Below are 144,179 nucleotides of genomic sequence, written 5' to 3' on the forward strand. Positions count from 1 at the left end.
TCTCGAACGAATTGTGGATACGTTGGCTGACCGCTTCCTCTTTCATGCTGCTCATCACCTTCTTCAAGATCTTCCTCATCGATAGCCTCAAGGAACGCTCTCTTGTGCAACACTGGCTCCTCCTTTTCTACTACCCATTGGTCTGCTGTGTCTGTGACAAATATTGTGTCTAAGTCTATCGAGCCATAGTCTTTAAGCTTCCTTCTTATTTGTCGCTCTTGGAGTTTTAAGTTATAATGAATGTATACTAGTTTATGAAGCTTTTCCGAAGCGAGTCGATTCCTCCTAGTAGTGTGCAACCATTGGAACATACTCCAGTTGCGCTCACAGGCAGTAGCAGAACATGTCTGGGAGAGCACATTGATTGCTATCATCTTTAGGTGAGGTGCATCAGTATCATATATCTCCCACTATTCAGCTGGATTAAAGTGCAAAAAGTATTGTAAGGGCAAGAACATTCATAAGATTAAATATATGAATGAACAAAATATTAGCGAGGGGATAACCTGGATCCATCTTAGTTCGAGAATTCCTGGCAAGTCTAGAGAAAAAATCTGTATAAGTCACACATGCCAAATATTCATATATCTTAATTACAAATATGCAAGATAATATAATAAAAAAAGCAAGCTCCAAACATGCATACAACTCAATTATCAAGAACATACATTTTCTGTATTAAAAATTTAATAATAAAATTGATATTTGCAAGCTAATATAATTATCATACATGATATTTTACAATGATATTCACTTCAATTCCTCATGATAATACAGTTTAACAACATGCATTTTTTGCATTAAAAATTATAAAAATTAAAAAAACTTTTTTAATGCAAAACTGCATTAAAAATATAATACAGTTTAACAACATGTATTTGTTAATGTATTTTTTTTCATTAACAACAAATTAAATAATACAGTTTTGCATTAAAAATATAACAACATGCCACGATTTTTTTAAAATTATATTCACTTTAATTCCTCCCGATGATGCAGTTTAACAACATGTATTTTTTGTATTAAAATTTTAAAAAATTAAAAATACTTTTTTAATGCAAAACTGCATTAAAAATACAATACAGTTTAACAATATGTATTTGTTAATGTATTTTTTTGCATTAATAATAAATTAAAAAATACAGTTTTGCATTAAAAATATAATAACATGTATTTTTTTGCATAAATAATCTATCAACATGCAATTTTTTGAACTAAAAATTTAACAATAAAAATTAAAAAATATTGTTTAATTCCTCATGATAATCAAAAATAATTTTTTGAAAAATCACGATTTCTCAAAAAAATTGATCATGAAAAAAAAAAAAACCTAGTTCTTCACAGACCAACCTAACATCAGTCATTCCAACTAAAAAATCCACCTCAACTCGAATAAATTACATCAAATTTAATACATGTTTTGATAAACAACACTATAAGGAATCAAAGCCTTATAATATTAACACATTATTATCAAAACATTAAATAAAATCGATTGAATTGAAGAAAAAATAATAAAACGCAGTTCTTCACATACATCAGTCATTCAATCTCAAAAATAAATCTCAGATTGAATAAATCAGATAAAATTGAATACATGAGATGATAAACAACACTATAACGAATCAAAACCCTATAAATTTAACACATTCTTTGTAAAATATTTACTGAAATTGTGAAAATGGCGGGAAAAAAAAAAAACAGTCCACTATTTTTTAACAGACATCACTCTTATTTTCTATAAAATCCAACTCAAATTGAATTAATATAATCAAATTGAATATATCTAATGATAAACCACACTACAAAGAATCAAAACCCTATAAATTTAATACATGATTTGTAAAATATTGACTGGATTTGACGCATGGGCGAAAAAAAAAAAAAAACAGAGTTTTTACCTGTTCTTCATGCATCCTTTCCTTCGAACTCAAAATTGATATGTATTCCTCCAAGATAATCACAAATTATGAACACAAAATTCTGATCAACACTCTTACAATCACTCAGCCTGAAATTTTACAAAAAATGAAACTTTATTTCGATTGAAATCACTGTAATGGCAGAAACGCTAGAACTCACTCTTCAATCCAAATTTGTTGATAAAAAACGGTAGTTTTAATTCGTTTTATTGAATGAAAATTATTCGAAATTTGAATTAAAGCCTGTAAGATTCGTTCATAAGGCTGAAAACGTTGAAAATCGATCACAAAATGACAAAAAAATCGAAATCCCGTGAAGAACACTGTGCAGCCCGTGTTCTTCCGGGTGACTCAGTCTGACTCGGACGGAATCTCGAGTCTACTATCGGGAATCGCCCGGTTCTCTCTAGACAAGGGCGATTCCCGTTTTATGTGCGGAACCGGCTCGTCCGGTGGCGATTTCGGAGTCGAACCGGGTGAGTCCGGTTCAACTCAACGGTTTTTTAAACCTTGGTTTCTAATTATTAGATTTTAAATTTTAAAAAATAGTGCAATAGTTTCTAATTATTAAATTTTAATTTTAAATAAATAATGAGACTTAAATGTAATCGGGTTTAGGTCGAGTAGACCCGACCTGACCCATTCCCATGCCCACGGGAGAAAGGGGGAAAAGATATGAGAGAGTAAAAGGATAGGAATGGACGGGGAAACAAAGAAGGGCCCATTTCCCGCGACAGGAGGATGAGCTGGGGATTCCTTTCGCGCCATAATTCAAAAAGCAGAGAGCACGGATCCTGACTTTTTTGCTATTATACAAGAAAAAAACAAAGAAGATGGTCTCAAGCTCCTTTCAAAGGAGGCCGGCACGATTCCGTATTATTATTTTAACAAAGAATAAATGAAATGTTGGTGTATGAGTGCGTTTCTCCAAGAAGAGGCACGTGATTTGCAGGAGACCAAACAACAAATAAAAGGTCATTCTCTTTTATTCGAAAAGGGGTGCAACATTTTAGTTTAGATCGACTGCTTATGATGGTGCCTGTTTTATGATTCTACGATATGGATCATGGTTAGGTAGAAGGCCCTCACATTTGAACATGGTAGACTACTCATTTCCCACCGTTGGATCAGTTGGGAGGGAGGCGATCCCCTGTGTAACCTATAAAAAATAAAATGTAAGGAAATTTAGTAAAATACTTATAAGAGATGAACTATTCATTGTTTACCTATTTATAACTATGGGAAAAGTTTATATAAAGCCGAGGCTCTAAACAATCAAATTTGAGCCTATTTCAAAATTTTCACTATAAGAGGTTGTTTTAATGCTTAAATATGTTCAAATTGATCATGTCAACATCAAGATACATGGACATAAAAAAAAATTTGGATTTCAAGTGTTGAAAATATTGTATTTTGTAACGCATTTTTAGATCGTCAATTTTCAAGATTTTCAAGTTTTAACTTTATAAGTAAATATGAAAATACAATTTAAGGCTATTACAAAGATTTTTAATATTGAAACCACATTTCTCAATACTATTTGAAGGTAGGCTCTAATTTAATTCTTTATAGCCTATGCAATATACAAACTGCACCCTATAACTCTATTCCAAACCCTTAATCATGCATTTTTTGTTGGGTATTTTGAAATAATATCAGACGAGATGATGGGTACGATGTTAAATAGTTCATCCTCATGAGTATTTGGATGAATTTCCCTAAAATATTTCCCCGTCCACTTGTTGAAGACACATGGCCCACCAAATTTCAAATTTACAGTCTGTACTGTAATTTTTAGGAAGCATTGTGAACTAACATTTGGGTCTACTACAATTCCCTAGCACTCCCCATTAGGCTTGAGAATTTACTCGGTTTGAGTTCGAAACCCAAATTTCAGATCCCATCCGAATCCGGGTATGTATCTAATATTTGGATCTAATAGGTCGGATCTTAATAGTAATTTAGATCAGATTTGAGTACAGGTGGATCTGATCCACATCCAACCCAATTATTCCGATATATATATATATATATATATATTGTTAGATATTATTTTATAGTTATAAAAATTATATATAAAATAATTTTTGGATCTGATCAAATCAGGATCCAAATCCTATGTATACATACCCAAATCCAGATCTCGATGGATTCAGACCCAATCCAAGCCATTCTCAACCCTAATCCCCATCCATTAGATATCAATAATGGACGGTTGAGGGTGTCGTTTCTCCGCTCAAAGTCTGCAAATAAATTCGATGAATCTTGAGTAGAAGAACAAACATACCAAAGTCATCCGATGTAATCTGCTAGTAAGTAGAGCTAGGAACTGTAGTAAATCCAATTGATAACATACTTGCATTAATGGCTAAATATTCAAAGTAGTACCACCTATCGTGCCATACTTCCACAGTTTGCGCTAAAGTTGTCTTTGCATCTCCCAAAGGTAAGTATAACCGCACCAATATTACACATATTTTATAAGGAAAAAGTTTATATGAGGATGCTACCTTATATGTAGAACTACGGATGCCCCTCAAAATTCCTTTTGAAACAGGTAGTTTTAATGTTGAAAAACCCTTTGATTGGTCATCTCGACATCGAGATGTATGACTATGAAAAAATAAAATGATTTAAAGTCTCAAAAATAGTGCATTTTACAACATATTATCTACACCATCCATTTTTAAGATTTTCATATATTTATAGATCTACTTGATTTTAACCAAATTTAAAATTTTATAATTAGATATAAAAATAGATTTTGAGATAATCCTAAGAACATTTTACATCAAAATTATATACCATGATAAAATTTGAAGGGGCACCTTACTTCTACACCTACGGATGTGTCCGTACGCAAAACCTGAAAATCACACAATAGCTCTAAATCACCATTGGGTGACTTCCTGCCTATATTATTGATGATGATGATGATGCAGGGCCCGTGGGGATAAAGGCATGCTAGACCTGAAATGTCCAAGCCCGGCCCATTGTTAGCCCTAAATAAATGTGACAACAATATGGATAGGGGCATACATTCTCTTGAGACATGGGTGGTTTGTGACAATGTCAAAGTATCGTGCTTTTGCGGGAGTATAATGTGTAGTTGGTCCATAGTATAAAAAAACTATATATGAAAGTTTTTTCCATCCGAATTTTGAGATCCACCTAAGATGCACTATATAAATCAATGTTGTCAATTTCGTTTTGCTTCGGCCAAACCGAAGTCTATGGATTTTTGGCGTAGACTGAAGCAAAACGAAGCTTCGCTGCCTCCGCTTTAGCTTACTTCAACCCACATCGGTATATGATTCAACCTCTTTGGCCAAAGCTTCGACCACTTTGGCTAAAGCATAGAACTGTCTTTTTATTTGTTATTTTCAAATTTTTAGTTTTAAGTTTTTATTACTTTGATATATTTATATACGGGTGCGGTTTGTATAGAGCCTATGCTCTAAACAATCAAATTAGAGCATACCTTCAAATAGTGTCGAGAAATGAGGTTTCAATATTGAAAATCTTTTTTATAGCCTTAAAATACATTTTCATCTTTCTTTATAGTGTTTAAAGCTTAAAAAATAGTATAGATCAAGAGATCTATAAAAAACTTTAAAATCTTGAAAATTGACTGTCCAAAAATACGTTACAAAGTATACTGTTTCCAAAACTTGAAATCCATTTTTTCTTATGTCCATACATCTTGATGTCGAAATGATCAATTTGAACATATTTAGGCATTAAAACAACCTCTTCTAGTGAAAATTTTGACGTAGGCTCTAATTTGATTGTTTAAGGCCGTGGCTCTATATAAACTTTTCTCATTACTATATAAATAGGTACTTTATTAATATTAAAAAAATTAAAATATTCCAAAGTCTTCATCCAAATCGACCGAAGCACCAAATTACTTCATTTTTTCGACCAAAACAAAACAAAGACTCCCAAACTAATCTGACAACACTGATATAAATTTCAAGGCAAAAATACCATTGAGTTAAACACTTAGATATGACCATCTTTAATATCAAGACATTATGTTTTCATGCACATAAAATTATATTAACTTTTTTTTTTTTTTTTTTCAAATTTAGGTTGAAAAGGTTGCATCCCCAAAATTTGGGGCCTAAAAATACCCTAGATTGGATTTTAACAAGAGAATGAATGGATGAAATGATCCCATCGTTCTACACAATACCAATATTTTCTAATGCCGACCGAATAACTTTTCCACGGGATATATCATGCGATCCCAATCACTCATTCTTTAGGAAGAAAATGATGGCCGATTTGATCCATCTTCATCTATGGTCATGAATAATATTTCCTTAAACTTTGGAAACATTTTTTTAATTCGTTGCCCTGGGTGGGAGTTTTTCCCTATCCAGATATCTCGAAGAGAGGTTTGCGCAGCGTCGTCCTAATTTTATCTCAAGTTTTTGAAACTTGCTGCCACCAACCTTAATTTTTAAAAAAAGGAAAAAGTTTATATAAGATTGAGGCCCTAAACAATCAAACTAAGGATTACCTAAAAAATTTACTAAAATAACTTATTTTTATGTTGAAAAACCCTCAAATCCAAACATTATGGCCATGAAATACAAGGACATAAAAAAAAAAAAAAAAACAGTGAATTTCAAGTCTTGAAAATAATGCATCTTCTAATGCATTATTTAAACCATCAATTTTTAAGGTTTTCAAGTGTTCATAGATCAACTTGATCTTTACTATTTTGGAAGCTTTAAATCTTATAATTAAAGATGAAAATAATTTTTCAAGCTATCATCGAGATTTTTAGTGCTAATACGACTTTCAACACTATTTGAAGGTGTGTGTTCTTTTGATTGTTTAGAACCTCAGCCCTATACAAACCACACCCTCTGAAAAAAGGAAAAAAGAAAAAAAGTTTAGGCACTTCATCATAGCTCATCCTAAGTTTTTAGAACTTTCACTAGATGGTTGCCACATAGAATCTTGACCGATCCTTTCGGTTTTGAACGGCATGCTTGTTAGCTCCCAGGGCTTTTGAGTGCATTTTGCCCCAATATAGGGTAGATATCATTGTTAGCAAGTCGGAGAACAATAAAATATCAGCCAGACCAAAGCATAGGTAATAAATCGGTTTTATTTCAAAAAGTCGAAGGAAAAAATCATGTAAAAAATACATTTCATTAAAAAATAAAGAAATTATCGCTAATATACCTATATTTTACTATAATCAGAAAAAAAAACCCTCAATTTTTCAAAACCTCACCTACATCCTTTCTCACAAATTTTGGTTCTTTTTTTAACAAAAATAACATTCACGGTAGTCGTTTTACCGTACATAACATTATGGTAATTTAAATATAGTAGTAAGTTGAAGGACTATTACTGTAATTAAAATACCTTAATACTTTAATAGATATCATTAGGGTACTTTAAGCACCGTAAAACTATGGTTATAACCGTGAAGCCAATTACGGTACTTTAAGTACGGTAAAAACTGAAATCAATTTTACGGCATTTTAAGTACCATAAAAACTAATTCATGATATACGGGACTTAAAATGCCCAAGAACATTTTTTCCTTATTATATTTATCTCTTTCATCCTTATATTTTTTTTATGTTTATCACTTATTTCTCTCTCATCCTTTTTAATATATATATCTTATTTCTCTCTCTAAATCTTTGTCTCCTTAACTGGGATATTTGGCCATGTCCAAATTGGCTCGTAGAGTAAGATTGTAGAGAGAAAAAGAAGAGAAAAAAAAAGAATGCGAAAAAAATCATATATATATATATATAAATATGAAAAAAAATTAGATGGAGAAATAATAGATAAACATAAAAATAAATAGAGTTAGAGATGAAATCGATAAATATAAACAGAGAAAAAGAATAGATCAACATAAAAGAAATCAAAAATGAAATAGATAAATATAAAAAGGGTTTGCCATATGACATGACTTAATGTTTACGGAACTTAAGAGTCAATGTAAGTTTACGGTACTTAAAGTACCATATAAAATGCCCTCAGTATTACAGTACTTAAAATACCGTATAAAGTTCTCTAAGTATTACGGTAGTTAAAATACTGTATAACATGCACTAATTGTTACGGTAATACGACTACTGTGAAAGTCATTTTAGTAAAAAAAATAAAAAATCAAAAGCAAGGAAAAAGGGTGTAGACGAGATAAACGAAAGTTTGGGGATTTTCCAATTAAACTTAAATTAAGGTATATCTAAGATAATTCCCCTAAAAAATAAGGAAAGCTATATAATCGTGAACAATTCAGATCTAGTTAAAAAAAAAAAACGTAGTGAACAAATCAAATATGTAAAGATGACACAATATAAGATTATGATTTGCAGCTATTATATAGATTTATTAAAGCAATCAATAGTTTTATAGCTTTACTAGTGTCAATAGAGCAATATTTAACAATTTTTTGTTGAAAAATTCAATAAATCCAGCAACAATATTTACTTTGTTGTCACATCACAAAACATATTATAGATTTATTGAGAACACAAAACAAAACAACAATAATACTAAACACATGAACTAATTAGCACATAACAAGAACTGTGAAGCAAGGTATATGATTACTTTTTAAAGCAAAAAAAACAAAAAACACCCTCAATATAAGATTGCAGCTAATTTAAAGAAAATACAAAGACCCAAATATGTGAAATAGTGGTCCATCCAAAATGCTATGTTGTATATACCAATAAAATACAAAAATAAAAAATAAAATATGAAAAAAATCAAAGTTCTATATGCATAAAAACAACAACAACAATGCTTAAGAAAATTTGAATCTCACACTGAATTCGTATCTACCTAAATATTTAGTATCATTGAATCTCTTTCTTGCTCTTTATAAAGACGCTAGGGGTTTAAAGAAAAAAAATAGATATTTCACTAGGTTACTCTTCATCTAATTTTGCTTGTTATTTTAAGATATATGATTGTTTTAAATATTTTTTTTTTTAAGAATATGTTGTTTGTATTTTTTCGCACACATTTTTTTTAAAGGGCACTAATTGGTTAATTTTTTCATGAAATTTCATATTTATTCCAAAATACAATAATAGTAAGTTAATGAAGAAATAAAGTTACTTGCCAAAAAAGATAATAATAATAATAAATAAAATCCGTGGGAAGAAGTTTTTTTGAAATATTTTTTTAAAAAAATAAAATACTAATCTATATCGGATCCATTAAAAAAAGTTGCTTTTTGAAGATGTTTTGAAACCCTCGGAGTTTTAAATGCATTTCAAAAAATTGGGGATTTTTGAATTATCGCCACGGGATAGTTTAGGGGTTCAAAGTTCTCTCTCTTCCCGAATGTTGATCCTTGCCCGGTTCCCTGCTTCCCCAAGCCCACCCATCATAGAAAACCAGCAAAAACACTCGCCCAACAACAATACCAAGAATTCAAATCACTCATGTGCAAATATGATTAGAGCTTTCTCTCAAGGACCAGAACCCATGAAAGCCCTCATAATCTACAAAGACCTGCACACTCAGGGCTTCTCTCTCGATCACCACAGCTTTCTCTCTCTAACCAAGGCTTGCGCGCACCTAAACCTGCTCTTCGAGCTCAAAATGGTCCATGCCCACTGTTTAAAGTCGGGTTTCCAATCACACATTTATATACAAACAGCACTGATACATGCTTATGGATCATGTAGTGCTTTGCATTTTGCCTGCCAAATGTTTGATGAAATGTACGAGAAAAATGTAGTATCGTATAATGCCTTGATCTCGGGTTATGGGATGTGTGGTGATATGTTTAACGCACGTAAGTTGTTTGACGAAATGCCTGAGAGGAATTTGATATCTTGGAACTCTATGCTTGCTGGTTATTCTAGAGCTGGGCTAGCCCATGACGCATTGAGGGTACTGAGAGAGATGCATGAGTGTGGAGAGAGGCTCGAAGAGGCCACTATGGTTATTGGGCTATCAGTCTGTGCTAGCTCTGGGGCCTTGCGCATGGGCGAATGCATTCATGGATATTTAGAGAAGAATTTGTGCAACTGTATGGAGAAGAACTCAAGTAACACCATGGTGAATAACTTAAATTGCTCTATGGATGGAGATTTGAATTATTTAGGAGTGTCTAGTAAAGTTTCTTTGCGAGACTCAGGTTCATTTGATCGATCGCTTGCTTTGAGAAATGCTCTAGTGGACATGTATGCCAAATGTGGGGATATAATGAGGGCCTTCTCAGTCTTTGAGAGAATGCCTGATAGAAATGTGATTTCTTGGACTGCGATGATTTCGGGTTTCGCCCTTCATGGGATGGGAGAGAAGGCCTTGAGCATTTTCTCGAGAATGCAAGAGGTTGGTGTGAGGCCTAATGCAATAACATTTACTGGGGTTTTGCGTGCCTGCAGCCACGTGGGTTTGGTGAATGAGGGTATGCATTTCTTCAATGTAATGAGTAGAAATTATCATATTAAGCCCGGTTTAGAGCACTACGGCTGCATGGTTGATCTCTTTGGCCGGGCAGGCATGTTAGAGTATGCTTTTAAACTGGTGGAAACGATGCCAATTGAGCCCGATAATGTAATTTTGCGGAGCTTGATTAGCTCATGTAGAGCATATGGCTATCTCGAGCTAGGCGAAAAAGTGGCCAAACACCTTATCGAATTGGAGCCTAAAGATGAGGGAGTCCATGTTCTTCTATCCAATATATTCGCCAAAGCTAAACGCTGGGTTAACGTGAGGAAGGTTAGGAAAGCAATGAAGGATAATGGAATAATGAAGACCCCTGGTTGTAGTTGGATTGAGTTGAAGGATGGTATACACGAGTTTCTTCAAGGTGATCAAAGACACCCACAAAGCAGAGCGATATATGAGATGCTTGAGGATATGATGAAGCAAATGAGGCTGCGCGGGTATATCCCAAATACCTCAGATGTGTGGCTTAACATACACGAAGAAGAGAAGGAGACGGCTCTTTCAGTGCATTGTGAGAAGCTTGCTGTTGCCTTTGGGCTCGTGAGCACGAGACGAAAGACCCCAATTCGGGTCATGAAGAACCTTCGAATGTGCAGTGACTGTCACTGTGTGTTGAAGGCAGCATCAAAGATTTACGATAGGGAGATAATAATGAGGGATCGAACCCGATTTCATCATTTCAAGGACGGTTATTGTTCATGCAAGGACTATTGGTAATAGGAGGAGAGTGAGCATACCATTTAGGATGGCTATTCAGTTCACAAAAGCCACCCCAATCTTGATGAAGGATTGTGGCACAACTCAAAAATAATGCTAGGTCAGCATGTTTAGGCTTTTGGGACAAACTTCAAGGGATTGAACCCTTGACCTCCCTCACCTAAACTGATGTTATCTACCACTAAGCCGACGCTCAAGAGACCGGATTGAACCCTTGACCTCCTTCACCTAAGCTGATATCATCTACGCCTAAGCTGAAGCTCAACAGATCGGATTGTGGCAACTTGATTATTACTTGGGGAGTAACAACCAAGTTGAGTGGTCTTCTGGACTACCAACATTGGTCATCAACTGAACAAGCAAGAAAGTTGAGTGGACTTGGCCACTTGAGAATGGCTTGAGACCATGATATTTTTATTCTTTTGTAAATATGTGATATAAATACGATTGTTGAGACTGCAGGTTTGGTTCACATGAAATTGTTTTTTAAAAATCATTTTCACATAAAAAAATTCTGTCACGTGGTTAAGTGTGGGAATATTTTCGTACCAATTAGTTTTAATGAATCTTTTCACATCAATTGACAATTGATTCATGTAAAAATATTCCCACAATTAATCACATGAGAGAACTTTTTCATATAAAATGAGAGAACTTTTTCATATAAAATGTTTTCTAGAAAACAACATGCAAACCAAACGTGCTATTAATAAATTGATTTTTTTTCTTATGATGATTGGATTATCCTACTTTAGTGCTTTGATTATGTAATACATGTGAGGCACTAAATCCCTTGGGGAAAATACCCTCCCTCTTCCGGATAAGGGTTTGGCAAGCCTTTATTTTCATGGTTGTGAAAAGGATTTCATGAATTTCTCGAGGTTTACATTTTTTTAATAAGAGAATTTACATTTGACGTGCCAAATCCTAGCTTCTTTTAAGTATGGACCTGGTTTCTATGCGGCCAAGCCCGCACATATAGAAATGCGGGTCAAATAATAAATCCATTTTTGAGATGGATTTTTTTACTTAATTTTTAAGGATATGTAATCTCTAACATGGAGATAATGATTATGAAAAAAAAAAAAAGAATAAATTTGAAGAATTCTATAATAACTCTAGTAAGAAAACATTTGGACCGTTAGTTTTTCATTGTTTTGGATTGAACACCTACTTGTGTCGATGCTTTACACTTTTGGAACACATAGTCATGCGGTCCAGCCCGCATGAAACAATTTTCCTTTAAATTATTCAACAAATAAATTATTGATTCAATCACTTGTACATCTGCCAAAAATAAGTATTCAATCAGGTCCGGTGACTGACATTTGGTCTTTAAATAACCTTTTGGCCATTTAACCTTGGACCCTTAAAAAATTGGGTCTAAGAACATGAAAAATGGCTGAAATTTGGATAGCATGTTTGTAATACCTAAGATTAGATATCCACTTTTTTTTGTTGGTATCCGAGTTCTATTTAGGGAGCTTTTCATCCATCAATGGCTTGGGGTTTCTTAGATATGAAAGTAGATAAATAGTCTTGGAATGTCTAAAATTTTGAGTATTCCAAATTAAAGATCCACCAAGTTCTGATGCCATTAGGGACTCTATGAGCTCCCTTTATGTGGTGCTCGATCAACGACGTGTTTTAATGATCGATAGTCCAGCCTCAGGGCGTCATGCTAGGTTTCAGTATCACTATAGATAGACTCTGATTTAAATCTCATATTCTTATTTAACAAATTTCAATCCCTCAATGATTAAATGTTCAGTAGATGGTTGAAAGTAGGTAATGTTAAAGTTCAGAATCCTACGTTTAATAAAACAAGGGATATTGCCATCACCAAGATTCTCTCATGAATTAAAAAGTATCTTTCAATCTTTGTTTTAAGCGAACTAGGATCCTAGCGACAAAATACTCTGATTCGATTGATTTTGCAAAACCCATTTTAAAACTTGCCCAATATGAATGTGATCCGCAATTAATATAGAAATTTCATTGCTCTCACATTTTGGTCAAAATATATGGTGCCATTCGCGATCGATCGCTCATTCTTAGGTGGACAGTCGTCATCAACGTCATAGCTTTTTTTCAATTAATTATAGTTGGTTACACAAATCTTGGTTTGTCATTTTGTTATATTAAATGTCATATCTTGGGAATTAAACCATAAATCTCTATATATTTTATCTTTACTTTCAATCATGTCTTGTTTAACTTAAAATTAGCTTTTCACTTAAATTAACTTGCACATCCTAACCAATGCCGTACTAAGTTTGTGTAGCACACAATTAGTCCTCCTAAGTCCACTCTCTCATTTTATCGTCTATGGTGCCACATCTAAATTCTCTTAATATATTCATTTCAAATTATATCTCTTCTTATTTTGTTACTTATCCATCTCGACATCATCATCCGCTGCATTCATTCTATGGGTATTTGTTTTATAACCGCCCAAAGTTATACCCCATAAAACAAAGCTAGTATCACAATTGTCTTTTATTCCTAACCTCCCCAAAAATTCATTTTTTGGGGTGAACCCAAATATTGTATACAAAACGAGAAACGAACCATCATCGATCTCATTAAAAACCAACTAAAGCAATTCCATTAATTTCTCAAACCATTTACCCTCCTACTCTCACTTGATTTACAGCTTTTTCCCCTCTCTCTCTCTCTCTCTCTCCTGTCCCATTTCACGTGTTGCCGTTTACCCTGTACCCTTTTGTTCACAAATCGAGATCCATGGATTTAGTAGATCCGGGTTACAGCGCACGGATCGCTTAGTGATTTGATTGAATCTAGAGAAAAAGCAAACTTTGCCCACTATATAACTCCTTCCCTCTTTCTCTCTCTTCAAATAATATTGTCATTTTTCTCTCTCTCTCTATTTTTACCCTACCCCACCTGCAAAGTACAATGATTATTGTTTTCTTTTACTTCACGCTCTACGAGTTCTGGTTCTCTCGGAACTGAGAAGTTCATCCTTTCTTGTCCGAAGAGCTCTCTCTCTTGTCAATGAAGTCTCTCTTAAATGAAGTCAACTTCTCATGTCCAAGAGCACTGCAACCGTGTGTGGGTATTAATGGTTCAGGTCGGATCGGGTTGGAACCGATTGGGCTGGGTCCTAGTTGGACTCAGAGCGGCTTGAACCTGTACTTAGTCCATTTCATTATATTTAGACAATGACGAAGTCTCTATTGGGCTTAGGTTTTATAAAAACAAAACAAATCCTCGCCTCAAATTCTAATTCAAAAAGCACTTCCGGCTATGGAAAGTCTATATGATAGCCGTAAAATCATTTTCTAACACCGACAATAAATTTTAAAACTTAAAAAATGATACATTGTGAACACTTATGTTTAGGCGAAATAGATCTAGATAATTTGTTATAACATACACTATTTGTAGAGCGTAAAATCCTAATATTTTTTTACAACCATAACGTTCAAGCCGAGATGATCCAATGTAAAGGTTTTCTAATAGTTGAATCACAATTTTGAACAAGTTATTGGATGAGGCTTTACTTATTTCGATAGGGCCGGAGCCCTAACAAACCATTTTCCTTCAAACAAAGCCTAATTGGGTTTAGATGAAAGATAAAAAAATTAATTAATTATAAATGATTCCATAATATATTGTATTATAAATAAATTTATAATATATGAATATTATAGCATATAGACAGCTTTTCTCAAGTTCATCGACTTATATGTGCATTTGCATCTACCCTCTAAAGTTCATTTTAAATATGGATTTTGGGACTTAAAATTTTAGAGATTCATAATTTAGGGTAGGGTGATCTTGAAAATGAAATAAAAGTGAAATTTGTAAAAATATTCGTTTAATTTTTTTTGCACCATCTATTTTGGGTGCCCTTTTCTTAATGTTTATATTAAAAATAAATAAATGGTGTCCCTTGACTTAAAAACTATTCCATACTCATATTATATATAAAAAGCAGGTCATGTTCGGTTAGACCTAGATGTAAATGTACTTTTAGACGCAAAATTGTCTCATTGGGTCCAATATGAGTATGGACTCATACTTGCGCCAAGTCAACCCATCGGATGGGTTGCTACCCTTGTCAACTTGTCATGCATGAACATTTGGTTAGCCATCTTCAAATCAGTGTTTATAACCCGGTAATTTCCAATTCGAGTCATAAATCTGGATGCAGGATCAATTAGGACCGAACAGATTCTAAAATAGTATGGTCCTGGCCGAGTGCCCTAAACCCTTTTTTATTTTTTTATTTTTTCTTTAAGCTTATGTCCCCCTAAATCCCCACCCAAGAAGTATATTATATATATATATATATATTTTAAAAATCACCCATATGATTTGAGAACGATCTGAATTGTATATCCAATCGATTCAAATCAAGAGCGATAGTAGACAATCTGCCCCAACAACCCATTTTAACAAGAGATTATATACAATGATACCATTTACCTTTCGTATAAAGAGGTCGCAATTGCCTGTAACTATCTGATGTGAAATCCAATATATTGGATGTGTCACAAAGTTCGAGAAAAATTAATTTGAATATTGAGCACGGTAAATGAAATAAATACAGCCACCTAATTTCACTTCCAATAGTCAAAATTAATTGTGACCACCTTGTACAAAAGTTAAATGGTCTCATTATATCAATATTGTCATATTCGCGTTAGAGTCTTTTTCGGTTTGGTTAGAAAAACAAAGCAATTTCATAATTCGGTCAATCCAGATGAAGACTTTGGACTTTTTTTTGTATTTAATTTAAATAAATTAGATATTTATATATAAAGTATATAAAAATAATAGAAAAAATTAAAAAAATACTTTTATATAGGTATTTATTTTATGACCAAAGCGGCCCGAAGCAGACCCGAAGTAGGCCAAAGCAACCCGAATTTGATTGAAGCGACAATACCACACTTTTCTTTGCTTTGATTTATGCTTAAATTCTGAAGACTACGGCCTCTTCGCTGAAACAAAGCGAATTTGATATCAATCCATTATATACTTTTCCTTTTAATAAACACTGCTCCAAAGCACAATCATTGTCATTGATCTGCGTCTAGTTTTCTCGCATGGGCAACTTGTCCTGGATGATAAATGGGAGATCGAAAGTGATAGTGTTTTTTCCGTCAAGTCTTGCTACAATCTCCTATTTCATGATAGGTAGCAGTGGTCTTGCCCCCGGATTGCTCAGGTTTGGAAATGACCGATACCTCGCAAGGTTCAGGTATTTATTTGGTTGGCTAATTTGAACAGGATTTTGACAACTGACAATTTAATCAAAAGGGGTAAGATTATACCCAATGTGTGCTTATTGTGTAAAGTTCGTGATTCGGTTGCACACCTTCTCATTCATTTTCCTTTCACAGTACGCATTTGGTATTGGTTGATTGGTGTGCTTAATATAAATTTGGTTATTCCTTAACATGTGGAGGAGATTGTTACTCAATTGTCTTTACCTCACTTGACGAAAGTTGATAATATTATTTGGAAGATGGATAAATGACTCATTTTGTGGGAAGTCTGGAAAGAGACAAATAAAAGGATATTTGAAAGGGTTTCTCTTCCCATGGACAGATTGATTAACTCTATTAAAGTCACAATTTGGTCTTGGCTATCCGTGAATAGTGCAGGTTGGGGTATTTCGAAGGTTGATGTGATGACAAAATTACATAACCTTTTTCTTATGGTATTACTAGTAATAGACCGAAATGCGGTTGGTCAGCGCCCCATGCTGGTATTCTGAAACTTAATTTTGATGACAGTTCTTTAAGCAATCTTGGGTTAGCAGCTTATGGTGGGGTCCTATGGGACAGCTCTAGTAGCATCATTCTTTCTTATGCGAGTCCTTTAGGTTGTGGAACTGGAAATTTTGCTGAGCTTAGTACGTTGTTCTATAGCTTAAAGATCATTATTGATAAAAACTATGGCAGCAATTATGTAATAGAGGGTGATGCACTGAATTCGATTAAATGGTATAAGAAGGAGCAACACATTATTTGGGAGTTTCGGTCTTTATGGTTGCGGATTATGGACCTATTTTCCTCTTTGATTGTTTTTTTCTCTCATGTGTATCGAGAAGCTAATACTGTGGTGGACGAACTGGCCAAGGGTGGTGTTTTTTTATCTAATATTGTTGTTGCTAATCATGTAATATCTTTTACGTGGTTTCAATAACAATTAGTAATATTTGTCAAAAAAGAAAAAAAAGAAGGAAAAGAAGATAAATAGGGAAAGAGAAAAAACCGTTCAATAAAAAAGTACACAGAAAAAAAAAACAAAGAAGGAATATTAAATAACATATATTCTAAGGGATTGCTTCGACATAATTCCGAAAATGCCGAAAGTGTCCTCGAATTCCTCGAAGAGACCGAGACATGCCGTTAAATTGGGAAAAGGCCGGGGCACATGCTTGGTATATGGGCCCATCTTATTTTAACATTACTTTACTAAACAATTTTAGCAAGCTGGGTTTTAGGAGAATCCTAGAGAGAATTGGAAGGAAAACATTGGAGTTGATAAGGATATTTACATCACTTTCCAAGAGTGAAATGTACTGACTTTATTTATTTTAGTTTTTATATGAGGGCAGTTTGTGTAGAGCCGAAGCTTTGAACAAACGAAATAAATTATATTTTTAAATAATGTCAAGAAATAATTTTAATACTGAAAATATTTGTAATAGCTTTAACAAATGTTTTTATTTTCAAATAATGTCAAGAAATAGTTTTAATATTGAAAATATTTGTAATAGCCTTAAAATATTTTTTTATTTTTAATTATAAAGTTTAAAGTTTCATAGGTAGATCAAGCGTATCTATGAAAACGTAAAAAATACCTTACAAAATATACTATTTCAAAAACTTGAAATCTATTTTTTTTTCTCACGTCCACACATCTTAGATGGCTAGATTAATTTGGGCATCAAAATAGTGAAATTGTTGGGATGGACTCTATTTTGATTGTTTAGAACTCGATTCTACGTAATTTTTTTTTTTTTTTTTTTACTACATAAATCCCAAAGCAATCTAAAGGTATTTCGGTCATTCACACGTAGAGAGAGGAAGTGAGAGAGATAGAAAGAGAAGGAAGGGTTTTTTTTATCCTTTTTCTCTAATAAAGTTAGAAAATAGTGTTTCTGACACGTTAACAGGAGGCATTACCGTTTTGTTTTCTTGTTTTTTTAGAGAGAGAGAGAGTTGGGAAGTGGGGAGATTTAGAGAGAGGGAGTTGGGAAGTGGGGAGAGAAGAACCAGTTATTGCTTTTTATAGAGAGAGAGAGTTTTAGTCGCGTGAAGCTGTGTGAAGGGGGGGCTAGAGGCCGCCATTTTACTGACAATTTACCGCGGGGTGAATCCTTGTCTGCTGATTTAGAGAGAGAAAGAGGAGAGGAGAGGAGAGGAAGAGGAGAGAGAGAAGAGAGATGAATGGGTTTTAGAGAGAGAAAGAGATGAATGGGGTTTGGAGCAGTGAAACTCCACTGTGTTTCGGGCGCCTGTTACGCACTACGAGGTGTTTATACAGAGAGGCCTTGTGTGCCAGATTCCTCTCTTTTATAAAACCCACTTTTCATCATTTCAGGTCTCAAATGACTGCCTATCCTCTGGTTCGGTATCTCAGTACCTTTTGAACCAGAGCCTCGAATAAAAGTTTTTCTTTTCTCTCTCTAAGCTTTGCCCCCTCATTCATTTGGGGCACCTACTTTTCGTAAGAACTTATTGCTGATTCCTCTGACTCAGTGAGGTAGGTTTCTTCTTTTTCTCTTTCTAGCATTGGATTAAAGAAAGTGGGTTTCAAAGTTTGGAACTTTGTCCTGCATTGTTTGTCTTTGGCTCTAGAGAGAGAGAGAGGAGGTTGAGAGAGAGAGAGAGAGAGAGAAAGAGATACAGAGATGGGTTTCTGAGCATGTGCTGTAATTTTAATTTTGGGTTTTCATGTCGAGGAAGAGGGTGACAAAGAAATGGCCATGTCTTGGTAATGTAGGTCGTGGGTTTCAGTTTTAGAAAGAAAGAGATATTTGAGGCATTTATTCTGTGCGTTTTATTTCTAAAGAGAGAAAGGAGATGAGCTTTTTTCTACTGGTTTTCACTTCTAGAGGTGCTTTGCTTTATTTCTAGAGAGATATAGAGATAGAGAGAAAAAAGGCCTGTTTCGATTTGGGGCCCCCGGATTTGTGGGTTTGGAGATATCTTGCAAGGGAAAATGGGATGTTCAAACTCAAGAATGGAGGAAGGAGAGGGCTTGATGCTCTGTAAAGAGCGGAAGAGGTTCATCAAGCAAGCAGTTGATAGAAGGTACGCTCTAGCAAGCGTACATGTCTGTTACTTACAGTCAATGAGAAGCATGGGAGTGGCTCTTCGAAGATTTGCAGAAGCTGAAGTTTTAACGGAGCCTTCCATCTCAGCCTCTGCAACTGAAAAGTCCCCATCTCACTGTTCATACCCGTCTCCTTCTCCATCTCAACATGCAGAGATAACTGATTCAGCATTACACCATGAAAGCCCTCTCTCTCCTCCAACCACTTTTTCCACTTTGAATTACATGAAATCAGGGGTAAATTCCTCGGTTACATATGAACAGAGGCCTCCTCGTATAGAGAAAGTGGCAATAAGTTCACCACCAAGAAGCCCCATTTTTAGAGAGGATCAGTCTGAGGAAGCTGAGCTAAATGCTTCACCCGCTTCCCCGTCAATGGCATTCCTTAGGCCTCCTCCTCTTCCTAGATTAGATTCGTCCTGGGATTTCTTCGACCCTTGGAATTCAGATACCCAATTTGATTTTAGTGGGGAGAAGATCTTTAGCCTCAATAGAAAATTTGATGATTTGGAGAGTCCAAAGCTAGCTAGACAAGATGGAAGAGAAACCCATTTAGAGGGAGTGGACAGAGAGATTTTGAAAGGGAAAGATGGAGTTTCTATTGGTTCTTCAGGTCGTGGATTTTGTGAAGATTCGATTAGTCCCGTTTCTTATAAGCAACGAATCATGTTATCGAATGCACATTCATTTGCAGGATTTCCTTCTGAACGATTTGTAGATGAAGAGGGTTCTTCTCAGTATGAAGAGAGAGAAAGTGGAGGGGCAAAAACCCCTGATACTGATTTAGAGGGGGAGAATGAGGGTTTAGCAAGGGTTACACCCTGTGAACTTGGGGGTTCAACGAGAGAGAATAGAGTGGCTGAAAAAGAGGCAAGCCCTCTAAAAGAAGATGCTGCTGCATATATTACTCATAGGGCCAAGGACTTCTTGTCGAGTGTGAAGGACATTGAGAATCGTTTCTTCAGAGCCTCTGAATCAGGGAAGGAAGTCTCAAGGATGCTTGAGGCCAATAAGATCAGACCCACCTCCACTGATATGAAAGGTAATCCATTCTCATTCTTCTTTTAGCAATTTGGGTAGCTTTCTTTTTACACATTACGTGCCTGATTAGGATTCAGCTTAAATATGCATAACCATTGAATTTTTTATCTTTTCGATCCATATATAGGTATTGGTTTCTTATATTTGACTTAGCTTTTACATATTTGGTCTCTTCTTGTATGGAATCAATACAAATTGTAGCAAGATTCGATGTCCTGTTCTTCATTTCTTTGCTTCCTTTATGCTTTTCTTTCTTTTTATATGTCCTTTGCTTCTTTCTTCGTTGATAAATTTTAATTCCATAAGGTTTTTGGCCTTGAGTTTTGTTGTCACAAGGTAATGAGTCGTGTGGAGTGAGCTCCTCAAAAGAATTTCACTACGAGCAGGAAGATCACATACATCTATGCCTATTGTATCCAGATGCAATGCCCTGTTCTTCATTTCTCTACTTCTTTACGCTTTTCTTTCTTTATATATGTCCTTTACTTTCCTTTCTTTTCTGTTGATAAATTTCAACGACATATGGCTTTTGGGCTTGAATTTTGTTGTCACAAGGTATTGAATCTTGTGGACTGAGCCCCTCACAAGAATTTCACTATGGGCAGGAACATCACATGCATCGATGCTTCTCTCTGCCTGCTGTTTTGTTTGTTTCACGGGGCAGAGTCAGACAGCCCTTGCTCCTCAAGGTAGGTTATTTCCCCTTTCTCAACTGTATCAAGTTTAATATCGACAGCATTCATTAGCCATCATCACTGTTGTTGGTGTTGGTGTTGGTGGTGTTGTCATTGATGGTACGAAGGAATGCCGTCTTACTAAAGTGAAAAAAAAAAAGAAGAGAAAAAATAGAAGAAGAAGAAGAAGAAGAAGAAGAAGAAGAAGGAATCCTGAGTTATACTATGGTTGGATATTTTTCTTGAAGACGTTATGTTCTTGGGATCGCTTGGAAAATAGAAACAACATTTAAATGTTTTTCATGCTTAAAAAAATTCAAATCTTTTGGGTTCTTTTGTCATTTCTAGTCACAATGGTGCAGATCCTCCTCAACTGGTTCCAAAGGTTATAACTTGGAATAGGTCCACATCATCACGTTCTTCATCTTCTAAAAATCCTCTTGCTTCTGCGTCGAAAGACGACATGGATGATAGTAGCAGTGATTTTGTTGATGATTTCTGCATGATTTCGGGCAGCCACTCCTCCACTTTAGACAGATTGTATGCATGGGAGAGAAAACTTTATGATGAAGTCAAGGTATGTGAATCTTATCTGCTTTTACTGTGAATATTTTCTGCTCAGCCTTCGCTTGCTGGAAAAATCACTTCGTCATACTAAAGTACTATATGCAATTAATCTTGTTAAATGTTTGTATCCATGGTTTTCACTTTTGCATATAATTTGGATATAAAACCATTCAGCTGGAACCATTGACCATTTAAAATGGTTGAAAAGTGGCACAATGAAACAAATATCAAAACAAAATCCAATCATCTTTTAAGGAATTAAAAGATTATACGCCTTCAAGGTGTCCTCGATATGCTTCGAGTTCTATAACCTTGGAGGGTCATACATGATAATAGGGTTGCTTATTTTGCTGGTTCAAGGCCATAGTGTCCATCCATGGCCGAACTTTTACTGGTGAAGTCTCTTTGAGCAAAAAGCAGCAAAACATCTGCTGCTAAGGAGGCCTAATTTTTTCTCACCAACATAGGATTTAAACCCGCTGTTGAGGAGAGGCTGCATGAGTCCATTCTTCTAAATGGGTCTCCTTCAGGCTTATGACTATGAGTTGTCTGTGGAACTGGCAAGTTAGAAGTGGGTCAATTCGCTGTGTCAGGATGAGCGAAAGAGGTCGGAGGTGGAGAGGTCAACTGCAGTGCTCCAGGAACTTAGGGCCATACGTCCTAATTTCTCTGCCAAGTACCTAGTTGTTGGTGAGGTTTTAAACCTCTTTCCCGTAGGGGCCATAGTGGCTTCTCCTGAGGTGGTGATGGATGAGGACACTGCCCTATAGGGGCAATGGGGCACTTTTTTTCTTGGGAGTTGTACGGGATTCCAGACTGCAGTCTTTTTTTGGCTCTTTGATCCATCGTATTTCTGGTTTGTCATTTGGGGATTGCCTATCTTTAACTTGTTGGCTTTTTGTGCTCCTGGACTTGTGGGGGTCAATGGCTTGTTAGATTTATCCTCATCCTTAATGGAGAAGACTCCCTTTTCTTCTCTCATCTCTCCTCTTCTTGCTCTCTCTCTCTCTCTTTTTAATCCATCGAGATGTCTAATGGTCAGCGTGGATCACATGTTGCCACTTTTGAGCATATTTTGATATATAATATGGCATTTTTTGTATAGATCCATACTGTCGTTCGTGCACTAGTATTTGTTTGGTTTCATTCTCATCTCTCCTTAAGCAATATTCCATTGGAGTAATCCATTCTCTCTCATAGTTAAATATTTTCCAATACTTGCTTCTTTTATTCTCTTTTTCTCCTTGGATTTTGTAAAATACCATTTTAAGAGAGTAGAGCATAGTTGCTAGGATCTTCCAACCTAGGTGGCAATCCCGCTAAGGAATCTTGCTCTGATGATTCGGGGAAGCAATCTTCGAGGGATCTTGATTTTTAAATTTTGGGATCTTGATCTCTCTATTAGGGATCTTGATACCACCTCAAAGTCCAAGATAACCACCAAACTGATGAATTTCTTTATTTATTATCAGCTAGCAATGCATCTATATTAATGCAACTATATTTTTTAAGGGAAAATTTCTCCATGCACCCTAGTTTGAAATATGATTTTCCCTTAGACCTTGAGTTTTAAAGTCTCTCTAGCGGCATTAAGTTTCTCACTTTTCTATCTTCTAACCCCCTGAACTCATTTGGTACTAGTTTTTTTTCCTAACAAAACACATAGAGACTCGCAGGTCCTACTCTCATGTCACTTCTCTTTTTTCTCTTTTATTCTCTGCCTTGCTCTGCATCTCTCTCTCTCAACCCTATCTCTCTCTCACCTCTCTCCCCCAATTGATCTTGCTATCTTGCCCAAGCCATTTCTCTCTCTTCCCCCATCCCATCTCGCTCTCTATGTGGCCTCTCTCTGCCAACCCCTCTGTCTGCCTTGCCAACCCATCTCTCTGTCTCACTCGCTTCTCTCCCCAATAGATCTCTCTCTCCTCTTTCCCCCAATCTCTCTCGTCTCTCTCACCCAACCCATCTCTCTCTCTCTCACCTCCCCCCTTCCCCCCAATTGATCTCACTCTCTAAGTCAAGCCATTTCTCTCTCTCTCTTCCCCCATCCCATCTTGCTCTCTCTTTGCAAACTCTCTGCCAACGCCACTGTCTCTCTTGACAACCCATCTCTCTGTCACACTCACCTCTCTCCCCCAATCAATCTCTTTCTGTCTCTCCTCTCTCCCTCAATCTATCTCTCTCTCACCCAATCCATAACGGTTGGAATGACTTGTAGGAAGGCTATCTGGTGTCAAAGATGAAATTTGGTGATAGAGAGAGGAGTGCTTGCTTTTTCGACGCTCGGCCCTTACTGTTACATTCCTCATTGATCTGCCCACTGTCCAATACCTTTGGCAACTATTGCAAAACTGCTTTGGCTGATTCACATTGTAATTGTTGTAATAGCAAAACTTGGTTCCCAGGCTGTTATATTGAGGGCACGACAACAATCTGTTGGGTTTTTTGTTGGTCCTTGGCCAATACCAATCTCTTAGTTTTACTCTTCTCCTCGTCAGCATCCTACTTCTTGTGGATTGATGGGTCTTTATGCTCTAGTGATTTTATGGTGTCCTAATTGATGGTGGGATTGTTCTTTGGCTCTGAGGATCCTCTTATGTCTCCTGGCTCTTCTTGGTCATCATGTTCATGATCATGTGTTCTTTCTTTGGTGTTTGAGTCGTCTTTGGAGTTTGCATTGTGAGAAAATTTCAGAAAATTTGGTGGAATTATAGTAAGAGCAATAGCATGGATGAAATTAATTTGGGGTTTGATTACAGCTAGAGAGAGAAAGAGGGGTTGGCAGAGAGAGTGAGATGGGATAGAGAGAGAGAGAGATAGGGGAAGAGAGGTGAGAGAGAGATGGGTTTGGAGAGATATCGATTGGTGAGAGAGAGATGGGTATGGAGGGGGTGCAGGGTGAGAGAGAAACAAAGTAAGGCAGAGAAAAAAGAGAGAATGAATGAGAGGGGGACCTGCGCGTCTTCTATGTGCTTTGTTAGGACCAAAAATCAGTGCCAAATGAATATTGGATGGGTAGTAACCGTTCCGGGGGTTAGAAGATAGGAAAATGGAAAACTTAATGCCACAAGAAAGACTTAAAAAATCAGGATCTATAGGGAAATCATATTTTGAATTAGGGTGTATGGAGAAATTTTCCCATTTTTTAATATAGTTTCATTGCTTTCTGGCTATAAATAAAGAGATCCCTAAGCTTTTGTTCCACTTTTAAATAAGCTTTGGTCTACCCATGTTCTGAATAGGGTTCAAGCTTTTGTTTGAATCTTGGCTCAAGGGAAGTTTCCTACCATTGACCAACTTCAAAGGCATGGTCTCCACCTCGACCAATGTATGTTGTGTCAGCATGAAGATTCTGCTAAACATCTCTTTCTACATTGCCATGTAACCTACTTTTTGTGGTCTACTCTTCTTATTTTTGAGTTACAGTGGGCTGTACCACTCGCCATACTTCAACTCTCTTAGTTTTCCGATTCCCCCCTTTCCAAAAGATGGTAGGTGCCTTTGGGTCATGGTAGTCTTTGCTCTTCTTTGGAAGGTTTGGAAGGAGAAGAATGCAAGGATCTTTCGCAGCGTTCCAAGTCAAACTCCATCTCTCAGGGATTCCATCATAGTATAAACTTGGTTTAGGGCTCAAAAAGCTACCAGTCTACAGTGACATAGGTATCTTGAACTTCCTCAACAACTGGGATACTTTGCTATCCCTGCCTTGTCCTCTCTTAAGCTCCATGTAGTATGGTTGACCCCTCCTTTTGGCTTTATCAAACTCAACATGGATGGCTGCTTGCCCGGGCTTCTCGGTTTATGATGGTATCCTTGCTAACTCTAAGAGGGTCTTCCTCTCATTTTCTAATTTGATTGGTTTTATGGATTCAACTATTGCTTAAGCGTTGGCACTGCTATAAGGTATTAATGGGTCCATCCACTCGCTTCCAAACATAGTGGCCTTTTGAAGTTGATTCTAGGAATGTCATTGCATGGGCGTCGGAGGTTGCTAAGCCCCGGTGGAGGCTAGCTAAAATTTTTGATCACATATACTTCTTGTGCATGGGTCCTACTTAAGCAACTATTTGAGAAGTTTAGGGAGAAGGGAACCTAGAGACCTCCACATGGTCTTTATTGATTTAGAGAAAGCATAGGATAGGGTACTTAGAGATTTTATTTGGTGGGTGTTGGAAAAGAAAAGAGTCTTCAGAGGCTAGATTGACATGGTGAGAGATATGTATGAGGGAGTGCTAACTAGTGTGAGGACAACTAGTAGAGAACCAAGTGAGTTTTCAAGACCGTAGGCCTACATCAGGGGTCAACATTGAGTGCATATCCGTGGACGAGTTAACTAGGCACCTACAAGATGCCTAGTTAACTAGAGGCAGATCACATGGTTTTCAAGACAGTAGGCCTACATCGTGGTGCATGTTATTCGTGGATCACATAGGCTTGATTGATGAGATAGATTAGAGGCAGCTTCAATGCAGAGTTAGAACTTTGGAGGGATGCTCTAAAATCTAAAGGTTTTAAAATTAGTCGGATTAAGACAAAATATATAGAATGCAAGTCTACAAAATAATAGGAGTAGAAACAAGGAAATGGTTAAGATTGATGGCCTAGAAATACGTAAAAGAGGTTATTTTCGATATCTTATTGATAATCCAGGAGAATGGAGAGATTGAGGAAGATGTACATAGAATTAGAGCTGAGTGGGCGAAGTGGAGATGTGCATCCAGAGTTTTATGTGATTGCCGCATACCATGAAGACTAAAGGAGAAGTTCTATAGAACAACTATAAGACTAGCTATGTTTTATGGGACAAAATATTGGGCGGTCAAAAACAACACATCCATGGGATGAGCGTGGTTGAGATGGATGAGTGGCAAAACAAGAAAGGATAGAATTCAGAATGAATACATACGAGGGAACTTAGGTTTGGCTTCAATAGGCGATAAGATGAGGGAAAGTAGATTTAGGTGGGCTAGCCATGTGCAGCGTAGACAATATACAACACCAGTTAGGAGGTGCGATTTGGTTCAAGTAGAAGGCGCTAAGGGGCAAGGGGAAGGGCCAAAAGGACGTGGACAAAAGAAGTGCGAAAAGATACATATGGTCTTATTGAGGGTATGGCCCTTGATAGGCAAAATGGCAGAACAAGATTTGTATAGTCGGCTCCAAGTAGTTGGGATATGGCTCGGATGATGATGATACTTCTTGTGTAGGGATATCCCAGTCACTTTTAGACACCTTTCGAGAGATTCCAATGCAGCTGCTGATAGGATGGCGAAGGATGGTGCTTTCCGTACAATAGGCATGACAGAGAACACCACGTGATGTCCTTCCTCTGATTTTCTTTGTAAATTTCTTTCGCATTTCTTATATGATGTCTTTTTCTCACAATCTATCCACTATTTTGGACATTTCCTTCCTCCACCCAAAAGGGTCTTTTCTTATGAAGATATAGTTTAGACAGATTTATGGTAATTTAGTCCCTCCGCATTTACTTCTCTGATATATTTTAAAAAAAAAGTAAAAGAAGGGGGAAAAAGAAAAGAAAATGAAAAAAGACAAAAAGGAAAAAGAGAGGAGAAAAGAAAATGCATGTCTTTCACTCAAATCCAACCTCTCTTCTTCCTGCTATTTCACTACCAGCCACTTGCTCTTCTGTACTCTCTCTCTCTTGTGCTCTCTCCCCTTCCTCTCTTGTGCTCTCTCCCCTTCCTCTCTTGTGCTCTCTCCCCTCGATCTCCCTCTCCTTCTAGTCCTCTACACTGAAACCCCATTTGCACTACGTCTGCATTTCTATCTTTATTTACTATCTAGAGCTCTACATTTTTTATCCTCTCCAGTGGCTCCTTTGATCCGTTTCATCCGTCAACTGTTCTTCCAATGCTTTGGATGCTCTCTTGTTATTTTATCATTCTCATCCTCATCATCCATTTGCTACAATCCGATATATCTTGTCCTCTTGCTCCAGTAGACATCTTCTTCATTACCCTATCCATACAATGTTTTTTCTCCTTTTACTTCAACTTCTAGCTAAGCCTTTTGGCCTTTTATAATGTATCATATATTTAATTTTATCTTTTAGTTGTGAAGTTAGAGCTTTTGGAAGGTGGGCAGTCTATTGGGATCGCGGTCAACATTTTGGAATCTCAATCTCTAACATATGCATTGTATGGACAGCGCTCCCATCTATAGAGACCTTTAGCATTTCAAGATCCCCCACTCCCGATCTCATTCCTGTTCCCGTTCCCGGTCCAGCATCTGATCCCAACAATTCTGGAATAGAGTTTGGTATAGTTTACCTAACAAACAAGAAAAGGAAAAGTGAAAAACCCAATAATAAAAATTATTGATAACTAATGTAGTTTTCCTTCGATGGTTTATGTGCAAACTGTAGAAAGATATCCTACGGGCCATATTTGCATTGCACTCTATTTTTCCTCTTTTCCCTTTATTGTATTTCGCTCTTCTCTTCGTATTTGTAGATGCCATGATGTATGTTATGGCATGGATTGTGATTCATTTTAATGAATTATCTATTGTTTGGCATCGTCCATAAAAAGTCAATGCTCTGTTGTTTTATTCTCAATTTGTGTGAGCATCATAGCATTTTCATGTTGTTTTATTTGCTTACTTGATACTTCGAGCTGTTACATCATTTCTTGAGCGGTGGCTAAGGTTGTATTAATTCCTTGTGATTTTGTAGGCTAGTGAGATTATCAGGAAGGATTACGAGAAAAAGTGTAATCAGCTTAAACATCAATTTGCAAAGGATAAACATCAATTTACAAAGGACCTAAAGCCTCTGCTAATTGATAAAACACGGGCTGTTGTTAAGGATCTACATTCAAGACTCAGAGTAGCCATTCATTCGGTTGACTCAATATCAAAGAGAATTGAGAAACTGAGGGATGAAGAATTGCAACCCCAACTTCTAGAATTGATACAAGGGTATGATTGCATGTCTTTAAAGCACTCTTCTATATGTGATATTGGGGTATTGGTTGCATAATTTTCACTGTTCTGTTCGCTAGTTGTTTGTTTATATTCTAGACTTTTTTTTTTCTTTCTTTCATGTGTTTCCCTCATTAGTGGTTATCCTATGATTTTCAACGGCTGAACAGAGTCTGTTCATCCATATCCTTTTACATAGCATTAAATTACTTGATTTCTGTGGATTCATAAATTTTATATAGACATACATAGCATTAAATTACTTGATTTCTGTGGATTCATCAATTTTATAGACATCAATTTTTGTGTAATTTATTGTCTGATTGCTTTTATATACGAGGAAAATGTTCGAAAATATTGAATAATTTATGAAATAGCAAGTAAACTATGGTTGGGCCTAGTCGACCATTTCATGAGCTTAGAGAGCCTCATTTAGAAGGTTAGGTTGTACAGACTTTCTAGGTTCAGTGAACTATTGAGAAGGGGCTATGGACTGCCCCGTTGAAGCAGTAAGAAATGCCTCAGTAATCAGGAAGTATGTGTTTTACCAATAGCTACATGTGGCAGGGTTATGTGGCGTCGCCTTTGCCACAATGCAATCAGTACTTCCTAAAGCTGCCATTCACTATAAGCTTTAGTTTCACCTTGGATGCTAATTCACAACATAGCAATACACACAATCCATTGGCACATAACTACTGGACCTGTTTTAGTTTTTGTGTGGAAGGACCTATATGCTTACCTGTGGATGTGTGCGTGTGGACCATAGTTAGCAAGTCGGGGACTATCAATAATTCGCCTCTCCATAAAATCGGAAATAAATTGTTTTTATTTTAAAAAGTCGGATGAAAAAATCGGGTCAAAAATATGGATCCGCAAAAATGCTTCATGTAAAGATATCGCAAATATATCGGACTAGGCTGAACAAATCGGAGTCAAAAAATCGGTTAAGTTTAAAAATATTAGAAATTTTGAAGTACACCTATTTAGTACGTACCAAAAAAAATACACCATATGAATACACCATGATAAATACACCATACGGATACACCATATTATAACTACGGTTTGGTTAACTATGGAATGGTGAGTTGGAAGCATCCGGAGATATGATAACTACGGTATGGTAAGTTGGTGACCCATTACAGTTCAAACAGCAGCAAGAAGCATTTGGAGTTTTGGACAAAGAGGAAGAAGAATAGAACCCCAATTGGAGCAGCATGCAGAAAGGGAGAACCGGAGAAGCAACACATACAGAGAGAGAAGCAGCATGCACAAAGGGAGCAGCACACACAGAGGAACTATGGGTTTGGGAAAATGAAAAAACCTGTTTGGGGATCGAGTGAGAGAGAGAAGCAGCACGCACAGAGGAACTATAGGTTTGGGGATATGAAAAAACCCATTTGGGGATTGAGAGAGAGAGAGAGAGAGAGAGAGAGAGAGAGAGAGAGAGAGAAGCAGCATGCACATAGGAAGCAACATGCACAGGTTTGGGGATATGAAAAAACCCCTAATCTGGTTTTCTTTTAAAGTTTTTTTTTAAAGCTTTTATATTGATTTTGTGATCTGGAATTCTGGAGGCTCTTTGAACCCTATTTTGGATTGAATTTTTGGTGGAATTTTGTAAAGCCAAAATTTGGGAATTTTTTATTCAATGGTTTTCATTCTTGTTTATTCTACTTTGATTCTAATTTGTGATAATCTGGATGGTTTGAGCCCTAATTTATAATAATCTGGATGGTTTGAGCCCAATTTATGATAATCTGGATGGTTTTATGCCATGAGTAGTATTTCCATAATAATCACAAAAATCTGCGTCTATTTTAGAGTTTTTTTTGAAATAATATTTTTTTTAGAAAGTATGAAAATAACAATATACAAATTAGGAAAAAAAAAATTATCTTTCAAAAAAAAAATTTACGGGTAAAAAGAAGGATACGATTTTTTTGGTCCAGTTTAATTCATTTTTCTTAAAATCGCGTTTTAAACGTTTTTTTGCTGAACTTTTCAAAAAGGCAACGTTTTAAATGTTTTCCATAAAAACACCATTTTTTTGAAAAAAATGCGTTTTAAACGCCGATTTGCTGACTATGGTGACCCTATAACACTTACCTATGGATGTGTGTGTGCGTGTGTGTTTTCTTTGTGTATGGTAAATGATGAATTATACATGTCTTCAAATTTAAGAGTCATTGTAGAAAAGGTAGTTTACATCCATACATTGTACCTAAGCAGGCACATCGAGGTGGGGTGATGTAGGGAAGAAGGGAGAAAGAAACCATAAAATAGAAAAATAAAAAAATAAAGGGTGAGAAAACATGCCCTCTTAAGATCGGCAGAGGAATCCACCCCAAAAAGATCTTTTCACATTTTTCAAGATAAATTCTTATTATTCTCCTTTTTTGTCCAATACTTGTATATTTATTGTAGGAAAACCTTAAAACCTAACCATCTCCCTAAGAAATCATAACCACAATTAAACTATGTTCATTCATCTCGTTAAAATTAAACTTCGAACTTTACCCCTCTATTCTCTACAACTAAAAAAGACACAAATATATTAATATAAATTAATAAAAGACCATAAAATCTAAAACTAAGTTTAGTATCTAAAAAACATTAGTAACAGAGAGAAATAAAAGCTCATTACATCATTCTTTTGGGGTTGGGAGAAGCTCAACCTTGAGCTTGTTATCTCCATTGCATCCTTCAAGGTCCACTTGATGAAGTCCCACTACCCGGGTAGTTTGTCGTCGTTAGTGAACTAAGTAATCCAATACTTAGGAGCCGTTTGACCACAAAATTTTGTCAAATGGTAAATCTTTTCAAATTGCAATTGACCAAATGGAAAATTGGTGAATTTGTATTTGTTCTCTATGGGTGCTTGATTGTTACAATTCGAAATATAAATTTTTATTGTGGTGTGATGGTGCTGGTGGTGGTAATAGTGATTGTATGATGGTACTGGTGGAGCACGTAAAGTGGTGGTGGTGGTGGTAGTGGTGGTGGAGTTGGAGTGGTTGTGGTTGTGGTGTTAGGTAGGCAGGTGGGTAGGTCGTGGTAGAGTGGTGGTAGTGCTGTGATGGTGGTCGCTGCTGGTAGGCAGTGGTGGTGGCAGCTAGGCGGTTGTGGAGTGGTGGTAGTAGAGTGGTGGTGGGTGTCTTGGTGGTGTTGGAGGCAGTTAAGCGGCGGTGGTTGTGGTACAGTGGTGGTGGTGGTGGTGGCGGCAGCTGCGGTAGTGGTCGTGGTGGCAAAATGGTGGTCCAATGGCAGTGATGGTGGGGTAGTGGTAGTGGCAATGGTGATGGTGGTGATAGAGGGAGAGTGAGAGTGAGAGTGAGAGTGAGAGTGAGAGTGAGAGCCAAATTGAATTTTTTGCAAAATAACTTGTAGTTTTGCAAAAAAATTGAAGTTGGGGGCCTAGTTGCAGTATAGAATCAATTCCAATTTGCAAATCAAAGAACCCTCGAAGCCAAGTTGCTAGTGAGAAATTTTCAAATAAGCCCAATTGCAATTTAGCCAAGAAGTCCGGTAGTGCCTTAATGTGCAACTTGCAGCAGAACTTTGGGATGGTGCACACATTTTTTATTTTTCTTTTGGGCCCCTCATGAAATGTAGGAAGATCGACCTTGTACTGAGATCAAGTGGACATTCGTCAGGTCATGGTTCTTGGCTCAATTTGCTCATACACATGAGATTGGCGCTTGCAATCGATCATGGTGCTTGATTCATCCCTAGGGTGAGAGTTGGTGCCAGATCTATGGGATTATGAGCAACCTCTTGTCGGTGATTGATAGTTTCGAATCGTTGATTTCACAAATATCTCCTTGAAGTTTGTGGATCTTGACTTTAATACCTTCCATGGATTAATATATGCCTATGCCCCCTTTGATTTGTTGATTCACATCCTCCATGATTTATAGCAATATATCCTCTATTATAAGAGCAAGTTTTGGTGGCATCATGATGGATGATCTTTTTAAACTCGGATATGAATTGATGTAAGAAGGGAGAAAGAAAATGAAGCAAATTAGACAAAAACAAAAAATTAAATAAAGGGTGAGAGAATATACTCTCTGAGGGTCTGTAGGAGAGTCCACCCTAAATAGATCTTTTCATATAACCCAAAATAAATTCTTCTGTATTCTCCCTTTTTCCAACACTTACATATAGAAAGAAAACCTTAAGACCTAACTTGCTCCTTAAATAATCATAACTATAATTAAATCCAATATACTCATTTAAAATTACCTTCAAAAAATACCCCTTATTTCTCTACAACTCGAAAATACACAAATACCCTTAAACGAATAGAAGACCATATAACCTAAAACTAATTTTAGTTTTAGACACCTTGCCTCAGCCAATGTGGCTCGCCCCCAGCCGGGTATATCATGTCTCAGCCGAGGTGCCCTTCTCTGTTGCCCATGGCCTGAGGACATAAATTGCCCCCATTTTACTCATTTTTGTGACATATAGAATGCCTGTATAGTGGGTCGCGATTTGTATACTTTAACTACTTAATGAAAACAAACATTACCATCTGAAAAGAGGAAAGGGGAGTTAAAAAAAAAATGGTTCGAAGGTTCGGGGTGGGAGATGGTGAGCTTCGGGGGGTGCATTCTAATCCTCAAACTATTTCTAGAACTATTTTGATAGAGAAAAAGTCAAATTTGGAGTTTCTTTATTTTCTTTTTTTTTTTTGAGATCGAAAAGATCCAAAAGTTTGAGAAATTTTTAGCTCTAATTTTACAATTGGATGGTAATAAAATGGATGGTTCATTTTACTATCCAGAAATTCATTTTGGATATGCCATTTCTATTGTCTTCACTCTTTGCAGTTGTTATTTTAAGCTTACATTTACTAATTTACAATTGTGAAATATAATTTTTGCATGCGTTTGTGTGTGTGTGCGTGTGCATGTGTGATGACTCTTGTCACACCTATGCTGCTCAAATCTATACTTTTAGAACCTGATATCTGTAATATTTGAAGTTTTGAACCATCACCTCTTCAACATATTTGTAGTAGCTATACATTAATTTTAGTTTACAAAATTTGTTAGATTGATGACCTTTTTATTAAGATGCATTTACACGAGAGAGAGAGAGAGAGAGAGAGAGAGAGAGAGAGAGAGAGAGAGAGAGAGAGAGAGAGAGAAGGGGGGGGGTTATCAAATTGCACTTTCAATATAAATTCTTATAAATTTTATCGAACGAAAATCTTCCAAACAAACCATGAGTCAATCTTCGGCTGCTCTGCAGATTGATCCGGATGTGGAGAGCAATGCTCGAGTGCCACCATCTTCAACACATTACCATCTCCCTAGCCTACCACACCCGAATCTCCGCAGTTGCAGCACGAACTGAGTCCCAAAAGCAGGCATCAGCCTGCCTTGAAAATGAGCTCAATTCTCTAAGCTCAAGCTTCTCAGATTGGGTAAATGCTCAAAAATCATATGTTGAGGCCCTCAAAGGCTGGCTCTTTCTATGCATATTACCACCCCGAGAAAACTCATCAAGTAGAAGAAGAAACCAATATCTCTTCTCACCTTGTCGAGAACTTGCTCCTCCTATATTTGCTCTTTGTCGAGATTGGTTATCTGCATTTGAGACCCTACCGATAGCAGAAGTCCCTAATGCCATTAAGAGCTTAGTGGCAGAAGTGCAACACCACCAGAATAGATTGCTCAATGATAGCACAGAGGGCAGTGAGGAGAAAGAAACAGAGAGTGAGAAAGTTCCGGAGCAAACACTTCATTCTAATTTGAAAGATTTGCAAGCTGGCTTGACCCAAGTCTTTGATTGCCTAAGAAATTTTTCAGAAGCATTGGTCAAGATGTATGAGGATATCAGCCAGAAGTGTGAGAGAGCTCGTGTTGCTTATACTAGTGGGAGAAGAAGAGCAGCTTGTTGAGGTGAGGAAGAGGGGGCAAATATTGGAGGTGCATACACTACTATATGATTTTTTGGTTTTTTAATCAGAAGCTGGTGAAAGGGTAGAATAAAGTTCTATTGTTCTATGATTTCTGGGTAGAAGTAGATTCTTGAATTTAAGACAGGTCCCAAATTTTGGCGTCCAGAGCTTCTAACACCTTCTTAAATTGTTGTATATTGGGAATGAATAAAGGCCTTTTGATTAAAGGTGGCATATGGTTTTTCTTACTTTGCTGCCAATAAAGGTTTCTTCATTATTTCTTTCAATTTATACTGTCAAATTCTGCATTATTCTGGGACGTAGAATGTAACTTACCTCTCTGATCATGATATTAAATATCTTTCATAGAACCATGTGATTTGGCACTTTGATTTCTTCGAAGGCTTTCATAAAGTGGTTTGTGGGTTTCTCCATCACTTGTTTCAGTTGTTGATCATCTGCCTATGCATGACAGGGATTTTAATTTGGTGAATATTAGGCTTATCTCAACTTGATAGTATGCTGGGTTTAAGTCATGATTCAGAACTCTGTCATGATATCAGATATAAGAACTGATGTCTTCCGTTCAGGTGCTGCCCAAGAAAGTATAATATTGGTTATTGTTATGGTGCAGGCTGTTTGCTCAATCAGCGGATGTGGTCAAATGTCTAGAAATATCTAGTTTCCAATAGCCTAGGGTTTTTATTAGGCATCAATTTTAGACAATCAAGGTAAGAGAAGCCTCAAAACTGTGCCAACAGTAGTTTTGGTGCTGGAAAGCCTTGTGTTAGCGTGAACCATCACTTCTAATTATGAAATTTAAAGCTCTAAAAATGTTATCGGTAAACTATTAAAAATTTGAAAAATATACGGTTTAGATAATGCATTGCAAAATGCATCATTTTTATGACTTGAAATCATTTTAGTCATATCAATACATCTAAAGGTTGAGATTATCAATTTTGAGTGTTTTCCAATACCGGAACTTCTAATGGATTTTTGAGGTGACATTTATTTAGTAGTATAAGGTTAACACTATATATAAACTTTTTCTAAAAATAAATAGATCCATATTTTCTGTAAATTTGCATATACCACTATATCCTATTCTTCCAAAATAACACCTGGTATCCCCTATGAAAGTGTTAATATGAAAAATATGCATGTCTATAAAGAACATGGATTGGGCCAGTCACCTTTTATTGATCCACTGAACGCCAAGGCCGGCTGAATCAATGTGGGGTTGGATCTCTACTCATGGTATTGGTACGTATTCATGGTTAGGGTAGTGGATAAAAAAACGACTGGATTGGCAATTCCATTTGTGGCTGAATGTAGCCCTCAATGAATATTCCATAAAACTATCATACTCAGAATCTGTTGTTTTTCAAATAGCCTTTATATTTTCGAAAAGGGAAAGGTTTGTATAGAGCCGAAGCTTTAAACAATCAAATTTGAGCCTACCTCAAAATTTCACTAGAAGAGGTTGTTTTGATGCCCAAATATCTTGAAATTGATCATCTCAACATCAAGATGCATGGATATGATAAAAAATAGATTTCAAGTTTTGACAATAGTGTATTTTGTATTGCATTTTTGGACTATCAATTTTCAAGATTTTCAAATTTTTATAGATCTATTGATCTACACTATTTTTTAAGCTTTAAACTTTATAAATAAATATAAAAATATATTTTAAAGCTATCACAAAGATTTCCAGAAGTAAAACCACATTTCTCAATACTATTTGAAGGTAGGCTCTAATTTGATTGTTCAGAGCCTAGGCTCTATATAAACCGCACCCTTTCAAAAAAGTTACTCTTGGGAACTCATCGATTTCCAGTCCAAGTTGCAATTTGAGCCTTTTTGAGGGTTTTTCACAACAATTTGACTTGGGGATTGTCTACAAAGAGACACTTTATTTTTGATACAAAGAGGTTACAATCATTCTTGTACCTTAGATTTCAAAATGGGTAGTCGTAAGAGTATCATTGATTAGACATAAAGTTTCAAAAATAAAAAATTCTCGGACTTCACGACTCACGACATCTAATGAGTGGGAATAATTGTGACTTCTTTGTACAAAAGGTGAATGGTCTGTTTATAAACAATCCCCTTACTTGAACACTATTTGATTTTCAAATTTAAATTAATTCCCAACTGCATATTGTACGAAATCAGTCCAAATTATTTTGCAAAAAAATTGATTTGGCTTTTTTCTCTCTATCACCACCTAGCAACCACCATCATCATATTTGCCACACCAGCCCCACCACCACAACTGCCTAGCCGCCACCACTACACCACAACCACTGCATAGCCACCACAGTAGCAGCCTAGGCATCTTCATGCCACCACCACCACCATGGCCTAACCGCAGCCACTACTCTGCCGCTATCAATACAAACACAACACCGTTGCCTAGCCACCACTACATCCGCTTCACCACCTTCCACACCATCTACTACACCACCACCACTACCACGACATTAAACCACCATACAAAAAAAATCATATTTCAAATTGAAACAATCAAAACTCTAGAGAGAGATTGATAACCACCATACAATAAAAATCATATTTCAAATTGAAACAATCAAAACTCTAGAGAGAGATTGATAATTCACTAAATTGTCATTTCAATTACAATTGGAGATTAAATTTTGAAATAAACGATGCCTTGCACAATTTGTTTTCGGCCTCACCAATAATGCTTGGTCAAAATGGAGTTTGAACCATGGTTTTAAGTCTGACTCAACTCGAAGGTGCTCACATTCTTAAACCTGAGGTTGGGTTCAGACGTTTTCTGTGTAGAGAGACGTAAACTCATTTTTCATTGAGAGAATGAAAGGAGTACATTGAAAGAAGAAGAGAAAGAAAAGTGACAAAAAAAAAAAAAAAAAAGCAAGGAAGAAAGAGGAAACCCAAGGCTACCACCCCAAGGATCTAAGAAGAAAGCAAGAAGAAGCCCTAGGCAGCAGTCGGCTCTTTAGTAGCATATCCACATCTCCATTGTGTTCCCTGTGTCCATGGCTAAAGAGCATCTCTCTTCCTTGTAGGCCATAAAAGATTAGGAAATTATCACAAATATGCCTTAATTTTCGTCTATTTAGAAAAAAACTTCTAATTTTCATAAAACTCATTTTTTTTTTCAATTTACGGTACTTTAAGTATCATAAAACTTAAGTCATATTATATGGCATTTTAACTACAGCCATATTATACGGTATTTTAACTACCGTATCACTAAGATGTGCGCCATCTCCAGCTTATCATTTGACTGTCCTCATCCCTTGGTGGATGGCCATCTCCAGCTTGTCCCAAGATCTTCCCACCACCAAACACTTACACGGTACCACAATGGCAAGGCTATTGGTATCCGGCAGATCATATCGAGGCAGCAATGGATTTCTCCATGCTGGTCATCCCGGCGATATTCTCTTGGTCTCTGCCCCCCAAACTGGCACCACTTGGCTCTCAGTCCTCCTCTTCTCCATAGCCAGCCATGGCTCATCCTAAAAGAAGAGGCGCACAAGCTTATCCTGCCCTTGTCACTGGAGATGGCGCACATCTTATCCTGCCCTTGTCACTGGAGATGGCGCACATCTTATCCTGCCCTTGTCTCTATGATACTGCATTTGCCTCTGTAATATGGTAGTTAAAATGTCGTATAATTTGGCTTAGGTTTTATTATACTTAAAGTACCGTAATATTAATTGCCGTATAATATGTGCCGTATAATATGGCTTAAGTTTGACAGTACTTAAAATACTGTAATATTAATTCAAGTTGTTATTTTGGTCACAACACGTCCAAAATTGAAAAAAAATGATGTGCACGAAGTTTATAAAAGTTGGGGTTTTTTTTCTAAATAGATAAAAATTAAAGTATATTTGTGATAATTTCCCTAAAAGATTTCATCCATAATAGCAATAAAAACCATGGAATTTGATCCGGATTTTTTGCAGCAAGAGATCACATTTGCTAAATCTCCTTACAAAATAAGATGCATATGACTCAAATCCAGTTTGGACACGAGTTTTCAATGCCCACAATTCAGTTTCATTAAAGTGGTCGGATCAACCTTGATAAGACCACAAAATAATCCCATTAGAATATCTGAGTAAGCTACCATACCCCCATATTTGCTCCTCTACTCTAACACTGCCATCAAAATTAATTTTGAGCCACCCTCTTGAAGGTGGATGCCATAATGTTAATCTAGTATATCTGTGCTTTTTGAGAAAGAGGAGCTCCTTCAACAAAATGAGGAGTTCCTTTCGATACTCCTAAAGGTGGGATGTGCCTGTGCCCGACTCGTGAACGAGGCTGTTACACCATGACACATCTGGGTCGTGTCCCTAGTTCTCCCTTAAAAAACTGTGGTTACTTTCTTCGTAGACAATCCACAGAACTGCTGCCAGCATAATTCTCCACAGAACAAAACCTTGGGCCGTAAAGAATGGAGAACAACCTTGTCCTCATCCCATCCCCACCAATACACTGCTATATGCTGTGAACGGAGACCTCACCAAAAGGATTCCTTTCATTCTTAAGGCTTTGTTTAGCAATAAAGCCATCAGGATCTCACCCATACTTCCCAAGTATATCTCCTCCCAGAGTTGTCCATTCTATCTTGATAGTCTCTACCACCATTTTGTTAAAAGAGCTTGAAATTCCTCATTAAAGCTTCTACTTTCTTGATTGTGAAGCGGGGGCTAGAGGGAGAGCTAATATAGATTGGGAGATTTGTCAGTGTAGCCCTAATGAGAGTAGTGTGCCCCCCCCTCCGCAAAGAAAGATATCTAGACTTCCACCAATCAACCTTACGATGAAACCTTTAAATTATCAGATCCCAATGTCACGAGATTGTCACCCATCACAAAATGGCATACCAAGATACTTAGTGGGAAATAAATCCACTCCACATTCCAGCGATTCAGCCCAAGCATTAACTTCATTGTTTGTACAATTAATACCCAATAATCTTGTTTATTTCATATAAATTTTGGACCTTGAAATCGATTCATACCCCTTCAAAAACAGCCAAATATGTTGAATGTCTTCAATGGTTCAGCTAGAATTAACATATCATCTACATATTGTCGGTTTGACAAAATTGGGCCAACATTCCATGCTTGCAATCCCCTAATCAACCCACTCTCCTCAACACCTTTAAGTAACTTACTAAAAGGTTCAGTAACCAGGATAAGATGAAAGGGGACAATGGATCACCTTATCGAATGCCCCTTGATGCCTTAAAATATCCACAAGCCTTTCCATTAATGATAATAAAAAAAAGAACCGACGATAAGCATCCCTTGATCCACATCCTCCATCTACTTCCAAAGCCCATCAATTTCATGATTTTGTCAAGGTATTCCCACTCTACTTTATCATATGGTTTTTCAAAATTAACTTAAGGGGAACACCTTTTCTGCCCATGCTTCTCATGGTATGTATAATCTTTTGTGCCAATAAAACTCCATCCATGATCTGTTGATCTTTGATGAAGTTGTTTGGAGACCCTCTACCACCTCATTTAAGACCCTTCTTAGTCTTTTTGCCAAAATCTTTGCCAGAATTTTGTAAGTTGCTGAGAGCAGACTTGTGGGTCTGATATCTTGTAAAGATTCAAGAGTATCTTTTTTAGGGACTAAGTGATAAAAATAGAATTGATGGCTTTATAGAGGACGACATCCTCATAGAATTGTTAAATTCAATTTAGTAGGTCTTCTCCAACTATATCCCATAACTTTTGAGAGAATGCCAAGGAAAAGCCATCAGGCCCAAGGGCTTTATCTCTAGGCAGACCAAACACTCCTTTCTTTAGTTCATCCATGTTAGATTTTGCCTCCCAAGGCTAGAGAAAATCTCTCTGAGAGGCTCTTGAAGGGTACTTCTTCAAGATTGAAAGGCAGACGGGGCTCTGTTGTAAATGCTACCTGTTTAAATTGTTAGATCTTCTTCTTGAGCTTGTATGGAAGTATTTGGGTTTTTTTTTTCGATAATCTTAACCTTAAATTGATAGTGAAGAAAGAAGAGTACAAAGGACATTGGTGATACACAGAAAAGAATGGTCAAGGGAAGACAAAAAAATATCCCCCTACTTTATCCATTTTGGGCAAGATCTTTGATACCAAAATGTCTCCCCCATTCTTAATCGATTGTCCAAATCCTTTCAATTTTTCTGTAGCCCGCTTTTGATCATTACTTAAGCCCCATTAACTTGTTCAATGTTATTAAGATGCTCTATATTGCTCGATGCTAGTGCAATTTTTGGGCTAAATTTCCAAATTTGCTATCTCCTCATTGTTTAAGCCCCTGCTTCAACATTTTTAACTTGCGACTGACCAGGCCTCTTTATGCGTGGTGTTCTAAGTATTTAAAACTTTCACTCGTAAATTGTTTTCACCCAACCACATGAGTTCAAAGCGAAAAGGGGAAGGACCAAAAGCATCCCCCTCTGTGTCAAGCAAAATGGGAACATGACTAGAGGCCAAGTGGGTTAAAGTTTTCACCATGGATTTGGGAAATTAGCTTCCCAAAGGTCTGATGCAAGAAAGCGATCTATCTAGTTAAAACATTTTTGGGGGTGAAGAGCATAATTATTTATCGATATATATAGAGAGCCCACAATGTTAGAATCCATTAAGCTATTGTCCCTCATAAAATTATCAAAAGCAATCATAGCACTATTAAGACAGCTTACGGTTAAGGTTTCATGTGGTCCTCTAGTTTGATTAAAATCCCCTGTCCCATACCAAAGATATGAATACCTAAAAACAATATAAGATAAAGTAGCAAAAAAGCTTTCGATAGGGCATATCGGTCCATAAACATTCGACAAGCACCAACAAAAGGGGCCAGGTCCATTAAACATCACAAGTAATAGATCTAAAAATTCAAAAACAGACTTCCACAGACCGGAGGTCCCATACAATCAAAAGACCTCCCAAGGGGCCAAAGAAGGAAAAAAAATAGAAGTCTACTGAGCATGTGCCCCAAAAATATTCCAGGAAAGCATCTTCATTTGGGCCGAAACTCTCGGCCAACCCGAGTGACCCCCGGAGGGCCAATAGAGAGTGGATCAAAGGGTAGCGCAGCTGCCATTCCTCCATCTTTCTCTGAATTCTAATTCTTGCTCTCCTCGAACAGGGGTTTGGGTTAACAGAATTTCTCCCACAACAATGGTCTCCTCTGCAATCCTTACCTCTCCCGAAAACTTGACATGCATGGCCCTCAACATCTCTTCAGACCTCAGGGAAAGGTTGTCCTCCAAAGAGTCTGAGGACTCCGAAATCAGAATTGGGGGGGGGGGGGGAGAGGGAATGTTGGCAAGCAACACGCCTCTGGCTCAATTTTCTTCTGTGGCCACCATTGATGGAGTTTTGATGACCATAGATGGAGTTTTGATGATAAGGGTACCCCAATTGCATCCACCCTGCCATTGAGAGAAGGTCATCCTTACCGTGCCCTCTGAATGGGCAGGAAGCAAAGCAGGGTCACACAAGGTTACATTTTGGTCTTGTGCGTCAATGATGGTAATTTTTTGGGCAGCCATGGGGAGTTACATTTTGGTCTTGTGAGTCAATGATGGTAATTTTTTGGGCAGCCATGGGGAGTTACATTTTGGTCTTGTGAGTCAACGATGGTAACTTTTTGGGTAGCCATGGGGACAAATAGTTTTTGGCAGCGGTTAGGGTTTTGATTAAAATAGAAAGGTTCAGGCCAGAAATGAGAAGCATGAAAAAACTTTCACCATGGTCTCCAGTTAAGGAAAAAGTATTCGTGTATAGAGGCATAATCTGAAGAGATACATCTCTAGGGAAAGGACAGGTGGGAAAAGGTATACTTGCCTTTTCCATGTCATGACCTCTGTGTTGCTCTAGTACAACCGCTTCTTTGCCTTTCTTAAATCTTGAAGATCCAACTTCCTCCTCCATCACCGTCAGATATGCTCTGTGGACAATCGTCCTGGGCTCACTTATGGACTTTTCGGGGGTGCTGCGATGGGAAACGTCCCGGTTGGACTTCATGGATGCAACCATGATCAGCCCCTGCTCCGATGGCTCTCCATTTTCGTACGCTGACCTGTCAAACAAAGTTGTCCCATGCACACACCCATGGGAGTATCCGTTGGTGAAGAGTATCCTTTTGAATTTGATCTTCAGCTGCTGAGTCTCTTCCCGCCAACAGAAGCCTCAGCATTGGAGCCAATAGCCTTTCTTCTCCAAACCTGCCTATTGGTCTACAAATTTGGCCATTTACCAGTTGATGCAGTTTATGTTTTCTCTTTTTGGAAACTAGGTTCCATTGTTGCTGTGTGTTCCCCTGCTTTTGAGCTGAATGGATCGGTTGCTTACCTTTGCTTTCTACCTCATTCCCCACCGAGGATGAAGAACTTGTAGTGGATCTCAAGGCTATAGTTGGAACTCCTTCCTGCATGATGGAGATTGAATAGTAGTCCTCTTTTATCCAAGCATGGATGGGAATCCCTTCAACATGCAACCAAACCAAGGGGCAATTGCATGAGTGAATGGTTTGCTTTGAAAGACCGCCACTGCAAGGTCATGAGGACACCTTTAAATCTCCAAAACCTCTGTTTAAAAGAAGTTTTTAGCATCTTCTTCTCTATCAAAGATCATAAGCGCCCAGTTGCCTGCAATAGACCTACAAGAGAGGCTACAACCCCAAGTCATACTTAGATCTTTGACAGGGGGCCTGAAAGAACAGACTATTGCATTTCGTAACATAGCTCTCCACATCTCAATAGAATTGTCCTCCAACTCAATAACCTTCACCTCGTCCATGGCAGCAGAATCCTGAAGGGGTGTTGGCATCACAGCTGCCCTTGCCTGTGTTCCCAACTCATTCCCATGCTGTTTTGGGCAGTACCTCGCATCACATCTCATCTTTGTTGCTGGCCATCGTGAACCCTTCCTTGAGAGAACCTCTACTCCCAAAACAACTCTCTCCAACTTCTACTCCAGCCTCCACCTCCATTGCCCCTATCTCTCCACCTTCCTGGATCTATTTCCGGTCAACTTCTCTGCAATTGACTGCATGACTTTTGGTTAACGCCAAATCCCACCATTCTTTCCTCTATGGCCTCGAATATATATACTTTAGTCCTCTCTTGAGAAGCTACTAATGTTTTACATAACTTGTAACCGAAAGTCAGTTAATTTAAGCTTGGCATGGATTAAGAGTGGCAAAATCAACAGTACCCAAGAAGGGTGTAATTCATCACAAAGAAAATTTAAAAATTAAGGAGATTTTAATCACACAGCATTGCTTACATTTTAGAGCATTGAAAGCTGAAAGTCATTTGCCAACATTTAGACAAAGTAAAGAGCATACAGCCCAAAAAAGGGAAGGCTAACGAAGTACTAAGTACTGTGGAAGGAAAGAAAAGCTTGTTTATATAATTAGAACTTCACGTGAGCCTTAATTAACAGAAATTATTCATTCTAAATTGCGATATTTCCATACAACCACAGCCACATTGCTATATCCATTCACATTTACCAAATCCGGATGAGAAACTCCCTCTTATTTCCCCTTCCCGTGAAATTCATAACCAGTTAAATGCTACAAGACTATAGTAGCAGTACAATTAAAAGCTACAAAAGAGTATCCTACCGTCAACGTGGGCACATCAGAAACCACTTATCATATTCTCTCTCAGTGCACAGCCTCCACATCCAATATTAGGATGTGATGGGAATGCAAATACTGTCCCTAAAATTATAACTTTTGACAGCTTGGCCCCAAGTTCCAGATTAAAATCCAACATATTGGGTGTAGTGTGCATAGGGCTCCGATTGCAATCCAATGGGTGCCCGTGTCACTTCATCAGGGAGATCGAACGTGTCCACAAGTTCTCTAGCAACATTACGCACTTGAAAACAGAGGTATTCTGTAAGCTTGTGAATAGCCTGCAGATAATATCGATCAGGCATCAGAGTGAGTCACCTGTACGTTGTAATAACTGAAACTAATAGACAGAGTGAATAATGTGAACTGTGAAGGAATAAAGATTTTGAGGTTCGAAAATGATATAGCTAGAAGAAGAGAAGTTAAAGAAGCTCTTAGACAGAGAGTACAATACAAAGGATATAAGGTACACAGGTACTCACGAATTAAACTATGGATATCTGTCTTATACTAGTGGGAAAACAACAGGAAAAAAAAAAAAAACAAGTGAAATTATAAGTTTTTATAAAATATTTGTCACATGAAGCCGACCCCAAATAGTTGGCATGAGGCTCGGATGATGATGATTAAGTCACGTGAAGAATATTACGACCTTCTGCTCATCCACTAGAGATTTGGGGTGAGCTAGGCATTTCTAGAGAAGATTCCGGAGATGAATAAAAGAAATTATATTAGCTATGAAGATTGAGGTTATCAAAATAAAACTGTCAGAAAGGAAACTGAATGCTTTGGTCATTTCCAGTGATGTATGACATGTATGAACTTTAGAACATCTGGCTGAAGATATCAGAACAAAAACTCAAGATTAAAATCTACAAAAAATTTAATTATTAGTGCTTTAATGTAAACATGGACAGAGTTAAACAACGCAAAGATGCCTACATCATTATAAGTTAAATGATTGGAAATACCTTAGCTTTATTTGGAGCCACGTAATCGACAATCCGATATGTCCCAATGTCATTCCAAATTCGATCCAGGGCATAAAGATCACATACGAGTTTCAGAACATTACGTGTATTGCGGTCTGGACAACTGCAGAGTAGAACCTAAAGAAAGTTAGCATCAAGTAAACTAAAAACCTAAAAAAAAGACACTCACTTCTATTTCACCCCAAAAAAAAAAATATATTTACCTCTGAACAGCCTCTATAAACTTTGCTAGGATGACGGATTCAATATGTGACTCAGCTAACGTGAGAAGATGATTCAAGCATCTATTCCATGCACCAAAAGCACCTAGTGTCTTACTGTGTTTGCGAAGGCGAACAGCAACCGTTTGGAGTAAACGAGAGGTGCGATACTGCAAAGAAAATTAAAATACCTCCAATATCTAAATCAGTTATGACCAATGTAAAAGATCAAAATCTCCATATATCATTTACAAGAAGAAAATTATGAGGTCAAAACTTAAAGCCAACTCGGCTCACCTGGAAGGCATCAAGTTGGAACTTAGGATCCCTTAGATGTTCTTGTCCTTCCCAACGTGCAGTTACAGGATTTGGTTGAGAGAGATAAGACCCCATTGACTCTCGTAGGTAGTTCCAGGTTACAGACAGTGCCCCACCTTGAAATTTTTCCCTGTATTGCTTCAAGAGATCTCCTGCTACCTACATAGAGAATGGGAAATTGTACTAAGCTCCGTGCAATTTGCAGGTGTAGGATAGCAGGGCCAGACATCCACATTAAAAAAAAGTATATCACAAATTTATAATCAAAATGAACTATAGTATATGTATTGTCAAATTAGAGTCATCACCATCCAACAAAAGGTTGGAAGAGGCAGAGCAGGACCCACCCGAACAGGAGTTGACCCAATGGTGGGTCCCGCTCTCACTCCATCATCAGACAGCTACAACCCCAATCGATGATGGTTTTCCACGCTTCATTAAGTTTTTTTCTAGGTAAGTGTAAAGGTTATAAGAAAATGGATGGACTACATGAAGAGTGCTGAACCCTCACCATAAAACAGAGAGCAAAGGAAAGGAGCAGTGACACCCATATTCCACTAAACTATAGAATACTTTGGCAAAAAGAAATACTAAAAAAAACTGCAGATAAGGCTTCTCTAGTAATTGATCACCTGCTGAAGCAATACAGTGTTGTCCCCTTCAAAAGTCTGAAAAATATCATGATCGTTTCGTAAGCTCCCAAATCTGTTAACAGCAGCATAACCATGACCACCACAAGCTTCTCGACAAATGCTCAGGGATTTGGCTGTATACCATGTCACATAAGCTTTGAGACCTGCAGAGAGAGCATGCACATCTCCAACCACTAAATCATCCGAAGACTTTTTCATCTCAGAGTACTTTTCCACCAAATACTTTGTCGCAAAATGGAAGGCATAAGTGCAAGCCAACATAGGCATGAGCTTGTGTTGCTGAGATTGATAATCCAAGATACTGATCTCAGGCTGTTTGGGAGGACCAAATTGCTGCCTAAGTAGTGAATATCGAACTGCAATAGTAACTGCAACCTTGAGAACTCCAACTGAAGAATAAGCAATGCCTACACGACCACCAACAAGCTCCCCAAGAGTGGCAGCAAATCTCTTATTGATGGTTGGAAGGCTACTTGAATATTTCCCATCTCTTGAAACATCACCAAAGCGATTGAGCAAATTGTCTCGAGGAATTCTCACTGAACGAAACCTCAAAGCACCATTATCGACTCCATTGAGGCCAACCTTATGGCCACAATCATGGATTTCGATGCCAGGAAGTGGTTGGTGAGTGACCCTGTCCCTTATAGGGACAATAAAGGCATGAACACCAACAGTGGCACCCTCCTTGGATTCATTTGTTGGCAAGACCAATTGAGCAAAAACAGTGGCAAATTTGCCATGAACTGCTGCATTTCCAATCCACCACTTGATGGCACCATCATTGGGTGTGTCGATGATAAACTCATCCGTAACTGGATCAAATGTTGCTTGTGTTTGGAGGCCCTGAACATTCGAGCCTTTCTCCAGGGCATATTGCAAGAAGTCAATCTGTAAGAAACAAATTTACGAGGAAGAAAATATTTGTCTAATCTTGGTATGAAGAACACAGTTTTTTGGTGGGAATGAATGATGTTATCGACTTATAAGACTAGAATACACAACAAATATAAGACATCATATCTACCAGGGTACTACAAGAGCTCACCATGATGAAGTTCTGTCATAGCAAAACAACCTGGGTAGTCCAAGTTATCGATTCCATCATAATACTTGTCTCGGTGCTTCTTGGTCCCCAAATTGATGATTGAACCTCCCCAAAGACTGTACACAGGAGTTTCAGTGACAGTGAACTTGAGAAGCAGATAAATGCTAGCCAGATAAACTATTCTCCACAAATAATGCACATTGCACATGATTATTCAATTTATACTTGACAGATCATTGTATGAGCTGTGAGGGAGAAATTACAAGCGTGTATACTGTGATCCTGCGGAAGCCTACATTTGCTCCCTTGGGCAAAAGACCTACTTAAAAGGATTTCTTGATCTGAAATTTTGGAGTCCACATTAGAAACTCCAGATGAGTGATTTCAAAAAAAATAAAATAAAATAGTTATTGAACACCTTGACCTGACTGTCCAAAAATTGGATGGCTGTGTTCAATCCTATTGCATGATTTTTCTCAGGCACTTCTAGAGTTTGTAGTCAACATTATTGCTTTTCTTTTTTAAAATTTTTTATCACTACTTTGTTACATCCCCAAAGTTTAGGGTCTAAAAAATACTCCTAGCTGGGGTTTCCCCAAGAGAGAAAGTGTACAATTTGCTCCTCCAGGAACACATAGAAGTGGATTGGAACATAATTAGTCAATAGTCAGTAAACAAAACAGTTCTTTGTGAATCCACACCGACGCTGATGCAAAATATAGGGAAACTGCAAGACTCGGGCAGAGCCCTTGGGCTTGGTTCTAGAGCAGTAGGCCACCTTGGTTCCAGAGAAGTAGGCCACCAAGTCCAAGTATGTTTGGCAAGTCCAAGTCGCTCTTACCAAGTATTGATTAACTCGGTGAAGCTAAGTATAACTGTGCAACATTAAGCATTTATTTCTGAGGATTGCTACTATGACCACAAATGTGTGCCTCAAGTATTGGTTTCAACTTTCAATGAAGCCCATACTTCAAGGTTAAATCAAATATATAGGAGGTGGACTGGAAATAGCTGGGAGCAACATAAGATAATTTTCTTACAGATAGGATGAATTTGTATTTGAGTTAGAGAGGAGATAGAGGGGAAAAGACTTGGGAGGAAGGAAAAGATAAAATATTAATGAATGTAGATCAAAATCATACAAATTGTGGAGAAAAATGTCAAAAGATAAGGATAATATAAAAAAAAAAAAATCCATAGTCCTGGAAAAGAAGAAACTTTTAAGGTTGAAGTTTGAAGGGGAAGGAGAGTTGGAAATATGGTGATTGCATTTTATTTATGGGTACCACAGAATGAGACCCGGAACTCGCCCACTGGGCAAGCCTAGTGACACGGATGAGTGCAATTCATCTGCCCCAAGTCCTGCCCAAGCCTCCAAATAAGCCAAAACAGAAGAAGTTGGTGAAAATACTAAAAAATAAGGAAAACTGCTTTCTCGGAATTTCTGAGAAAAGAGAAGAAAAATAAGAAAAAATCAAAACCATAAAAACATAAAAAAGGCTCATACGAAACTAATTATAATTCATTTGTAATTGATTTAGACAAATATTGAATCGATTATAGATTCATTATAATAAATCACGGATAAAATATAATACATACCCAAGTTGGGGGTGTTTCGAACTCATCAGCCTGTTGAATCTGAGTGACTTGGGAGAATCATAGTCAACTGGCCCGAGTTCTATTAACTTCTTTCCATGATAGCAACAGTGACCATGTAACTGAAGTGCAAAATCATGTTTGAAATAAAACAACTGCTTGCATAATTGTATGAAAAACAAATATTGCTTATGCAAGGCTCTCGCCCCATACGTGGTCTATTTGCCCATATCTTTCACGAGACGAACACAGTTGTTGATGCGCTCGCTAAGAGAGCATCAGTTTATTCAAGCGCCTCGATTTGGCGTAGTCGTCAGCAAGAATTTCTTTCTCTTCTTTTACTACATGATTTGGCGCATATGCCCTATATTATTTGATCCAGTGCAAATGCCCTATATTGTAAAATAATGTGTTACTTCTTCTTCTATTAATGAAAAATCTGCGCAGGGGGCCTTGTCCCCCACTTACTTACCCAAAAAACAAATATGGCTTAAACGGTTTCCTCAATTCAAGGAGTATCCAATACAAAACAGCAGTGTACAAGGTAAAATCAAACAGTTCCACATCATGGTCTTAAAATAGATAATAATAAACAGTAAGAACTTGTAAACAATTCCACAGATGCTACTATTAGGTAAACGTAAAAATTCTGATTATTTCCCAAAACATCTAAAGCATCTCAAACTCGTATAACAATGGTGTATAATGAGCCTTAAAAAAAAGGAAGACTAATTCTAAATACAACTCATAATTTGAGTATTAAAGAAAAAGAATTCCCAACAAACCAGAACCCTAATCTTTAGAAACAACCATGAACAAGAATCTCACCTATATTGGACTCCCAACTTTACTCCCAGAGATATATCAATACTCCCTGCCGCTTCCATTATAGCAAAATATTTTTCTGCATCATCCTGAACGTATCGAAAAGGTCTGATCCCGGCCTCCCTCACAAGCCCTAGAAGCTGCCTCATACAAAGCTCTCTGTGATCTTTTGTTGAGATCTCGACTGGAGTTTGAAGGTCAGGCCTACTATTAAAGAACGTGAAAATGATCTCTTGTATAGCTCTATGCTTTCCTCTCATGTAATTTGCCAAAGAATCAGAGCTCACATGGAGCTTTGTCCTAGCACATGGAACAAGAAGAAGCTGGTTCTCTCTGAGAAGACAGGGTTGACCTCCTAAATGTGAAGATAGCTGTTGGATTCGCCTCTCTGCTATCTCTTGATCGTTCTTGGCCTTTGGATCATCCGCTGTAGATGAATAGGAGGAACTAGAAAACCCTAATTTCTCCATTGAAGTTGCAGATAAAACAAGAACAACAAAACCAAAAAAAAATTGCAGAGGAAGGAGAGCGTGGAGTGTCGCACCATTGCAAATGGAGGGAGAGTCTCTTTGCATGGAGATTTGCTGACGGCCAAACACGCCACACTTTAACACGTGGGTAATTCCTATTGGCGTGGTGACGTGATTTCGTGTCTGTGTTTGGCTAAGCCACGTAAGCGCTTTTTTGGGGTCCGATAAGGTTAAAAATTGGGCCTTTGGTCCATACCCGTCGTTGGAAAAGGACGAGTATTTTACTATTTCGGGAAAATAAGGTCGAGAGTGTGGTGTCCTAAACCTTTATCCCAAAATTTTCGAGCTTACGGGACTTTCCAAGTTTGGGCAAAATTAAGTGAGGCTTTAAGCACCTCAAAAATTTATTAGAAAATATTATTTTAATACTAAAAGATCCTAAAATTTGATCATCTTGATCTTAACATGTAGGGATATAAGAGAAAATTGATTTTAAGTCTCATAAATAGTGCACTTTATTATGTTTGTCTAGCCCATCAATTTTTAATATTTTTAAGTGTTCATAGATTTACTTGATTTACATTATATTTTAACTTAAAAATAAATTTTGTAATTAGGAGTGAAAATAAATTTTCAAGCCACCATAAATATTCACGATACTAAAAGAATATATTTCTGTACTATTCAGTGTTCGTAAAATCGAATCGGAAAGGTTAACTGGACATGGGGCCTGACCGAGCAAGTCCCAAATGATCAAAAATTTGTTGAAAAAAAACAAAGTCACAAAAAAATATACTAAAATACAAAAAACATATAAAGAATGATTAAAACAAAATATATTCAAAAGAAATTGAAAATTACTGACAAAATGGATTTTAAATAATCGATTTGTGTTTAGGGGTATTTTTAATTTTTTTTGAAAAAGATAGAAAAATATAATGTAAATAATATTAAAAAATATATTACAAACCAAATTCCTTATTTTTTAGATTTTATATACATTTCTTTTAAATTTCTTTTTTAATACCAAGAGATCACAAAAACCACCCGAAACCGAAACCGGCCGGTTCTGATCTAATTGTTACCAATTAGATCACTCTGTTTTTCCAACGTGGGTACTATTTGAAGGTGCGCCGTACTTTGAGTATTTAGGGCCTCGACCTTATACAAACCACACCCTTAAATTATAGGGAAAATTTATCTGTACACCATATTTTGGGAAACCATTTATCAAGAGACCCAAGGTTTCAAAACTTTTAGGGCAACATAGGGATTTAAACTATTGTATCTTTTAACCCCTTGGACCCAAATAAGCTAATTTGAACACACATTATTGACCCAAACAAAATGTTAAATGATGTCTTTTTTTATTTTGAAAGGGGTTTTAAAAAGAGAGAAAGTGAGCGAGAAAAACAAAAGCACTTTGGAGAAAGAGAGATGTTTAAGAGAGAGAAGGGTTTTAGAGAAAGATAAAGGTTTAAGAGAGAAACATTATAGAGATATACGTTTAGATAAAAAAAACACAAATAGAAATATGTGTTGTTTAACATTTTGTTTGGGTCAATAATGTGTGGTCAATTGGACTTATTTAAATCAAGTGAATTATAATATACAATAATTTGAATCCATATATTATGAGAAAGATCTTGAAACTTTTGGTCTCTTTAAAAACGGTTTCCTTAAATAGAGTCTAGAATAAAACTTTTCCCTAATTTGTATTACCCCATTTGTTGATACATGCTCATTTTGCTTTAAATGAGTCAGATTCCCAATCAAGGTTTCAAACTAAATTATCCCATTCGATGATCCACTTCCATTTTGTTTTAGATAATAAGCCAAATTTTCAATCAAGGTTTCAAAACCTATTGATATGGATTGGGATTTATAGATCCAGGACCAGTAATCGACTTGGTTCTAAGAAGGTTCCGGTACCTACATAATCCCCTCATAAAACTTAGGGCTGGCAACAAGTTTGGCATGGGTAGGGCCAACCTTAGCCCAAGCCGAACCTAGTTCCTATAGGGATTTTCCCTAGCCATGCTTGGCCCCGACCAGGCCAATGAGAGTTGGGAAGCGTTGGCCTTTTGTGCCCTGTCCTGTCCCAACCCTTCGGCCATTCTTGACTAATTTTTTTTAACTTTTTTCTTTTTGGCATTTATTTTTTCTGTCTCCTAAGCATTATCATGTTTGGGATATCATCCATTTGAGTTTTTTATCTAGGAAAATATTTGTTTTCCTTTTCATTTGATGTCATTGTTTGCCGTATGAATCATAGGAAAAAGTGACTTATGCGTCTATGGGTGCATAACTACATTTGCACCCTCCAAGGCATCACACATCCATCTTAAAAATTATTTTTTTAACGCATTCACGACCTCCATGTTAAAGATTATATATACCTACAAAATTAAGTCCGAAACCCATCTCAAAATATAGGTCACGAACATGGGGTGTATATCTACGTATGCATCTTAGGATTTATAAAAAGGTGCGGTTTCTATAAGGATGCAACCTTAAACAATCCAATTAAGGTGCACTTTAAAATTTTATTATAAATTTTTTTTGGTATTATATTAAAATCTATTTTCATACCTAATTAGAAAATTTTAAATTTAAAAAATAGATAAAATCGAGTAGATCTATAAATAAATTAAAATCTTGAAAATAGACGGTATAGATAATGTGTTGCAAGATGCACTATTTCGGGGACTCAAATTTTTTTTTTTCATATTCATACATCTCAATGTCGAGATGATTGATTAAGAGGGTTTATTCAACATTAAAACAACATTTCCTATAGATTTTTGAGATGCGTCTGTTAATTCTACATTTTAAGGTTGCAACCTTGTATAAACTTTTCCCTTTATAAAAAATCATGTCCTTTATCATCTCCATTTTCCTTGTTTAAATGGAGCAACATACACCATAAGATTTAAGAGACAGTGGATAAGGTCGAGGGAAAAGATGTACAATCTGCTTTCATGAGATCATGAAATCTTATCGCTTTTGTTAAACGTACAACTACGCAATGATGGCAAAGGCTGCCCTGGGCCGGCGGGGCCATCCTTGGGTGTGGTCTTGCTATTGTTCCCGTAGGACTGCCCGAGACCTAGCCCGGGCCAAAAACGAATAAAAAAAAATAGAAGACAAAATAAAAATAAAAAGGGCCAGGCGGGCTGGCATTGGCATGGCCCCCAGGCCATGGTTTGTGGCTCAAGCTCTACCTTTTTTTAGGTCGGTTCAGGTTGCCTTGGCCATTGCCAACCCTACCATTATGCTAACCATTCTCGATCGTTATAATCGTCAATTAGGTTGGGGAATTAAAGAGAGAAGGTTTGAACACTTCTTGTTTTTTGTGCATGAAAATGATCGTAGCTCACCAGCCATATACTCAGGTCTCTCACTTACAGAGGGTAGGCTTACTTGATCCGAATGGATCTAATTGTGGAAGGATTCCAAACTAAGTTGGACGGGTGGGAGAGGAGGAAATTTCAGTTGGTGAAGTGGAGTGACGCGCTTTTATTGTAGAAAGATGGGGTCTAGGATTGCGGAAACTGAGATTTATGAATGAATCTCTCTTAAGTAAGTGATGCGGTATCTGTAAAAAGAAATTGTAGAAAGATGGGGTCTAGGATTGCGGAAACTGAGATTTATGAATGAATCTCTCTTAAGTAAGTGATGCGGTATCTGTAAAAAGAAATTGTAATGGGTCCTTTGTATCTACAATCCGAGGATAAAGTTCTATATAAAATTGTATATAACTTAATTCCATATAACTTTATGGTGAACATTATGGTGAACATTACTAGATAATATATAATGTATTACAGTAAATATCTTTATTAAAAAAGTGAATTATCAATGCGAACAAGTACATTCAAACACAAAGAGTTCATATAGAGCCGATACTCTTAATAATCAAATTAGAACCCACATCAAAAATTTCACTAAAAAGAGGTCATTTTGATGTTAAAATATCATCAAATTGATCATCTCGACATCTAGATGCATGGACATGAGAAAAAAATAGATTTCAAATTTTAAAAATGGTACATCTTGTAATGCATTTTTTGTACTGTCAATTTTAAAATTTTTTAAGTCTTTATAGATCTACTGAATCCATATTATTTTTTAAACTTTAAATTTTATAATAAAAATAATAATAGATATCAAGAATATTATAAAGGTTTTCAGTATTGAAACCACATTTGTCGACACTACTTGAAAATACGTTTACTTTGATTGTTTAGAGCCTCAGCTCTAACTGAACCCTTCAAACACCCCTTCTTTGCTCTCTTTATTTCTCACCCTTTCTATCATATGCATGACTTATTTGATCAACTCATTCTCGAACGTCCAAATCCATACGCGACATCTTGGCCGTGCAAAGGATGATTGTCCCGACTTAAAACCCGCTATAAAATGACCACGGGCTTCTAAACCCTGTTTAAACGACTCCTCTCGCGGTTGGCTCTTGGAGACTGATATCAAAGTTTGAGTAGTGTGTGTGAGAGTGAGAGGTATTTCCCTTCCATTCTTCCGAATTTTACTTCTTTTTCCAGTGAACTTCTCTATCTGGATCTGTTTTCTCACTCGAAAATTTCTATTATCTCTCTCTAGATCTGTTTTCTCCCTCAAAAATCTCAATTTTTTACACTGAAATGATCTGTTTTGAACCCAACATCTATATCTCGTTATCTTTATTAGGGATGACTGCTCAGCATAAACCCTAGATTTTAGATGATCTATGATACTATGATCTAAGTAGTCTTTCTTTCTCTGGATTGGTGATGGGTTTTGTTGGAAGTTTATGATCAATATTGCTGCAAAATGCATCTCATTTTTAAATTTCATGATATTGAGAATGCTATTTTTTTTTCTTTCAAATGGATGTATATGGTGTTCTGTTCTGTTTCCTTTTTTTTTTTCTGAGAGAATGCCAAGGTTTTGCAAAGTAGCATTGTTATTATGTAATTGATGCTTTCAGTTTTATTCCATTTTAATTTTCCCATATATCTGCCTTATTGTTTGATTTGCAATGGAGATGAGGTACGAATGAAAATATGGCGGTGTTATTTCTTACAACTTTATTAGTAGCTCCTAGTTGTATTGATGTTTTGATAGTGCTCGCATTATAATGAATTGTTATATTTCGTATAGTGTATATTTATGGGTAGTCTATACTATGTGATGGTGACTTGAGAGAATGGAAACAGTTTGTTTTTACACTATTCGATTGAATGAAATGAACGTGGTTGCCGAAGAAATTTGTCTGAAATATTTCTTTTCTTGCTGCCGTTGAAAAATTTGTCTAGTTTAAGTGTCTGGATTCATAGTTAACTGTGTGGAACAGTCTTTTGTGATAGCCTCTCCATGATGAACGTTCTCTTATTCTCTTAGTACTTTTCATTGATTTTTTTGATAGACAGAATGAAATACCTCAACCATAAAGTTCAAACTTCAAATACATAGATAAGTATTCTAGGTCAGCATGTGTCATTGGAAAAAAGTCAATACCAATGGCTTTTGAAATTCGTTTATTGCACTTTGAGTAATGTCCCTTTCTTGGAAATTATCTGTTAGTTACTTTGGCACTTGTGATTTGTTTCGTTGGATCTGTCTTCAGTGTTTCATTTTGCAAAGAGGCTTAATTATTTTTAAAATTTGGTCAATCTGGTGGAATTTTGTAATTTTGTTTTGGAAAGGTATACAATAAGACTATTTACATTTGGTACAAGGAGGTCACAATCATGTTAGACTGTTAATTTGAATTTGGGTTGCTGTGGGTGTTCTATTGATTGGGCTCAAAGTTCAAAAGAAATTTCTCAAACTTTGTGAAAAGTGTCGGAGTTCACATCTAATGGCCAGGAGCAATTGTGACCTCCTTGTTCCAAAGTTAAATGTTTGTATAGTATAAAATTTTATTTTGTACTGCTTCCTTCATTGATATAAATAGGGTAGGCAACAGAATCTAAAGAATATTTTAAGATTTTTGAAATTCAGAAACTGTTGTCCATTGACCATTGGTTATGGAACGCTAAAACTAGAGATAAATGAAATAAATTTTAAATCATAGCTCTTCATCAATCCCCATGTCATTGGTGCCATGTTGTTTCCTTGCGAGGCTATGGTTTTTGTAGCAGGTTTATGAAGTTCATAACCAATTGAGTGTGGCTGATTGGAGGGATCATTTCAACAATAATAAAAAAAAAAGATCTATGAGGAAATATGAGGAAAAGAATTACTGATAAACAAATGAAATTCCCTAGAATTTCACCAAAGATTACCATGTTTACTCCATCAGTATATTACCTAGATCCAACACCCGAATCATTCATAGCAACTCAAATGAATCCCTTGATCCATTTAATGAGGATTAGAGAAAAGATAAAGCATCTTTGCAGGCATAATCTTGAAACCCTAATCACACATAGTAATCCTACTACGGGTATGATCTGAAACTTTAAAAAGAAGAAGAAAACAAGAATTTTTCCAAAACAAGAAAAGAAGAAGAAGAAAGCAAGGTCTAGAGTTTGTAAATGTAGAAGTGAGAGAGAATGTTCAGGAGAGAGAGAGAGAGAGAGAGAGAGAGAGAGAGAGAGAGAGAGAGAGAGAGAGACGTGACAAATAAAACTCATTAAATCAAACTGACCTTGCTCATAGAGAGAATTTCCCTTTTACACCGTCGAGGGGCAATGGGGGATGAGCTGTGAGCCGCTGGGTTTAGAGAGAGAGAGAGAAGGGTGGGGGTTTGTGAATGTTTTGGAGGGAAAAGTCTCCAAACGAGTGCGAGAAGATAATAGTAGCGTGATGATGCCAAATATCAAAATTGCCGTCTACATAGACTACATTTGAAACTAGTCTCTCACCTGTGAGAAGATCCTCGTCTCTCTTCGATTCGGGATTATATATTGCGCAAGACTGCTTACCTAGTGTTGGCAATGGTCCTTAGTCCCCATATGGCCGGCCTTGACCTGGCTAAAGGGGCTCTGGACCATGTCCAGCCCTAGTCTTATCAAGGCCTAGTGGGGCCGCCCAAATAAAATTGTATGGGCGGCCCTACCATCCAATTGTGCTTGCTTAGCCCCAGTCCAGCTAGGTTTTTAGGGCCGGGTTGAACGGCCGGGCTGCTCAGTCTATTGCCACCCCTATGCTTATTTGTGGTTGAAGAAGCTCACAAGTAGTCCTAGCTTTGAGACTTGAAATCAAGTAGCTAAAAAGTATCGTAGAATTTGAAGATGTTCCAGAAATTTGAGTATTATTAGTAGAAACATGTATAGGATCTTTTAATTTCATACCTAGTAGCCAATGGTGTTTGTATGGAAAAAAATTATCATGTCAAATACTTTTCCATGTTATTATTATCTCAATTGTAAAATAACCATGAAACATACCAAGTTTTCTGTATCTTATTAATGAAAAAAAGGGTATGGGCACAAATCCTCACTGATTACCCAAAAACAAATGTGACAAAACTCCCTCTCTATCTTACACACAAACGCGAGAACTATGACTAATTTGTCATGTTACACGCTATTTTAGGAAGGGGCTCATCCCCCATTCCCCCTCGACGGTGTAAAAGGGAAATTGTCTCTTTGAGCAAGGTCAATTTCATTTGTCACGTCTCTCTCTCTCCTGAACATTCTCTCTCACTTCTACATTTACAAATTCTGGACCATGTTTTCTTCTTCTTTTTTTATTTTTTTGGAACAATTCTTGTTTTCTTCTTCTTTTTAAAAGTTTCAGATCATACCCGTAGTAGGGTTACCATGTGTGATTAGGGTTTCAAGATTATGCATGCAAATATGCTTTCTCTTTTCTCTAATTCTCATTAAATGGATCAAGGGATTCATTTGAGTTGCTATGAATGATTCGGGTGTTGGATCTGGGTAATATACTGATGGAGCAAACATGGTAATCTTTGGTGAAATTCTAGGGAATTTCATTTGTTTATTGGTAATTATTTTCCTCATATTTCCTCGTAGATCTGTTTCTCTTTTTATTGTTGAAATGGTTAAAAAGCCCTCTGATTCTGTAGTTGTTCTACATGAGTAAAGAACATGTTTTTGTTTATTCAGACACCTGAACACCTCCTTTTGTGCACTAAAAAGATCCATTATTTTTTAAGTTTCATTAGGAAAACATGCATGCCAGGTGATGGATCTGAGAGTTATTGTTGCATTCAACTGTGTTTATATTTCTATACTCCTTGTGGATTTCATCAAACATTCTGAATAAGAGTTGTTTATTTTTTCTTTTTGTGGAATGCATATTAATTCATTGAGTTACCACCATCCAGTGAGTGATAAGAGTGTGTATTGAAAGAGAGAAGAGAGGGTCATGAGATATGGATTAATACCGTTGTGTACTTTTCTTATCTTTTCATCTTTAGGCATGTGAAGATTTTCTGCTATATTGTGTGTGCGTGTGGGATGCGCATGAAGAGAGTCGATTTATAAGAGTGCCATCGTCTAAAGAAGATCTTTCCTTCCCCATATTTAAGAACAGTGAGAACTAAACTAAATTGGTGGTGGCTCGAATTGGTGGACTTTATTCTATGAGATGTATAGTCATCTGATGCTAGATTGTTTGCTTCGGTGATGGCTATTGTTCCTTCTGGTCAAATTAGACCTCTAATTAACATAGAAGAGGATACCTCAGGACTAGAGGCAGCAAGTGATGGCCCTTTCAAGAAAACCCGTGCACTGAGTGACATCACTAACAGCCTAATTAACAATGATTCTGGAAGAAAAAAAGAAAATTTGTCTAAGAACTGGGATTCTCCTGTTATAAATGACGATTTACTACATGTTGGTGACGGCCATATTGGCAAGCAACAAAATGGGTCTGTTAAATTCATTGAATCTTTGGATGATAAGGAGAGCGGTCTCAAAAGAAAATGTCAAGCAATCCTTTCATCCAAGGAAAATGAGGTTAGGAATGCATTGGACAATATAAAGGGAGGTGAATCAGTTATCATTTTCACCCAAAAAGATAAAGGCAAAGCTCCAGCAAGTATGGTTGAAGTGAATTTGCAGAGTTCTTCTTCAAGTGGAGGATCAACACCATCTGAGCTGTCTAATTCTGTCCGTGCCAAATTGCCTCAAGCTGTTAAAGATCACACTCATGTTGATAAGGATGCTCCATTTAACGCTTCCTTGAATGCCAATAATGAAGCTGAAGTTGAAGGGTGCACTTGTTCTTACTGTATAAAAGGTACTCCAAACTTTACTTGAGGACTTTTTGTATCAAAATTGTCATTTTCCATTGATTTTTTTATGAAGGGAAAGTATACAATACATGAATGGAGTGAGATCTACTGTACTCATCATACTCCAAAGGAGCATCACTGTTTCTTATGAACATTGCATATTGGAGATTGATTGTAGCTTGGTTATTGTGGATCCAGCCATGTGTTCATCACTACTATCCATCGCAGGGACATACAGTAGATGCCTTCTTGGAGTACTGTACTCCATTATGGGTGAGAATTTACTTGGTTTGGATCCGAAACCTGAATTTTGGACCCTATCCGGATCCGGGTATGGATCCAAGATTTAGATACGACTCGATCTAAAATTTGGATCCGAATAGTAATTCATATTAGATCCGGTACAGGCAGATCCAGTGCGGATCCAAACCAGTTATTAAAATATATATTGTTTTATGTATACATGTATGTTATATAGTTTTTTTTTTGTTATATATTATTTTATAGATATAAAATAAGATATGAAATAATTTTGTTCGATCCGATAGGGTTTGGATCTGGATCTGAATCCTATGTATATATTTTGAATCTGGATCCGGATATGAATATTCTAGATCTGGATCCCATGTATACTTTATGGATCCGAATCCGGATCCTAGTGGATCCAGATCCAATCCATCCCATTCTCTGCCCTAAACTCCATATAACATTGGGTTATGGTAGAGTTTCCTGTTTGATTGTTTGTTAAAGATTTAACCGTCAATGTCGTTAATGAATATAATATTAGGCCTTAGGAGGAGTGGTTTGACAATTTGACTTTAGTCATGAGATGAAAATACATGGTTTGATCTGATACTTTTTTTTATTTTTTATCTTTTTGATATGTAGTGACAAATCTTTTATTGGATCTTCATTACCAAGATGCCATAGGTCGTCTGGCTGGTAAGCTCAGGCAGAAGTTACAAAATTCATTTGTATTGTAGTTTGAAGTGTGGCTCTTCTCTTCCTGTTTTCAGTTTTTTTTCCCTTAATGTTATGCATTTCTTTTTTTGGGTTTCCATAGAATTCAGTAGTTGAAACTGCAAAGTCATGAACCATGAATTTTCTTAATGTGTTTTTGTCGTTTGTGCACTTGACAGCTTTGAAGAAGAGCAAGAAGGATGTTAGGGCATTGATATCAAGGGATTTTAACCATGATTCAACAGTAAACAATCACTTCCTGCATTCTGTGGCCATTCCTCAAAGTGCCAAGGCAGATCCACGAGCACTGGAGTGTACTCTTATGCATCAGTGGAAATCTCTTTTTCTGAGAACAGAGAATGCTCTTGGTCATGAAAGCTCTCAGCTTGTAAGCTGTTTTTTATCTATATTTACTCTAAGTACTAACTTAAAACTATATTATGATTGTTACGATGCATGTTTTTATTGGTTTGGGTGTTTATTTATTCAAAGAAAGACACCTTTTGGTTGCATAGGAAGCATACATTCTATCCCAATAGTATGTTGTCCAAGTTATTAATTATGAAAAGAGAGTTATTTTGCTCTTGAAATTTCATTTTAGTTCCAGGACATGCATAAGGATGCAATAGACGAAAGATGGTTTATTGTCTTATTGGTTTTTGTGGTTATTTTTGTTTAGTCAAACAAAGTCACATTGTGGTTGCATAGAAGCATACCTTCTGCCGCAATAGTAACTGCCCAAGTCCTTAATTGTGTGTATGGAGCTATCTTGTTTTGTTTTCAACACTTTATTTATTTCTAGGACATGCAATGGGATGCAATGGATTCATGCATCTGTGGAGGGTTATTTTGTTATTTTCTTGCCAGTCTTAGGCAGTCTTTATTTCTTTGGCAGCAAACCAGTCTTCGCAAGCTTAATGAACTGAGAGCCAGTTACAAGAATGAACTTGGGGATGAATTAAGGGATCTTGTTTGATAAATCGTAGGGGGCTTGATCAGGTACTGGTTTATTATTTGATGCGCTGTACTTTTTGTTTTTCCCTCTGCTTTTGAATGAAGTAATGGCTATTAAAACCACTCTCTCTCTCTCTCTCTCTCAATTCATCACTTTAAATCTCACAATGTAATAGGTTTGCGTGTTACTTGGCTCAATAAACCTTTACGTTGTAGGATATGAGGAATCATTTCTAGACATGTCTATAACTGTTAGGCACAACTTTGACCTTACAATGATTGATGATGCTTTACCCTGTTGCCCTTTCATTTGTCACGAAATTTCAGAAAAATGCTTAAAACGAGTTACAAAGACTACAATTATAACTTTTTGGAGATTTATGAGTGGGAAAAATGGGTCATATATAAGTATATAAATAGAAGAATGATTTTCTTTCATTGCTCTTCACCACAAAACTCGGCGTTCTCTTTTTCTTTGCAATTTATCCACATTTCTTGGCTCCTGCTGGGTTTCTACCATCTTGGTTTGGATCTTTCCGATGCCAATTAACTAATATTCCACAGTTCCAATTGTTCCAATTTTTTATGTTTCATTTGGATTTGTCTGTAAATTCACCAAGGCATTCTTGTGTCTCCCCATTACTTCCAATCTAGGGTAGCTATTTTTGGTATTTCTGCATTTTTTTTCTGATATTCTGCATCAAGAATCTCTTTCCTCTAATCTACCAATGTTCCATCCTCCTTTACTTGATCATCTCTCCCTCCCTATTGATTTCCTTCTAAACTGTTCTTCCCCTTCCCTATTGATTTCCTTCGTTCTTGGGTCCTCTTTACTTCCTTGTTTCTTTTGCATGGGCACTAGTGAATGCCATAGTTAATTTAAGAAGGTTGTTTAGGTTGACTTGATTGCTATCAGGCTGAATGCTGACTCAATTTTCCTTGTTTTTTTATTTTTCAAAAAGTTGGTGCACTTTTTTTCAGAAGTTACTTTCTCATTGTTTTATATCAAAGTGTCAGACCCGAAAGACTTGAGTTTTCCCCTTGTGTTAAGGCTTATGACTGGTTTTACTAGAGTTGGGTTTACTAGAGTTGGTTATCTTCGCTCTTCAGCCTCTGCATTCTTTGGCATCTCAATCCCTAAAATGCCTTAATTTTACTAGATATAAGACATTGGATTTTCAATCACAGTTTCTTACACCTAATTGGTGTACATTATTCAAGCAATTGAAAACTTCAAGAGTTCTTTTGTAAGATAAGTTCCATAGCTGGACTATGAAAAATTCTGTTGAAATTTACATTATCAATACCAGGTGCCTTTATTTGTGAATATTTCAATTATTTTTAAAATTATGTCCTTTGTGTTTGCTTTGCCTACTTCTTTCTTAGGATCTGAAAATTAAAGCCTTAGAGAATTTACTGAGTCAACTTGGCTGAATTTTTATTCAACTTGGTTTTGGCTTACGGCAAGTCAATCTCTGAGTCCAAACTTTTAAATGCTGTGGTGTTAATGCATCTGTCTTTATTCACATTGCAGAAAGTAAGGGATCGAAGATATTCCCAATTATGGGCCCAATAGTCAGTTTGTAGTATTTAAATTGGGATTTCTTATTTGTACATGCCTCCTAGTATGGCATTTGGTAGCTGTTTGCCAGAATGGGTCAATGATTACAATATTTGCATCTTCTTTTTCTCTATGGTAGCTGTCATGGGCTTAAAATCTAGCCACTGACCCTGTGGCCTGGTTAGGGACACATGGTGGTGCACTAGCAGCCCACCTAGCCTGTCATAACTCCCCACTCTTGTCGGTGACACCATTGCCCACCATTCCAAGATTCTTGATCCAAGGCCAACCTTGCTAGTCAACCTGGGGCGTAACTGTCTCCCCATTCCTAGCTGACACACGCACCAGCCATTACACCGACATCTCATGCTCGCCCTGCATGCATGCCTAAGTTTAAATTTGAATATTGGCGTTAAATTTGAATATTGGCGTCCTAGCAGCTCGGGTTCCCACGATCCATGATCATGACTGTTGGGTAAACTGGGGAAAGAAATTTGGGTCACAATACCCAATACATATTAAGGCATAGTCAGCCTTAATTGCATGAAATACCAGTACCATATTCTCGAGACAAACAGGCAATGCACGAATAGATAGGCACATGTTTCGCAATATCCCTTGGACATTAGACATATCTTTGGAAGGATCTTATTCCTCTTGATCGAGCTATCCATAGTAAGGATTTTATCTTGGGCGACCTGCACTTTGTGAGGACTACTGCCAACTATCATAAAAAAAAGAAAAGAAAGAAGAAGCCTATATACAGATCATTTAGAGAGCTGTCCATGGAATTCGACATTTCACACAATCTCATCTTCATACTTTGCGAAATATACAGCTGATCCCACTCCTCCATTAGGACACTATACCGGGGATAGAGAACATCGTCTAATTTATTATATGGGAAGTTTAAATTCCAAACCACTTGATACTTCAGCAACCTCCGCATTTCGTTGATCAAAAAGTTCTTGTTGTTCCATGGAATGCACTCCTAAATTACAATAAAATGGATAAGTGAACTTCATGAACCTTAATCCTAAATGTGGAGGGGCACGATCCCGTTAGGAATTTGCTCCTTTGCAGATATGGAATGCGCTCCCTGATAGTACTGACCATGTACAAACCTTGTTCTGCTGACTACAGATCTTCGAGCCTACCTCACTCCACACACCCGCTCCTGATTGGAGCTCTTATCATTCACGCTCTCAATGACTATGATTTCCATTAGAATCTTTACAGAATCGTTTTCGTGAACTCTGGAATCTTTATTCCTTTTCTTGGGAATCCTGATTCCAACACTTATAGAAAGTTGTTTCTAATATTTACTGATTCCTGATTTCGCAATTGTTGTTTCTCAATTCTACACTTGTTAAAACTGTTTTTTGCATTTATTGGAATTCTTCCACTCTCCCCCCCCCTCCCTTTTTTAGCTTTTTCTGTTTTTACGAGAAGTGACGCTTAAGAGTTTTTAAGACATCGGACTACTCAAGCTAGACACCTAATCTCAAACTACAAAGTGTAGTCATCTTTCTTGGCATGAAATTACCAATAGAAACCAAAGCATTGGTTCACGTTCTCTAATTAATTCTTTAAGTATGCATTGTATTGATCCAATGCAGAGATTGCAACTCCAAGATGTTAAAAATAATGTAATACAAATAATATAAACATGCATGTATGACATGTTCGTCAATGAATGGCATTGAGACATGCATTGTTTCCCTCTTAGTTCTCTCTCGATTCCAAAGATGTCGGAATTTCTATTCTATAAACAAAGGAATCTCGATTCTATATTTGTCGATTTTGATTAGGTTGGAAACTTTCCAAAGAGTTAGGAATCTCGATTCCATCTATGTAGGGATCTCAATTCTATTTTGGTCAAATCTCGATTCCTAGAAATTAGAATCTCATCCCCCATGATTCCTGTTGTACAAATGTCGATTCCAAAAATAAGAATCTTCCAGCTGGCAGCGATTTTGCTCTTTTGATTCCTAAATCGATTCAGGTTTTGAATCACTTCGGGTAAATATGGTCTCACCACATCCAACCTCCCATTGGTTCAAGAAGGTTAACCCATCGTGGAGTCAGATGACTCTGTCCATTGAGCTACCCTTGCCATTGATGGTCTCCTCTGGACCACCCCACTTGAGTCATCAATTGACACCTCAAAGTCAGTAACCTCATGAGCACCTGGCTTTTACTCCTCCCAAGCTTGTGCACGGGTTCCAACCAACTGCATTGCGTTTATCAAGTGCAATGAGCCAACCTGTCCTAGGGTGGTTTTCTCTATTGAAATAATGTCCTTTCAAGGCCATGAATTTCGACATTTTCAATGGCTCTTAACTTCAGTGGGAGTAAAAGAGTGACATGACTCCTCTTAGTCATGGAACCCTAATTAAGTCATGAGGAGGATTTATATGCATGTGAGGTACCGAAAGGGTTGAAGTTTACCTCTTAGTCATGGTCTGTTGTTATGTTTGTGCTTCATAACTGAGCGATGGATTTGGGCAATACAATTTATGTATGAGCTTGATGATAAAAAGCCATGTATGGAAAGGTTAGGGCCAATAGAGGATATTGGCCTAAATCCCTGACTCCTAGAACCTTCTCGTAGCAAGTGCATATACAGTCGCAATACATAGGAAGCCACTCTTTCAGGGATCCACTGGTTTGAGCTATGCACATATGTTTAGAGAGGAATCCCCGCACCATATATATGCATGTCTTCTAGGGGGTGTACCTGATATCCACTTATACTTGACGATTCAAAGTTGCATATCGGTTGACTTTGATAGGCTCAGATCATGAGCTCCTGAATATAGAGTCTGTGGGTCATGAGTCTATTGGGTCATACCGGGAAGGTGGCTTTGGATTTCGGGTTTAGTCGAGTGGAGTGATTTGTTTCGTAATTTAACTCCAAGGATCCTAATTTCCCTTATAAATATTTTAATTAAAGCGAAAATAATTTTTTTTAATGGAAATCATTAAAATGATTTTTATGGATTTATGAGAATTTTTTGGGCAAGAAAATCCGTTTCTAAAATTGTTTGAAAGTAATCACAAATTAGGACAGCCCCTTGGGACTCACATGGGACACCCAAATGGCAAATGGGTGTCCATGTGTTGACTTGGGGGGTCCCATGTCCCCCCAAAGTGGAGATGACGTGGGGTGACGTCAACCCCACAAGGGACCCTCATGTCTTTATGTTATTTGTTGTTTTAACTAAAGGATATTGAATTATAGCATTTTATGAAATATTGAGTTTTTGGAAAAATTATTTTGGCACATGTTAATGCTTAAAACAAGGGTTTGTGGACATGTGTGTGGAAGATTCTAAAAGGGGTATAGGTTTTGTAATTACATGCCTAACCCTAAGAGTATATGGTAGATGTGTAATTAACCACCTAGTTTATGTGGCATGATTTCATTAGCCCCACATGCTCTTATAAAATGGAGGGAACTTTTGAGATATGCTTTTTGCTGAAATATTTGACAAATTTCTACAAAGGTGTACCTTCCATGTTAGTTTTAGTTTTATTAAATGTAAAGAGCACGAGTATTTTAGTAACAAGGGAATTGGAGTGAATTAAAGGAGGACAAAGGTGTTCAAATTCATACCACACATCTTGATGACATGATAGTGGATGGTGGGCCATGATTAAGCCTCTCTTTGTAGTCATTGGTAGTTGACATTGAGGGCCAAGATTCATCCATCTAAAAGCATCTCCACACTTGAGGGTTAGAAGCTTATAAATACCCCCTTGAGCCTTCATTTCCCACGTGTTCACTTCACATTTTTCTCTCCAAAAGTGGCACACACCTCTCTCTCTTTACCCATTGAGTGGCATGCCTAAAGTTAGTCTCCCTCTTCCTTTCTCTGTCTAAATGATAAGGTAAGAGAAGAACTGCTTTGAAGGTCTTATACTACATTAATGGTGGTCTAAAGCTCAAATTCTAGTCGTGGGTGATCTAATCTTCAAGCCTTCAACAATTAAGTAAGATCTTTTCTATTTTCATTGACTTCTTTAGTTTCTCCTTGCTATGAATTCTCAATTACAACAACATTTCTTCATCCTTTGATGATTAGATCTCTGATCCTTTGAATGATCATTAATCTCTCCTGATCCATATAGTTAAAGGCTTCATTCATGCACATTTTGGCATAGTTTGTCATGAGCTTTCTTCTATGAATTTTGGGGTAATTTTTGCTGATATTTCTCTGAGTTTTTCATGATCATATCAGTCACTTAGATCTTCTTCTTGACCTCTTAAATTGTTGATTTCATAAGAGTAGACTATGTCGAAAATTTGAGAGCCGAATTGTGAACTCAATTGAACTGGTTTTGTGTTTTGAAAGCCTGATTTTCTCCCACGACTTTCATACTTGATTTGATCTTTTAGATCTCCGCAAATCCTTATATGTTTTAAGTGTGTATCAATTGATGCTTGGCTTCCCACTTATTAGATGATGAATTGGCATGATTTTGAGGTATGCCATCGCATGTCAGCCAATAGCACATTGCTCAGACTCAAGGCTGTAAACCAGGCACCTGAGAACTCCGATTTGCTTCCTATGGTCATGATGCATTGCATATTTGAGCATATGTATATTAATGGAGATCATGTTGTGATGATTTTTTATGAGTTTGTTGATGTATAATTTTGTCTTGTAAGTGTGAGTGGTGCTGAATTTTCAAATGCACATTGTACATGTGTAGTTTGTTGATTTCCTTTATGGCTTGTTTTGTTCATGTGTAAGGAACCTTAATTGCGTTGTATCTTCTCATTTGAGTGTATTTAGAAGTCAATAGCTCATTGTAGTTACAGTGACCTTTGCTTAATTTGATTTTGGAAGTTGTATTTTCAAGTGTATTAAAAAAATTCAAGGTGTATTGACTTGTATTTTGTTTACATTATAATCAAAGTCAAGAGAATTGGTTTCTAGACACTCACATTCTCATCCTTTTGCACTAGTCAAATTGTGTTGAGGGATTTCTTTTGTGGGCGCTGCCTTGCTCAATGGTTGACCCCACTGATGAAACAACTCTCCGGGATGCCTTTTTTGTCTTTGGTCGCCCCTATCTCATACTTAGTGCCATTGCAGTGCACCACCCTCGATGGTCTGTCTCCATGAAGATTGAAATTTGCTAGGCCTCTGCGGCCATAGCAGTAGACAAGGTGCGCACTCCTTGGCTCCTCAATTCAGCCTGGGCCCAATCGCGCAATCCAAACACAAAGTTGAATAACTCGTCCTCATCGGTCATGGTTTGTATATCTAGCATTAGGTATGTGAACTTCACATGGTCTCGCATTGAGCCTATCTATTGAAGCTTCACAAAGCTTCTCAAGCCACCTGGGCTGCATTAGTTGGCAACAATTGGTCGTCATTTTTTGTTTCAAGCCCTCTCAATCGCGCACCTTAGGATTTGATGCGTTTTGGATCCGCATCCTCCACCAAGACCTTTACGTCTCCAATGAGGTACATGGAGCAAATGCCAACATGGTGTTCCTCACGTGCATGAGCATTCTCGAAGTACTACGCCATGTCACCAAAGGGAATTCCCCAATACCTTGCAGTCTCTTTGCTCCTCTAATACGTGGCTCTGGCACCGTCATAGTATGAGAGCCCAACCTGCTAGTAGTGTTACACAAGGCCCACTTCACAAGAGTCATATCTTCTTATAGGGTCATGAGGTTGGCCTTGAAGGACTCCGTGATAGCCTTGAGGACGTTCATGAGCCCTCCCATACAACCATCATAGGCACCACAACGGTCCTCCGTCTTAACCTCCAAAGTACTGATCTAGGCCTTTAAGACAGTAAGGTTCTGCCCAAATCACCATCTTGGACCCCATGGGTGAGTTGCTCTCATTGCTCCTTGAGGTGGTCGACACAACCCTGTATTTCAGCGATAACATATGCCATGGTTCCACTCTCTGAACAACCTTTTCGCTCTGATACTAACTGTCACGAGGTAAAATGTAGCGATTGACGCCTTGCGGTGCCAAGCCTAAGTCTTCCACTGAATAAGGCTGTGCGAACTTTCCAACAAACCACATGAGAGCAAAGATCAAGCATACATGCACAGGGGTCACTTGCACAAGCCAATGGCTAAGGGCCGTACCCCACTAGGTTAGTTTGTACCCTTACATGGGTATATTGCCACAGATGCCTCACAACGGTATGGGCCAGGGGTTTATATAGATCCTTGGTTCACTTTTCAAAATTCAAATACAATACATGTGTCAAATGGTCTTGGCATATGGCTTGTCGAATCGTGTACCAAGGTTGCGGTTCCGGTTCGGAATCGCGATTACGTGTTTTCGAGAAGGAATCATGATTCTTGGAAGTCAAGAATCATTATTCCAAATTTTTTGAATCTTGTTCCAATTTTTTTAAATCATGATTCTTGGAAGTTAGGAATCTAGATTTCATCTCGCAAAATTTGCGATATATAGGTGCACAAGATTGGGATTCAACATATATGAGACCTTGATCCCAATTTTTAAGAGGAGCGAATTAGTGATATTTGTAGTTTACATCCTTCGTAAATGTCAAGAATTTGTATTAAGGTTGAATATCTTAACTTTAGATCTACATTTAATAAAACTAAAGTAATTCTATTTATTTATTCAATCTAGAAACTCTAGGAAAGTACTTAGCTAAGGGAACGCACCTTGTTTTCTATTAGTTGTAGAGAGCTGCATTAAAAGGTGACTCAATACCCGACTTCAATGTTAGTGGAGGGATATTGAAGACATTGAATCATATAATAGGGGAGCCCTGGATAATCGTACTCAATATATGGAGTTTGGAATTCGTACTTATAAATAATATAAAACTTTAAATCTTATCTTTTGGGACTTGTTTTTCAAAAACTTTTGACATGGTTTCGAGTGGATTGGTTTGCAATTCCTGAAAGGTCAATATCTTGATTTTCAATTGACAGGACAACAATTCCAATGATATTGGAGTTATGATTTCTTTTTTTTGAATCGCAATTTCGATATAGTGGGAATCATGCTACATTTGATTTGTATTGTGCGGACGATGATTCTAATTATAAGAATCATCTAGTCCCTTGCGATTTCGATTCTTGAAACAATTCGGAATTACAGGTGTTTCCAACAACTATAATAGGGACACATGTAGGTGCGTCAGCGGCCCTCCTCTCTGGTCATAACTCCCTGCTCTTCGGTCAGTTACACCATCCACTATCTTACTCCGCCCTCCGTCTTGTTCATGGCCCACGTGCTGGTCAACCTGGGGCATGTGTCTCCCCATTCCTAGACACCTGGGGCATGTGTCTCCTCAAACTTAATTTTGATGGAAGTTCACTTGGCAATCCAGGGCCAGTTGGCTATGGTGGACTCATCAGATATAATTTGGATCACATTATATTTTCTTACTTTGGTCCTTGTCGTATCACAACAGCAAACGAGGCAGAAGCGCGAGGTTTAAGAGAAGGTTTGAAATTGCTATGCACTTTGGAAGTTGGCAGGATTATCGAAGGAGACTCGGCAAATGTCATTGCTTGGAGTAAGAGAAAGGCCCATATTCCTTGGAGATTAAAGACTATTTTTCATAAAATTTGGGATATTTTGTCAACCTCTATTGCAGCAGTCCAACTTTGTTTTTTTTTTTGAGAGAAACATGGCAACGGTCCAACACTGTTTTAGAGAGACGAATGAAGATGCAGATGTTCTTGCGAAAGGAGGAGTCCATACTCCATCTCTGTTTGTTACTTCATTTTTGTAATCTTGTTTCTTTGCTTGAACATCTTGTATTTTACATATGAATTAATGATAAGTCGTACGTTACCGCTCAAAAAAAAAAAGATAATCCACGCACTAGCCGTTACACCTACAGCTTAGGCTCACCCTTTATACGTGCCTTAGTTTGAATTTTAATCTTGACGTCCACTTAGTTATGTGCCCACCATCCACGATCATGACCGTTACGGTCAACACATCTGCCCAGCCAGGTGTATGGGTAGCCCACCTCTTGCACATGGTCCTCACCCATGTCTCGTTAAGTGGAGCCATCTAGGGTCAAACCAACCAAGCAACAATTTGGATCAGCGACAACCATCTATCTGCACTGTCTCGCCCAAGGTCTCGCACCAAGGGGCTTTAGCCATTAGCTCACGTGTGTGACACAATGCACCAATGCATCACCACCTTGACCTTTCGCATGGTCAAGGGTGAGGGATAGTCACTTCCCTCATATATAGTTGACAACCTAAATAGGGTGCCTGCCTAGGTGGGTTAGGCAGCTACTTAGTGCCCAGTCTTTGGCGAGTGCCCCATATCCTCCATAAAAATGGCGGAGTATTTCTTTAGTGGGGCCATTTCGGTCATTTTGATTCATTGATAATTTTGTCTTAGAAACGCCCCTAGAAACACCCAATTGAATTTTTTTTGAAAAGTTCATAGAATCATTTGAAACCTTGCCCATATCTTATTGCAATCATTTTTAGGGTCCAAATGAGGTCATAAGAAGGCTTTTGGGGTGATATTGGGCCTTTTAGACGATCGAAACATTGAAGATCAGACATCCAAAACATTGAGGAATTAAAGATTGCCTCTTTCTTTTCGTTTGTATCGCATCTTTTGTATGACATCATTTTGTATTGGTCATTTGGTCTTATTGGAGATTTGGGAGTCTATGAGAATAATTACCGGGAATGGGAGCAACAAGAGCTCTGAGATCCAGAGCTCAGAGCGAAGTGGGTTTGAAAATCCGTGGCCTGGGGGATAAGGTCTGTACATAGTTAGGTTAAAGGATTTAGATCCTTGACTTTTAGGGAGTTCGTTCAATATCTGCAGAGGAGCAGATTCCTTGTTACACTGGATCGCCTTTCACCGTGATTAGGATCAAGGTTCCCAAAGTTCACTTATCCACTATATTGTAATTTATAGCGAATTCTGTTGAACAATATGTTTATCTTTTTCTAAATTCACAAACCCAAGTATTAATATAAACAAGAATCATGTCATTGAATTTCTCTTTGACTTTTTGTTATCATTGGAGTATTATTTCATTTGGAACGAATCGGTTGGATTGGACGACTCCCACTTGAATATCGATTGATGATTGCATTTAAGAATGTTTGATAGATTCTTTCTAAAAAAGAAATGCTGCGATAGCTAATCTCACCTTTGCAAACAAGAAAAAAGGAAAGGCATTGCCATATATAATTCCTAATAGCTTTCCTCCATCAAAGATTACTAGGGGCCCAATGATATATACACGAGAGACCTTGTATTTTCAAGCCCACCCACATTAGTTGTACTTAATGTATAAGTTCATGTACTACCCTTGTATGATTTTGGCTATTTATTCTTTCTGTATCTAAGTCTAATAAGGGTGAGGACCTTAACTTTTCCTTAACCCATCCCAAGCTCGGGTAAAGGAGGTGGGTTCAGTTAAGTAGGCAGCCAATGTAAAATTTTGTCTCATCTTATCATGAATCTTAAATCTTATTGAGGGTATGGCCCTTAATAGAGAAGAATGAATGAACAAGATTCATATATCCAACCCCAAATAATTGGGATAAAGCTTGGGTGATGATTCTTTCTATATCAATTTCTAGAAACTCAGGATTCGCCCAATGGGTGAGTTAAAATCATTGCAAAACTTGGCCAACCTAATTTTATGGTAAACTTGGTCTGAGTTGCTTGGTTGGGAGAAATTTTTCTCCTATTTTCTTTCATATCAAATTCAGGCTCCTTGCCACTTGCGTTGTTGAGGCCCTCCACCGAACTGAAGTGGCCTATGCGAGCACGTAATTCGGTTGGGTAGAAAAGGCATCTGCCTGGTGCCTTGCCACCGAGGCAGTTGCCTCAATGGTCTTGTCGGGAGGAAAGAAAGCCCTCCATAAAGGGTAAAAAATGTAAACACCTCCCCCCCCCCCCCCCCACACACACACAAAAGGATGCGAAAAGGGTTTTGGGGTATTCTAAAACCCCAAAATCCTTGTACTCCACTTTTTGAGAGAGAAACAAATAAAAAAACCAGGCGTGTGAGTTTTTTCAAGATTAGAAAACACTTTGGTATTTTCGATTCTTGCAAAATTGAAAATTATAAATGCTAATAGTTTTTGAGACTTGAAGTGGTGGTAAAGGTGTTTCAGCAACCAAAGCTTAGCGAATGGTGTCAGGGTTTATTAGGTTTTGAAAGGTCAGTGTATTTCAATTTTTAGTTTACGGTTTGGTGATATTTGTGAATTTTGGGTTTCAATTTGTATGTTTACCAATTTGGCTTTTTCTTTTGTGTTTTTCTTTTTGAGTATGGACTTGGATTTTTGCCCCCAAGAACCTCCTAGAGTACCCAAACCCTGCTGTCTGTTTGGTCCGCCAAGGTAACTTGTGCCTGCGTAAGTGGCCAGGACCCATGGCTGCCTAGGGTACCGAATCCACATTCTAAAACATTGTTCTTTCTTGACTATGGGCTGGGTTTGGACTCAGTTTCAGTGCGTGACTCTGATTCACATAACGTCTTTTTATCATGGCTTTATATGTTATAATATTTGGTCATAATCTGTGTGCAATTTGTATGTGACTTCAGCTAATCATTTGTGCATACAATTTTTAATTTTTATGCATTTCTGTTTTCTGGAAGCTCTATGCTTATTGTTCTCTGCATATTGAATTTATGCATTTACAATTGAATTATTTGTTTAAACTGCAATATATTAACAATTTAACATTTGAAATAAATTTTTTTACATGTTCACCTCTTTTCTACTTCTCATTTTCCATATCTTGTGAACATGAACTGTGAAACAGTTTAGAACTGTGAACAAGAACTTCTCATTGGTAATTGTAGCCTCTACAAAACGATTCATCATCATCATCAATTTAGCCTTTTCCCAATTAATTGGGGTCATCATCATCAATTTAGCCTCTACAAAATGATTAAAAAAAAAATTGTAGCCTCTACAACTAATGGAAAGGGTTTAAAATTTTATACAATTTTCTATAACCTGATTTTGGTATCCAAGCTTAAGGCAAAAATTACCATTTAATCCAATCCTTGATTGTTCAACACAAGTGTTTGGGACCCATACTTGCATGTTCCCATTTATGAAATGGTCAATTGACTAGTCTAAAGTCAAAATTTACTTGTACGAGTTTTTAAATATGTATGCTTTAATGAAGAGTTGGTGATAATTTCAGGTTTGAAATCCAGAAACTTTCAGCTTGGCTGTGATTAAAGAAAAATCTCCAACTTGGCTGCTCTGATTTGACTTTAATTGAGTTCAGATTTTGGACTAGAGGGTTAGGGCATGGGGTCTCGCCTCTTTGTTTACTCAGTGTTATTGCTGAACTTGTGATCATAATTCAATGTATGTTTTCACCTATTGTGTAACCTCCTAAAGCATCCAAAGTGGTTTTTCTTTATTAGGCTGTTGCTACTGGTTGATCATCCATGGGTGGAATGAAATGACAGGGAGTGGCCCTACTCTGTGTGTGTGTGAAATAGCAGGGAATGGTCTTTCCCTCTCTTTCCCTTCCTCCCCACCCCCACGACCCCCCCCCCCCCCCCCCCCCCTTCAGTCCCACCCCCACCCCCACCCCCCAAAAAAAACTAAAAAAAAATCAATGTCCTGGCTTGATCAACTACGCGTCTTGCTAATTCAAAAATTGTCAGTATATAGCTGTTTACGTGCAAAATCGAGGGGTGAGATGGCTCAAGGACCATGCTTCAATCCGCATGAAATAATATCAAGTTCGCATGAAATAATATCGAGTTCGTAAAAGTATGGGTTCCAACAAATTATGATTTATGGAAAATAGGCTGATTATGGCCTCTTTGACGTATACCGTTGGCTGTTTTGGCTTAAGGTTCGCTTAAAACAAATTAAAACTTGAAATCTTTGAAAGAAATCGACAAGAAAGGTTTGAAAAATACTATGAAAGAACTACGAATAATAAAGAGCAGTGCTAGGAAGAACAACATATTTGATTAGGCTGGGCTTGTAGACCCGGCATTTGGAGTTCTGCCTGGATTTGAAAGAGACTGGGCAGCCTATCTGAATGGATATTCTTGAACTTGGATTGGATTGGATTGGATTTAAAGGAGCTGAACCTAGGGTGACCTAGGGCTCAAATTGAACTTTGCTTTGGCTTGAACTTGAAAGATTATGGCGCTCTGATTTACTGGGTTTCCAAACCAGGCCAATGTCCTAAGTATTCTATGGTTTTGAAGGTAGGATTGATAAAGGGTAGAGGAGGATCAAGGCTGAAAATACTAGGGTTTCAACCTTGGGTCTGCCCCAATATGGGTTATTTATAGGGAAAAGTGAGACAAAACAGGAAATTGGGACTTGTGGCACAATCTGGCCCCCTCTATGGTAATATTGTTATGTTGATATTTAAAGAATCTATGCTTCAAAGAGTAGACCAAGAAACATGCAAGTAATTATGTTAGTATTTTTGCTTTTGAAAATTGCTAGTTTTTATATCAAAATAATATAATTTTTAAAAACTTTAGTCTTTCGGAAAGTGTAATTTTGTATTTATGCAAAGAGAGTAATTGGTTTTTAGTCATACATTAGAGAGAAGTAGGGATGGGTATTAGTTGTTGGAAATATGGCCTATCAAGGCCAAAATTTCAGTAGTCTCTCATTCATAGGGAGCGATTGAGAGATTGAAATCTTGGCGTCTTGCGAAATGGAGCTCAGATTTTTTTATCCCGAGTATGCATGAGGCATCGAGAGTTCACGTGTTGAGAAAACAATTTCTCAAGGAGATTTGAAGGTCACATTCTAGTCAGGATTTTATAGGTTGGCCTCATGTTTAGCTGCAATCGGCCAGGGCTTGGAGAATCCAAATGAGAAAAATAAAACCCGAGTACCTATTGAGTATTCATCCTTTATGGAATGGTCAAGACTTATTAGACATAAGTCCATATTCTGACACGAGGCCATTACATGGCATGTGCATTTCATTTCGTACGGGATGCCACTCTTTCAAATATATCCGAGTTTGGAAGGGCCAGTGCACATGTGATTTGAGAGGACCCTTGTAATTAAATTGAATCATGCCCCATAGGGGTGCACCTGTAATCCATTGAGAGTCGAATGATCGGATGTTCTGGCTCAGCAGCTTTGATATGACCAATTATGTATCACTACTTTAGACTATGGAACATAGGTCTATTGGGTTGATCTGAGACTCGGCGGAACATTATTCTGGACTAACCCAATGGAGTACTCCGATACCAATAGTTATTAGTCTGAGATCTCACTATACCTTTTGTCCGATTTTATAATGATGAGAAAACTTACTAATTGCTCAAAAATACTTTAAACATTTATTGTAAATTTTAGAGAATTTTTCAAAATTTTATTTGATAATAAAACTGAGGGTTTTTATATTGTTTGGCTCAAATTCTACTTTAGTCCTAACCTGGTAGTGCCATGTAGTGTCCGAGTGGCCATAGGGCTACTACAGGGCACCCCACACCTCACTCTAAGATCACTGCCCAGCTGGGCACTGATCCTTAGGCGGGGAACTAGATTGGCATTTGGTTGCTTATGTTATAAGAGGTTGTGTTATGGTACCTTGTTATTGTTATATTTTATTATATCATGTTATAAATTAATGCCCCATTTTTATCACATGTCTTAATTAACTCACACATGGGCCATGCATGGCATATGTGAAGTTTAATTAATTTATTTATTTAATATTAAAGAGAAAATAAATTTTCAAGTTTGAGTTGAAAAATATCTTTACACACATGTGTGAAGTGGACATTATCTTTAAATTGATTGGTTTGAAATTGTAGATATACAAAGTGATTGGCTTTGATAAAATAGAATATCTACACATGCGTAAGCTTTACCAATTACTTCTTTACCTTTTAGTCTTTGTGGTTATCTACTCCAATACATTATTAAAAAAAACTACGGGTATTTTTGTAAAGCCATATTGGATACAATTGGAACAAAAACATGGGCCAATGACAAAATGATAAAGTGGCGTAACTTAGGGTTAGGCTGAGTGATAATGGTGTAAAATCTCATCCCTTCATCCTAGTGGTTGGATGGGCCAAGGATAAAATGGTAAAGTGGCTTAACTTGAGTGATAATGGTGTGAAATCCCATCCCTTCATCCTAGTGGTTGACTGGGATGGGTGGCTAGGTACATTAGCTTCTCATGTGCCTTTAGATTAGTGCATCAAGGGTATTGATTGAATCCAAAGTTACACCCATGATATAAAAGCACATCATGAGATCTCAAACCATATCTATCTCAACTCTATAACCATTTTGGAAAATTGTTGCTCCCCTCATTCTTCTAAGGTTTTGTGAGAGAAAATTGAAGAAAGAGAGCTTTTAGAGTTCCATTAATGGTGATCTTGATGGTGGTCTTCCTTTCTTATGCTTAAGTCCATAGTGTGTATTTATCAAGGTAAACTCCATTGAATTTTCTTTTCTTATAAGATTATATCCTTGGCATCTATAGTTGCTAAAGTTTTGAATTTAGAAAAGTTTTATTGATCTTAAAATCCACATTTGATCATCTTCTTCATCATGCTTATTCATAGTGTGGTCAGTTATGAGTTATTGCCTATATGCATGAGAATCCATGATCAGGCATAGTATCCATTAATTACTTTGCTTCAAACCCATCAAATAATTTAGTCTCAGAGTGTCACTTCATTTTCAGAACTTTTTTATCACGTTTTTACCTATGGGGGTTCATAATCTTTCCATACAAGATTGTTTTGTTGGTCCGAGAGACCACCATGTGTAGTTTGGCCATAACTCTCTTGTTCCTTATCTGATTCGATTCAAACCTTTTTCATTCTGTTTTGGATGATAATGCCAGTGTGTTGAGATCTTAAGAAGTGATTTTAAGGTGTGTAACTTTTTCCCATTTGGATTAGACACTCTTGTGAGATTGAACCACTTTTGTACAATTCGAAGGGATAAAATTAAGTCCTTATAGGGCCCGATTGCGTGGCTCCGGCATAAGGGGTTCGAAACATGGCTTCCCTATTTTAATTTGGCATTCTAATTCTCTATTTAGATGATTTTATTCTATAGAATTTTGTTTAGATTAGTTGCATGATGTATTTAAGCTTTGGGACATAGTTTATGTAATTTATGCTATGAAAGTGTAATTCATAAGCTAGTCTTGCTTTATATGTAATTTCCTTGTAAGGGGTTGGTATTTGAGTTTATTTACAGTGGTTATACAAGGTTAGAAATGGTTGTAATTGTTATGTAAAAGGATTATAACTTATTCAATTAGCTTGGCTTTTAGCAATGACTTGTTGAAGGTGTCCATTTTAGCTTGTTTTTCGGCTTGAAAATTTGCTCTAGTCTTCGTATCCACTTTCAATTCGTATCGGAGCTAGGCTCATTTACAGCCTCTTTTAGAGTCTTTAGAGGGATTACATAGTGCCAAATAAGAACCCATGGCAGCCCGTTCAATACTCACCGAATTGCTTAAGGAGGAGAGGTTCAATGGAACCAACTTCTCCGAATGGAGAAGGAAAATTGGTTATGTGTTTCATGAAGATGGTCTATTTCCATGATTGATTTCTAGACCACCTAATCCGCTCGCAATTAATGCTCCTCAAGTTGTTAAGGATGCATATGAGACATGGCAAAAAAAAAACCAAAGTGCCATGAATATTATTTTTGCAATCATGAGTGATTCCTTTGTTAAGGAGTCTGAGAATTCCATGTGTCAAAGATATTATGGAGAGCATGAAAAAAAAATACGACACACCGAATAAAGCTCAAAGGATCATTATAATAATGAATCTCATGTGTTGCAAAATGGATGATCACACCAAAGTGGGTGATCATCTAAGAGAGTTCCAGAGTTGTATAAGAGAGAGTGAGAGAGCCGGTCACTTATATGATGAGGTGACACAAAAGACGATATTTGTGCTTTCAATCTATCCCTCATGGGAGACCTTTGTGGCCAATTTGATGGTCAAAGCTACGCCTACAACTGTGGAGGAGATTGCATTTTTCATAGAAGGGGAATAGCAAAAAAAGATGGCAATGGATGTACTATCTTTCATAGTCCATATGGTAAAATCTCACCAACCCTCATCTTCTTGTACTCCCTTACTCATTACTCCTCTTTCTTCTTGTCTTCCTAACTTTTCTATGGTGAATACATGTACTGTGGGAGTGAGTGGGAGTGATAATGCTAAGAACAAGAAAAGAAAGGGAAAAGATAAATGGAAAGGGAAGGGGAAGCAAAAGGGAAAATCCTACTCCCACTCCCCTTATCTATTTAGCCCTTACACTTCTAAAGCCCATGCCTACCCACCAAATCATGCTAGCCCCATGCTTTTTAGGCCTAAACCACCACCCACACCCACGCCTATGATGGTAGGTAAGGTTGGTTTGGCCTTCAAGCCAAGATTATTCGAAGGTGCAATGCTTTAAATGCAAGAAATACGGGCATACCCAAAAGTTTTGTAGGTATCCTCCTCCTCCTCCACAAAACCCTCATTATGCTCTTATGTCCAATACTGGTAAGCCTCAAGCTAATACCGGTAGAGGACTAAGGAAAGAAAGAGTTTGCGTGGTCCACGAGACTTTGATTGCCAATGATGAGGCATATGTATGAGTTCTTGACTCGAGGGCTACTATCCATGTGACAAATTTTATGAAGGGCTTAGAAGGTTTTATGATGTCAAACCCAGTACCTATTATATGAGTGGAAATCAAATGGAAATGGTCTTAAGAAAAATGGACTATGTGTTAGAGTTTACTAATGGTGAGACTCTAATGCTTAAGGACACCCTCTATGCACCCAGGATGAGGAAGAATCTCATCTCGGTTTCGAAGATGAGTAAAGCTGGGCTTGTGCTCTTGTTCAAGGAGGAAAAATTCTATGTGCATGATGACTCTATTAATTGAGACCTTGTTTTTGTAGCCCACTTGGTTCAAGGGTTTTATGAAATCAAAATAAAAAAAGACTTTGTTTACATGGTTGATGATTTACAAAATTTTACTTTATGGCATTTAAGGTTAGGTCATATTAATCCATCGAGAATGCATATTATGATGAAAGAAGAATTACTTGATAAAATGAATATCGATTCTCATAGTAGATGCGAGGCTTGCCTTAAAGGAAAGAGGGTAAAAAAGTCACACCAAAAGGTCGAAAGGGTCTCTAGTCTTTTAGAACTAATCTACTCGGATGTGTATGGACCTATGAGTGTGCCTACCTTAGGGCACATGAGGTACTTCATAACATTCATTGATGACCATTCCCGTTTTGGTCACACTTATCTCATGAGAAACAAAAGTGAGGCGATAGCCAAATTCCAACAATATAAAATGGAAGTTGAAAACCAACTAGGTTGAATCATAAAAAAACTTAGATCGGTTAGGGTTGGGGAATACACCTCCCAAGCCTTCCAAGATCTTTGTGTCCAATATGAGATTGTCCACCAAACCACCATGCCTTACTCACTCGAACAAAATAGGTTGCCGAGAGAAAGAATATGACCCTAGTTGAGATGGTGCGAAGTCTAATGAGTACATCTAGTATTGAATTAGAGTTTTGGGAGGAGGCGATTCTAACCGCCACATATGTCCTTAATCAGACTCTCACCAAAGCAATTCAATTAACTCCTTACCAACTCTTCATGGGCCGACCTCTTTCAATAAAGCACCTCAAGGTTTGGGGATGTTCAGCCCATGTTCTTATACCATCCCAAAATAGGTCCAAACTTGATCCTAAAACCATAAAATGTGTTTTCATATGATACCCAAGTCATGGGAAAGTTTTAAGTTCTATAATCTCTTGAATCGTAATGTGATTGAAAGCCTTGATGCCCATTTCCTTGAAGATGAATTCCTTGAGAGAGAATCAACCCAAAAGAGAGTAGACTTTCATGAACTTCAGCCTAACAAAAAAATTGAAACCATCCCACCTAGGCGAAGTGAGAGAGACCACCTACTTTTTTCACTTACCTTGGGGAGGATTATGAGAGGATTAATGAAGAACCTGATGAAGAACCTTATTCTTACCTATATGCTATGTCTTGTCCGGATAATAAGTTATGGAAGTAAGCCATGCAAGATGAAATAAATTCAATCATAAAGAACTATGTATGGGAATTAGTCTGATTACCACCTAACCTTAGATCCATTGGATGAAAGTGGATATTCAAAAAAAAACTTAACTCCGAAGGGCATATTGAAAAATACAAGGCAAGACTTGTAGCAAAAGGTTTTACTCAAAATGAAGGGGTAGATTTTTTTGACACCTACTCACTTGTTGCCAAAATACCTTTCATTAGGATGATCATATCCATAGCATCCTACCTTGACCAAGAATTGCATCAAATGGATGTGAAAACTGCCTTCTTAAATGGTGACCTAGATGATGATATATACATGAACCAACCCCAATGTTTTGTTGTGAAAGGAAAGGAAAAGTTTGTATACAAACTTAACAAATTACTTTATGGTCTCAAACAAGCTTCAAGAAGATGGTTGCTCAAGTTCTACCAGACCCTGATTAGATATGGATTCAAACCAAATGAGGATGACCATTGTGTATACCATAAGACCAATGTGACTGACATTACTTTCATGACTTTATATGTGGATGACATTCTAATAGCTAGTAGCACCCTAGACCATATAAGGGACACAAAGGCAATGCTATCAAGTAAATTTGATATGAAAGACATAGGGGAGGCTTCATATTATAAGAGATAGAGCAGCCCGCAATAATCTCAATCTACATATTCCAAGAAAGTTCTTGAGAGATTTGGTATGAGTGAATCTAAGCCTATAGATACACCTGTGGAAAGGAGAGGAAAATTAAATGTCAATATGAAACCAAACAATGATCTTGAGAGAAATGAGATTGAAAGGATCCCGTATCAGAGTGCCGTATAATCACTAATGTATTTAACCATGGGAACTAAACCCGATCTAGCTTTTGCTCAAAGCTTGATTGGTCGATTCTAAAGTGATCATGGATTAGAACATTAGAAAGCCGTGAAAAGAATCATGATGTATTTGAAAGGAACATTTGATTATAGATTAACCTGTGTCAATGTGAGTGAGCTTAAAGGTTTGGGATACACATACTCCGACTATCAAGGAGACCCGGATGACTTGAGGTCTATTTCGGGTTATCTATTTCTTTATGGTGGTGGTGCCATTTCTTGGAGTACCAAGAAGCAAGACACTGTTGCCCTATCTACCATGGAAGCCGAGTATGTGGCTTTAAGTTCCGCAACTTTAGAAGCCATTTGGATTAAGAAGTTCTTGAATCATCTTAACCCTCTAAAACATAGAACTATTAAAATCATGTGTGACAATTAAGCTGCAATAGCAGTGGCAGTTGAACGAAGGTTCCACAACAAGTCAATGCACATTAAAGCTCAATATCATAGAGTAAGAGAAGAGATAGCAGCTGCTGAAGTAGAAGTTGGTTACATTCCATCGAAGGCTATGCATGCAGATCCATTAACCAAAGGCTTAGGGGCAAATGATTTTATGAGGCATGTGCATAGGATGGGTTTACGGAGGTTGACATAGTTATTATTACTTTGTCTATTGCTTATGAAAGATAAATCCATGGATAAGTTTGCATGCTTTGATTTATTGTGAATGATACTGCGAGAGAGATACATACGAATTCAGGCCTAAAAATGGCAAATGGGAGAATGATGAAAATATGGCCTATCAAGGCCTAAATTCCAGTAGTTTCTTATTCAGTGGGAGCGATTGAGAGATTAAAATCTTGACGTCTTGCAAAATGGAGCCCAGATTCTTTTACCTCGAGTACACATGAGGCATCGAGAGTTCATGTATTGAGAAATCAATTTCTCAAGGAGGTGTGAGGGTCACCTCCTAGTCAGGATTTTATAGGTTAGCCTCATGTTTAACTGTAATTGGCCAAAGCTTGGAGAATTCAAATGAGAAAAATAGAACTCGAGTACTTACTGAGTATTCGCCCTGTATGGAATGGTTAAGACTTATGGGACATAAGTCCATATCCTGACACCAGACCATTGCATATCATGTGCATTTTCATTTCGTATGGGAAGCCACTCGTCCAAATGCATTATCCGAGTTTGGAAGAGCCAGTGCACATGTGCTTTGAGAGGATCCCTGTAATTAAGTTGAATCATGTCCCACAAGGGTGTACCTGTAATCCATTGAGAGCGGAATGATCGAAAGTTTTGGCTCAACGGCTTTGATATGACCAATTATGTGTCTTTGCTTTAGACTGTGGAATATAGGTCTATTGGGTTGATCTGAGACTTGGCGGAACATCATTCGGGGCTAGCCCAATGGAGTACTCCGATACTTATAGTTAGTAGTTTGAGATCTCACTATACCTTTTGTCCGATTTTATAATGATGAGAAAAACTTACTAATTGTTCAAAAGTACTTTAAACATTTATTGTGAATTTTAGAGAATGTTTCAGAATTTTATTTGATAAAAAAAAATGAGTTTCATATTGTTTGGCTTAAATTCTACTTTAATCCTAACTTGGTAGTGTCATGTGGCGTTCGAGTGGCCATAAGGCCGCCACATGGCACCCCACACCTCACTCTAGGATCACCGCCCAACTGGGCACTGATCCTTAAGCGGGGGACTAGATTGGCATTTGATTGCTTGTTTTATAAGGGGTTGTGTTATGGTGTATTGTTATATATTGTTATATTTTATTTTACAATGTTATAAATTAAGGCCCCCTTTTTATCACATGTCTTAATTAACTCACACATGGGTCGTGCATGGTATATGTGAAGTTTAATTAATTAATTTATTTGATATTAAAGAGAAAATACATTCTCAAATTTGAGTTGAAAAATATCTTCACATAATGATTAGCTTTGATAAAGTATACCTACACATGTGTGAGCTTTGCCAATTACTTCTTTACCCTTTATCTTTTGTGGTTATCTACTTTAATACATTATTAAAAAAACTAACGGTATTTTTGTAAAGCCATATTGGATATAATTGAAACAAAAACATGGGCCAAGGATAAAATGGTAAAGTGACATAACTTAGGGTTACGGTGTGTGATAATAGTGTGAAATCCCATCCCTTCATCTTAGTGGTTGGATGGGGATGGGTGGCTAGGTACATTAGCCTCTCATGTGCTTTTGGATTAGTGCATCAAGGGTGTTGATTGAATCCAAAGTTATACCTATGTTATAAAAGCACATCATGAGATTTCAAACAATATCTATCTCAACTCTAGAGCCATTTTGAAAAATTGTTGCTCCCCTCCTTCTTCTAAGGTTTTGTGAGAGAAAATTGAAGAAAGAGAGCTTTTAGAGTTCCATTAATGGTGATCTTGATGGTGGTCATTCTCTCTTATGCTTAAGTCCATAGTGTGCATTTATCAAGGTAAACTCCATTGAATTTTCTTTTTTTTTTAGGATCATATCCTTGGCATCTATAGTTGTTAGAGTTTTTAATTTAGAAAAGTTTCATTGATCTTAGAATCCACATTTGATCATTTTTTTCATCATGCTTATTCATACTGTGTTCATTCATGAGTTATAGCCGATGTGCATGAGAATCCATGATCATACATAGTATCCATTAATTACTTTGCTTCAAACCCATCAAATAATTTTGTCTCAAAGTATCACTCCATTTTCAAAACTTTTTCATCACGTTTTTACCTATGGGGGTTCATAATATTTCCATACAAGACTGTTTCTGTGGTTCGAGGGACCACCGTGTGTAGTTTGAACATAACTCTCTTGTTCTTTATCCGATTCAATTCAAACCTTTTTTATTCTGTTTTAGATGATAATGTCAATGTGTTGAGATCTTAAGAAGTGATTTTAAGGTGTGTAACTTCTTCCCATTTAGACTAGACACTCTTGTGAGATCGAACAACTTTTGTACATGTGAAGGGACAAAATTAAGTCCTTATAGGGCCCGATTGCATGGCCCCGACATAAGGCGTTCGAAACATGGCTTCTCTATTTTAATTTGGCATTCTAATTCTCTTTTTAGTTGATTTTATTCTTTAAAATTTTTTTTAGATTAGTTTTATGATGTATTTAAACTTTGGAGCATAGTTTATGTAATTTGTGCTATGAAAGTGTAATTCATAAGCTAGTCTTGCTTTATATGTAATTGCCCTATAAGGGGTTCGTATTTGAGTTTATTTACAATGATTATGCAAGGCTAGAAATGGTTGTAATTGTTATGTAAAAAAATTGTAAGTTAATCAATTAGCTTGATTTTTAGCAAGTGGTTTGTTGAAAGTGTCCATTTTACCCTTTTTTTTTTACTTGGAAATTTGCTTTAGTCTTTGTATCCACTTTCATTAGTGGGGTTTGGTGGGAGGGCCTGTTCACAACATATGAAATGCACACATATGTTGGTGCAAGGATGCTTGAGACGTACTTTGCATATATGTATTGCATTAGTAGAGCGCCTATGTGCAAATGAAGCTCATGGATGAGCATTTTTTGCACCATTGAGCACTTGGCTAGAAGGACAGTAGCCCGTACGGATGAGGGGCATCTTTGGTAATTTATGGCGGTAGGAATTGGTACTAGTAGGGGTGGCAATCAAGTCAGATTGACTTGCCGACCTAGTTCGGGTTCAGTTCCATGTTTTGGATCTGGTGGTTTGAGTCCAGATCCAAATGACTTGGACCCACCTCAAGTCGGGTTTGGTTCTGGGTCGGGCATGGACCTTGTTGGGTAGGGTCGAGATTGGGGCTGACCCGGTTGGGCATAATAAAATGTGCAAATATATGTTTTAAAAATATATAAAATAACATTTAATTTTTTAAATTTCTAAGTGGGTCTGATGCGGGTCCAAATGACTTGGACCTGAACTGGATCTGGGTGAAACCTAAATGGTTCGGGTTTGGGTTGGTGTTGACAAAGACCTGACCCGACCCCTTGCCAACCCTACCTACTGGAGATCAATCTTTTTTATCGCGTTTCTGAGTGATAATATTTTACAATTTGGGTTCCCATTCAATCAGAGAATAGAAAGAAGGAAGAAAATCACGTAAAAAGGACATAATTTAAGCTCAACTTTCCAAACCGGATGATCAATAGAACCAACAAAATTGGCGATCAAACTTGTTCAATTGGTCAAATGTTGGTTTTGACTGATTCTACGCAAATCCTAGTTTACTACTTGCATTGTCTAGACAAGGTTTCAATTGTTGGCTCTACTGGTCGGATTGCCGGTTCGGTTTTAATAACTTTGGTTAGTATTGTGAAAATTCGAAATCGACGAACTTAAGTGTAAGCCTAATTGCCATATTACTATGAAAAAAATGTATATAAGGTTGCAACCTTATAATGTAGAATTAAAGATGCACCTCAAAAATCCATTGGGAAATGTTGTTTTAATATTGAAAAACCCTCTAATTGATCACCTCGACATCGAGATGTATGAATATGAAAAAGAAATATTTGAGTCCAATAGTATTGCATCTTGCAACACATTATTTAGACCGTCCATTTTCAAGATTTTCATATGTTTATAGATCTATTTGATTTTAGCCATTTTTAGAGTTTAAATTTTTATAATGAAATATGGAAATAGATTTTCAGATAATCTTAAAAAAAATTAACACCAAAATTATATGTTATGATAAAATTTGGAGGTGCACCTTAATTGGATTGTTTAAAGTTGTAACCTTATAGAAACTACACCATATTACTATTAAGGGTATAATAGTAAAAATAATGACTATAATATAAAAAAATAAAAAGTTTATATAAAGTTGCAACCTTAAACTGTAGAATTAAAGATGCACCTTAAAAATCCATCATAAAAGGTTCTTTGGATGTTGGAAAACCCTCTAATTGATCATTTTAACCACGATATGTATGAATATGAAAAAAAAACAGGACATCGAGTATGCGAAATAGTGTAACTTGCAATATTTTATCTGAAGCGTCTATTTTCAAGATTTTCATGTGTTTATAGATCTACTTTATTTCAATCATTTATAGAATTTAAAATATTATAATTGGAGATGAAATTAGATTCTCAAACCATCCTAAGAATATTTTATATCAAAATTACATTTATCCCTAGCCCGACGCCTCAAAAAACATCTTCTGTACCGAGAGCTTGCTAATTAATTCAAGATGTCTCGATTTGTTAATGCTTTAGTGAAGGTACGCAGATCTTAGATATATCCCTACATACTTCTCTCTGCATGCGATGTAGTGGTAACAATATGATGAAGTGAAGGAACAAAGATCTTAGAGATATCTTTAGATGTTTAGATTTTTTTTGGGTAATTCAACGGGAAAGACATATTCTTATTCCGTTTTTCAAGTACATTAGGAGTTAGCTGTTGAAGGTATTAGTGAGGTGATGTTAGTGGTGCGAATGGAAACTACAATGTGGGGACTAGGATGTGTGGGGCTACCACCATGACCCCAACTCCTTCCCAAGGAGTGGTAAGTCAATGGGGATTTGGGCCCCTACTTTTTGATTATAATGGAGTTAGAGTCCTCACCATGGGGCTTAAGAATACTATAACCAAGCCGCATGTCATTATCAAGTATAAGTGATAAGTCAGTGGGGATTTGGGCTCCTACCCTTGGTGAGAATGGAGTTAGAGACTAAAAGTGATAAGTCATTGGGAATATGGGCCCTTACCGTTTGATGAGAATGGAGTCAGAGACATGTTTTGTGCAAACATGGAGAATAAGATTCTTTGCTAGCCACACTGCACTTTGATTATCACAACACGCATAGCAATTATGAAACACCAATCGAGTAAGAAGCATTTAGAACCAAGTAATTTATGCCACGATACTACTCTTTGCCATGTATCCCAAATTTTTACTATTTTGGTTATGGTGTTTACTCCTTATTGAACCGTGAAATTAAGACAAAAGTCCATTTTCAAATAGGATAATTAGGACAAACTGCCCGACCAACATCATAGTGTTCGGTAAAATTAAAATTGCTTGAGGAGTATTTGACGAAAACATCATCTGGTTCTTTTTAACTATCTCAAATATTCTTTTTGTACCTTCTCTTTTTAAAGATCAATCTCCTTTTTGGAGATCCCTTTTTATGACCATTAACACGTGATCCAAATGGGGTAATTATTATGCCTTCATTGACTCCTTTATATAAAGAGTACTGGGGTTTTTTTCTTGCTACCTAAGAAATCCCTTATGTTTTTTTACCATATAATACGTTTTATCTTTTGAAAAAAATATAGATATGGTGATGTGACTATCATGGAAACTAACAATCTCCACCTTATAACAAAATTACCAAAATTGCCTCCCGACCTTCATTAAATAGATTTTTTGATTTCTTCTCTCTTGCCTCTATTATGAAATTTCTACAAATACTTTGCTTTTATGTTTCTCCACCTTAAACCTCGTATTATATAACTTTGTCGTCCTTCTTATTCTTTACAAAAAAATTATGCCTTAGCCTTGTATATAATTTGTGTTTTGATACCGATTGTAAGGTCTTGGAGGGAACTCCTTGCTTGAGGAATTAGGAATCCCAAACACTGGGTTCCGACCTACGAACGTATACATAGTTGGCTAGAAGCGAAATAGGTGAATACAACAACAATAGAAGTGTGAGTAATAAAATAAACACAAGAAACACATTACAACCACATAAAATTATCTTGGTTCACCCTAAGGGTTATGTCCTCGACTCTGACATATAGAAATCCATTATCACAAGGAAGATTATAGTCTTGGGTTATCTCTAAATATCGGTAAGAATCTCACAGATCTGCTCTTTTAAACCTGTTCTCTCGATAAAGTAACACTCTCCCGATCAAGTAACAATGTTGATTAATCTTATTCTTTCACCGCATCACCACTATTGGAAAGACAACTTTCACGGCACTTGAGGGGCTTTCTCTATCTAGAAGTAGAAGTTTAATGAACCCAAACCCATAAGAATGCCACTTCTCTCTAGGATATCATCTCTCTCTCTCTATCACTCACTCAGACCAATCTCTTTCTTGGAGATCCTTTCTAATGACTGTCAAAAAGGTAACCCAAAGAGGTGAGAATTATGTCTATCTTGATTTCTTTATTAAAAAATTACTAGGGTTGTTTTCTTATTTTTCAAAAACTCATTTTTTTTCTTACCATAATACCTTTAATCATTTTAAGAAAATATAGGCGTGGTGATTTGGCTTCTAAGTTAGTCCTCAGTCTCACGATGCATCTATATCCTTTGTCTTACAATGATTATGCTACATGGAGTAAAGAATTATAAATAACACATAAATACCGATATATATATATATATATATATAGAGCCTATTTGAATAATAATTAGTTTTATCTTAAATAATTATCTTGTATAAAATTAACATGCTTGATAATATTATTTCATTAGTTATTTGGTATGTACCTGCATAATATTATTTAATTAATTGACTTTTGTTACAATTTCCATCTAATTCTAGTCAATATAGGCAAAAAAAATGCGATTTTCAACAAATTCCTTTGAACTAAGGAAACACAAGCCCTTGAAAGATAAAGTTATTTATAAAATTGTACATAACTTAATCCCAGATAACAAATAACTTTATTAAAATAGTGAATTATCAATGAGAACAAGTACATTCAAACACGAAAAGAGTTTATATAGAGCCGATGCTATAAACAATTAAATTAGTGCCTACATAAAAAATTTAACTAGAAGAGGTTGTTTTGATGCCCAAATATCCTCAAATTGATAATCTCGACATCAAGATACATGTACATGAGAAAAATAGATTTCAAATTTTGAAAATAGTACATCTTAAAAGGCATTTTTTGTAACACCAATTTTCAAAATTTTAAAGTCTTTCATAAATCTGCTCGATCTATATTATTTTTGAAGCTTTAAATTTTATAATCAAAGATAAAAATTTAGTTTAATAATATTACTAAGGTTTTCAGTATTAAAACCACATTTCTCAACACTATTTGAAAGTGCGTTTTATTTTGATTGTTTAGAACCTCGGCTCTAACTGGACACTTCAAACACCCCCTTCTCTTTTTTTGTCACTCTTTCTAGCAAATGCATGACTGAGTATCTTTTGGTAACTATGACTTATTTGATCAACTCATTCTCGAAAAAAAAACATCTACCGTCCAATTCCATACGCAACATCTTGGCCGTGCAAAGGATGATTGTCCCGACCTAAAAACCCGTTATAAAATGACCACGGCCTTCTGAACCCTAATGAAGCGACTCCTCTCGCGGTTGGCGCTTAGAGACTGCTATCAAAGTTTGAGCACTGTGTGAGATAGAGAGGTATTTCCCTTCCATTCGTCTGAATTTGGCTGCGTTTTCCAGTGAACTTCTCTATCTGGATCTGTTTTCTCATTCGAAAATCTCTCTATTTTCTCTCTCTCGATCTGTTTTCTCCCTCAAAAATCTCAATTTTTTCACTGAAATGATCTGTTATGAACCCAACATCTATATCTCGTTATCTTTATTACGGATGACTGCTCAGCATAAACCCTAGATCATAGATGATCTATGATACTATGATCTAAGTAGTCTTTCTTTCTCTGGATTGGTGATGGGTTTTGTTGGAAGTTTGTGATCAATATAGCTGCAAAATGCATCTCACTTTTAAACTTTCATGAAATTGAGAATGTAATTTTTTTTCTTCAACTGGATGGATATGGTGTTCTGTTCTATTTCCTTTTTTTTTCTGAGAGATTGCGAAGCTTTTTGCTAAGTATCATTGTTATTATGAAATTGATGCTTTCAGTTTCATTGCATTTCAATTTTCCCATATATCTGGCTCATTGTTTGATTTGTAATGAAGATGAGGCACCAATGAAAATATGGCGGTGTTATTTCTTACAACATTATTAGTAGCTCCTAGTTATCTTGATGTTTTGATAGTGCTCGCATTATAATGAATTGTTATATTACGTATAGTGTATATTTATGCGTAGTCTATACTATATGATGTTAACTTGAGAAAATGGAAACAGTTTGTTTTTGCACTCTTCGATTGAATGAAAGGAACGTGGTTGTAGAAGAAATTTGGGTGAAATATTTCTTGTCTGGCTGTGCTGAAAATTTTGTCTAGTTTAATTGTCTGGATTCATAGTTATACTGTGTGGAACGTTCTTTTGTGATAGCCTCTCTATGATGAACGTTCTCTTTTACTCTTAGTACTTTTCATTGATTTATTTGATAGATAGAATGAAATACCTCAATCATGAAGTTCAAACTTAAAATACATAGATAAGTATTCTAGGTCAGCATGTGTCATTGGAAAAAAGCCAATACCAATGGCTTCTGAAATTGGTTTATTGCACTTTATGTAATGTCTTTTTCTTGGAAATTATCTCTCAGTTACTATGGCACTTGGGATTTGTTTTGTTGGATCTGTCTTCAGTGTTTCATTTTGGAAAGAGGCTTAATTATTTCGAAAATTTGGTCAATCTGGTGGAACTTTGTTTTGGAAAGGTATACAATAAGACCATTGACGTTTGGTACAAGGAGGTCACAATCTTGTTGGACTGTTAATTTGAAATTGGGTTGCTGCGGGTGTTTTATTGTCTGGGTTCAAAGTTCAAAAGAAATTTCTGAAACTTTGTGACAAGCTGTCGAGTTTACATCTAATGGCCAAGAGCAATTTTGACCTCCTTGTTCCAAAGTTAAATGTTCGTATAGTATAAAATTTTATTTTGTACTACCTTCGTTGGTATAAATAGGGTAGGCAACGGAATCTAGAGAATATTTTAAGATTTTTGAAATTAACAAACTGATGTCCATTGACCATGTTTTAAGGAACTCTAAAACTAGAGATAAATGAAATAAATTTTAAATCATAGCCCTTCATCAATCCCTGCGTCACTGTTGCCATGCTGTTTCCTTGTGAGGCTGTGGTTTTTGTAGCAGGTTTATGAAGTTCATAACCAATTGAGTGTGGCTGATTTGGAGAGATAATTGTTTATACCACGGGTGACAAGTCTTTCTTTTGCTCGTGTATTTTTGACAGTGATATCTTTTCAGCTCGTGGTGATCTGTGGGCTTGATGATAACTGTGGGTTCTCCTTTGCCTTTTGGGGTTTATGTTACTTATTGAGGTTGAAGCACACTCAACGGGTTGCATTAACTTATGACCTTGGATGGGAAGTTCTGAGCTGAAGATTTTTCTTTTTCTTTTTATGAGCTGAAGACTTATGCTGTTTGGACTGATGGGCTGGAAAAAGCTAGTGGATGCTTTGACTAGTGACTTTTCAGGCTCTTGTATATTCATAGCAGCTAGTGTGCAACTTTGAAGTCCAAGCACCCTAGAGTAAATCATGCATTTTAGTTCTCAATTTAATGTTTGGACTTTGGAGGATGGCTCAAGACATTTTCATATGCATTATTTTATCATGCACATAAGACACGACTCTTTTGGGTGTGTTCACCAAAAGAATGTGTGATGAACTTATGAATGCTTTGTTATTTACAAGCTGCTATGCTTGTAAGTGTTTTGTACCTGGAATAGTGGCTATCATGGTCCATCATCCGTACCTGCAAAAAGTTGCTATGGTTTGTTGGATTAAATTAACAGGGATCACATGCATTTTGGATGCTTAAATAAGGATGACTGTAAATCTGTTTAAGCTTAGTCAATATGATCTTATAGGAACTTGTCAGGGTTATCTAGGAGAAGTTGGCATTGCTGAACTCTTCCATTTTGGGTACGAGTTAGTGCTGGAGTATTCTTACCGGCTGACAGTGATAAGTTGGAATTGGAAGCAGTCTTGGCATGTTTTGCTTGGAGCCCATGTAGGTCTTGAGTGCTGGAGTTAATGCTTAGGGTTCACATTCATTCCTTAATTATGAAGTTTGGATGATTTAATCGTCGTAAATATTTGACTTGTCCAATTTTGATTGATCATTCATTCAGTGTAGTGATGTAGCCATGGGACCTTTGTCCATATTCCATAGACTGTATATTTGCGTTTACTTAGCTGATGCCTTCTAAAAGCAATGAACATTCAACTTGTGTCATGCTTCATGAATAGTCTTTTGTTTTTTGACAAATGCGAAAGAGAAGTTTTTATACTATGTAAGAACACAAGGTTTCACTCATGATTCTTGTCTGCTGTGAGTCAAGGTATTTTAGACCATGCCCTGTATAGTCTCTTGCTATCTTGCCTTACAGTTGGGCTGTGTTGATGTTGGGATTCCTTAATGTAATTTTTGTAGCTGTAATATTATTTTACTCATTTCATTTGTAAAATAAAAAAAAACATTATTCTACTCAATTACCAGCTAAACGCTCAAAGTTGGAATATATAGTGCCAAACTGAGATCTTTTGCTTCAAATCCCTCTTTTCTCTTGGAAAAAAACATTAGTGTTTACTGTTTTACTTGTCTCGATATTATCGGATGTACCTCTAAATCAAATAAGTTTTTTTATTAATTTGCAAATATACAAGTAGTAATAGATTTTCTGATACGAATTTTTGATGCAATGCAGTTGATCACCAGGTAAGGTACCATGGTGAGGATTAGTGTATTAAATGATGCTCTAAAGAGCATGTATAACGCAGAGAAACGAGGCAAGAGGCAGGTTCTCATCAGGCCATCGTCAAAGGTTATTGTAAAGTTTCTTCTAGTGATGCAAAAGCATGGTAGGGTTTCGATATTCCCATTTCTACTGTCTATCACTTTGCCAGTGGAACTTGTGAATTGAGATAGTGTTTTGTTATGCAGGTTACATTGGAGAGTTTGAGATTGTTGACGACCACAGAGCTCATAAAATTGTTGTTGAGTTGAATGGGAGGCTAAACAAATGCGGAGTCATTAGCCCTCGATTTGATGTTGGAGTGAAGGAGATTGAACCCTGGACTGCACGCTTACTTCCTTCTAGACAGGTAATGATTTCCTTGCTGATTATTGTGGATCACTTGTAAAGAATTTGTTTGAATGTGTGTGTGTGTGTTTCAATTATTTGAATTAATAAGTTCCATTCCTACATGATCAGCTTGTGATCAAAGTTACTGATCCAAAAGCGGTACCAGGATCCAATATTTTTACTTTCAGATTTTTATGTGCATGAGCTATTAAACCAGAACCCAGTATTTGCATTTATCATGCGAAATTTGCTGTTTTTGGCGGCAAACATTTGAGGTGCACCTCAATCACCTATTGGAAAAGATTGTTCCAACATTAGAAAAGCCTTCAATTGGTCCTCTCAACCTTGAAATGTATGGAGAATTAAAAAAATGGACTTTTAAGGTACAAAAATTGATAGATGCGAAAAAATTATCTATCAAACAAAAATAAGAAAAATTTGTGCATCTTGCAACATATTATGTTGATTGCCCATTTTCGAGATTTTCAAGTATTTAGATAGCTGTTCGATCTGCACTATTTTTGGAGCTTTAAATTTCATATTAAGGGGCAAAAATAAGTTTTCAGACTAAGCCTTTGTCTTTCAGCACAGTTTGAAGGTGTTGTGCCTCAATAAGGTAGATATGCCTAGTACATACCACACCAATGTATAAAACTGAATGTTCATTTCTATTTGGACTGCATACATCCCTGTGACCTTTTTTTTTGTTAAAAGCAAGCCACAGAAAAACCAACAACTTTTATGTGCCATTTTTTTTCCAGATGGTTACATGACAAGTACTCTCTTCTATTATCAGCCCTGTGCCATGCCTGGTACCTGTATCCTAGGGAGATCCCAGTAAAGGAACTCTGTATTCTAAGTTTGTATTAAATTTTTCGATTTGGTATGTGGTGTTTGTTTCTGAAGGAAACCTCAGATATTTTAGAAATTGTGTGGCTTTTTGGGATAAGATGATATATTTTCAAATGATGGTCTAGCAACTTGGATGCCTGGGGGAAAGCCTATGAGGCCTTCATCATTAATGATAATAAAATATTTTTATTGTTCTTTGTTGATGGAGATAGAGCTTTCAATACACGCAATAGGCAATTTTCTAATGAGGGCTTCTTTAGTTATGGAAAAGTATTTCCTCTTGGCAATATATACAATGAGACCATTTACTTTTGATGTAAGGCGGTCACAAACATCATTGACAGGTGGATTTGAAATCGAGTGGTTGAGGATGTATCATTGTTTTAAAGCCCAAAATAATTTTTTTCGAATATTGTGACACTTTTATCTATTCGATTTCACATCCAGTTATTAAAAATGATTGTGACGTCCTTATACCAGGAATAAATGGTCTCATAGTATACAAACCCTTTCCTCCTTCCTGATGTGATGCTGTATTAGCATATCTTTGTTAATTGCGATCTCCTTTCTATCTTGTAATGAGCTTACTACATAAACTTACAGCAACTGATGGAATTGAATACTTAAAAAGTAGTGGTTCAATTACTTATACCTCTATCTCATTTCTTGTTTAAACCTTAATGTAAATTTATTTCATTTATTTTATTAATTTTGATTCCATTTTGAAATCGGCTTTTAACTCACTGCAAGTTTGTGCATGTGCAGTTTGGTTACATTGTTTTGACAACTTCTGCTGGCATCATGGACCATGAGGAAGCCAGAAGAAAGAATGTTGGAGGCAAGGTTTTGGGTTTCTTCTACTGAAGTACTTCCTAGTTTATTTTGTATGGATTTTTTGCCTATGCTTATTTCTTCACCATCAAACAGTTTCATTTTTCATTTTTGACAATGTATGGGCTAGGAACCCAGGTTCATCTTATTGCACACATACCTTGAGCCTTTGTTTGGGTTACTATTTGGACTTGATGAAGCAGTTTTGTTTTGAGAAGTTTTTGTTGATGCTGAGTGTTTAATTGGATTTGCTTTGGGATCCGTTCAAAAGATAGCATGTTGAGGCCCTATATCAAAGTTGTGTTATTTATTATGGATTGACTTTCTATGTCAAACTTGTGTTATGGTTGAAATGATATTTGCTAATTAAAGCCATGGGGGGGCTTACTTGGCGGAGCTTATTTTGCTTCTCCATGAGTCCAGGTGCTAGACCCTATGGTTGGGTATTGGAGGGCGGTCCATTTATGCTTTGGTCGGTTTGGTTTTTAGTCAATGTTATTGTTCACCCATAGATCCGTGTTGGATCATTGGATTGATGAGCCGGATGGGATTTGGATTAGCAGTAACCAATAGGTCTCTTAAGCGGCAAAAAACAGAAGCATGGATTGTCTTTGTCCATCTTTGAATTCAGTATTCTCTACAGGTGAACCATGAATAACGCATAGCGGAGCAGCATTTAAGAGCGCTCAAGATGGAGGTGGGGTTTTTGCGAGGATCTAAAAAAACATTAGATAAGCTCCAGAAAAAAACAATAATTAGACGTTCTTAAAAACAAGAGTATATAAAGGAGGTTTTAGGTAGGAATGGGGTTATTCTTGTACCATTTTAGAATTGGTTCGTCCCTCATGGATTCTTATATAGATTTGTGGTCTTGATCGAAAATCACCAGATTTTAGAACGCTGATTTTTGTGAAACAAAATATTTAAGTTGTACGCATGCAGCTTACAAGTCTCGCAATAATCTTATGTTGAGGATATAACTCGAACTTCCCAATAAGGAAGGGGGGAGGCGGGGGACGAGGGTTTTGGTTAAGTCTCTCCAAATCTTTGCTCATGTTTCCACAAAATATGGGGTGACCGAAATTGTGCATTTAAATTGTGTTCATATGGATATTTCAAGATAAATGTAATGAAATGAATAAAATGTTGAATAGTCTTATCTCAAGTGCATTTTGATAAGTTTTCTTTGATTTATTTATCCTATGTGTCATTTTAATAAAGGGAAAATATTTTCATAGATCTCAGGTTCAACTTTTATTTCAAAATCTATCTTAGTACATAGAATGTCACTCTATTTTATCTCCTAACTTTTTAAATGTATTTTATTTATTTTTTGTTAATTATTTTGATCCAAACAAATATAAAAAGACATTGTTTTTTAAACCCCTTTCTCTTATACATTGTTTTTCAAACCCCTTTCTCTTACATGATTCTCTCTCCCCCCCAATCAACATCCCAACCCCTCTCTCTCTATCTACCACCACCAACACCTCCTCCAGTTCCACCGCCCAGCCCTCCGCCACCTTGCCAAAACCTCCTCATAGTCCACCATGATGCTTAAATCGTGGGCCAAATGGACCATGCCTGTGGCCTAGCAAGAAGTGCTTATCATCGATAAAGCCATTGACCAAAACCCTAGTTGAAATGGCAACACCACCCCGCATCTATCTATCAGAATTCAAACTACACAAGGTTCAAGTGATGAGAGAGAAAGTATTGTAGTATTTATAGAGAGAGAAAGCGGGGACTCTATGTGTTCATAAAACCAGTGGGTGTTTAAAGTGTTATTGCTTGTACTAGTAGTGGTATGTTCATGCACTTTCATGTTTTTTGGGGCTCACCTTGACCTTCAACAACATTAATAGAAGAAGGAGTGCCCAAAAATCCTTCCCCCCTTTTAATTACTCTATTGATGAAATTTTGAACAAACTGAACCAATTCTTAACGACACGAACCAGAAAATCACCACGAATCCAGATAGACCTTGATCTAACCAAAATGAGAATCGTTTTCAAAGAACCTAGCTTGAAAGCTTCATCTGCCGAGGCTAGACACTTGCAAACTGAGTCCAAAACCCTGAAAATTACAGGGGGATTCTCTTCGTTATCGGGTTCTTCCACTTCTCCACATATCTAGCCATTGGCATCAACTTTTGAAGACATTTCAAAAAGAGACTTAAATTTTTATCTCTTTCTGTTGCAGTTAACTTTGAAGAAGCTTGCAAAGATCAGTTTCAGAGAGAGAGAGAGATTCTGTTTTTTTCGGGTGAGAAATATGCATTTTTCGATGTGGACTTTGACGGAAAAGGGAGATGGAGGTAGAAGATGGTAACCCCATTATAGGTCGAGAGTAAGAGCAAGAGAACAGCTAGAGAGAAGGTGGGTAAGAAGAAGAAGAGAGGGGTTATGAGCATGACAAGTCTAGAGAGAGAAACACGTGAGGAGAGAGATTGAAACACCTGAGGAGAGTTAGGAAAAAGGTGTTTTTTTAATATATTTGGGTTAAAAGTTGGAATAAAATAGATAAAGTTATTTGGGGGGTGAAAAAATAGGTTTTGAAATTTTGGGTTTAGAAAGAAATGAAAGTTGAAAATAGAGTCTATAAAGATATTTTCCTTTTAAAATATTAATTTTTTGCACCAAATTCTTCCGGTGTGATTCAACCAATTTTGATCCTCCGGATTTACTCTTGTAGCATATTTCCATTTAGAGAAATACCATGGAATAAAATGTTGTACTTGGTGTGATTCAATCAATTTTTATCCTCCGTATTTACTCTTGTAGGAGATTTCCATTTAGAGAAATACCGTGGAATAAAATGTTGTACTTGGCTTGAGTATAGTGTTGGATACTTGGACCTTGTATCTGTTATTAAAATCAAATTTGCTATTGAATTGGTGATGGATTTGATTCAATCTAAACAGTTTGATTAGATTTTTAAAATATTAAAGAAGATATAGGTAATAATTTAACAACGTGATTTTTTTTAAAAAAAGTTGTCCACTTTGTTTTTGCCAGAATTGGTCAAAATCTCCTAATCCGACTGGTTAAACTTGTTAAGTACTAGTTTTGATTGGTTTTGGACCAAATCCGGTTTTTAATTTGAACTAGACTGTCCAATACATTAGTCAACAGTCCGATTGGTCACAGTACCGGTCCGGACCTGTCTTGATACGTATGCTACTATCCCTATAGCCCGAACCCTCGTAGAAGATTTCAATTTAGGTAAATATCATAAATTGTCCTACTTGGCTAGAGATGGCTACTTAGGCCCAACATGAACCTACCCATGTGACATGGGTGGTGAGATTTTGCCCATGGTTAAAAAAAATGGCCGAGTCAGCTCCGATTCGGACGAGTTACTCGGGTTTGGGCATTGGCCAAACCCGAGTTGTCTTGAGTTGGGGGTTTAATTTGGGGATATTAGAAAAATTAAAAATATATTATAAAAATCCCCAAAAATAATAAGTCTATTTGGAATATTTTTTTTTAATAGTTTCTATCATTTTGGAAAAGATTAGAAAGTATTTTGTCTATGAATACTTATTTTTATATTTTTTCATGTTTTTTAAATTTTTTGAAAATGCCTTTGGTCACAAATTGATTTTTAAGAATCTATTTTTGCCATGTTTTTAACCATATTCAGATATCTGCTGTTTAATTTTATTTGAAATATATTTTTTCTCCTTTTGGAAATTTTTAATTTTATTTTTTAAACATTTGTTTTGCTACCAAAGTACTCGGCACTACTCGGGCGGAGTACTTGGCTCTGACCTGGGCCGAGTAAGAGGCCCGATTAGAGCAAACACTAGAGTTTTTAACGGTTGGTGACAAGTTTTTTTGCGCTTTCTAGTAGGGCCCTTGTTTTGGAGACCGCTATTTCTATGCATTGAATGAGTAGAATGGAGAATGTCACATATCTGTGCACCCGCCATCGTCGTTTGTTGCATTTATCAAAGGGACTGTATACCGATGCTTCGTAATGGAGTATAACATTCAGGTACTCCACCCTATATCCACATTTGAGAGCTAACTCCTTGTATGAAAATAATCGTGTGGCTAAAAAATTGGCCATAAGTCATCACCTGCGCTTTGATAAATATAGATGGTGGATATTGCGTAGAGCTTCTATATCATAGTTGTGTAAGCCATGTGATATATCCATGAATATAATTTGGCTCCCACATTATTAGGTTTGTAATAGAAACAAAATTCCAAATCTCTAGTTTTTGGAAAGAACAAAGCAGTAAGTAATTCTTTTCTTTTTTTTTTAAAGAATAAAACAAGATAGGAAAGTGTATATTACATGTAACAAGATAAAAACGTGTATATTACACCATTGTGTTATCATTATATATACAATGAAAGAACCACCACAAGAATGATGTGGGGCAAAATTTTATTTTCAAAAGTCTTTTCTCTCTAAAAAATTCTTTATGGTATCAGATCCATCTATGTAAGCTGTACAACATAATCGATAGAGCAAATTCAAATGCGATCGAGGAAACAATCGCCTTTTATTTTCTTGTTCATCGTTAAAGGTTACTCTTACTCTCACCTAATTCCATCACATCTCTTACTGTGCAATCCCAATTGGACAATCTTACATTATTTTTATTTTTTATTAATTCCTCACTTTTTTTGCTGGCCAACACATAACCCTTTAAACCATTTACTCCCATCATAACCATTGCATAGGAGGCATAAAACCATTTCCTACATCTCCCACCATTCATTCCATTAATCTAACCCACATAACCAATCCAAACCCAAGTCTAGCGTATTTCACACGCACCACCCAAAACTCTCATGCCCAACCCCAAAACTCTCACGTCCAGCCCAAATTCTCTAAACCCACTCTCTCGTACATTCTCTCAACCCATCTATCATCAAATACCTATTTGCTCAATGGATAGTTCACCCTCTTCAAATAAATATCCCTATCCCTCCAACTTTAATATAGAAAATTTTGTATCTATTAAGTTGACACATAATAATTATTTATTATAAAAAACTCAAATGCTCTATCTCATTGATAGTCAATAACTTTTTGGATTCATTTTTTGATGATTGCCCTCCACCAAGTCAAAAGATTTATTCTCCTGATGATAACAGTGAAATTGAAAACCCATACTACAAATCATGGTTAAAGTCTGATTGGCTTCTTAAAGCCTGGATCACAAGAACATTATTAGAAGAGTGTCTTAGCCTTGTTGTTGAGCTCAAGACTTCTGTAGAAGTTTGGAAATATCTGAAGAATGTCTATTCCAGTAATTATCAAACTAGAGAGTTCCAACTTAACCAGCAACTCCAACTCTGTAAGAAATGGATTTCAACGCTATTAGAATATATATGCAAATTTAAGAGTATTTGTGATGATTTAGTGGCTATTGGAAAACCTGTACCATTTGAAAATAAAGTTTTTTGGCTCCTTAATAGACTTGATCCAAAATATGAAAGTTTTGCTACCACTACGCTTAAGCCTCCGATTCTTTCATATTATGAAATTATACATCTTCTTCAAAGCTATGAGATTAGAAATCAGCCCCATGTCTCTGAAGAACACTCAGATCCAAATCGAAATATGGCCTTTGTTGGACACTAAATTTTTTTTGGACCCAACAGAGGTAACAAGAACTAGAGAGGTAGAGAGATGAACAACTTTAGTGGTCAATATTTCTTCAACTCTCGAGCACGTGGGTTTGTTCAAACTAGCCAAAACAGTAATATGGGTCGTGGGGTGCCCAAGAAAAATCAAGATAGTGGTGGTACACTTCCTATGCGACACATGGATCGAGGCTTCCGACAAGATTTCTATATACAATAGTCAATTCAGACACCTCGAAAAAAATGTCAAATTTGTGGGAAACTTGGACATATTGCTTTAAAGTGTTGGCATTGTTCCAGAAGATATTCCTCAAGCTTGTTACAATTACTATAGTGGATTCACAAGACTCAGAATGGTTCTCGGACACAGGTGCCTCCACTCATATAACAGTAGATCTAGGTGAGTTGCAAGATCTTCATATCTATAGAGGCACATATACATTCATGATTGGGAATAGTGAAAAATTAATTATTTCACATATTGGTGATGCAAATATTGATATTGGGTAAGAAAAATTCAATGTTTCTAATGTTCTTTTGGTGCCTAAAATGAAAAAGAATATGTTATTTGTTAGTTAATTTATAACATAATTCCCTTGTATTTTTTAGTTCTTTTATAATGGTTTTATTATTAAGGAAAAGAGAACAAGAACTCTAGCTAGCAGAGTAGAAAGGGAGGATTATATGCCCTTGAAGAAGTGAAACAAGCTTATTCTCTAATCGGAACAAACGAACATAAGAAGATGTATGACATCAACGTTTTGGACATCCTCAAAATAAATTTGTTCGCTACGTAGAATTTAAATAGTTGATTAATGTTGATGCACAGAATAAATCTTATTTTGTCTGTGCTAGTTGTTAGATAGGAAAAAGTTGTAAGCTCCCCTTTGTAGTGTTGGTAACACCTCTACTGAACCTCTCTTTAAGATTCATTCAGACTTATGGGGCTATGCTCCAACTTGATCTAATCAGAGTTATCTATTTTATGTGGTATTTGTTGATGATTATACTCGTTTTACTTGGATTTATCATTTGAAACGAAAGTTTGAATTTTTGGCTGCATTTATGAAATTTCATTGGATGGTTGAAAGGAGGTTTGATAAAAGAATTCGAGTTTTTTCATTGTGATGAAGGTGGTGAATTTGTTAAGAAAGAATTTATTACCCATCCTAATGACAATGAAATCATGCAACAATTATCATGTCCGAGAAACCTTGAGAAAAATGGAATAGCTGAAAGGAAACATAAAAATATTGTAGAATTCGGGCTTACAATGATGTTCTATGCAGGAATTACTAAACGCTTTTAGGTTGAAGCCTTCCATACTGTAGTATTTGTTATCAATAAAATTCTTCTTGCAAATTTACAAATAGATTCACTATACTCATTACTATTTGAACGCTTACTAGAATACTTGTCACTTCAAGTATTTGATTGTCATTGTTTTTCATATCTTCGAGACTATGCTACAAACAAATTCAATCCCCGTTCTCTTCCATGTGTATTCTTGGGCTATAGTATCCAGCATAAGGGCTGCAGATGCCTACATCCAGCCGCAATACGAGTCTACATCTCTAAACATGTTGTATTTGATGAAAATATATGCCCTTATGCTGACCCTAATTCTTTGTTTCATAGTGCTCAGGTTCAGGGGGAGTTGTCCACATATGCGGGATGGTCAGAGTGTTATGAGCCTGACATACTGACTCTTTCCTCTTCTGATACATCACCTTCACATAAACCACCCATACGGGAGACCATTGAGGTATCTGGTCTATTAGGTCCTGCTTTGCCCATCACCAATGATAGCTCTCTGACTTCTCTTATAGAGGAAGATGTTACCAAAACAACTCCAAGCTAAGATGGCCAGAATGATGCAACACAAAATCATGGTGATGAAAATGTTGTCACTCAAGAAACCAACCAATCTAATTTTTGACCAGCTTCTGAGCATCATTGTCATCACATGATTATAAGATTTCAAGATGGTACTCGACGACCTCGGATTCTCCCATCCACGACAGCAATCTCAAGAGCTCCTACCTTTGAAGCTATCCATTCTGAACCTAAAACCATTAAGTCTGCTTTGGGTCATCCCGGGTGGCATCGTGCTATGGAAGAGGAAATTGAAGCCTTACATATTAATTCAACTTGAGAGCTAGTTCCATGTCTTCCAGGTATGAATGTTATTGGTTGTCGTTGGATCTATAGGACTAAATTATAGTTTGATGGCAGTCTAGAGAGACTTAAGGCCAGACTAGTTGCTACAAGATACAATCAAGTTGCTAGAATTGATTTATTTGAAACATTCAGTCTTGTTATTTAACCTGCTGGTGTTCAGAATATGCTAACCATAGCTATTGTACACCACTGGCCTATCAAACAGCTTGATGTGAAAATGCCTTTTTGCACGGCTTTCTTAATAAACATGTATTTATGGAAGGACCTCTTGAATTTGTGCCCTCAAAATATCCAAATCATGTTTGCAAATTAAAAAGAGCTCTTTATATGGGCTGAAGCAAGCACCTAGGGATTAGTTTGATTAATTTAATGCCTATTTATTATCATAGGGGTTTTATTGCGGCATAGATGATTCATCTCTATTTGTTTTTTGCAGTATTCAAGGCAATACTTTCTTTCTCCTTTATGTTGATGATATTATTATTAGTGGTGATAATTCAAATCTTCTATAATGATTCATTTACTAACTTGAAAGGGAATTTGCAATGAAAGATCTTGGACCTCTTCGTTACTTTCTTGGTATAGAGTTATCTTATTTTGCAGATGAGGTTTTTCTCTCGCAAAACAAATATGCTCGAGATCTTATTGATCGTGCTCAGATGCTCGGTGCCAAACCTATTTCAACACCAATGGCAATAAAGAAAAATATTCATGGGACTTTTGACCCATTTCTTGATCCATCTCTTTATCGGAGTATTGTTGGTGAACTCTAGTACATTACTGTGACATTGCCAGACCTTTCCTATAGTATTAATAAAATATGTCAATTTATTTATGCTTCTACAATTGCACATTTTCATGCTATCAAGCGGATTCTTTGTTATCTCAGTATTACAAAATCCTGTGGTATAAGACTCCTATCTACTAGTTTTCTTGAGTTATATGTATTCTTTGATGCAGACTGGGTTGGGTGTCTAACCACTCGTCATTCAATTACTGGTTTCTGCACCTATCGTGGTTCCAACTGTATATCTTGGAGTGTTCAGAAACAGTCGACTATGGCTCATTCTAATGCTGAAGCCAAATATCAATCTATGACATCCATTGTTGCAGAATTGACATGACTTTCTTTTATTCTTTGGGATATTGGGTTGCCTCTTCCTCAGCTACCAACATTTTTTTGTTATAATATTAGTGCTCTCTACATGACAGTTAATCCTATTTTTCACCCACGGACAAAGCATATTGAGTTAGACTATCAGTTTGTGCGCGAAAAGGTCGCTATTGGATTACTTATCACTTGTTTTTTTTCCTCTCACAATCAAGTCGTTGATATTTTCACTAAGCCTTTGCCACGAGATGTTTTCACGATCTTTGCTTCAAACTCGGGTTTCAAATGCCTCCCTCGCCGAGTTTGAGGGGGAGTAATGGAAACAAAATTCCAAATCTCCAATTTTCGGAAAAGGCCACAATAGTAATATTGCTCTTTCCTTTTGAGAGATGAATGTAACAAGATAGGAAAATGTATATTGCACGTAACAAGATACGAAAGTGTATATTACACCATTGTGTTCTCATTATATATACAATAAAAGAACCACCACAAGAATGGCGTGGGGTAAAATTTTATTTTAAGAGGTTCTTTTCTCTCTATAAAATTCTTTAGTTTGGACAATGAATGGTTAGCAGTTGACGTCAAGCAATGCTACATCCCAAGTTCCATTCCTATCACTGAACTAAAAAAAAAAAGAAAAGGATTTTGATTAACAGGTCCCCCAAAACTCGTTTTAACGGCAAATATTTTGCGATTGTAGGGATGTTGGTCATGGAAATATCAGAGATGGTTTAGTAGAGGGTTCTCAAGGTCTTCCTACTCCATAATGGAGGTAGAAGCTTGGGTAATTTCTTTTTTTTTTCTCATGGCTCCTAATCATAAAGGCAACGCGTTCAAAGAAATAGATTGCATCATGGCATAGTTAATGATACAACAATCTAAGGCATTTTTAAGTAACTAGAAGACAAAATATCTCTAAGACATTTATTATTTCAAGTTAATTCACCGGAAGGTATTCTTTAAGTGCAAGAAGTCATATCTTTGAAGGGGGAGAAGCTAGTTGTGAGTTAGTTTTTTAGGAGGGAAATGAACACTGCATGCATCTTTGGTTGAAATAATTCTAGAAAGTCTATCATTCGAGCTTTTTGCCTTATTTATTTGGGATCGGTTATATAAATCTTGTTTCACTATTATGTTCTACAAGATGTTATATTCTCAATCAGACCAGGATCGGTTATATAAATCTTGTTTCACTATTATGTTCTACAAGATGTTATATTCTCAGTCAGACCATAAGTCATCATACTCTAAAAACTTGTTAAAAAAGATTAAAGTTTTTAATAATAAACTACCTCATGTGTAGATTCCCAATATTGATAGTGTCCGTATGATGCTAGACTCCCTAGTTATTCCTTTCCTAAAAACCCTAGAATCATCGAACTCTAAAAATTTCAACACCACCCTCATTTTGTCCTTTTGAGTTGGTAATAATGCACCCATCTCCCAATCATAGTTATCTTAAAACAAATCCACCACAATACCCTAAAAATTAACATGGAAAAGAATAGCTGTTATTTCAGGACCAAACCTTGTGCTCGTAAAAATAACTCTCAAAGCCCCTCTTGTCTTACACCGCATGTGGTGGTCCCATAGAAACATAAATGACACGTGAGAGATGTCAGTCTATGTGTACTTAGCCATTGGCATTTTCTCTAGTTTCACAATAATTGAGTGAATGGTTCAATGAACATTGAAGCTTCTACTTTCTGCTAGTTATAAACAAACAAGAGAAAGATTACTTTTGCTTAGAAAGAGGCCTGCAAGAGGCCTATATTATAGACCAGGCCCCCCCCCCTCCCTACCCCCTTGTTCTTCTGTTTTTTAGGTATAGACCAGGGCCCTTTAACCTTGATATCTGGTGTTGTACCTCCACTGTATCTGATCAGAATAGGTAATAATCAATACTTATTTTTTATATAAATTTTAGCTAAATTTTACGGTGATTATGATATTTTAGCCAGAATTTACATGACATTATTCATTTACTCCCTCAGGTAAAAATTTTAGGATATAACCTCCTTAACTTAGTTGTTAAGTTAGCAAGTATATTACATATGCTGTAAAAAACTAACATCCTATAACTTGAAAAATACTGTTCAATTATTTTATTCGTGTTTAGAAACTCAAATTTTCAAAGATACTCGTTTGGGGATTCTAAGTGCATTTCAAAATTTTTTTTATTAAAAATGTCTTAACACTGTTAAAATCAATGATTTGAAAAAGGCATCGAGTCAAATTGAGCAACTGGAATTGCGACGGATGGGTGGGCGTTGCTGTCCTCTGGTGGCATTGAATACCCCAAGTCTTACTAATTTTAATTTTGTTTATTATTTTTTTAATTCTTTATTTAGTCGACTCCAATTAATTGGAAAAAGACTGTGATGATGATGATTTTTTTAATTTTTTATTAATTTAATGACCCAAATCGACCCGACAGATGACCGCTTGGCCACCCAATTTGCCTCATGCCCAAAATCAGTTGAAATCCAAAGTTAAAATTTATTTTGTTTACTCTATCCAAGGTTCAAACCATGAACTTAATCCTTTTGTGTAAAAGAGCTACTTAGAATTTTTTTTAAATCTAAAATATCAGGATTCACGTTGAATCACTGTATGGGTATCTTCAAAAGAGCATAGATTTTGATCTCTTGAACTCTTGGGCCTGTTTGCCTAAAAATTGGACGATCTATGATCAATCTCAAGAGGTTTTCTTCTTCGGGAATGTATGGCGTGCGACGGCAATGCTTGAATTTTTTTCCTTCCCTTTTTTTTGGTTGTCAGGTTGAGTAGGTTACAATTCTGACCGTGTGCTTGAGTTTTTTTTTTTTACAAGGTTTGAGGAGGTTACATTTCCAAATTTTTTGGGTACTAAAACAGGCTCTAAAATATCAGAGGGAGTGAAATATATAATCTTTGACCTCTCTAAAATTAACTCATCTTCTACAAAAAAAATTCCAACTAATTTATCAATACAAATTAATTTCACTTGCTCGAGGAAAACTTATCAAATCATACCTAAGAGATCAAACATTTAACATTTTCACCTATTTTCATCATCATCATTATATTTCACCACTTTTCATCATGTTGTTTAAAAAATCTCATGGAACTCTTTAGGTGCCAAAAATTGTGGGAGGGACATTTTTCACTATTTTACCTCGCTAATAAAGAAAACTAGGTTAGTGTTTTTAATGTTACCTTCAATAAGTAGTTAATGTCATTATTGATGTACAACAAGCATGACGTACAAGATTGGTAGGGCCCAAATCCTCACGGACTCTATTCTCACCAAAAGGTAGGGACCGAATCTTCACTGACTTACCACTTTTGAAAAAGAGCTCAAGCTTAATTGGGTAGCTCTTGACGATTTGCAATGTTGTGTCCTAGGCTTAATTCCTATCAAAGGTAGGGCCCCTCTCCCCACTTACTCACAGAAAAAAGAAGGAGCTAGATGTACAAGATTGAGACATATTTACACTAAAAAAATATAGTAATATTTAAAAATGGAAAATGGTTTGATAGGGCTGCAGCCCATCAAAATAAGTACAGCCTCACCTTATAACTTGCAATTCAAGCATCATAAAACCTCTACGTCAATCATCTCAACTTGAACATTATGGTAAGAAAAAAAAAAAAAAATTTCAAGCTATAAAAAATAGTGTATATTGTAACAAATCAATCTTTCCCTAAAAGTAAGTGTTCGCAAATCCGCAAAATCTATACATTTTTTGAGTTTCAAATTTTGTTGTCTGTTTTAAAAATTGATTTTAAAGCCATCATAGAGATTTTGGTTGCCAAAAGTGCTTTCCGGATGAGCATTTGGGCTGAGGCTTTATTTTATTTTCGTAAAGTCTAAGCGTTATTGAAACTTCATCCTTTTAAAATTCCGGTCGAATCCCAACTCTCGCCAAATGATCTACCTCTTGATTTCTTTCTATTGGTAGAATGAGATATGGCCTCTACATCTCTCCAGTTTTATTCTTGTTCATCGAACTCGGACATCGATCTCCAGGAGATCTATTATTTTTATTTTTTATTTTTGAAAGTTTCCATGGGATCTGTTATATATTTTGAACTTTTAGTTAGACTGCTCATTTTAATTCATTGCATATAGTCAAATATGAGCTACAAAATCATATATCTAAAGCAGAAATGGATAAAAAAAATTTAGGAAAGATATTAACTATTTACCATTATGTCATTGTGACTGGCGACAATTACAGAAATTCAATATAAAAAACTTAATATCTTGTAATATGCAAGATAGGAAACTCAATATTTGGTTTCTATAACTATCAATACGATCTCAAGGTTCCACATAACAAAATTATCGGATTACATAAAGGAAAAAGTTTACATAAGGTTGCAACCTTAAAATGTAGAATTATAGATGCACCTAAAAAATTCATCGGAAAAAGTTATTTTAATGTTGAGAAACATTCTAATTGATCATCTCGACATCAAGTTGTATGAATATAAAAAAGAAAAAAAAGGATTTTGTGTCCCAAAAATAGTGCATCTTGCAACATATTATCTAGACCGTCCATTTTTAAGATTTTCATATGTTTATAGATCTACTTGATTTTAACCATTTTTAGAGTTTCAAATTTTATAATTAGATAAAAAAATAGATTTTAAAATAATCCTAAGAAATTTTTATACCAAAATTATATATTATGATAAAATTTGGAGGTGCGTCTTAATTGTATTACCTTAATTGGATTGGTTAAGGTTTGCAAACCTTAGGGATACCACACCCCTACATAAAAGATAGTCCTCTCAGTGACTCTTTTGCCCGAGGGAGCAAGTTAGCAGTATATTCCCACCGAAGCATAATACACGAAGCTCGTTAAATAATGGCTATAAAAATTAGGCCCCCCATAGGTTCAAACTTGTCCCATGCACCCAAGGTTAAAATCTTGATGAATTGTCTGAATCGGCTCGGAACGATATGTAACCGTATAGGTTCTCTTTGTTTTTTTTGAATGTCTGACGTAATTGCCACCCCAAGGTAATGGTGCCATGTTCATACATAACAGCTCTAATTAATTTTTTTAATATCACTTGTTATTTTATGGGAAATTTGAATGAGCTGCTCGGCGGAAGAAGATAAGTCGGCATCGTGGCGATTGACTTATATTGTTATGAGGTATAAGCAATATTTATTTATTTTTAATTTTTTTTTATCAAAATACTTATAAGCGATGAACTATTTAACATTTTTACACTTTTACAACTTTTCGGTATTATGAATTTATGATCACGTATCATTGGATAGGTATTTTGAAATTAACTCAAAAGACACGAGTAGAATGTCAAAAACCCATCTCTTTTTGGGTATTTGGATAGATTTTCATAATTTATTTGACATTGCAATGCACCCAAATTTTGGTGACAATACAAAAAAATGTGATGGCGGATTGCAGCATGGGGCTCTATTCATTGTTGTATAATGGTTACGAATCTATGTTTTTTTTTTTTTTAAACAGTTAACAAATATTTCATTGAGTAAATGAAGCCATGCAAGATACAAGCGAAAAGGCCCAAAGAGAAGAAAGAGAAGAGAAATGGGGATGTAAACAAGGCAATTAGGGCCCTTCGTGAAAGCCCAACCCCACCGAAACTGGGCCCTTCGTGAAAGCCCATGGGCCAGTATTGGTCTTTACTAAGAAAAAGAAGCACGAAAAAGGAAAGTGGGCAGCTCAGTTACTACATTTCTACAATGAAGAGGGGGGCGGGGCGGGCGTGGGCGTATGTCTGAAGCTCGGCAGCCGAGGATTTGAGTTGTCGCCGTCGTGATCGTGAAAGTGGAAAGAGTAGTCTCAAAGTTTGCTATTCATGGATAGATGCAAGTAAATAACCTCATGCATTGAAACAGGCATGGACTGAACTAATGGGCCTATGAGAAGAGCAAAACAGATAAAAGTGCAGATCTCTTTTATTTTACCAAATCCCAAAAACCCACCTGATGATAATGATATTTCCATTCCCACTCCCCAATAAATAAGTTTAAAATAGTGCAAGTTTATCCTCAAGTTCGACTCTCAATGCTGCTACTACACTATCACATGCCGTAAATATGCATTCAATTTTTGGGGAAGGTTTTTGTTCAACATGTGATGATGATCTTAACTTGTTATTAAGTAACACATTTATGCCTTAGAACTATAATTTGGTAGCTCAAAAAAATATTGCAGATTTGATGATTAGTAAAGGATTTAATAAATGACGAATGAATGGTCCAAAAATTAAATTTAAAATGCAAATTAATTTTAAAGCTTAGAGTCGTTTTTTTTTTCCTTCAAATTCATGATCATAGTCGTCCTGATTTTACCTGCAAATCCCTCTTTGAGATGGATTTTCTAAAGAAATAACCTCATTGTTCAATATTCCATTCCAGCAATTTTAGTGGAATAGCAATAGTTTGTGGAAATAATTTGGCAAAAATTAGGATCAAATGACAAGCAATGACATATTAGGAACCCATGCGACGAAGAAGTTTGAACTTGGTCAATAGAATAAATGCAACGATTAAAATTAATTTTGACCACCTTGTATCAAAGTTAATTGTATATTTTTTTTTATAATATAATTAAATATTAACTTGATAGTGATGGATTACATGACCTCCGATCAACTTTAAACACATAACTATAGATTAATAATTGGTTTAATTTTAAAAATACGTAACCAATGACGAAGGATTGACTTTTGAGTGCTAAAAAAACAGCGGCCTTTTGCATATTATCATAAAAGAGTGAACCTGATAAGATCAATCAATAGTAAAAAGAAAGAATACAAATATTAAGAGTTGGGTAGTGATAAATTCAAAGGGCATCACTCATTTATTACTCCCCCCAATAAATAAAATAAAATAACATAAAAAAATGGACCTAATATGATCAATCCATAGTAAAAAGAAAGAACACAAATATTAAGAATTGGGTAGTGATAAATTCAAAAGGGATCACTCATTTATTACTCCCCCCAATAAATACACTAAAATAACATTGATCTTTCTCACTTTATAACCTTATATTAACCTTCAAATCCAAATAAAAAATTATAATAAGAAAAAGAAAACAAAAACACAGTGTTTGAAGTTTCCGAGCTTATGAATCTTTATTCCAATATAAGATATCACATGGGCGGCTAGATAATAAGATGGTCACTTTAATTAATTAATTACTTAAAAATTCGATTTCTTGTTTTTACATTGAGTACCTCAAACTGTAGAATTAAATATGCACTATCACAAGAGGTTGTTTAGATGTTGGAAAATCATCTAATTGATCATCCCAACATCGAGATATATGAATATAAAAAGAAAAAAGATTTTAAGTCTCCAAGATAGTGAATCTTGTAACACATTATCTGGACCGTCAATTTTCAAGATTTTCATGTGTTCATAAATCTACTTGATTCGAACTATTTTTAAAGTTTAAAATTTTATAATTAGAGGTAAATAATTAAGTGCTAATTGGAAAAATAATAAATTTGAATTTCAAGTACTAATTAATTAACGAGAAATTTGAATTTTTAAGTACCCCATAAATACCCCAAGAACTATGCATCCTCGTTTACGTATGACCTAGTAGAGCGAGAGAGATTTCTTAGCTGATGTAGAGAGAGAGGCGTTCTTCGCCGATGTATCGTGTTGTGTGAAGAGAGAGAGAGAGAGATTGAGATGGGGGATGGTAACAGGAGGAATATGAATAAGAAGAAGAAGAATCGGAGAAAGAAGAAGAAGAAGATGATGAATGCAGAAGAGACTTTTGCTTCGAAGTGTGTATGGAAATGGGCTAACAATAATGGTGGTTTACTGAATTCATCTTCTTCGTCATCTTCTTCATCATCAGGTGAAGATGAGGATTTTAATGATGTTCAGAAGTCCCTGAGAGTTGCAGAGCCTGTGGTTTTTGAGCTCCACTCACACAGCACTCGCAGTGACGGGTTTCTGAGTCCTACTGCTCTAGTGGAGAGAGCTCATAGAAGTGGGGTGCGTGCAACTCTATCCGCTTCTCTCTCCCTCTCTCTGTCTAGGATTTTTTATTTGTTTTGGTACCTTTTTCTATTACGTTTTTATGGGCATTCTCGAATTGTTCTGTCATTCCCATTGTTCTGCTACGTTGAGTGTGGGTTTTCATTTTTATAAGTGGTGTGCTGGTTTTGATGAAAACAGGGCGTAGATAATTGGTTTCCTTCTTATAATTTGATTGAAATAGATATTTGTTTGTGTTTCTATTTCTTTACCGTCTTGTTTATGATATTTTTGTTTTTTTTTAATGTGAAAAGTTTTAGCCACCGTCCCACCAACTTATTTGTGATATTTTACGCATAAAAATGCTATTTTATTGAGGTTTCTGGATTATATCCTTGTTTTTAAAGCCATATGTAATTGGGCATTGGACAAAGAGATTCTATGTTTCTATACTCTGAGAGTTTCTATATTTCTTAACTATACTTTTCATAATTGTCTTTTTTGCCTGCATTTTCCTTCCTTGTTTCAGAGCCATATGTAATTCGGCATTTGACAAAGAGATTCTATGTTTCTATACACTGACTTTCTATTTTTCTTTACTATACTTTTCATAATTGTCTTTTTTGTCTGCATTTTTTCTTCCAATCCATGTTTTTAATTCTTAGCTTATTTCAGATTGCAAATATTGTGACAGCAGGCTTGTGCTTGTCGTTATCCTTTTGATTTGATAAATTCCTTTTTGTTCTAGAGTTATTATTTTGAAATTTTAGTGGTGATGTTTATGCATTTTATTGTGTACACTGTGTTTTGGAGGAAGCGTCTGCTATTTGTGCGTAACCCACTGTGTGCTTATTGTATCATATTGGGACATTGGAGGTAGAATTATGTAGCTTCTGACATTTAGGTGGGAGTTGGTCCCCGGCTTTGATATTTTATGTCCACTCATTCAATTTTAGTGTGATATTTTGAGTAAATAAACACAATATTTGGATGAACCAGTGTTCAGAAACTCAACTTGGCCAAGATACTCGGCTCTTGGCGTAGCCAAGTGACTCAAGTGAGCCCACAGGCAAAAAATCCGTAGAAATTTTGTAAAAATTATAACATATAGAAATATAATGAAAGTAGTAAAAGTAAAATAAACTAAAAGCCACCTTAAAAAGTCCTAATGAGCTTAAGAAATTATAAGAAAATGGATCTAAAAAAGCTGCTTTATAGATGGGGAGATTTTAAAAATCCAAAAAGAGAAGGAAAATATAAAAATAGGGATTATGGCAAAGAAACACTCACCAATCATTTCCAGAAACATCCTAATCATCTTTTGAATTTTTAAAATTTTTTTATGTGCTTCGTGTTGTACACGCAACTTGGGGTTGCTCGGACTCTCTGCCCATAGGGCGAGTCTGATTGACTTGACCGAGTCCATGGGATGAACATAAATAAGTAGAAGTGTGCCTGATAATTCTCTACAAATTAAAACAAAGAAGAAGATTTGGCTTGTTGTGTGGTATGAGATGGTAACACAGTTCTACTTTTATGGAATTTGCTAGAGAAGTGTTATTGAGGTGATTATCCAGGCTTTGTTATTATTTACTACTTCACTGAAGGTCTCAAACAGTGATAAGCTAAGGTCTAGGTGTGCTTGCTGCTTTAGTGTAGGATATATAAATGCATTACATTTGAACTGCTTGAGTATACACTAATACAGTATTCATTATGGGAATAAACTACCCCTGGCAATATCATGATGAGCATCAAATCTTGAATTGGGGTAAACCATATGAATTCCCTAACTCTGTACTTAAATGTACAAAACATGAAGATGATAACTCTGTTTTTCATAAATGGACAATAAGAAAAAAAATATCCCATGTTTTCATCATATTGACATGGGAATAGATATACTCTAGAGTCTGCGTTTATAGAGCGGTAGTCCTACATGAAAGGTGATGTGGAGATTAGTGATGATACTACGTAGGCTATCATTCCTTATTATTCTTCATATATCCTTTAATTGGGTATGATTTTGGTGAAAAATGGGGGGGGCCGCAATCTGAATGGATCTGACTTTCAGCACCAAATAACTGGTTGGGGTGGACAATGCAAGGTCCCAAGTTCATGTATAGTAGTGAATCCCCTCAACTAGCACATTTAGGAATAGGAAACTACTTCGTTCTCATCTTTCTTAAAGACTCTTTATTTCTTGTTCTTGCTGCAGATTAGGGAGTACTGTAAACAAGATAACCATGGATAAACCTACGATAAATTGCGCATTGAGCTTAGTTGTGTCAGCATAGCCTGTAAGAATCAAGGGCCTGATGAGGATCGCAAGAGTTCATGGTGATTAATATGTCCGAGTATTTCTAGTGATCTAATGATTTGAAAATTTATATCAAATGGAATGTTTGGCATTGGGTCTTGTCATCTTGATGGAGTCAATACTGTGTATGAGTTGGTGATGGGCATTATCATGAAATTGCTCTTCCACTTTAGGTGAATGGTTGATATTAAGGTCAGCATGGTGTCGACTGATATAATGATCAGTTCTTGCCACACTTTGTGAAAAGACTTTCTCTATTGGTGATCTAAAATTGTCAAGTTCTACAAAATTGCTAGTAATGTGTGTCTTTCAAAAGATTTATGATTTAATAATCATTTAAATGACTAAAATTATCTATGTTCTTGATGAGAATTAAGAATGCTTTGTGGCTGTAGAGAAACTGAGAGATGGGATCAGCTGCTGTTTGTTCAAAAGTTTTAAAACGTGAGAGTGGCATGAAATTTTCCAGGTGATATGTTTGGAGCTTCTAGGAGGCTATTTAATGCCTTGTGCAGTAGATTGAGGAGGGTTAATGCTTCATGAAGTATATCGATGAGGAAGATGGAACCCAGAACAGTGGAAGTTACATCATGCATACTTCCTCTTGGAGATGATCTTGGAAGAAGGAATTGTTGCTAGCCTTTTATAGATGGTCATTCCATTGGTTGATGCTTGTGCCACAAGCATAAGATCCATTATCATCTGATCATTGGAACACATGTTGCATCATTGTACGATGCAAATCCTTAAATAAAATGATGCAAATTCTTAAATAAATTTTCTCCCTGCTAAAGTCAGCATTACCCCGCACCTTCACATGGGCCTGGGTATCATGTGTCGACCGGCTAGAGACGCCCTGACAGGTGACCGTACATTGTCTGGTAATGTCATTGAATGTTACTTAAACGACACTTAAATGTACACCAACATGTGCATAAAAAGATGGGCACACTTGATGGTAGAGGTAATGTTGCATTAGCGAAAGGTCCTGGGATCTCTCTAGAGCCTGGTTTTAGTGTTAACAAAAAAAGAAAAAGGTTTTGGTGTTGACTAAAAAAAATAAAATTCCTAAAAATGTGCATGGCTGGAGCTTTAACCGATGGCCTGTCAATCATGTGCGTCCACTCTACTGCTTAGGCAATTTGGCTTAAATGATAAAAAATTGGAAGACACTTCTATAATAAGTGTCAGTACAATATTCAATGTCAATGACATCATCTGAGACGTACGATCAAGTGTCAGGGCTGTGTCTAGCCTTACCGATCGTGTCTAAGTGTCGACATGTAATACCAAAGCTGCTGTGAAGGTCGGGGTAACACCGTTTTCTTTTTATCAACATCAAAACTAGGTTGGCGAGAGATTGGATCCTAGGAACTTTTGATAAGACAATGTTTGCTTCTACCATCAAGTGTGCCTATCTTTTTATGCACATGTTGGTGAATGTATTTTATATAACCTTTTATAAATTGAAAAGTCAAACATATAATAATGCTCGACTAGGGAATCGAATCCTAGATGTCTCTCCCTTGTGACTTGAAAAGGCGCAGCTACCATTTTTATGTTACTTATGTTGTTGTAATATAAAATACTTATGGAATAATACATATTATGAACGTGACAGGGAAGTACAGGGTTTCTGGTCCTATGTATTAGACACCTAGACGCCTACTAAATACCGAGGCCTGTGTTGGTGTCCTTGTAGCACTGGCTAAAGTTAGCTGTTCCTAGGAAAACCATCTGACCTCCACTTTTTAGACCCATGAGCACATTTAGGTGCTGATACCTTTTTATAGCAATTCAGTTCTAGCTAGTAACTGAGTTTGAAATATGAATTTCTTATGATTAACATTTTCTTGGTTAAATTTGTTATGAATAACATCAGCTGAAACTTGAAAAATGATTGAAAAGAAACAATGACGGAGTTAAAAAGAAAGGCAGAAAGCTGAGATAAATATTTATTTCTTATTGAAGCATGTGGAAGGATCTCTAAGGGGAAGCGTCTAAGAAAGGTGCTAGAGGTTCATGAATCTAGGCTCCCTGTGGTTCTAGTATGAGCAAGACCTGCATGCAGACATGGTTTTCAATCACATAGAGCAGAATCATGATTTTGGAAACACAAATTACGGAATCTTGGTGGGAAAGTTATGGCATCTAAGCTATTAAAAAAAGATATTCAAAATGATTTTATTCTACGTTCAGCATTTTCTTCATATTTGCCTCAATAGTTGTGTAGTGCAATGCACAAATGGTGTTCAGTGGTGGTCGAAAACTTTAACCATGAATACAAGTTGCAATATGGAAACCAGAAGATAAGTGTTAGCATGTTGTCACATTCCTCACAATGTGATCGGCTCTTCCTCGGTTTGCTGAGCTGCATCGACTCTTTGAAATGAGCTGCACTGACTCTTTGAAATGAGCTGCAAGAGTTCTTTCCCTACCACACATTTTCATTTTTGTCTCAAGTTGGTTACGTCGTTCTCTAAACTGAAGTTCTCCACTTGTAGTCTGATATTCTCTAGAGCTATTTTTTGGGGAGTATTATCATTGAAGGTTTTAGCATAGCCAAAGTTTGTTGGTTTTATTACTCGTAATGTAACTGCTTCTTCCTTTTTGTTATTGGACAGTCTCTACCTCTACCCAATTTGGCAAACTTCCTGGTTTGAAGGTGTTTTTGGCTCCCAAGTTCACTACCAAGCCTCTTTTTCCTTGTTAATGTACGGATGATTTCTAGTATGCTTTTCTTTCTACCTGTTCTTTTTCTCTGTCAATGACCTAAAGACATTCAAGTCAATTTTTTGAGGAAATGGCATGGAATCTAGACATCTTGTCTAATCCTGTCCTTTTGCTGACAGTTAGAGTGTCTGTAAAGTGCCAACTTCAGTGTGGCATCAACATAAGGTAATTTACATGTTTATGCTTAGCACATATGTTCTTACTTGTATTAGAGATTCATCATCATATTTTAATACCACTTGTGAACTTGGGGAGAACACAGTCCTTTCTGTTCTATGTTTTAACACAATTGTGATATATGATCTGGGAATCCAGGCTTCCCTCTTGTTCTCATTAATGATTTTTCAATGGATGTCTTAGCATTTGCACTTAGTTTTATTATTATTATTATTATTATTATTTTTATAAGAATTAACTCTGTAATCTCTGTCAAATGTTGGCACTTCATGCCATGGTAAGAATGTCATCATCCTACAGAAATCTTTTGAACCCATCTTTTATTGTTTCCACTACCTTGCACCTGTATGATATCTTCACAGTTGAAACCTATAGCTTCTGTGATCAGTGTGCCCTTACTTCCCAAAGTAGAATGGATTGGCAGAACGAAGGCACATGTTACTTTTATTGTAACTGTCTTCCCAAGTTTGAATCCTGACACGCTGAACTATCTGAAACAGCACATGTTACTCAGGACCTGTTTGGATCGCATACGTGTCCTGCATAGCATGTCTTGGTATGCGCCATCCTATCTCCTCATCATTTTTGGCTGTGCTTTTATATACAGGGAATCAGCTAATGTTATAGGTTGAAGTTCACATATCACGATGTAACTTTTAAAAAATCCTTTTTCCTACCCCCAACAAGGCAGCTTGGTGTGACGACTTATATGCCACATCTTTATTGTAAGTTATATTCTACACCTTAGTATCTAGCTCATGGGAATTTTCATCATTTCATGTTGTTAAATGTCCCTTCAGATTGTCTACGCAGGGAAAGTTCAAGGACCTCTTTGCTTACCATAATTAAGGGAAAGTGTCTCGTTTATGTTTGGTTGCGTCATTGAGTTACTTGAGGTTACAATTGGGAGTCATGCTGATGTCTATCTAATATTGGAAGCAAGGCCTCATCCATTAGGATGTCTAGTCTTCTGTGCGTTTTTGGGAATGCGATTCTGATATGATACACTGATACTGAATTCAGTAATATGAAGTGTATACTAACGCAATCAGTTTGAAATGGAAGATCTAAGGCACTTCCAAGCATTTCCATGGTCTTGATTTCTGGGACAATTTCTCACTTATTTCAATTTGTTGGGCAAGTTTGGTTTGTCGTTGGAAGCTGGTTTTCATTTTTGCGACTCATCTCTCTTCTTACATGAGTCAATGGAGATAAATATGGCTAGGGTGTTTGTCTGATTCATGAACTCATCTTCTAAGTAATTATAAACTAATACAATGTCAATGAGCGGCTTGGTTGCTATAGATCTGCCACTCTGATACATGGTTTATTAGAAATTAAGTTGCTTTTACACATAAAAAAAACCCAAATGATTTTAAGTTGATTGATGGGAGGAAATAACCAACTTACAATGTGTTCAGAACAGGTGAAAATACTGGCTCTCACAGATCATGATACCATGGCAGGGATACCTGAGGCTCTGGAGGCTGCTCGCAAGTTTGGAATCAGGATTATACCTGGTGTCGAAATCAGTACAATGTTTTCACCCCGGTATCCTTCTACTTTTGGTTTTCTTGGTCCTTTTTTATATAAAATATAACTGTGTATTTTTACAATTATGCTGAGCGATTTTAAGATGGCATGTGTGCCTTTCTGGCTAGCTCATTCAAGGATTCTAAGAACCTTTCAGGTTTTTTGCGTACCATTCATCAGATATTCTTATCAGTTAAGAATCTTTACATTTAAAGGTGGCAATGGGCCGGGCCTGCCATGGCCCGCCCGGCCCTTGTCCCCATGGGGCTGTGCCAAAAACAAATGAAGAAAAAATAAAGGAAAAAAAGAAGGGAAAAAACAAAAGAGTGCCTGACCGAGCCGAAATGGACAGGCACTGGCCCTAGGGCTACAATTTGTGTCCTAGGCCCTACTTTTTCAGGGCCGGGCACTGCTGGGCTGGGCATGGCCTTGCAGTCTACAGTATGGAGTTGGGGAGCTTTTATAGATGACATTTGTAGATATGTGGCTGATTTGTGCAAAATATAAGTGGGTTTTGCAGCATAAGTAAAGTTATTTTGAGGAATTCTGAGAACCCTTTTCCTTAACTATTAGTTTTTGCCATATATTTACCACCATTATTTGGGTATTTCAGGGGAAATTCTGGAACCGAGGAACCTGTTCATATCCTTGCATATTACAGTAGTTGTGGGCCTGCCAAATTTGAGGAGCTTGAGGAATGCTTGGTGAAAATAAGGGATGGACGTTTCCGTCGTGCAAAAGACATGCTACTAAAGTTGAACAAGTTGAAAATTCCAATTAAATGGGAGCACGTTGCAAGGATAGCTGGAAATGGGGTTGCCCCTGGACGGCTCCATGTGGCTCGTGCATTGGTTGAGGCTGGTCATGTTGAGAACCTTAGACAAGCTTTCAGTAAATATCTTTATGATGGTGGACCTGCTTATGCTAAGTAAGTATATCAATCCTTTAACCTTCCTGACTTGTATATTTGGTCACAAGTCACAATGTATATATATATATATATATATATATATATATATATATATATATATATATATATATATATATATATATATATATATATAGGGTGCAGTTTGCATACAGATGCATCCGTAGGTGTAGAGGAAAGGTGCACCTTCAAATTTTATCATGGTATATAATTTTGATGTAAAATGTGCTTAGGATTATCTCAAAATCTATTTTTATATCTAATTATAAAATTTTAAATTTAAAAAATGGTTAAAATCAAGTAGATCTATAAACATATGAAAATCTTGAAAATGGACGGTGTAGATAATATGTTGTAAAATGCACTATTTTTGAGACTTAAAATGTTTTTATTTTTCATGGTCATACATCTCAATGTCGAGATGATCAATCAAAGGGTTTTTCAACATTAAAACTACCTTTTCCGATGAATTTTTGAGGTGCATCATAGTTCTACATTATAAGGTTGCATCCTTATATAAAATTTTTCCATATATATATATATATATATATATATATATAGGGGGAGAGAGAGAGAGAGAGTTTTGATGGGGTGTACAAAACGGAAGAGGTACACTACATTGACTACTGTGTGTTTCAAGTGCAAGTTAACATATTTGAGTGGGAGTGGTAAGATTCAGGGATGTCTAGTGTTCCCAAACACTATATATGCTCCTGGGCATATGAGCTTGTGTGTATGTCTGCCATATCATTTGTATACTGCATGTAAGTTTCCACTGTTCTCAATGATCAATGTTGGAGATGAACCATTCCTCCACCAGAGTCTTTTCAGGTGGTGGAACGTTTCATTTCCAGTAACCATGGGATGGTGAGACTCCATGCTGTAGTACACAATCCGCAGACACACTCACATACCTGTATGGGGATGAAATTATTTGGTTTTGGAAACACCCATTTGGTTTGCGGACATTGGCCCTCTATGGAGTTTTTTGCCTAAGGAGGGTATATATCTAGTGTCTAGATGTATGTATATTGATGTGCATGTATTTGGAATTTGAATTAAGCCCCAACATTTGAATGCAGGGGAAATGAGCTTCTTGTAGAGGAAGCGGTCCAACTAATATGTCGAACTGGGGGTGTGGCGGCTTTGGCACATCCTTGGGCTTTGAAGAATCCCATTCCCATAATCAGGAGCTTGAAAGCATCTGGCCTTCATGCAATGGAGGTCTACAGGAGCGATGGTCGATTAGCTGGTAAATGATAGTGTCATCATCGGCAAATACATGTCGTTTTCTGTCACTGATAGAGCTTGTGCAAATAGTCTAAACATAACTGAAAACTTAGTGAAGTCCTAAAACTAATACACTCTGTGAGCGTCTGTGTGTGTGTGTGTGTGTGTGTGAGAGAGAGAGAGAGAGAGAGAGAGTCTTCATGAAGCAATGCTTAAGAACTAGAGGCAGAATAGTATGATGCATAGACAACCTGGTAATAGGAACTTGACCAAGGAAAAACATCATTATAAAGATTATCACAATCCTACTAATGGATTAGATGGTGATAGGGGAGAGAGTGGGTCCAACGTATACGACTAATTCAATTGTGTATCCCTGTCCCTCTCCCTCCACCGTCCAACCCATAGATTGGATGATGATGACCATGATGGCCATCGGTTGGATGATGATGATCCTGATGACCGTACTGGTATGATGGCTTTTGAGCATGCTGTACTTTTTCCTTGAAATAAAGCTTTTGTTAGAGAGAGAGTTTGAGAGAGAGAGAGAGATCCAATGCCCTCTTGTTTAATGCACCATCAGCCTTGCTTATGTGTCTTCTTTGATTACAGCATTCAGTGACTTGGCGGATGCTTACGAGCTTCTAAAGCTTGGGGGTTCAGATTTTCATGGAAGAGGTGGCCATGATGAATCTGAGTTGGGTAGTGTGAACCTTCCAGTTGTAGCGGTGCATGAGTTTCTTACGCGAGCCCGGCCTATCTGGTGCGATGCAATAAGGAGCATCCTTCTCAGTTTTGCCGAAGAGGACCCAAATAAAGTTTCAGAGATTTCCAAGTTCAAAAGCCTTAAAGGGGACATGACATTTGAAAACACCATCTTGAATGAAGGTGGAGACATGTTCACCCTTCATCTCTCTTCTTGGTTGAGTAATGAGGAGAGGAAGGCTGTTGAAGTTGAGGCCATTAGATTGAAGCTTTCACATACTGTTATTAGTGAGAGGGGTTTCCATATAACAGCTGTTAGTAAGTAACATGCCTGGACATTCTTTCTTCTTTTGAAAGCTGTTCTTCTCATTATTATTATCTCTCTCTCTCTCTCTGCATGTCTATTTGCATGTGCATTTTTAGAAGTAGCTATCTAAATTTTTGTGAAGTTACTTTTACTTGGGATGATGCAATGGAAAAGGGAGCATATAGTATGTGCTCTATTGGGAGATGCCCATACCACAGAGAGAGTTGATTATGTCTTTAACAGAAATAATAGCAAGGTTTGAAAGATAATATTCTGGGATGTACTGTCGAGAAGAAACGATAGCAGATAGATCGTCTGATGTTTGAGGTCAGATCAATGTGTATGCGATCCCAAAATATTTATTTTTTTATTTTTGAAAATTTAAACCGCGAAATTTCAGATCAAGAAAAGTCGTGTCCTTCAGCAGGAGCACATTCTAAGTGCGCTAGTACTGATACAATGAGCACGTCAAAGAGCGCATGTACTGAGCATAGTGTACATCTACTCCATTAATTAAAGGACCTATTTAAATGATTTTTTCAATGTGAAATTTTAGGAACCACCTATGAATTACTAGATAATTATTCTCAAAAAAATAATAATTGAAATTTGAGTTTTTTAACACCTAGATCACGCTTGGATGGTTAATTAGGAATTTTTTTCATTGAGGTTTTTCTGTGGGTTGAAGATGTTACATTCCCAGAGATTGGGGTCCTAAAATTAATGACAATATACTTGCGAAATGTTAAGATCCAATATCTTCTCTAGAAATTACTATTCAAGAACTCGTCTGATTTGACTTGGGATTTATTGCTTCTGTTTGGCAGCCTGTCGAGTCTAGAAAAAGGTCCCTAAGAGTGCTACTTGGGCGAGTACCAGAGCGATAGCCGTGTATTCTCCACAATTTCGTAAATTCGAAATGGGGAAGAAGTGTGGATTTTCTTTTTCTTTTTTCTTTTTAAAGAAAAAGAAGAAAAGCCTAACCACTTGTTCAGGGAAGGGGTGTAGATTTGGGTGCTTTTTATTTTTTAATGTAGTTATAATCTCAAGCCTAAAAGCTCACCACTTTGAGCCAAAATTTGAGATTTGTCTGATCTTTATCTATTACCTATAATAGTTTTGATAAAAAAAAGAGTTAGATTTCTTATGTTTTTTAGATTAAAACATTTGTCCAAGTTTGTGCCCGAATTTAAAAAATTGCGATTTTTTATTAATCAGTGGTCAAGCATCATTGAAATTTGAAATCTAAACCTAATTTTGTGTTCTTGATCTAACCATAGTCTTGATTTTCAATCAAAAAATTAGATTTGAGAGATTTGGAATTTTGATCTACCATTCATCTGAATTTTTCAAGAGCTTGGATCTCCTAGCTTTGAAATTGAAACCCAAATTGGTTTCAGGGTTTTGATTGGGGTTCTTTGAGGTAGCTTTAACAAGGATTGAAGGTATCGATCTGCACTGAATGCGCGATCAACCTCAAAATTTTAGGTAAATTCCTTTTTTAGTTGAAATTCACATATTTGATTTATTACTAAATCAATTATACTTTATTTATAGTTAGTTTTGTATAGAACTATATATGTTTTTTATTTTTTTACACCTTTTGATAATTTTATTTTTGAAAATTTCCTATTGTTTTTCAAGCTAATAGCTTCATTTTTCTTTTTTTTTTCTCCAAATTTCATGGCTCATAGACTTTTTGATTTCTATATGATTCTTTAGATTTTTTTTTTATTTGAGGATGTTTTAGAAGTTTTCCTAGGTTTCAGGCTTTCTTTTGGCGCTCGACTTGGCTGAGTCACTTGGCCAAGTTACTGCTTGAGCTGGGCTTTAGAACAGTGGAAATGTATACTAGGCACGACGTGCTCATCCCCCGTCATTCTTGATGAGAGATTATGGTTGGTCCCTTCTTGGGTGGTGAATGCCAATCATCAGGAAATACTGTTAAATTCTTATTTTTAATCTTCACCTAAAATCTGGTGAGAATGGGACATGAAACATCACATTGTGGCATCGTCACCTTGACCACTGTTGTGTCGAGCTCGTCCTCAAGAAATATAAATAATCTCAATTGTATATCCGTGAGAATGGATCGATTAGTCATGCATGTAAAGCTAAAGTTTTACAATTTTTTTTTTTTGTTTTCACTAAATTAGCGATGGGTTGAGCGGGTACCCCATGCATTGCATTAATATGGTAAATAAGAACAAAATGGATATACAAAGGAATAAAGTAAGTAGCTTTAAGAGCTTTTTGTGTACAAGTATCCCTCCCCACAACAATGCTCACAAAGCTCTAGGTGTGAGGGGGAAGTTCCCAAATCTCAAAGATAAGACTCTCGATCTCATTCCTATGTGAGCATCCGGAATGCTAGTTTTGGATTTCCAAGTTATTTTCCCATCACCACTAAAATGGATTGATTTCAATTTTCTTTTACTCTCCAGTTCCTTCTTTTCAAGTTATCCATTTGATGACCGGAGAGGTACTGCCCACATTTTATTAAGGAACTTGTTAGAAATTTGCGTTTGAACCGATCGACCATGAGGTCTTCAATACACAAAGCGGCTATCGATCGAGCATTGAATCTCCACAACACTATCTGGTAAATGTGATGGCCAAAATTACAAGTGGTAAACAGCTCGTGGCTCTCACTTTCAGATTTGAAAATGTAGCATATGTTATCTACTTGTAAACACCATCTTTGGATTCTATCATTTGTGAGATGCCTATTTTAGTACTCCAACCAAGAGATCCGTGATGCACTAGGAGGAATCCAATCCGGTTCTTCTATGGCTTTTAGGATAGTGTTTCTACTTTGATGCTCTTGAATCACTCACTTTCTGGACACTTTCTCTTGAAAGGGAAGCTCCAACTGCTGTCTTTGCCCCCATCATGTCGCACTACTCTGTAGGAATGCTTATACAATGATCGATAAGGCGCCGCGGATGCCTATTTCAAGCCCGTAAGTGTTGCCTTCAAAGGTAAATTTCCCATGAATAGGACCGGGCTAGGCCTAGGCTGCAGGCCCGTTTTATAAGTGGGGCGTTTAGATTTTGAAAAGTGAGTAGGTAACCGACCCATTAAGGCCAAAAAAAAGTTTAAGAATTATAGAAATAAAAGTTCTCTTTCACGCTTTGCCTTTCAACACCTAAAGCTTTTGCAGGCACTTTCAGCATTTGAGAGGAAAACTTTGGTTCAAGAGTCACATTGAGTTAGCTGGTTTTGTCCTGACTTTTAGTAATATAAAAAGTTTAATTAGCTAGTGCGCTCTCCATGAAATCTTCCTTTCACCTTCAAGAAGCAAGATTTGACGATTTGGACTCAAGTTTGGCCTTTTGCAATCATAGTTTGCTCTCCAATAGACTCACTAATTATTGCACTAAACCAGAATTTTCAAGATTCCACTTCGCTTATGAGGACCACAACTCCAAGTTTACTTAGGTCAATGATTAAATCCTTTGTACCCCTCAACGGTGCAATGGATTATCTGGTTTGAGAGAGAGAGAGGAGGCTGTGGAATCCAAGCATACATGTTAAGGGAGGTAAAGTCAGGTGGCCCGGCCAGCCCAACTCTAAAAAACTAGGGTTTGGGCCATAAAATGTGGATGGAAGGCCTTGCAACCATGGCCCAAGGGTAGGGCTGGGCCAAGGAAAACCTTGCCGAGCCCTTTCTCATTTTGTTTCATTTTTTATTTTATTTATTATTTTCAATTTTATTTGGCCCGGCCGGCTTGGCCCTGATCTGATAGGGCTAGGGCGAGACCTAGGCCAGCCCTATAGGGACTATAGCTGGGCTGGATTTAGGGGCGGCTTGGCCCAGGTCCAGCCCATTGCCTTCCCTACCTATTGTCACATTTAGAGGGTGGATATTTCCACTTTAAATTTATTGGTTAAAAAAAAAAATTGTAGACCTTTTCCTGGCGTCATGCTTTATCTTTTATTTTGCTAGAAAGCGCATGCTAATTGGACTGTCTTCAGCCATAATGGATGTTAGCAATATTGTACTCATAACAAACTAGGCTAACCTGCCCTAAGAGAAAGGGGTGACCTCCACTTAAACTGGGACACGGTTTCTTCAATTGAAATGCGTCACCTTCTAAAAATCTATTTTTGAGATGGATTTTTTGACTTAATTTTTAAGGACATATAATCTTTAACATGGAAATCACGAATATGAATAAATAAATAAATTATAAAAAATAGAAATAATAATTCTATTAAGAAAATATTTAAACCGTTAGTTCAATTGCTATTAGATGGACCACCTATTTGCATCCATTTTTAAGATGGATGCTTTATATCTTGGGACCACTTGAAATGCGGACCAGCCCGCATGAAGCGATTTTCCATTTATAGTGAACAACTACAATACAAAGCAAAGAAAACAAAAAAAGAAACAACATAGAGGAACATCATAACTTTTATGGTTTGCTACTAATTGACTACATCCATTAACGAAGATGATCAATCCATAGATCCACTAGCGCAGTTCTAAATAAACACAATGAGTGTCACATAAGAAATATCAATTACAGACCTAAGAGCATAAGGACCTTACATACTGCCTAACACTAATAACATCCATCGAGGATGTTCGGAGGCCCACAAGTGTGTTTACTCCCAAATAATTTGACCATAAACTCAATACTTAAAAGGATTTGGATTATGGTTTTTTAGTACAGTTCTTATTAGGTATCAACCTTAAACAATCAATGTAACATGCACCTCTAAATCTTGTTAAAAGATGAAGTTCCACCATAACTCTTACCATGGCCTAAAATTCTACCTTTTTTTCCTAATTATCAAATTTAAAGCTAAAAAAAATGGTGTACATAGGGCAGATTTATAAACAATTGAATTTATGTTAAAATGGATTATCTAGATTATATATTACAAGATTTTTTTGGGATTTTAGAATTGTTTTTCGTAGCCATACATCCCTAGGTCGAGATGATCAACGGTAGTGCTTTTCGACATCGAAACAACCACTTCCAGTAGATTTTTGAGATGCACGTTACTTCTATAATATAAAATTAACGCCGTATGTAAACTTTTTCCTTTAAAAATTTTATTCACAATTTGAAAATTTGTATTTGAATAAAATTAAGGAAGGCATGATGTCATATGGTAGATGGCGTAAGCACATCCAGTTCTTCCCAACAAGTTGCCCATAGATTCCTCCATCGCATCACGAAACCCTAGGCTCTACTCCAAGAGATATTTTAATCCTTCTCGATAAGCAAATTTCCAACTTGACGGCGATATGTGAATACATTCTCATCTAGATAGGGGTGGCAATGGACCCGCACCCGGACCCAGAATGCGAAGGGTAGATCTGATCCGGATCTGGGTATGGGTCTAAAAATTGATCTTGGCGGGTCGGGTTCATGCTCAAATCTTGGACCCAAACACTATTTGGGTCCTGGTCCGGCAATATTTTTCAGGTTCTAAAATATGAAATATATTTAAATACAGTTAATATATAGATATTTTAATTTTTGGGTCAGGTTTGGTCGGGTTCAGGTCCAATAAATCCAAGTCCAACCGTACCCAGACCGGACCCATTGCCACCCATGCACCTGCCAAGTGGTGAAGAATTACCATCCAATCCGAAAAATGATTTGCATACAAAATCGTTCTTTTTTTTTTAATGTTAATGTATTGGTAGTGGGTAGTGTCCAAAAGGTTCAGTGTATGTTAACAAAGTTCATGTTGACATGGTAGCAAATCTCAGTTGGGTCTTCACTTGTGTGCTTTGGTAACAATCATCGCAATTGGTGAAATAGAAGTATAGAACTTTTCAGAAGTGTGGGCCACATGTACCTGTGCACGCCACATATACACATGCATGCAAGCATATACACATACATGCTAGCATAGATAGCTTGAATCATACTAGCTATAGGCAGGGAATGATAAATAGATTTAAAATCTTATAATTCATTGTAAAAAATATGCTATGGTTCCAAAAATACAAATTAATTAAAATAAAAAGAGAAGAACTACATACGGGGGCCTATCCCGACGTGGGGTTCAAGGAAAAGTTAAGCTTCAAAATGAGGAGTAAACAAATGTATAACCATGACATCATGTGGAGACATGACATGTTATGTGAACCCTATTCAAATGTATGACAATGACATCAAGAAACAATACTTTCAATCTTCATCACGACTTCCCCTGACAACCCCAATTGAAGCCTGAAAAGTAATTTTGTGCTTCGAGTTCAGATCTAGGAGATCTGAAAAATTCAAGTGATTAATGAATCCAAAATCTAAATCTTTCAAATTCTAATTCCCCCTTTTTTAAGAAAAAAAAAAATGAAGATCAAGCCTATGATTTGGATCCAGGACATAAATATTAGATTTTAGGGATCGAATTTCATCGAAAACCAAGCAATGTTTGCACTGATTTTGCAATTTCAAAATCCTAGTAAATTGAGATTTTTTTTAAAACTGTTCAATAGAAATAATAGCAAAAGAGAAGTTATTATGGGAATTTTTGGAGTAGAATTATAACAAATAGACCGCCCAATGTTTTTGAAGTTAGATTAATATGTATAGGAACTTGAATTTTTTTTTAATTTACAATCTGCTCAAGGGAGAGTTTTATGGAAAATTGTTTCATGCGGGTTGGACTGAATTTCTACAATATGTGGTCCAGAGGTATAAAGCATCCACCTTAAAGATGGATACAAATAGGTGGTCCATCTAAAAGCAAGTGTAACTAACAGTCCAAATGTATTTTTAGTATAATTGTTATTTCTAGTTTTCAAATTATTATTTTGTTTTCATATTCATGATCTCTATGTTAAAAATTATATATTTTCTAAAAATTAGGATCAAATTATATTTAAAAAAGATATTTATTGCCAAGACCACATTTCTATAATATGCAGGTTGGTTGCATAGAAACCGTGTTCAAATTTTACAGGACAACTGTAGACTAGCCATGATTATGGGATATAATGTTAGGTGGTCAATAAACAACATTTATATAGGAGTACAGCTAAGATGAAGATGTTGAGATGTATAAGTAGCAAACAAGAAATGGTACAATTTGGAATGATATATTAGAGGAAACTTAGGGGTGGTTCTTATTGGATGATTAGATGAGGGAAAGTAACTTAGGTGGGCTGGCCTCATGCAACGGCGACCTATAACAACATCGGTTAGGATGACCGATTTGGTTTAAGTGAAAAGCTCTAAATGGGCAAGAGAAAGACCCAAAAAAATATGGATGGAAATAACGAGAAAAAATATGACTTATGATTTGACTGAGGGTATGGACCTTGATAAAATGGAATGATAGAATAGGATTCGTGTAGCCAATCTCAAATATTTGGGATAATGCTTAGATGGCGATGATGACCATCTGCTGATTATATAGCAAACTCCAAAATTCTTGTTAGTGGGTCCTTTCATGGCGTCATCATTCATCTATTTTCTTTGCCTAAACAAAAGGATTCGGCCAAATATCCGCAGATGAGGTAGAAAGTAGCATGCTAATTGAACTATGTTCAGGCATAATGGATGTTAAAGTATTGTACACTTGCTTTCCAACAGTATATATATCGCTATTAGTGATAAAAAGTTTTGTTGCTCGTATAATAAACTAGTCTAACTTGCTCCAAAATGAAGGGGAGACCGTGCTTCATAGGTTGTTAACGGGCTGAATCCGGGTTGGGTTAGCCCAAAAATTTGGTTTTGGGCTTGGCCTATTCCTAAACTCAAAAATATTGAATATAAATATATAATATTTACTTCAAAAAAACTCAGGGCAAGCTAGTGCTAGTCCAAGCTCGGCAGGAAAGTATTTCAGGCCCACCAAACAAGTGGGTAGGCCCAAGCTGATAAAATTGCCAGTGCTCTGTCACTTATAAACCTCCAATTTTAGTGGGAAACCATGCATACCAACAAATATCTATTGGGGCACGTTTGGTTGGTGTGAGAATATTTCTCAAAAAATATTTTCACGGTAAAACACATATTTGATAAGGGAAGAAAGCATATGAAAACAAACCCCTAGTAAAATATTTTACCATAGAATAGTCCACTTTGCATGAAAACAAAAAAACACCTCGACTCATGGGGAAGCATTTCCAAGGCTTTATTTTCACACGTAGATCCATTATTTACATTATGGATATGACAAAGAAAGAAGAAGAGGATTTTAAGTCCTAAAAGGAGTTCATCTTCTAACACATTATTTGCGGAGTCTATCTTTAAGATTTTCAGGTGTTGATAAATATGCTTGATGGATGTTATTTTTGGAACTTTAAATTTCATAATTAGAGGCAAAAGACCACTTTAAAGTTTATGGCTCCAGAATGCAATCTTGGATGAAATCGGAAAGTGCGCCTTACTTTAAGATGACATCCTATATAAACCTCACCCATATCTATTAACCTTTGATTAGAGCTTTACCAATGCTAGGGCTACATTTGTTATTGGAGAAGAAATTGAAAGGAAGAGGCAAGAAAAGAGAAAGAAAAATACAGCTTTATGTGGTTCGATCTCTTGGACTTACATCTACGGTTGAAGCGTTATTTAGTCGTGCTCATTATTTCATTCATTGAGTATTAAATAGAAAATACAAGATAATAATTAAAAAGTAATTGATATATCTCCTAAATATATCATCATGATATTCTTCTCATCTAGTTACCCAAAATATGGGCTTTGGGTAACTTTATCATCCGTGTATCATATTTCAGTAGTTATTTGTACATGGATATATTTCAACACTCCTCCTCAAGTTGGTGTGCTAATAACTATAAAGCTCCACTTGTTTAATGTTTCTTGAAACTATACTTTGCTTGTGGCCTTTGTAAGGATATTAGCAAGTTGATTTTTGCTTTTGACAAATGAAGTAGTAATTTCCTTGGCTTGAACTTTCTCTCTCACAAAATGATAATCTATTTCTATGAACTTAGTTCGTTCCTGAGATACAGGATTTGATGCGATATGTATAGCAGCTTGGTTGTCACAGTTCATAATCATTGAACACAAAATGTTGAAACCCATATATTCGAGAAGAAATTTTAGCCAAATTCATTCACAGGTTGTAGTTGCCATGGCTTTGTATTCGGCCTCTGCACTAGATCAAGCAACCGCCGATTGTTTCCTACTTCTCCATGTTACAAGGTTACCCCCTACAAATGTACAATATCCTGTGGTGGATCTTTTATCTGGAGGACTACCTGCCCAATCAGCATCATAAAAGGTAATAATATCAATATGACCATTCTTTTTCATTAAAAATCCTTTTTTAAGAGATGACTTAAGATCTCTTAAAATTCGATTGACAGCATCAAGATGAGCAAATTTTGGAGAGTGCATGAATTGACTTATCACATTGACCGCATAAGCAATATCAGGTCTAATGACAATGAGATATGTAAGTCGACCAACCAAACATTGAAACATCCCAATATCTTCTAAAGTTTTACCTGAGTCTATATTGGCTTCATAATTTGTCTCAATTGGAGTATCAATAGGTTTACAACCTATCTTGCCAATTTCGTGCAAAAGATCTAAAACATATTTGCTTTGAGAAATAAAAATTCCTATGTTAGTATGCAACCTCAATTCTAAAAAAATATTTAAGTTTTCCCAAATCTTTAATATCAAACTACGTATGAAGGTAATCTTTCAATTTTGTTATGGCATTTGAATCACTTCCTGTTATAACAATGTCATCAACATAAATAAGGACAATAACATTCCCAGATAGCCTTGTTTTTACAAACATTGATGAATCAACATTACTTTAAGAAAACCCTATATCAACAAGAGCTTCACTTAAATTTGCAAACCATGTCCTGGGAGACTGTTTAAGCCCATAAATTGCTTTCTTGAACCCGCAAGCCAGAGTTTTGTTGCTTTCTTGAAGATGACCAGGAAGAAGTTTTATGTAAACTTCTTCTTCTAAATCTCTGTGCAATAAGGTTTTTTTTTTCATTTAATTAATATAAAGACCAGTCATTGTTGGCAGCAATAAAATGTAAAACCCTCACAATATCATTTTGATCACATGAGCAAAGGTTTCCTTGTAGTCAACACCATACATTTGGGTGAATCCCTTTGCAACAAGTCTCTCCTTGTACCTTTCAATTGTTCCATCACTTTTGTATTTCGTTTTATATACCCACTTGCATCCAACTGGTTTTTTTCTCTTTAGGAAGAATAAAAATATCTCAAATATGATTTTTCTTTAAAGCAACAAGTTCCTCTTTTATAGTAGTCATCCATACTGCATTTGAATTAACTTCTTCAAATCTAGTGGGTTCTTTAGTTGATGAAATTTTGGTAAAAAAAAACACTATATTTAGGAGATAATTTCTTAAAATCCATATGTTTTTCATTGGGGTAATGAATTCTGTGATTGCTTTTCTTGACATGATATGTATAATAATCCTTTAAACCAGGAATGTGTTGACTAATACGATCAGATCGTCTTGGCTGAAAGTCTTAAGGAATTATTTCCCCTTAATATTCATTTGAATGAACATCCTCATTGGAGTCTTGTGGTTCTTCAAGAATAGATTCTTGAGGTATTTCTTGACTTGGCGTAGTACTTTTAATGATTTTGACTATGGAATCAAGACCATCTATTTTTTAGAGATCTTTGGTAGAGGTTGTCTTACTAATATCCCCCTGAGGCTTATCAATTTGAAAATAAGGAAATTGTCCATTATATTCATCATTCCCTAGAATATACATTCATCTAGTTTTTGAGTCATAGCATTGATAACTCTTCTTGGTAAGTAAATATCTCATGAATATACATTTAATGGATCGTTTATCAAGTTTGTCTCTATGATTTTTTGATAAATGTACAAAGCATTCACAACCAAATATCTTTAAATGATGAATAGTAGGTGGGAAACCATTCAACATTTCATAGAGGCTTCTATTATCCAAGATTCTCATCGGCAACCGATTTATAAGATGACAAGCTATAAGAATCCCCTCATACCAGTATGATTAGGAACATTCATTTGAAAAAGTAAGGCACTTGTTACTTTAAGAAGATGTCTATTTTTCCTCTCAGCAATTCCATTTTGCTAAGGGGTTTCTACACATGAGATCTGATGAATGATCTCATGCTCCATCAAATATGAAGAAAAAGATTTATTTGTATATTTTGTCCCAAAAATTTTCACCTTAGCATCAAATTGATTTTTATCATGACATGGAACTTCTTAAAGGCAATGAAGATATCACTCTTAAACTTCAATAGATAAATCCAAACATAACGAGTTATCCTCGATAAAAGAAAGCACATATCTAAAACCAAAAAAAGAATCTACTGGAGTAGGTCCCTATAAGTCTGAATGAAGGATATCAACATTATTTTTCGATTCTATCCAAATTTTAAAATGGAAATCTGATCTGTTTATCATACCGACAGGCCTCACAAGATGCAAAGGATGCATCAATACTAGAGACCACCTGCTTTAGAATTCTATCATATGGATGTCCCAATCTACAATGCTATGTACTATCCTCGGATTGCACTTTTCCCCTGCAAAAACATTTTTTGAGTTTTGATCCAATAGGTACAACTCATATGATTGGTTACCCTCACCTTTCTTCTTCTTAAATACCCGATCCTGAAAAACCACATTGTCAACACATAAAATTGTCAAGCAATTATAGGCTTTTGTGATTTGACTGACTGACAAAAGATTCGAATGGAAAGAAGGAATATATAAAACTTCATATAACTTATCCTTAAAAAAAAATTTAATATGTTCCACTCCACAAACTGGTACCATAGTCCCATTGGCCAATAAATCTATTTCAAAGAATTCCATAAATCTTCAGCAGTAGGCTGGAAATACATCTCTTCATCAAGTCGTGGTTCTATTGAGTTTATAATCCACAACCTGACGAGGTTGTCTCCAGACTCGCACTCTTCCTAAGTAGGATCATCGAGGTTTGGGACTGTTTTTTTCCATTCACAAAACCAAACTTACATTTGCTACTGAGATAAATGGTTGCAGCTCGAGACCAAGTTTCATAATTGGTTCCATTAAGAAGCATATGAGTAATTTTCAGATTTGGGTAGTTGCCCTCATACACAACAATGTTTGAACCAAAATTTTTATCCCCCATTTAATAGGCTTAGAAATTAGTTTCAATAAAGACTAGGTGGATGAAGACCACACGCTACTGCAAAGAGCCCCATGCTGCTACAACCGAGGTGGATGAAGACTGCTGCCGCTTTTAAGGAGGCACAGAAGATTAGTGTTGCTTTCACGGAGCAATAATAAGCTTGTGACGCAAATAGAAGGCTTTTCATGGATATGTTTTTGCTTGCAAAGCTTTTGCACAATAATTTTCACGCCAAAGTTATGAAGCACAATTAGTTACCCAAAAAGTCACTTATCCCCCAGGGTAACCAATTTAGGGCTTTGCTTGGACGGTTGTCAAACAATTAATCCTTGCAAACAATACCTAGACGCCAAGATGCAAACAAATTTAACAAAGATTTTGAGCAATGAATAACGAAGATATGGAAGCACGAATTTTTTTTTTTTTTTGGATGAGATTTGGAGGCAACTTTGGTTTCTTTGAGAGGAGTCTCTGATACCATGTAGAAGAAATTGAGAAGAAGATGTTGATGATTGATGTCTTGTATTATGAGGAAATAGATCTGTCAAGGTATAGTCAAAATGACAACTCTAGAGGGCATTAAAAGCCCAAAGGGCCAAGTGGATATTTCGGTAGAAAGAGGCAGCAACATAAAATGAATGTGAGAGATTCAAGGCTATGCTCATAACAAAAGGCTACGATCAGAAAGATGGAGTAGACTACAATGAAATATTCTCTCCGATTGTTAAGTGCACGTCAATAATGTTGTTACTTGCTTTAGTAGCCATGTTTAATTTGGAGCTAGAACAGCTTGATGTGAAGCCATCATTTCTTCATGGTGATCTAGATGAACAAATATTTATGGTACAACTTGAAGGCTTTAAGGTGCATTGAAAGAAAGATCAAGTTTGTTTGCTCAAGAGATCGTTTTATGGTCTTAAGCAATCTCCCAGGCAGTAGTGCAAGCGCTTCGACTATTTCATGGTACAGATTGGCTATTCAATAAGTGAGTATGATTGTTGTGTTTATTTTAAAATTCTTGATGATAATTCCCTTATTCTCTTGATGTTTTATATAGATGACATGCTCATTGCTGCCAAGAATGAATATGACATAACCTCTCTCAAGTCCATGTTAAATTTTGAGTTTGATATGAAGGATCTATGGGCTGCTAGTAGGATCCTTGGTATGGAGATTCATAGAGATAGAAGTACAGGTAAATTCTGGGTAACTCAAAAAATGTATGTTGAAAAGGTACTGGAGTGTTTCAATATGGAAAAGGCCAAGTCAGTTAGCACTCTATTGGCGAGTCATTTCAAGTTATCTAAATGGCAGTGTCCCACTACGAATGAGGAGATAGAGCATCTGGTGCCCTATGCTAACGCAGTCGGAAGCCTCATGTATGCTATGATTTGTAGAACGCCGGATTTATCTCATGCTGTTAGTGTTGTTCATCGACACATGAGTAATCCTGGCAGGAAGCATTGGAATGCTATTAAATGGATTTTCAGATATCTGAGTGGGATGTTAGATCTTGAAATTACGTTCAGTAGGAAGAGAAGCTTTATAGAACTGGTGGGATAGGTCGATTCTGACTATGCTGGTGATTTAGATAAGCGGAGGTTTACTACAAGGTATGTATTCACACTAACATGTGGACCTATTTTATGGAAGACAATGCTTCAACCTATGATTGCCTTATCTATGACAGAGGCAGAGTACATGGTAGCAGTTGAGGTTGCAAAGGAGGCGATCTGGTCGACTGGTTTAGCTCATGAGTTGGGGGTAGAACAAGAAGGTACTGCGATGCATTGTGATAATCAGAGTGTCATAAATCTTGCAAAAAATCAAGTGTTTCATACAATGACAAAATACAATGATGTGATATAACACAAAGATCAGGAAACTTGCGTCAGAAGAAATCATTCACCTAAAGAAAATTCATACGAATGACAACCCTGCAGATATGCTTACAAAGCCAGGCACTACGGAAAAGTTCAAGCTTTGCTTAAACTTGCTTAATGTCACTCATTGTTGAGAGTGTGGGAAGCACCCCGTGGTAGGTGGGGGTACAGTCGCGTACCTTTATGGAGGTACGGGGATGAAGACATCTTCAGGTTATCTTCAGGGTGGCTCGACAGAATTCAAGCCAAGGTGGAGAATGTTGAGGATTGATGTCTTGTATTCTGAAGAAATAGATTTGTCAAGATATTGTCAAAAGGATAACTCCGGAGGGCTGCTAAAAGCCCGAAGGACCGAAGGCCCGAGGAAAATTTCAGATATCTGTACATGGGAATTCGATATATCTGGAATTCGATATATATCTGTACTTGGGGTATTTCGGTAATCTGTACCATCTATATGGGACTCGATATATATTGTTGTAAGTCGATATACATTCTTGTGATTCCATAGATATTGTTGCGATGGAGGGTTCATTTACGGTTAAGGGGAAAAACGTTGATTTCTTTGTAATCAAAGAGAACAGAGAGGCGTGAGGAAAAGAGAGCTATTGTAACCCTATTCTCCGTTGCAAGTCAAGAAGCTCTCATCTCTGGTGGACGTAGGCACGTTGTCGAACCACGTATATCTTTGCGTTGTGGTTGGTTGTCTCTTTCTTTTGTGTTTATTTCTTCTTTTTTGTTTTTAAGGATTGCTTTTCGTTTCTACAGAAGAGACAAGAGAAAGAAAAGAAAAATACAGCTTTACGTGGTTTGGTCTCTTAGACCTAGAACCACGGTTGAAGGGCTATTCAGTCGTTCCTATTATTTTATTCATCGAGTATTAAATAGAAAATACAAGATAACCACTAAAAAGAAATTGATATCCCCAATTATCTCCTAAATATATCATCATGATATTCTTTACATCTAGTTACCCAAAATATGGGATTTGGGTAACTATATCATCTGTGTATCATATTTCAGTAGTTATCTGTACACGTATATATTTCAACAGTTATAAAATTATAACTCTGATGGATTACTTGTTGTGCAAAGGACCCTAAGAAATGAGGGGTTGATAACAACGTGATAAAGCAAATGAAAGCAACAATGAACAATGATAACACAAACCAAATGGAATAAGTGTTAGCGTATGGATATGTATCATGTTAGTATTGATATACATCATTATGGATACATATCAGTATGGATATGTATCTGCATGAGTATATATCTCTTAATAAGATTAGGTGTCTAGGCATCTCTTGATTATGATAAGATTAGTTAGTAATTATTAATAATTGTTGGTATTTATCTAAAATTGTTATTAGCCGTATATTTAGGTGGGGTCTTGTATATTCTTATCAATCAATATACATAGATTTCTCTATAGTATTCTGAGATTCTATCATGGTATCAAAGCCATAAACTTTTCAACCGTAGATCTGAGCTCTTACTCTCTACCACCGCAGATCTCAGCTCCCCAACCTTACGCTTAACGACTGAACTCGTTAGTCTGCAACTCGTTCAGGAAAATTTAGTACTCTCTCCCACTGTAGATCTGAGCTCCCCAACCTGAGTTAAAAAAATTTTAGTACTCTCTGCCCCTGTTATTGGCTCATATTTGTTCTGGATCTGAGCTCTACTGACGAGTGGTGTTTGCGACTCTCCGCTTTGTTGTTGGCTCATATTCATTCTGGATTCGAGCTCTACTGATGAGTTGTGTCTGCTACTCTCCACCTTGTGATGTTCTGATATCATCCCCACTGTCGAGTCATCTTTCAAGTTTCGACTCTCTACGGAGTCTTGAGTTGTGTTTCTACTATCCGTCGGATCATATTTCGACTCTCTGTCGGGTTGTGTTTCGACTCGCTGTCGGGTTGTATTTCGACTCTTTGTCTTCCACCCAGTTTGATATTTGCCACTGTTTGTCGCTCATCAATTTACATCATCCAGTTTGTTGTTTGCTGCTTCCATTTCTATATTTGTTTCAATTCGAGTTTCGCGTGTTCGAGTTTCGCTTATTCTTTTATAAATAGTAGTAGCTAGACCCTTTTGCTTCTATTACTGCTGATCCGGCCCCACCCATCATCCATTCCTTTTCATTTTCTCCAAGCATTCTATCTAGCTTCTTCAGTTTATTTAAAATTATCAAACTCTCTTGCATGCTTATACGATAAATACCTCAATTTTTTGCCAGCTAATGAACATGCACATCCTCCAAAAGCAAAAGCTCAATTTTTTTTACCATCTGTAGAATTCATTCCCTACCAACCACCAAATCTATTGAGGTTTCACTCTCCCAGTTCAATAACCTCTCTTTGGCCATGCATCAAAGTAGCTGGGTGACCTTGATCTCAGAAAAACTACATTTCTTCCTTCTTTTGCCCCAGGATCTTGATCTCAGGGTCCAGATTTGTCTGAAAACTCACCAGCCACCAAATCTATATGAAAACTCACTAGCTACTCTGATCTAATACCGTCATTGACCCTATGAAACTGGACTAGAAAATACCCCCTCCGGAATGATCTTTTTTTATGATTGAGTTTTTTGTTACTCAATCATGTCTGATCGAGTTTTCTATTACTCGATCCTGTCTGATCGAGTTTTTTGTTACTCGAACTTGTATGTTCTCTGTATGATTGGGTATGTTGTCATGTTACTCGATTATGTCTATTTTGGTCTGCGGGCTGAATCGGTTTCGGATCCATATCGAGTTGTGTTGCCTCTTCCAAGTGTCATTCTATTTTCTCATTTGTCTCGACTATTTTTCTGTTTTCGGTGAAGATTTGGAGTTTTCTGTCTGATTGCTCAAGCCTACTCTGATATGGCCATCTATTCCTGTTGCCCTATATTTATGAGGCTTGTTGATCCGCCAATGCTTTCTGTGCTTGTTGTCCAATGCCTTTTGTGCTTGTTGTTTAAGCAATCTGAGCACGGAAACTACTACTTCTATCAGTCACGCCATGCACCTGAAGATCACTGCTCGTTTTCTCAACTTAGTATTATTCAAACTCAAGCGGCTTTATATCAAAGCATCATTAGTTTGAGGGGGGTGTTAGCATATGGATATGTTTCATATTAGTATTTATATACCTCATTATGGATACATATAAGTATTGATATGTATTAGTATGGATATGTACCTGCATGGGTATATATCTCTTAATAAGATTAGGTGTCTAGGCATCTCTTGATTATGATAAGATTAATTAGTAATTATTAATAATTGTGGGTATCATTCCAAAATTGTTATTCGCCATATATATATACAGTGCCTTGTATATTCTTTATCAATCAATATAAAGACTTCTTTGCAGCATTCTGAGATTCTATCGATAAGAAAGAAATAACAGAGAGGAATATCGAAATCTACACGGAGATTCAATCAATAAAAAGAAATAACAAAGAGGAATATCGAAACCTACACGGTTTGTTATCAGTATGATAATATTTTATAAGCGAATCTACGGGCAAAGATGATCAATTATTTCACTATCACTACTTCATTGCTTTAAAAATACTTTAAAGATACATAACGACCGTCACATAAGAAATCTCTATTAGAGAGCCAAGAGCAAATGAGGACCTTGTATACTATCATGATATCAATAATAACTATCTAGGAGGCTGAGATTCTCACATGTTTATATTTGTTTTTTTTATTATCTGACAAAATTGCTATAATTTTATTGATCATGAAGCGAGAGATACATCAACTAGAATAAAACTTGTTACAATAAAATAGGAAAAAAGCAAGGGAACCCTCAAAAGATCCAACAACGTATGTCCTAAGCAGTGTTTGACTACTCAGTCCGAGTCTCGAGTACTCAGGCTCCATGTTGGATGTCCCACTCGGGGATGTTAAAAAAAATTCAAAAAATTATATAAAATCCCAAAATAAATAAATTTATTTTTATATTTTTTTTATATTTTCTATCATTGGCGAAGATTGCAAAGTGTTTTGGCCATAAATACTTATTTTTATATTTTTTCATATTTTTTAGATTATTTAAAAACACTCTCAGTCACTAGTTGAATTTTTAAAATCTAGTTTTTTGCCTCATTTTGATAAGTTTGCTTAATCTTACTGTAAACATACATTTCCTATTTCTTTTTGAAGGTTTGTTTATATTTTTTATAATTTTTTTAACCTTTTTTTTGCTGCTTCAATATTTGGTACTACTCGAGCTTAGTTACTCGGACTCGGGCCGAGTACTCGGATTAGGGCTGAGTACACCCCGGGTAGTAGTTTCAAACACTGGTCCTAACCACATATAAAGAATCAAGAGAAGCCCTCCCCCCCCTACCCGACCATAATTAGGACAGCGAACTCAATACTATGCAGGCTTCGGATCATAAATTAGATAGATATTTCATGCAAAGTTGAAAAATTGTAGTATTTTTGTAGTTAAAAAAAAAAAAATTGTATTGGAATCACTGAAATGAAGAGAGGGAGTAGCAGATGGTTTTAGTCCTTTTCTTCCGACCAAGTTTCCTATAGATTGCCACACAACGCATCACCAAACTCTTGGCTCTACTCCGAGAGATGTATTTTTTAATGTTAACATGTTGGTAGTAAGTTATTGTCATAAAGGTTTTTGCATACGTTAACAAAATTCACGCTGACCAAACTCTTGGCTCTACTCCGAGAGATGTATTTTTTAATGTTAACATGTTGGTAGTAAGTTATTGTCATAAAGGTTTTTGCATACGTTAACAAAATTCACGCTGACATTAGGGGTGGCAATGCACCCGGACCCGACCCAGGACCTAGGTGCCGAAGGGTAGACCCGACCTAGGTCCAAGTCCAAATATTGGACCTGAATACTATTTGGGTCCAGGTCCCACATATTCTCGGGTCCTAATTTATAAAAATAAAATTAAATATATTTAAATATGTATAGTTTTTAATTTTTGGGGTCGGGTCCAGGTCCCACAATATATTTTTGGGGACCAGATCCTTAGCCGCCCCTAGCTGACATTGCAACAATGGGTGCCGAATGGGTTAACTTTAAACGATCAAAGTAAAGTGTGCTTCTAAATATTGTTGGAAGATATAGTTTCAATATCTGAAATATCTGACGGCGAAAACTATTTTCACCCTTTATTATAAAATTTAAAGCTAAAAATTTTTTCAAATCAAACAAATCTATAAACATATGAAGATCTTGAAAATGGAAGATCCACATAATGTATTATAAGGCGTATTATTTTTCTAAGATTTGAATTTTTTTTTTTAATATCTATATATGTTGAGGGTGAAATGATCGAGTAAAAAGTATTTCAGCTCCGAAACAACCTCGTTCAATAAGTTTTTAAGGTGCAGTTTGCCTTTAAAGTTTAAAATTGATGCCTTATATAATTTCCCCCCCGCCCTTTTTTTTGAACATTAACAATAAATTTCAATAAAAAAGGAGCGCAAGTAGAAAGAGGAAAAAGTAGAGAAAATCCGTGCTTCCTAGAAACCCCGACCAACCAACGCACCCAACACTTCTATGCTCAGGTGAAATCATGGCATTTGGTGCAATGGAAACTCTGAAGTAGAGGTCATAAGTACATGTGTATACATCATACATACATATACATACACGTACACATACACATACATGCAAACATAGATACCTCGGTTCCTAACCTTCAAATCAATAAAAATCAAACGAGAAAAACGCCTATCCTAAAATGAAATATTTAAAGTGGAGAAATGACATGTACTGTGAATCACATTCAAGTTTTTTAAAAAGGCACAATGAAGCTAGGAAATATTTTACAATATCACCAAAGTGAATATAATGAGATAATGCAATGAGTCCTTTTCGAATATTTTTTAAAAAAGGGAAAGAATAGGGTCATTGCAAAACAAAAAAAGGGAGATAATGGTTGAAGGGTATGGGCATCATGACCCATTGCCTTTCTCTGTTGTCTCAAGTGCACAATAATGGAGGAATCCTGTGTCCAACCCATGGTGTTAGAGAGAGAAAATGTAACAATAGATATTTGGAACGCATGCTTTTCCTTCCCTCCCATGATAATGACCCACTCTATACTTTGTTCTTAGCTTGCAGACAACATTGGCCAGTGCAAAATAATTTATTGAATGAAAAAATAAGCATGGGCAAGGGGAGAAGAGGGTAAAAGTATAGCACAGGCATGCGTGATCCACTAAAGAGAGATTCAAAGCTCTCCTTTTATGTGGATAACTTGATCATGTATCACTAGTATATGTCGGGTATGACACCCACCCTGGATTTGTCCATGGCTCGTGTCTCTTGGAAGAGTTGATATGTTACGGGTGGCAATGGGTAGGGTCTAAGTCTGGGTCCGGGTCCTGCCTGGATCCAAAAAATGACATGGGACCCAGACCCATACCCAAAATATAGTGTGGGACCTTGACCCGAACCCAAAAATATAGTGTGGGACCCGGATCCAGATCCGATCAGACCAAAACATTAAAATATCTATATATTTAACTATATTTTAATTACCTCTTAAATATGTTTCATATATTGGGACCTAAAAAATATTATTGGACCTGGACCTAGACCCGGACCCGATCGTATCGGGACCTGGACCCAAATAGTGTTCGGGTCCAAGATTTGGACTCGGACCTGGCTCGTCAGGTTCAATTTTTGGACCCATATGTTGTGCGTGGAAGCTCTAAACCCAATTTTTGGCAAATAAAATACGAGAAAAAAAATAGACAAAAAAACAAACAACAAACAGCAAGCAAGAAAAATAAAACATAAAATAAATAACAGGAAAAAGAACACCAGAATTTACATGGTTCATCATAGATGTGACTACATCCACAGGCGAAAACGATTGATGTTTTTCACTAAATCAAATAAAAAAAATTTACAAGGCACTTACTTTTGAGAGAACTAAAGGCCCATAGCGCAGCCTCCCACCAAGTCATCTTCTCTCTACAATTTTTTTTCGATAGAAAACCCTCAAAAGTTTTCCTCTAATTTTCTAGATCTTTTTCTCTCTCTAAAATAACCCATATAAAGAAAAAGCAAACCCCATATGGGAAGTATCGTGGAGCCAATCTCATAACACTAACTTTATGGAAACTTAATTTTGCTTTATCTATAGACTCATATGTTTATCCTAATCAATATGGGCTTACCAATAAAATTACTTCTTAAATAATAGGCTCTACTCAAATAAATAAGAAACAAAAAGGTAAATAAATTAATCCCATAAAATAGGAATTCAAGAGTTCAAAACAATTATCAACAAATCTCCACCTTGGCTTCAATTCCAAATGAGATTCTCATCGACCGTCTTATCCACACACGTCCTCAAAGATGCTTACCTTGGCAACACATTAGTCAAGTCCAAGCATAGTTTGAACTTCTGTAATGGAATCGACTTCGTCAATATATCTACAACATTCTTCTTGGTGTCAATATTTAGTAATGACATATCACGTTCAACTATTTTTCTTGGTGTCTGACATCAATATGCTTCATCATTGCATGATATACCTAGTTCTTTGTCAAATGTATTGAATTTTGACTATCACAATAAATAATAATCTCATCATGTCGTACGCCCAAATTACTTACAAACCCTCTAAGCCAAGTGGCTTCTTTCACTGCCTCAGTAACTATCATATATTTTGCTTTACTCGTAGACAAGGCAACCACGGTTTGTAGCATCGACGTCCAACTGATCGGAGCTCCTACAAGTGTAAACAAATAACCTCTATTATATCTCCTACAATCCAAATTACCTACAAAGTCAGCATCAACATCATCAATACTCTTGTCACCAAACTCGTTAT

General features: G+C 36.5%; 5 protein-coding genes and 1 pseudogene across 19 annotated transcripts; 5 read left to right on the plus strand and 1 right to left on the minus strand.

The window, feature by feature from the left end:
* Nucleotides 1–9,734: 9,734 nt before the first annotated feature.
* On the plus strand, nt 9,735–11,096 carry LOC105420537 (pentatricopeptide repeat-containing protein At1g08070, chloroplastic pseudogene; annotated as a pseudogene).
* A 7,819-nt stretch (nt 11,097–18,915) lies between these two features.
* LOC18421966 (bZIP transcription factor, putative (DUF630 and DUF632)) lies at nt 18,916–34,849 on the plus strand. The gene is made up of 5 exons (XM_020665112.2): nt 18,916–20,460; nt 21,065–21,148; nt 21,496–21,710; nt 28,398–28,642; nt 33,911–34,849. The coding sequence occupies exons 1-5, from the start codon at nt 19,305–19,307 to the stop codon at nt 34,560–34,562; spliced, it is 2,352 nt and encodes a 783-aa protein (XP_020520771.2). The 5' UTR covers nt 18,916–19,304; the 3' UTR covers nt 34,563–34,849.
* Nucleotides 34,850–44,016: 9,167 nt separating this feature from the next.
* ACX2 (acyl-CoA oxidase 2) lies at nt 44,017–50,410 on the minus strand. 2 transcript variants are annotated; one of them, XM_006826895.4, is made up of 7 exons: nt 49,861–50,410; nt 47,434–47,549; nt 46,365–47,245; nt 45,712–45,891; nt 45,418–45,584; nt 45,194–45,317; nt 44,017–44,503 (listed from the first exon to the last, which is right to left on the minus strand). In XM_006826895.4, exons 1-7 carry the CDS (start codon nt 50,325–50,327, stop codon nt 44,348–44,350), a joined length of 2,091 nt encoding a protein of 696 aa, XP_006826958.1. In that variant the 5' UTR covers nt 50,328–50,410; the 3' UTR covers nt 44,017–44,347. The 2 variants fall into 2 exon arrangements, with proteins under 2 accessions (XP_006826958.1, XP_088721815.1); XM_088865689.1 differs by having other exon boundaries at nt 46,365–47,276.
* A 4,114-nt stretch (nt 50,411–54,524) lies between these two features.
* Nucleotides 54,525–74,418, plus strand: LOC18421974 (uncharacterized). Of its 4 annotated transcripts, none has more exons than XM_006826896.4 (6): nt 54,525–54,847; nt 58,720–59,543; nt 60,427–60,480; nt 60,678–60,886; nt 61,394–61,497; nt 74,194–74,418. In XM_006826896.4, exons 2-5 carry the CDS (start codon nt 58,928–58,930, stop codon nt 61,472–61,474), a joined length of 960 nt encoding a protein of 319 aa, XP_006826959.1. In that variant the 5' UTR covers nt 54,525–54,847; nt 58,720–58,927; the 3' UTR covers nt 61,475–61,497; nt 74,194–74,418. The 4 variants fall into 4 exon arrangements, with proteins under 4 accessions (XP_006826959.1, XP_020520655.1, XP_011621391.1 ...); XM_020664996.2 differs by lacking the exon at nt 74,194–74,418 and adding an exon at nt 67,480–67,844 and having other exon boundaries at nt 54,529–54,847; XM_011623089.3 differs by lacking the exon at nt 60,427–60,480 and having other exon boundaries at nt 54,552–54,847.
* A 15,791-nt stretch (nt 74,419–90,209) lies between these two features.
* LOC18421975 (small ribosomal subunit protein uS8) lies at nt 90,210–95,747 on the plus strand. 2 transcript variants are annotated; one of them, XM_088865692.1, is made up of 5 exons: nt 90,210–90,279; nt 91,991–92,290; nt 93,470–93,623; nt 93,706–93,866; nt 95,465–95,747. In XM_088865692.1, the coding sequence occupies exons 3-5, from the start codon at nt 93,491–93,493 to the stop codon at nt 95,561–95,563; spliced, it is 393 nt and encodes a 130-aa protein (XP_088721818.1). In that variant the 5' UTR covers nt 90,210–90,279; nt 91,991–92,290; nt 93,470–93,490; the 3' UTR covers nt 95,564–95,747. The 2 variants fall into 2 exon arrangements, with proteins under 2 accessions (XP_088721818.1, XP_006826960.1); XM_006826897.4 differs by lacking the exon at nt 91,991–92,290.
* A 16,250-nt stretch (nt 95,748–111,997) lies between these two features.
* On the plus strand, nt 111,998–122,416 carry LOC18421976 (Polymerase/histidinol phosphatase-like protein). Of its 10 annotated transcripts, none has more exons than XM_088865698.1 (7): nt 115,281–117,446; nt 117,585–117,630; nt 118,250–118,367; nt 119,064–119,193; nt 119,789–120,103; nt 121,186–121,355; nt 121,946–122,416. In XM_088865698.1, the coding sequence occupies exons 4-7, from the start codon at nt 119,102–119,104 to the stop codon at nt 122,362–122,364; spliced, it is 996 nt and encodes a 331-aa protein (XP_088721824.1). In that variant the 5' UTR covers nt 115,281–117,446; nt 117,585–117,630; nt 118,250–118,367; nt 119,064–119,101; the 3' UTR covers nt 122,365–122,416. The 10 variants fall into 10 exon arrangements, 7 of the variants coding, with proteins under 7 accessions (XP_006826961.2, XP_088721821.1, XP_088721820.1 ...); XM_088865693.1 differs by having other exon boundaries at nt 119,109–119,193; XR_016054831.1 differs by lacking the exons at nt 115,281–117,446; nt 117,585–117,630; nt 118,250–118,367 and adding exons at nt 112,331–112,430; nt 118,143–118,198 and having other exon boundaries at nt 121,186–121,803.
* Nucleotides 122,417–144,179: the final 21,763 nt, after the last annotated feature.

Source organism: Amborella trichopoda, chromosome 4 (genome assembly GCF_054954075.1).
Source record: "Amborella trichopoda isolate Santa Cruz 75 chromosome 4, AtrichopodaSantaCruz75HAP2 v2.0, whole genome shotgun sequence".
Lineage (NCBI taxonomy): Eukaryota > Viridiplantae > Streptophyta > Magnoliopsida > Amborellales > Amborellaceae > Amborella > Amborella trichopoda.

Bases quoted from the DNA above. Each gene is read 5' to 3' on its own strand.
- ACX2 (XM_006826895.4), bottom strand. From the start codon at position 50,327: ATGGAGAAATTAGGGTTTTCTAGTTCCTCCTATTCATCTACAGCGGAT. The intron at 45,585-45,711 runs GTGAGCCGAGTT...TTTTCTTTGCAG, and splicing joins TCCAACTTGATGCCTTCCAG to TATCGCACCTCTCGTTTACT. The intron at 45,318-45,417 runs GTAAATATATTT...TCTACTCTGCAG, and splicing joins TTTATAGAGGCTGTTCAGAG to TTGTCCAGACCGCAATACAC.
- LOC18421975 (XM_088865692.1), top strand. From the start codon at position 93,491: ATGGTGAGGATTAGTGTATTAAATGATGCTCTAAAGAGCATGTATAAC. The intron at 93,624-93,705 runs GTAGGGTTTCGA...TTTGTTATGCAG, and splicing joins TCTAGTGATGCAAAAGCATG to GTTACATTGGAGAGTTTGAG. The intron at 93,867-95,464 runs GTAATGATTTCC...GTGCATGTGCAG, and splicing joins GCTTACTTCCTTCTAGACAG to TTTGGTTACATTGTTTTGAC.
- LOC18421966 (XM_020665112.2), top strand. From the start codon at position 19,305: ATGGGATGTTCAAACTCAAGAATGGAGGAAGGAGAGGGCTTGATGCTC. The intron at 20,461-21,064 runs GTAATCCATTCT...CACTATGGGCAG, and splicing joins CACCTCCACTGATATGAAAG to GAACATCACATGCATCGATG. The intron at 21,711-28,397 runs GTATGTGAATCT...GTGATTTTGTAG, and splicing joins AACTTTATGATGAAGTCAAG to GCTAGTGAGATTATCAGGAA.
- LOC18421974 (XM_006826896.4), top strand. From the start codon at position 58,928: ATGGCTATTGTTCCTTCTGGTCAAATTAGACCTCTAATTAACATAGAA. The intron at 60,481-60,677 runs GTAAGCTCAGGC...TGCACTTGACAG, and splicing joins TGCCATAGGTCGTCTGGCTG to CTTTGAAGAAGAGCAAGAAG. The intron at 60,887-61,393 runs GTAAGCTGTTTT...TTTCTTTGGCAG, and splicing joins GTCATGAAAGCTCTCAGCTT to CAAACCAGTCTTCGCAAGCT.
- LOC18421976 (XM_006826898.4), top strand. From the start codon at position 112,119: ATGGGGGATGGTAACAGGAGGAATATGAATAAGAAGAAGAAGAATCGG. The intron at 112,431-119,068 runs GTGCGTGCAACT...TGTTCAGAACAG, and splicing joins AGAGAGCTCATAGAAGTGGG to GTGAAAATACTGGCTCTCAC. The intron at 121,356-121,945 runs GTAAATGATAGT...CTTTGATTACAG, and splicing joins GAGCGATGGTCGATTAGCTG to CATTCAGTGACTTGGCGGAT.